Genomic DNA, 115,095 nt, shown 5'->3' with positions numbered 1-115,095 from the left:
CCCTGGCACAGCTGCCCAGGGCAGTGGTGGAGTCCCCATGCCTGGGGGAATTTAAAAGTTGTGTGGATGTGGCACTTGGAGACATTGGTGGCCTTGGAGTTCTGGGGGAATGGACAGTCTTAGAGGGCTTTTCTAACCCCATCATTTTAGGGATGATGGACATGCCCTGCAGATTCCTGGGGGCAAGCCCCCAGTGCCAGGATGACCCAAGGAGCGGGTGACCCTTGTATGTGTTTGCTTCCCTCTTACTCACCTTCCTCTGCTAGGACTGTGATCTCATCAAGGTAAGAAACAAAAAGGCAGACCAACAACAGAGAGTTCACCCCACAATTGAAAGAAACAATGGAATCCTCAAATTTAGAGATAAGAGTAAATATTTTTCCTTAACACCTTGCTGAGGTGTGCTGCTCTGATCTTGCTGCTGCAGTGAGAAGGGCAGGAGGAAGAGTCTGCAGCTTCATCCTTTAGGCACGAGTTTGGAGGGGTCTGGCACTGCTGCTCACAGACTCCTCTGGACTTCTGATGGACAAACACCAGGTTGAAACAAATACATGGTAAATTTATAGAAGCAAATAACACTCAGCATACCATTTAGAGTCAGAAAATGAACAAAAGGGAGTTAATGTGGAAGAGCACACTGTTGTTAAATCCATGTCCTTGAAAAAACAAAGATTTCTGCTCACTGCTGATTTGAGAAGAGATAGCAATACTTAGCAGCAGTATCCCTCAAAAATCTGGCTAGGGAAGGAAGCTGCTCCAAAATCTGGGCCCACAAGTAGTTCAGAACAACATACAAAAATGGATTCACTGTCCAGCCTTCAGAAAAATGAACTGTATCCAGTAGGTCAACTGGAATTCAGTGACCCATTCAATATTGTGTTCTCCTGTTGGTCCAAACGACCACAGCATGACCTCATTCCCCATATGACCTCTGGGTGACATTAGAACTCATTCACACGACTGTGAAACAACATTATGGATACTTGTATGTATTTCCTTTTGGAAAAGCTCACTTTTCAAAGCAGCAAAGCCAGGGTTCAAGGAGCAAACAACGTGAATGCTGCCTGTGTGAGTCTGACCACCCCTCTCAACCCTGCTGATCCCTTCCCCATCATGTCCTCCGCTAGAGGAGAGGAAAATGGGGAACCTCCTGCCTTCCCTGCTTAGCCCTGTGCGTGTTCAGTGCAGCTGGACTGTGAGAATTTAGGTGGTAAAGTCTTACCACACTGAGTATTTCCTCCTTTGGTTCTGGTTTTGTTTCTCAGCAGGTTTGTAATGAATCCAAGCCTGGGCAATTTCTCATTCGGGAAAGCAAACAGTCTTGGTCTCAAAATATTTGTTTCAATGCCTAAATTATTCAGGTCTAATTGTACTGTATTACAAAGCTTTGTCTTTGTTAGGCGACAGGCTTTGCTGTGCAAGTGATTTGCAGGTGTCTGCAAGCCTGATAAAACACTTGGCTGAAAAGCTTACTTTTTTTTTAATCCCCCCTCCCCGTGTTTTGTTTGTTTGTTTGTTTGTTTGTGGTTTTGTTTGTTTTGTTTTGGCTGGTTTGGAGCTTGCCTAGGAGCCACACACATTGCTGCAGTTAGCTCTGGCTAAAGGGCTCCTTGGGGTCCTGAATCTCTGCAGCCTACCAGGAACCATGTGTCAAATGTTATTGGGACAATAGTGGGTGATTTCGTGGAAGAAGCAGGTCAAAACAGGGGATGTAAAACTGCCTGTGTTGTATGCAGATGGAGTGAAAACTGATAATGGTGTAAACACAGAAGAAAAAGAGAGCAGAGAATTGAGATCCGTTAACCACAGGTTTCCTGTGCAGTGCTAATACAGTTGTGAAGGCTCAGTCACACTTTTCTGGTTAACTTTAAAACCACAGCTCCGGGGAAAAAAGAGCAGAAGCACAGAGAGGCCTTCACTCCAGCAAAAACTGGAGCAGGAGCTGCTGTGGACACACAGAAGGCAAGGAGTGAACACCCTGCTGTGTCTCCAGGCAGCTCTCTGCACCGGGGCTCTGCAGCACTGGGAATCCCTCACTCCTGGGACCCCCAAACACTGGGGTGCCTGAGGTGGGGCTGAGGGAGCCCAGAGCCCACACGGGGCTGTTGGAGCCCTCGGGAATGCTGCCCTGGCAGTGCCCACCTGTGGCCAGGCGGTGCTGAGGGGCAGGGGCTGCAGCTCATCCCACCTCAGCAGGACGCAGCTCCTGAAGTGTGTGTGCCCTCAGCAGGCTGCAAGGACGTCCTGGTAGAGCCTCTAATCAGGTTATCCCTGCCAAGGGCTGTGATTGCTTTCGGTGTCAGAGTCTGTCACAGCAGCGAGCCCCTGGTGGGCTGCGGGGCTGATCAACACACTCAGCACCACAGGCTGTCTCTGCTGCAGTCTGGAGTACAGTCAAGCAGATTGTCAAGGCTGGGAGGTATTCAAAAGAGAGGAAAGAAACGTTTAAGTGTAGGATGACAGATTAAAAATATTCGTTAGTAATGTCTAGGTCACTGGAAGACAATCGGCCATAACCTGACAAAGCAGTGGGCAGTGACACCTTGCCTGGCCTCGTGGCAAGTCCCATTTTGCTGTTCTTTCTTGCTGCTGGCATCCTGGATGAGAGTTTCTTTTCACCACCCAAATGACATAAGCAAATAGTCAGCAAGAAAAATAGGTTGTGTTTCAGTGTCACAGATTAGCTGGCTCCACAGCCCTGTCCATGAGATCATTTGAATCAAGTCCATGACTTAAATGTCTCTTTCTGGTCTTTTTTAATCTCAAATGACAAAGTACAAGGCTTGTATGGCACAAGTACAGTATGGAAAATGGAGAGGAAAAAGTGCTGACTCTGGACTGTCAGAACACTGGGAGAGTTGTCCTGATCCAAGCCATCCTTCTTAGGCCACTCTGAGAGACTAGATCTGGGAGAGAAAACCAAGAGGTTTTCCTAATGGTTTACATTAGATTTTCTATCTTAAAATATGAAAGGGCAAATATGCTGTATGTGTGAATATGGGAAAACAAATCTCTGTCTCAGTGAGAACTTGTCCTGCCTTCCCTTGGGCTGTGTCCAAGCTCCTGGAAGCTCCACGGGTGACATGAAGAGCCAGGAGGTGGCCGTGCCCTGGGACATGGCCCCCGGGTAGGTGCTGGTGTGTGGTGTGTTCAGCTGCACACTGAGTGCTGTCTGGGCATCCTCTCAGCTAAGCTGTGTGTTAGAGCAATGGATACACTGCATTCTGCTGCCAGGGCATCAGCACACCTGTGCCAGGTGCAGCTCCATAGGGATCCCAGAGAGAGCTGCTCCCATTCCTTCATCCCAGAGGTGCCCTGGCACTGCCAGCCCCGTGCCCTGGCCCTGGCTGGGCAGCCCTCACACCCTGCCAGCAGTGGTCTCTTCCCCCTGGAGCTGAAACTCTTCCCCTTTCCAGAGGGTTGTTTCCCTCCCTGCTTGGTCTTTTCCCACTGCTGTTCTCTTGCCTCACAATTTCAGTTTGCCTGCTCTGTGATCCTGCTTCTACCTCTCCTGCTGGCTCTGTTTTGCCTTCTCTGTTTCACTGAGGCTTTTGCTGCGAGGAGGATCAAATCATTGCAGGCTTAAAACAGACCCTTGAACTCACAGTGTTTAATGGGTTTGTAATTAGGCCATGTATCCCTGTGAGAATGGGCAGTCTGGGAATTTGCCAGGACTTACAGGGGGATTTAGTAGCCTACTAAGAGTTTCCAGACCTATTACATTCCTTAAGAAGTTTTAAAGACACCACTGATTTTGGCAGGGAACTAGGAGCTAGGATGTCTCAAAATACACATAGACCTGAGGGATGAGAATGAGAAAACTACTTCTTTTGTAAACAACAAGGAGAAGTTTCAAAGATTTTATAATTTGGAATGCAGAAATAGATGTTTAACATTATCTTGGTAACACATGCCTGGCTTAGAGTGTATGATGTGTGTTTTCTCTGAGAATGCATATCTACATATTTGATAAGACATGAATATTGAAACACACATTAGCCAGGCTCTGTATGCATTGTACTGTAGGTATATGTGACTGCTGCTGCTTTCTCCTCTTGGAATATGTAATTGTGTTTAAAAAAATTATGAAGTCTTTGCTTTCCTTCATGTTTGTCACTTACAAGGGTCTGTGGCACCACATTTTCTGTGTGTTTTGGGGAGATCGGTGTCTGCTAAATGCCAGGTGATTTTATTATGAAGTTCTGGTTTATTTTTTACTCATAACTGAGACAAGCACAAGCTTCTGTTTTTGTTTACTTTCCAGAGAGGAAGGGAAAATTACATCTAACCTAAAAATACCTTCCTCCCCCTACCCCATGTCTCGCTGCTCTGAGCTTGGGCAGGGTGGAGGATAAGAAAAGGCAGAAAACAACTGGGCAGTTTTCTCATAGTAGCACAAAATTGCTGTTTTTTTCTTCCAGGTTAAAGAAACCTAAACCATAATTAACTTTCTTCTCTCTGTTCAATAATTACCCTGAAAAAAGATCACGGTGATAAAAACTACTCTGCTTACCTGTGCAGCAAAAAGAGTGTAGAACTTACTGGAAATTTGACCTATCCAAGTCTGGTTTTGGATCAGCAATAGGTTTGACTTGTGAAATTGGGCTCTAAACTCAAATAGATTTTTTTGTAAGTGTAATGTCTATCAGGATCTCTCAGAGTGGTTTGGGTCCATACCCATATCTCCTGACTGCAGCAATCCCAGGGTACTTGTTTGTGTCAAATTGATTTGCTCCTGTGAAACGTTTTGAAGTTCCAGTGAGTTTAAGTCTTGTTTAAATACAAGACTACAAATTCAGCTGTTTCTGTACCTATTACAGCATAACTTCACTGCTGGTATCCCGAGCATTAAAAACATGTGCTTCTAAAAATGCTGACCTTGGGAGGAGTGGGATAAAAGACAAGTGCTGGAGCGTTCCTTGAGCTTGGTAGTTTGGGGTTTATGTGTCTCAAGAGCTACAGTGAACTTTTACTGCTGTTCTTACACAGCCTCAGAGCAGCTCTGTCACCTGTGGGCAGAGTAATTCCATGAATATCTTTGGCATTACACTGGATTTATACCCTTGCTCTCTGACTCGAAGCAGAGTTTGGGTTTCTGTGAGTGACAGCAGCAGCAGGAACCCACAGTTCAATGTGTCACACTGTGAGCTCTTAAAATATAATCACAACTATCAACCTGAAGAGCTTCTGGAAAACAAATTTTCAGCTTAAACATCAAGCACAAAGTGTCCCTTCCTCTTTCTCCAGTGAATTAGCTTTTGAAAGCGCCATGAGCTGCTGCAGAGATAAAAAGGGCTGAAGAATGCAGGGCAGGTGGTACCAACAGTGCAGCCCAGCTGGCAGCCAGCAGGATCCAGCCCCAGCTGGAGCCCGGGGCTGCCCCACGCCTGGGGCTCTTCTCTCTGGAGACACCCCAGGGGAGCCACGGAAAACAACCAGAAACAGCTTCGCTGGTGTAGCTGTCAGCTTCCTCCCTGGTGGGGGAGATCGTGGTGACGCTGCTTTTGCCAGGCAGAGGTCCTGGGGAAGAGCAAATCCTGGTGTTTGTTTTGTAGGGGATAATAACACTTACCTACCACGCGTGAAGGTCTAGAAAGTACACTTGCTTAAATGTCTTTGTGTGAAAATCGTGACATGCATTCTTCATTTCTGAGGACTGGAAATAGCAGTATTTGTTCTGTGAGGAGTCTTATGAAATACAGTTATGCATTGATGTAATTTCCACATGTTTTCATAGACTTTTAAGTTTTTCTTCTCTTTGACTACTGTTATAGTTACAGTTTGACCTTCAGTCCAGCAAGACTTCCTCTGGAAAATATTCAGCAATGCTCAGAACTAGTAGAATTATTTTCTTTATTTTCATACTTTAAACAATTATTTCTGACACTGCTGCTCTTGCTTTAGGTGAGGGAATGGTGCAAAACAATGGCTATAAAATACTACACAGCCCCACGCAGTGCACTGAGCTTGTCTCATTTCTCTTTATCCTGTGTGTGTGATTTTACAGCCTCCGGCCCCGGCACTGCCCTGCCCGGCCTTTGGCTGGGCCGACTCCCAAAATCCGCCCTTGCCCCGGGGCTGGGCGCTGCACCGAGCCCATCGGCCCGGCCGTGCCCCGTGGGAGCTGGGAGAGCCGGGGGAGCACACCTGAGCCTGCAGTGCCTGCTCACCTGAGCTTCTGTGTGAGAGCCGGGGGAGCACACCTGAGCCTGCAGTGCCTGCTCACCTGAGCTTCTGTGTGAGAGCCGGGGGAGCACACCTGAGCCTGCAGTGCCTGCCTGCTCACCTGAGCTTCTGTGTGAGAGCCGGGGGAGCACACCTGAGCCTGCAGTGCCTGCTCACCTGAGCTTCTGTGTGAGAGCCGGGGGAGCACACCTGAGCCTGCAGTGCCTGCCTGCTCACCTGAGCTTCTGTGTGAGAGCCGGGGGAGCACACCTGAGCCTGCAGTGCCTGCTCAGCTGAGCTTCTGTGTGAGAGCCGGGGGAGCACACCTGAGCCTGCAGTGCCTGCTCAGCTGAGCTTCTGTGTGAGAGCCGGGGGAGCACACCTGAGCCTGCAGTGCCTGCTCACCTGAGCTCTGCTGTGAGAGCCGGGGGAGCACACCTGAGCCTGCAGTGCCTGCTCACCTGAGCTCCTTCCACACCTGAGCCTGCAGCACCTGCTCACCTGAGCTCCTGTGTGAGAAGGAATTTCCACACCTGAGCCTGCAGCACCTGCTCACCTGAGCTCCGGTGTGAGAGTGAGGGGCAACACCTGAGCCTGCAGTGCCTGCTCACCTGAGCTCCTGTGTGAGGAGGAATTTCCACACCTGAGCCTGCAGCTCCTGCCTGCTCACCTGAGCTCCCAGAGCAGTGTTTGCCTGGGGTGCCTGTGCTGAGGGAGCTCCATCCTGTGACCTTTTACATTCCAAATGTAGCATCAACTGACTGCTTGCGTTGTGAAATTTCAGCCCTTTCCATTTATAGTTTACAATTTCTTCATAGAGAGGTGTTTTTGACCTTATATTTTATTCAAGCTTTTCTTGACAGTTTTAGGTAAATGCTGTCTTTGCTTATGCATCATTTACAACTGTTCTTTAGCTTTGGGCACAGTTCACACTGTGATGTGTGACACTGTTCCTCCTTTTTCACTGACTGGCTGCTCTCATGTTTATGAGTGTTATTTGTTTTACCTGAGACAAAAATCCTCTGCCCTCAGCATATATTATCACCCTGATTATCAGGTTTTGTTTACAGACAGAAGCTTGCTTTTACTATGTAAATAATGTTCTGCTCTGATGGCTGAGCCAAAACAAAATTCACAAGAGTGTTTATAAATATTTATTGCTATTTCTTCCCAGGTCTTGCGTATCCTCTGCTCTGAACACTCCTGGAACACCCTGCTGCATCTTGGAAAACTTAAGGTCAGATATCCTGGATAATCTCCATAGTTGATATGGTAGCAGTAAAGGAAAGGTATTTTACCTTATCTCACAGGTGCTTTTTTACACTTGTCTGATGCAGACACTGGTTTCTTAGGGAGCCTTTAACATTGCTGGGCTGATAAAAAGTACTGTATCATAAGGTGACTGGGCAGAATGAGACCAAAATTGGAAGTGTGTGCGAGACAAGACTGGAATGTGATTGTTGGGGTTTTTCTGATGAGCTCGTACCCCCTGGAACACCCTTGCTAGTGTGAGACCAGCGCTGAAACATTCACAGTCACAGTGACCTGGACTAACCAGCCAGGAACCAAACCTGTGCTGATGCACTCGTCCTGATGGCACCTGAGGAGATTAAAGGAGATTTCTCTGATGATTTTGCTAAGAGTGATTAAAACAAAATAGTTTTTCATTATCTTTTAGATGATTTAGTGAAGATTAGAGGGAATAATCCAAATTTTTGGAGGATTTAAAAATGAACCATTCTGCTTGCAGCATTTTAGGAGATTAGAAATTTGGACCTGTGAAGATGTTCACAGCTTTGTTAAGATGCATTCAGAGTTCCCAGCTTTAGTTATTATAAAGATACTGACAAGTGATACTTTAATTTTCTTCTCATCTTGTGGTGGAGAAGCACAATCCGATTTTCCAACATAATAATAATTAAGTTTTTTTCTGTATCAGCCTTAAAATAAGATTCACCTGAAGTTCTTTTGTTTGAGCTGAAATACACAGCAAGCTTAGAACAAAGTGAAGAGGGAATACAGATCCAGGCTAATGTGCCCTTTCTGCACTGGTGGTAGGGCTCAGGAGCAGGAGTCAGTCACAGGTGGTTTTCCTTTTCTCTGAGCCCAGACTCAGAGGATTTAGAAGCTCTGAAATTTCATCAGTTCTGGAAAGTTTTTTCTGAAGTTCCAAGGTTTACCTGGCTGGACCACTTGCTAAATTTAAAGGGTTTGGGTGCCAGGGGAAGGAATAAAGAAGCACCTGAGGAGGTGACACCACTGCCTTTCCATGCCCTGGTTTTGCTAGAAGAGAGTTAATGAATGTGATTATTAGAACCCAACCTCCCCCAGGAAGTGTCAGTCACAAGCTCTGCCTTGGTTACAGCTGTAGCTGCCTCTGCTCCGGTTAAGCTCTGACCTGCTCTGGGCCTGTGTCTCTGCTTCCATGGCACACTGATGAACAGCCTGTGTGAAACCACAGCTTCCCTGGCACAATCAGACAATCTTTGGGAATAACTCAAAAATCCAGTACTAAGAGGAGCTCCTGGCACACCTCCCTTTTAAACATTAACAGCCCTCTGGGGGGACTGCCCAAGGAGGATAAAGGATGGGAGCAGAGGGAGCTTTTGGAAACAGAGTCACAGTTATCCTTTGTTTTGAAGCACTGATCTTTCCCCCTTGCAGAAAAGCTTTCCCACTGTAGCCCTGGTGGAACTGGGAAGGGCACTGGCAGCACACAGGGGACGAGCTGAGCCCCCAGACACTGAGGATGGGCAGGGGGCAGAGATGCCCTCGGGGTCCCTGGAGGCTGAGTGCCCACAAACACTGAAACCAGCATTTCTGGGTGTGAAAACATTGCTCAGGGTAGGTTTCACTCTGCTGGCCTCCTATTCAGTGTGACATGTCTGAAACTGGTCTGAAACCTGTGTTTCTGCCATGCTGTGTGTTGGTCCCAGATGTTCTCACTTGGGCTCTGCTGGCGTACAGTGAAAGAAGCAGGACAAGAATGTTTGAAATGTTACAGCAGTTTCTATCACAGCACATAATTCCAGCATTTGTTTCCAGGTGGTATTTAAGATGATGCAATTTTGCATGCTAGAATTATCCTCTGCCAAAACAAAGAGTAACAATTCTGGGTTTTGTATTTGCTAAAGAGTGCTCTGTGATAACCTACCGAGGTATATTCAGTGAGCATTTCAGTTTTCTAGAGCTGCAGCCATTTATAGTACAGGGCCCACCTGCTTTCCATTAGAACTTGAATTCATAAATTATTTACACGCTTTTGGAAAAAACCTAGTCTGTCTTATAAATTCTTTCCTCCCCTTAACTGTTCCAGAATAATGGGCTTCATGAGGGCCTGGTTCTGTATCAGTCAGCTGCTGTCCTTACCAGGAATTTTTATTTTGTTTATTCCACTTCCCATGTGAGCTGCAGAAATGAAATCTCATAACTCAAAGTGAGCTGACCATATGTGAGGGAACAGTGACATGTCATTGTCTGAATGTAAATGGAAGATATTTGAAATTGTCTGAGAACAATGCCTGGGATTAAAGGGATGCTGTGGAACATGGAGCACTGCCATAGGAATACAGCTGTCAGCTACAGGACATCCTTGGGTGGTGACATTCCAAGTCACTTCACGGGAGGAGGGTCACGAAGTGCCCCAGGCCCTTTAAGGCTTCGCAGCTCTCTGGGTAAGGCCCATCAAAGGCAGGGCTTCAGAGCATGTCCTGGCTGGGAACTTGATCTCCAAATGAAACTCTAATAAATGTTTAAGCAGGAGGGGTGGTTTGGGACAGGAGAGGTGGTTTGGGGCAGGAGGGGTGTCATGCAGCTCCCCAGCTGAAAGAAGTACAAGGAGTCGAGTAATACAAACTGAGGAGTTCACTCCTAGGGTTTTGGAGTCCTCTTCATGGATGGGAGGGTGAGAAACTGAAGAAGTTGTTACTCTCTTGGAGTTTCAAGCACAGTTCCCGGTGTCCTCTGCAGGAATCTTGGGAAGATTTAGGGTGGAAATAGACCCAGTAGAACGTGTGATAAGTTGTACCTTATCTAACAGCTGAGAAGCTGCTTGGGATTTTCTGTATATAAACACTGAGAGAAAACAAGGTGCAGTCTCGTATTGCTTGTTTCAGGAACATAAAGAAATACTAAACTTCATACTCTATCCTCATTTCTGTCATTCCTAACGAGCCCACTCTCCCAAATTAAAGGTGCTGTGTATGTAATTTGAATATATCTTATTATAATAGAATCTTCTCCTTACTCTTCTTAGGTTTAGCAACTGTAATTTAGATTTCATATTTCCATCTGAAGTTAATTGTTATTCCTCCTAGTTCAGGAGAAGCTGCCAGTGGTGCCTAATGAAGAGAACTCAAGGTAAATTATGCCTCTTGTCAGTTAATTTAAATTTTGTGCTGGCATTCAGAAGAGATCCGTCTCATCCCATAAACATGATTAGCATTATGGTATTATTTATTTGAGGAAATTATTGTGTATATGAAAGAAGCTTTTTGGAGTGAAGATTTCTTCTGGCGAGACCCCACAGTGCTCTGCTTTGCTCTCACTATTTTAAAATTGTGTACTTTTGGCAGCTGTTTAAATACATGTTCCCAACATAATAATTTTCCATACACACTTTTCCCCAGAATGACAGGGATTGGGCTTAAAAAGTGTTATTTTAGGACACGGAGGGGGAAGGAAAGAAATACTGACTATGTTATACAGAGGTTAAGCAAAATCCTGGTGCAGTACCGCACACACAGAGAACAATTCCAGTCATGATAGCCAGAGCTGGCTCCATCCTCGGAGCCCAGAGCCCTCTGGAGAGGAGCAGGGCTGTGTTTGCTCTGATAACACAGAGAGAATGAAAGCTGTCAGGCATCCACAGCACCCTGATCTTTCAGGCAGGAGGCAGGATTCTTAAGGGCAAGCTGCTCTGGGAGTTCCTGGGTAGTGGACTAAAGCTAAATAAAATGCTGGTGTAAGTGAAGGTGGGATCAGCCTGCAGGTTCTGTGGGAAGGATGTGTAAACTCAGCTCCTGAGGAGAACCAAGAAAACTCTGAAGAGATGAAGAAAAACAGAAGAGAAATAGCTGAGTCATCCAGTTTTCCAAAATACAGCTGTAACTGTTCCCTCTGCTGTGTGTGTGTCCCGAGGCAAGCCCCAGTTAGTTCCCTGGAGTCAGAGTCAGGATCGGTGCAAGGTGGACATGCTTTCATTGAAGTTGACAGACTCACATTCTTTCCCACACAGCTGACTTTAATCCAGCCACTCAAGTGGTTGTAGATGGTTTATGGAGTTGGTAGCAGAGTCATAAATCCAGATTAAGAGCCCTGGGCTTGCTCATACAGATTTGGTTTATGGCAGTGAGGAAATGGCTCTGCCAGTGCCTTTGTAAGAGAATCCTGTTAGGGCTAATCTAGCTCAGCTGCATTCCTTGTTGGAGTTACCTTCTGATTTCACATGCTGTGGGAACAGTGATTGAGTGGAGCAGCTCTTGCCAGCTCTCAGTTGTGTCTGTTTTTGTGCTGTGGCCTCTTGCTGTGAGTCCCCCTGGTGCTGTGGCACACCTGGCAGTACCACACATCCGTGTGCCACCATGTGTGCCGTGTGGCCACTGCCCAGGGGCACCAGGGCTGTTCAAAGAGCTGTTCTTGCATCAGCTTTATCCCTCTGGCTCCATGTTTGGTGTCAGTACTGGGGTGCAGCTGGTCCCAGCAGCTCTGCAGGAATGGGGAGCTCAGGGTCCAGACTCAGCCTCCACAGCCATAACTAAGATGTGGTTTTGGTGTGTAAGGCCTTGAGAAGGCATTGCTGAGGTTTTGTATGCAGATCTTCTAATTGCAGCTGGCTGCTCTTTGGGCATAGGCACAGCTCTGCACTCCGAAAAGTCTCCTGGTAGTTTCTCAGCCAATAAGATAAATTCAGCCTAAACAAACAGAGCAAGTCAGATGAAGTTGTCCTTCTTAAAATACACATATTGATTATGTTATCTGTAATAATAATAAAATAAATAAATAGAAGACACCACCACTTCAAATAGACCCAAAGGGTAAATCTCACTATACAGATAAAAGGAAGCAAGTCAGAACTGACGTTAAAAATACAAAAGAAAAAGCAGAACTGAATAAAGGGTCTGATTATCCCCTACACATTCTGCAATACTTTTGCTAATGCAGAATTGCCCAACACTGAGCTCAAGGGGCTGCTGTTGTTACTCACCTGCTCACTCTTGGTGTACAGGGTGTGAAGGCAAAACCAGCGCTGGAGCAGAGTTTCCAGGCAGCTTTCACTGAGTGCCTTGTTGGGTTGGTGTCTGACAACAGAAACACAAGTCACAAACTGTGATTCTTTTGCACTTGTGTCTGAATAAATGCAGGTGTTTGGCAGCAGGAGCACCACAAACCCCAACCACAGCGTCCCAACAGAGCAGCTTTTGTTGAGCAATAAGGAAACCTTATTCCCTCCCTGTGCAGCAGGGAGCAGCTGGTGCTGGAGCGCTGCTGCCCAGGGACGTCAGGGGCACAGGGACCAAACTCTGCCCTTCCTGTGCCCAGCACCTCTGCTCTGTGCTCGGGCAGAGCCCGGAGCTCCCCGAGCACTGTGGATGGGGGGGAAGTGCTGGTCCCATCCAGCCCTGGTGCTCTCCTCTGGCTGCTCTCCTCAGGAGCTGGGACGGTGCTTCAGCACCCCGAGTCTCCCTGCTGGAAGTCTCTTGGAGCCCTCCCACTGCCAGCATTGTCATCAAATTGGCGCTGAGATATCAGCTCACCGTGGTATTTTTGTGCTTTTGACATTTGAAACCCAAGTCTTTGTCAGTGTTCTTCCCTGTGAGGGGGTGAGCTCCACGGGAGCTCCCAGGGGCTGGATTCTTTTACCACCTGACTGTGAGCACACGGGCGTGTCGCTGGTGGCCAGCTGTGGACCACACAGCTGCTGTGTCCTGGGCTGAGCTGGGAGACACTGGGAAACGTTTCCAGCTGGAAAGAAATCTGTGGCTGGATGTCTTGTTCCAAGCTGCAGTGGCCAGTGAGCCCCCAGTGGGACAGAACCTCTGAACACCTGTCCTGAGGGGCCTGGGATGGATCAACTCCTGCCTGATGGGCCTGGGGTAGGTGCTGGTAGCAAAGTTTCATCTTGGATGGAGCTGTTCACAGCTCTGCCACGCAAGTGTTCATTTCCTTAACTATCACCAAACACACACTTTATCCCTTTCAAACAAAACATTGTCAACTTTTTACTGTGTCCAGCTGACACAAATATATTCCAATTAAGTATTGTATCACAACTTGTGACTTTCACTGAGTGTATTAAATAACCCTAAGGATCTTGCTATTAATTCAATATTACCATTTCACTCTGCTCTGATTTATGTTTAACAGTGTTCAATTTGAATCTCATTATTGCTTGTCAGGAGTTAATGCTGATGATCTTGGAGTTCATCTGCTCTTTGTGGTTTGGTCTCAGTAAACAGCATCATAGCAGGAAAAGGGTTTGATCCCTGCAGTCTCCTCACACAAGGACACACATCAGTGCTACAAGCCTCTCAGCAAATACGTGATGCGGGTCACATTCTGTCCTGCCACTGCCTGAATTGGTAAAACAGGTGTTTTCTTACACCCGATTACATATGCAAATTGAAAAGAAACTGGTCAGGTGGATGAGGTGTAAAATAGAATCACACCAGTTTTCCAAATGCAGCATTTCTACAGAAGTGTGTGTTTTATAAATCCTTCCTAACTAAAGCGAGCAGAGGTGCTGTGAGTGAACCTCCCAGGGGTTTTAGTCCTGAGTGTTCAGTGCTGGCATGACCTGCCAAGGTCAGTGATAAAACTCCTTTGGAGTCAGAAGGAGTGGGAGAATGAGCCATGATCCAATGCTTCAAAAATCCTGTGGGCTGCAGGATTTTGTCTGTCTTAGCCCCCCCACTCCTTCAGTTTTGAAAGTTTTATTACTCTTTTTTGAAACAGCAATTGTGTTCTGGTAGAACCAATATGCCCACAAAGTACAGCCCTGAGGCACAACTGTGTGAAGTTACAGGGACTGACCCCTAAGAAAGAGACTTTCCCAGATTCTCATTCTGAAACATCTTGTTCCATCAGGAAGTGCACTTTGCTCCTTTTAAGAACCAACCTACTAGTAGGCATTTTGGATTTAATTCAGCCCAGGAGTGAGATTTCTCACTCAATGTGGGTCACTGTTTGGTGTTCAGTTTGGTCTGGAAAGCAGCAGCCTGTGTGGATTATGAACATTGCTTGGTGACTTGCTGATTAATGTGTATGTCAACATAAGAGACTCTGCCATTGTCTTTTTCAATTTTTTTTTTTTTTGCTGCAAAGGCAGTTATATTAATAAAGTGGACATGAACTGTTAGTTTGGGGTTTTTTAAAATAGGCAATCCAGCTAGCATGGGACAATTATATTTATTCAGTTTGGGCATTTACTTAATAATGGGGGTTTGTTTTTCAAAGGACAAATAGGGTTTAATGTATTTGAGTGAATTTCCATAAAGTCAGAAGCCCAAGGCAGCACAGAAATATGCTGCATTTTCATGTGCTCACCACATTTCCATGCACAAATCAACTTAATTGTGTGCATGTTTTTGCTTGGGGCCTTGTGCTTCTGCTTTAAAATGAGGGAGTCTTTTATTTTGTTTTATCTTAAAGCAGCCTTTCTTAGGAATTGGCTCTGCAGCTCGTGGCTGATGTGGGGCAGTAGCAGAGACAGTGGGAAAAGTCAGGAATGAGACTGTGTTTATGCTCTGGGACTGTAGCAAAGCCCAGAGGTGCAATAGAGACTTGGTTCCACAAATCCACAGTGCCTTAATAGCCAGGCTGAGCTCAGGCTGCCAAAAATCTCACCAGGTCAGCTTGCACCCTTCTAAGAACAGTTGGGAGAGAAAAGAGCAGGGTGGGCAGGTGAGAGGTGTGGGAGCAGGGATGGTGTTCCAGGCCAGGGTCCCTGGGAGGGTAAGCAGACATTCCCAGCACCCCGAGGGCTCCCAGGGATTCCCACTCTGGTTGGGAGGCACTCGCTCTCAGAACCAGCAGAGGTGGTTGTGGTTTCTTCTTTTCATGTCTGAAAATAGCAGCAGAGCAGCTCGTGTCTGGGGCTCAGCCTGGGAAGCTGCTCCCCTCCCCTGCTCCAGGCTGGGCTGGTTCATTGTGCACACGTGGAAACGGGAGGGTAAGGCTGGACACCTGGTCTGGGCTGAGTTCAGCAGTGGATAATGGAAGGACAGACCCTGGGGGCTCTGGAATTGCAGTTTGAGTGCTGACAGCTCAGCCAGGTGAGACAAAAGAGCTCTGTGAGAAAGAGGGAACCTGACCTGCGACATGTGAGTGCTTTACCTGGGAGAAAAGGCAGAGACAGACCGTCCTGGCTGGGGCTCCTGATAACCCTGGGTGTCCTGCACGGTAGTTCTGGGATCAGTTAGACCATTTCTCTGTGCTCTCAGCTCTGCTGTTGGTGTTGCAGCTCCTGTCCCCCAGCACACGGTGCCACACCACACATCCAGCAGGCTCACCCTTTCTCTGCTCACCCTTTCTCTGCTCACCCTGCAGCTCGGTCAAAGCTCAGACTCAAGGCCTCCCCTCTCTGGCCTTTCCTGCTGCCCTTGACCAGCTTGGAAATGACTCTGGTGGGACTTGGCTGTGGAATAGCAGGAGTGTGGAGCAGGAAGGGGCTGGTGATACCCTCATTTCCCATTATTCCCGATGGCACGTGCACAGAGGGGTGGTGCTGTGCCACAGGCACCGTGGGCTCTGGCAGTCCAACCCCCCGGCTGTTCCCAGGGGCTGTCGGTGCTGGCAGACAGGGGTGGCTCCTGTGTGTTCCCAGTGTCCTGCCAACACTCACTGCTGTGCCCTGCACTGGGTGAGTGTGGCTGGGCTCTGCCTCAGGCAAAGCAGGGCCATCCCTGGGCTCTTCCAGCCCCATCCGAAAGCAGAACTTGGCAGGCACTTTTATGAACTGACAGAGGAAGGTAGAGGCCCATAAAGTGGTGCTGATATGTGCAGTGTGTTTCAGCAGGAGGGAGACATTCTGTTCCCAAGCCTTTGAGACATTGTGGAGAAGGAAAACACACAATTGACTTCTCAGCTTCCAGCCACGTGCACCAGTTATGGATATAAATGCCAGATCTAAACTGAGAGCAGGAACAATCCTGGAATTGTACCTGCACAGGCTGATACTATCACTGCATTTGATCTGACAGGGAGGAACTTCATGCAGATGCTAAAATAAAGCTGCCTCTTTCAAAGCTCCAAGAAGCTGTCCCTCGGAAGAGTCAGTGCAGCTGGAGAGCCCTGTGTCCCACGCTCCCAGGCTGGGTGGCTGTGCCATGGCTCCAGTCCCACTGCTGGGCCACAAAGAGCTGCTGCTGTGGGAGCAGGGTCCAACTGAGAGCAGAGCTCCCTCCCAGCCCTGGGGCTGTGCTCTGTGGGACAGTGATGGGGTGAAGCACCTTGGCCATGCAAACCCAATGTCCATGCTAGCTGGAGGAAGGAAAACCCTTCCCATTTCTCCTCCACAGTTCATTGTTTAGCTGCCATTTGGTTGCTGGTATCAGGAGAAAACATGTTTTCCATCAGGAATAACATTTTTTCCCCTGTGATGAACCACAGTATCTTTGTTATATGGTTCTGATTAATTGAGTGAGAAGTAAGACCTGTAGGATTCTTGCTTCTTTTCCTTTCTTCTGGTATTTGGTATTTGTATAAGAATGGCCAGTTGCCAGCTTAGCTGGTTGTACAAGACGAGGAACAGTTTGCATGCTGGGTGTGTGCATGTTACATTTGGGGTTGGTATTAATCCTGAATTTGCTGTTTGTGGAAAGCTCATTGGTGTGGCTCTAAAATCTGCAATACACTGAGCAGTCACCTACCCACCTTGGGCTGGCAGCATGCCTGCATGGATCCAGTCAGAAATGGAGCAATTCCATCAGGATTCAGGGAGAGACTAGTTTAAGTTGTGGAGGGATTGATTTGGGAAGACTGCAAGATAATTTATAAATTTGTTCTCTGATTGCAAAATCTAAATTCTTCCCAGAGCCCCACAGGTGATGCCAGGTTGTGCTGCTCTGTCTCCCCACTGCCAGTGGGATCTCCAGTGGCTCCAGGGGGCTTTTCAGAACTGGGGACTGGTGATCTCACCACGTCTGGCTGAGGTGAATGTTCCCCTGCCCGCCCTCTCTCCTTCCCTCCCATGCTCTCTGACTCCAAAGACTTTGCTAATTCTCCTTGGCTCCCCCTGTTCTCCTTCAGCCCCCTCCAGTGCTGCTTTTCCTCGTGCTTTGCTCTCCCTTTCTCCCCATTTCCATGTCCTGAGCAAGCTCCATCCCTGCTGCTGTTCCTGTTTATACAAGCTGCTTCACGTGAAGGAAATTAAGAGGTTGTTTAGCCAAACTGTCTCACTGCCCGTTTTAATTCTCTAGATTTATGATAGAGCAGCTGTGGCTGAATCCCATTTGAAAAGCTTTTGGGACTTTTTTCTATAAGTGTGAAATGATATAAAACCTTGGAAGGGGTGAAAGATTTTATCTAAAGCAATAACAGTAAAATCTGTTTATGTTCAGGCTGTTTGTAATACAAGACTGATGCATTCTTTCACCAGGGAACTTGCACCTATAGATAATTTTAAGCCCCGTTGCCATATGGATTGGGGTCTCCCTAAAAAGTCCCCACAGTGCTGTTGTTCACCAGAAATTACCCTGAATATTTTAGAATTGAGGGGGAAATGGGGCACCATGTGCAGCTTAGCCAACATGCCAAGCAGGTCTGAGTGGGAGTGAGCACAGACTGCTCACATGTACGAAAGCAATCTCAGTCTGATCAAGCCACTCAGCATCAAATTCTGCCTTCAAAGGACAAGGAAAGGAAGGAAATTCCCTGTGGAAGGATTCCAGGAATGACAGTGCAGGCAGATTTGCTGTACAGGAGAGTTTGGGTCTGTGCAGTTTCCCTTGCCTAGGGGAGCAGCCTGGTGGCACCCAGAGTGACTCAGGTCAGAAAGCTGATGAGCTTCATTGTCCTCCTGTACCAGCTTCAAAATCCATGGCACGTTGTCCTCTTAGGTGACAGCAGACCCTTGATCACCAAGGAGCGTCTCAGTCTGAGTTTCTCTTCCAGGCTGTTCTCTGCTTCACTGTGGGACTGAGACCACAGGGGTTGGAATGGTGTCACTGATCCTCATCCTTGCCGTGCAGGCTGAGTACAAAAATGTACTTTTCCTTTCCTCTTTCTTTGGAATTAGGAAAAGAAAAGGAAGAGGACTGTGTACAAATTAAGTGTAAAGATAGTGTGAAAATGAAACAAATTTCCATGGCTTCTTCAATGAGATTTTACAGAAAATGCAGGAATATTTTCCCAGTGGATTTGCATCTGATGTATTTCTTCTTTCTACATAAGGAAATGTTAAAAAAACCCAGAAGCTTTAAATAATACAAGAGGAAGACATTCCTACTGGGGCTGAGCAGAGCAGTCCCAATTTAACTAATGTAACTGTACATTCACTCTGGACCTTTGTCAACACACATTAAAAATACCTCATCAGTTTAACCCATTTCCTTCTCTAGGAGAATCCTGGGAGATCATTGCTGCTGAGTGAATGAGGAGCCACGGCCAGGCTGGGAAAGGAAGCTCTGAATGTTTAATTTCCCTGTTGTGTAACGCCCTGTCTGTCTCAGCACACCTCTGAGCAGGCAGTGGCACCCTGGCAGTGAAATGGGGCTCCTCTGCTATTGCCAAGAGAATTAATCCTGATTTGCATAATACTTCCAACTTCCACCATATAGAATCGTGGCTGATGAAGTTGATGTATTTGATGTACCCCTGAACAAAGAAAAAATGAAAATTAAGTCTATTTTTTATCTGCAGTAAGATACTGTATTTACACTAGTTTCTATCACTGCAATGGGACATTTTAAGATAATAACTTGGTTTAATGTGCCTTAGTTATCTCATATATTCATTACTATGAAGAATGGATTTTGATGAAATAGTATTTTCCTTTTTATAAATCAGGCATTACAGCAGTGGTCATGTAATGCCTCCCTGTGCCATCTGCTTTTCAATAATCAAAATTCTTAATTTGGATTTGTTTGCATTGGGTTAAAATGAAGTTTGATTCCTTTAGTGCCTTTATTTTACACTTGGCATGGTCCAGTATCATGAGTGGATTTGCTTGATTGGTGATTAATTTTGGAACGTCAGATGTAAACAAGTGAAGGCAGAAATGCTAGGAGGGGTGAGGCTGGAGCACCAGGAAAAGGGGGGCTGTGGAAGCCCCCGAAGCAGCAGCTGATGGAAAGGCTGTGATTAAGTCGAGGCACTGCCATTGTGCCATGACTGACAGCCCAGCCTGCTCAAGGCACGTGGGGAGGATTCACCCACAAACTGTGCCCAGGTGAGGGAGAAGCCTGATCCTCGTGCCAGGAGCTCGCCCAGGTGTCAGGGGGTTCTGCAGGGGCTCAGTGCCTCCCAGCACAGCTGGGGAACTGCTGCCAGGGATGGGGCACTGCTGGGATGGGGCACTGCAGGGATGGGGGCACTGCCAGGAATGGGGGCACTGCCAGGGATGGGGCACTGCCAGGGATGGGGGCACTGCAGGGATGGGGCACTGCAGGGATGGGGGCACTGCAGGGATGGGGGCACTGCCAGGGATGGGGCACTGCCAGGGATGGGGCACTGCTGGGATGGGGGCACTGCAGGGATGGGGGCACTGCCAGGAATGGGGGCACTGCAGGGATGGGGAACTGCAGGGATGGGGGCACTGCCAGGAATGGGGGCACTGCCAGGGGTGGGGAACTGCAGGGATGGGGCACTGCAGGGATGGGGGCACTGCCAGGGATGGGGCACTGCCAGGGATGGGGCACTGCCAGGACACCCTTGGAAACCCCAGCAGCATTGTGCTAAACATTTCCTCTGTTTTGCCATTTCCAAGGGCTTTTGCCTGGCAGAAGGAAAGCCCTGGGCAGGGTAAACAGAGGAAATGACTCGGGATGCCTGGAATAGTTCTGTGTGCAGAGGTTCAGGCACCCCACCAGGAGCCAGCTGAGCCTGTAGCTCTTCCCAGGACACAGCTCAGATCCTCTCCCAGGATGTGTAAGCTGCCCCACACTAAACCCATGGATCCTTGGCATGGAGGCTCGTGATGAGGAGTGCTAAGGGAGAAGTTTTCTTGGTTCTCCTTGTCCTGTGAATCTGTACTTGATCCAGGTTCCTGGGCTGGACACGTGGGTGTCCCTGAGCTGGCAGAGGTGCTGGTGCCAGCAGGACTGGGCTGGAAGTTGTGTGGCCTCTCTGCACTCCTTGCCCATTTTCTGGAGATTGGGATGGAACCACCAAACCAATCCTGTACACAACAGTGCACTTCAGAATCAGAGATGTGTTCCCAGAGCTGGGAAGGTGAAGCGTGTTCCTTGTGAGTGCTCACCAGCAAGAGTTTCCCAGCTGGAGAGTTTCTCAGTGACACTCGTGCTGCTCCTCGCTGGCATTCCAGCCCTGCCAGCAGCCAGCACAGGGGCTCAGGGGCCAGAACTGCCCAGCCAAGCAGCCCACGATGGGATGAACTGCTGCCTGCACACTCCTGCAGCTCAGACTTTGCTCCAGTCCTGCATTGGAAGGGTTCCCAGAGCCACTGGTGGGTTCTGTGCAGGCCTTGCTCTTGCACTCCCACAGTTTTCAGCTGCACATTTGCTTAGGGGGGTGTTGCACTCTCACAGAAAAAATTATCAAAGGTTGGGGAGAGTTTTAATTTCAGGCCATTTATTTTAACAGAATTAGAAGCAGTGTGATTTCTGTGAATTTTAGGGAAAGTTATGATACAGTTCTGGGATTGACTCCTGAATTTGATGGACTGTCACACAAGGATCAAATCAAGCGGAAAGAAATTGAAGTTGTAGCTGTCATGTGGAGTATGACAGCTGAAACTGCAGAGAGGGATGATCCAAATGGCTTGCCTTCAAACCCCTTCATTTTCCTGCTCACTTTAATCTGTTTGGACAATCTCAGGTCATCTGTTCTGTTACCTGCCACAATTACCTGTCATGGAGAATCTAGAGTCAATTTTACAGGGGGAGCAGCATTCCCAAAATATCTTAGTGTTGTTCCAGTGTATGTGGAAGAATTCCTGGGGAAAAAGAAATCTTTTGTTCTCTTGGCAGTTCTTTATGAAGAGTTTGAGCTTGCTCATGTACAGGGTTTAAACGATGTCTGTTTATGCAGCATTTGTATCAGATAGGATTTACACACAGAACGCCCCCAGGTGGGATGGACACAAATGCCCTTTTGTGCTGGAGTCTATGGTTTAGTCCCTTTCCTTTGAGTGCTTTATCCCTGGGTCCCTGATATTCCAGGGCCAGTGTGCAGCCAGGATGCAGAATGGATCTGCCATCCTGGGGATCGGGACTGCAGGGATGCAGCCTCTGTCACCGAGCACAAACTTGGAACAGCTCAGTGAACTTGAGCACTGAGACGTCTTGGAACAACCTTGGGACGCTTTGCTTTCTTCCAGCATCATTCCATTCTTATGAAGGGGGTGGCTGAAGGGGGCAGGAGGATGGAAAAGCAAGGAGAACTTTCACAGGAATGGTGTTCAGATATTTAGTGGCAGACAAGATTGTCGTGAAATGTTCAAAGGCACATTTCTGCCTGATTTTCCTGTTATTAGTGAAGCTAAAATAATTTCTAGTCTCATTTCTAATAATGGTTATAAGGAATGGACCAGATTCCTGTTATTTGGGTATTTTTATACCTCCCCAAAACGGAGCTCTAAGTGGGTGCAAATTACCTCTGTAATTCACAGGGGTGAGTATCTGCATCCCATTATCAGAAATATTGAAAAGAAGAGTTGGTGGAGAAGCACTTGTCTAAGCAGGGCTCACTGCAAATTAATTATTCCCAAACTTCTGCTTTTTCTTTTCCTTCCCCCTCCTTCTAAAAAACAGTGGAGAGAAGCTGATGCTGAAGAAATGTTGATTTCCCTGCCCTGAAGCCTTGAACTGTGCTTTGGGGAGTGTTTCCCTCCCAGTTCAGTTCACATGCCTCAGCTGGAACTGTGACTCTGGGTGGAATCTCTGCTTAGAGCCCTTTTTAGCCTTATTAGTCCTTATTAAAATCTCTACCTTAAGTCCTTATTAGCTTGTACTCAACACTTCCTCGAATGGGTTAAGACCACGTTGAGCTGAAATTGCCTTGTTTAATGTGAGTGACACCTCGAGCAGCCTGTGCTGTGACACGCGGGGTTTGTGGGCACCCAGGGGTGCTGTGCCCATGCCAGGGACACGCTGGCAGTGTCAGGGTGGCAGCTCTGCCTGCTGTGCCCAGGGACAGCCATTCCTGGCACACTGTCACCAGCCAGAACTCAAGTAAAGCCAGGTCATGCTGTTTCCAAAGCATGCACCTTCTCCTGCTGCAGCCCCCACGTGTGCACACACTCCTGGAGCAGTCTTTGCCTGAAGAACTGCTTTGCAGCAGCGTGGCATGCTCAGTCCAAGGCAGTGCCACACATAAAAGGGTCAGGCTGCAGCTTGAGTGGCCCTCTCTGAGGCTGGCCCTTGTGCAGGGCTGTGCTGCTGTGGGTGGGTGCTCAGGATCCCTGCCCTGCCCCTGGCACAGTGTGGGCTGGCTGCAGCCTTGCCCACGGGAGCAAGAGGCTTTCCTTGGCAAGGAGTGTCTGCACAGGAGGGGAGCCAGAAGGGCACAGTGCCTGCAGCTTTGTGGCTATTTCCAGGTGGGGTGGACCCAGAGCACTGGGCTGGGCTCCCAGCAGAAAGCAGCTCGGAGACATGATCTGCCTGTGCTGTGGGTAGGGCTGCCTGAGGTCATCAAGCCTCGTGTCTGCCCCGTTTGAAGCTGGTGAGAATGTGAGAGAACAGAAAATAACACGATTGTCATCAGCAATTTTCCAGTCTTTGTCAATGGGCAGCTCAAAATGAGGAAGGCTGACTAGCACTGCTCATTCCCAGTGCAGAATAAACTCAGGTAGCCAAGATGGTCATGGGGGAAGAGAAAAGAGATCCCTCACAATTCTTGTCTTCCCTATCACCTGTACAGAAATGCACACCCAGCTGTTCAAATGGCAATATTCCCACTTAGATGTGTTAGTTGGCAACAGCAGTGGGGCAGTGCTGAAGAAATGATGGATTGTTAAATTATAACAAAAGGATTACAGAGCTTTCTCTTCCTTGCAGCCAGGAAGGAATGAATGCCTGTAAGTTCTGGTAGCCAGGGATGATAAAGATGCAGAACCACAGATCTTCATTAATGCGGTACACAGAGGTTGCCTGTGTGAGCTTGTAATATCCCAGCTGGTGTGTCCATGCAGGTACAGAGAAGGGGAAAGCAGTCAATTCTGCTCTGTGAAAGGTCACCAGAACCTGAGGACAGTTTTCCAGATGAGCTGGAGCCTGTTACAGACAGGCTTGAAAGACAGAATTCTAGAAATATCAGGAAAGTGAGAAAACCTACTCCAGTGAGTCAGTCCTGTGAGTTTCCACTGAAAACTGACTTTTTTCACTCTGGGATTAACTCTGCATCTTAAATGTCCAGTGAACCGGGTCCTGAGGTTTTGATTCAGCCCTTGCTCATGTCTGATTCAGTCAGACTCCCACGGAATTCTGTGAGAAAAAAAGAGTGATAATCTGTCATAAAAACTCCTGCAGTGTGCATGCACCACAGATAGAGATCTGTTCTGTCTGAGCCAAGCTGCTCGAGTCCCTGTAACTTCTGAGACACTCTACAGCAGTGTGAAGGGCTTTCAGGGAATGTTGACCATGTGGATTACATTACTTTTATTCTTCACACACCAGGGCTTGGAACTCAAATGAAAGACAGGTAGAATCTGGATTTGGAGGGGTCAAAAAGAGAACTCAGTCTTCCCTTGTGGCTGGTGCAGCAAAGGTCTGTGGAAGGCAGGGATTACAATTCTGTCACCTGGCTTTAGGGCCTCCTGCAGGTACCCATAAAGGCTGTGGGAATGAATGCAGGGAGCTGGATGACGCTGTCCAGCCAGAGCATTTATGTCTGAATTGATTTCCACGTGGAAATTTGCCAGAGTTTCTTTTCTCCAAGACGGCCCTTCTGGGAAAACTGACTCCAGTGTGTGATCATGCTGCCCTGACCTTCTGCAGCCTCCGTGCTGCAGCCCCTCCTGTTGTGACAGCAGTGGGAAAGGCCTTTGGGACATTGTTTTCTCCTTAAGTGTCACTGTCCTGCTTTTTGTCCTTTCCCCTTGCTGGGGCAGTGTGATATGGAGTGGCACTGGGCCATGCCCTCAGCCAGAAGGAGTTAAATAAGCTGGCTCCTGCCTGGAACGAGGGGTGTGCAGCTCCTCTCCCCCACATTCTGCCTGTGCTCTTGATTTCTGCTTGCAGGGCTTATGCTCAGCAGCATTACTGAGCCTCCTGTGCTGGTTTCAGCTCCAGCTGCTCCCATCTGCACAGGGGGATACAATTCTGTGTGTTACTTCTCCTGAAACAGCAAATTTTAGTGTAAATAAATTCCCACGTGAGGAGAGAAGGACTTGGAGCAAGTACAAGTAGGGAGGTCTGAAGTGTTCCTAAAAATTCCTGAAAGCTCTCAGGGATTGCCTTTTTTGCTGAAAACTGGGAAGTACTTGACAAGAACAACTCCACAGACCCCCTGGAAGTGCCCATGAACCACTGATGCTCCACAAAGAACTCAGAGAACTTCACTGGGAGGTGACTACTGCAAACGAGGAGGGATTATCTATTGCCTCAGAGTTTGGGTGAACTTTGATTACTTAGCACAGAATGCACAGTTTAAAAGAGATGTTCTGGGAGATGCTTTCAATCTGTGCATTAACCTTGATCCAATTAGAGCATTTCATATATTCGACATTTAAGTTAGACTTAATAACACAGAATTTCATTGAAGATCAAAGATGCAGAGTCTTTGAATCTTTTATCATCCTTTTAAAGCCCTTCAAGCCCTTGTCAGTGCTGTAGTATTCTTTTAGGACTAGGTAGAAGCACATACAGAAATGTACAATGTTTTATTAGAAATGATTGCTTGTTTCCGTAATGAAATGTAAAAAAGGTAACATAGTTGCCTAAAAGTAGGTGAGAGACTGTAACATTCCCTGTTAAAAATAATAAACACGCTGAGTCATTAAGGACTATGTGAGTTCATCACGTGGAGATTAGACAAGAAAAATGCTGACTGAATTCCAGTGGCAGGTACTCCAGCTCTCCACAGGGCAGAGGTATTTTAAAAAGAGGGTTTTTCCTTGTGTATGAAGGCCTTTGTCTGTGGTACTGCTTCTGCTGAGTCCTTCCTATGCAGTATAAAACCACGATGTGCTGTGCAACAAACAGAAAGTCCACAGGAAATGTGGATTTTAAAGAAGTCTCTTCTACCATCCAGGCTTATTTCAGTTCTTGTTCATACTTGATTTTGGCCATGGGGAGGGAAGGGAGATCCTTCAGGACATTGTTCTCCTGGAACAAAGGGGAGTGCATTGAAAACAAACACTTTTTTATATGGCTGAACTCCCCCAACTGCCTCCAGGCCTTGCAGAATACAGGCATCTCTGACTCGGCTGAGAGGGATTTTTAAGAAACGACTTCACAAATTGTTTTGTTTTGCTCTTGCTGTGGGGGATCTTAGGAATGCCACAATGGAACAAAAGGAAACACTCCTGCAGCCAAACTTTGCTCTCCCAGCCCCGCAAACCCACTCAGGCCAGTTCACAACAGCAGCAGGACTGAGAGAAAATGTTCTCACTCCAGAGGTCCCTGAGTGCTGATGTGTGGGCAGGGCTGGGGGGACAGGAGGTGGTTCCCTGGTGGAAGCACAGGTCGGTGCTGCAGTTCAAAGCAGGGTCCCAGCAGTGCCAGCCCATCGCACAGCCCGGGCACTGCCAGCCTGGCTCTGCTCACAAACAGGGCAAGGCAAACGTCGTGAGACCCGTGACTGCACAGAACCAGCCATCAGCCTAAATGTGTCACAACAGGTGTGTCACGGTGTCACCCTGATACACAGGGGACGGGAAGGAACTCAGCCCTTGCTCGTGCTTCTCAGGGCTGAGCTGAACCTCAGGAAATGATCTCCTTATCTGGGGATGCAGAAAACAGGTTGAGAGTCACATTTTTACTGATAAAGTAACTGAAAAGGAAGGTACAGGCACTGTATCTTCCAGTTACTCATCTTTCCTATAAGAACATGAAAACAAAACTTTGATCAGGCTCTTCAGCATCTGTGTGCAGTCCTTAATTTTCCCATTCCATTCTTAGGGATTTTCCCTTTACCTAACTTTTTATAATGAAGCTCTGAGGAATTAGATTGTTTGTGCAGCCTATACCAATCTTGTATAAGCTTGGTTGGTTTCTTTATGTTCTGCCAGTGTGGTGTCCCCTGGCAGCAGGCACAGCACTGCCCTGGGACCCCAGGACACCCCCGGCTCACTGCCGGGCTGCCCTGACCAGGAGCGCCCCGAGGGAGGGAAAGCCGGCTGCCACCTGCCCAGAGCCTCCTCGGGGCCAGGGCACCGCGCTGTCCTGGCCCGGCCGGCCCTGCCCCGCACCTCCGGCTGTGCGGGATGGCCCGGGCTGCCGGCCGGCCTGCCGGGCGGAGATGAGGGTGGGCATGCGGTGGGAACTCGGACGGAGGTGCGGTGGAGATGCGGGTGGGGTGGAGATGCAGGTGGGGATTCGGGTAGAGATGCGGGTGAAGATGTGATGGGAACGCAGGTGGAGATGCGATGGAGATGCGGTGGGAACGCAGGTGGAGATGCCATGGAGATGCGGTGGGAACGCGGGTGGAGATGCCATGGAGATGCCATGGAGATGCGATGGAGATGCGGTGCAAACGCGGGGCTGCAGCTCCCTCTGCTGCAGAATCATCGCCGCTCCCTGCGCTGCCAGGAGCAGGAGCTGCCCCGGGCCGGTGGGTCAGTGCCAGGGCACGGCCCGCAGAGGGCTGCGGCTGCAGAAATCACCTCAGACGGGATTGTAACTGTATCAACGTTAGGAGAAAAGCCTGCAATGCATTTTGTACAATTTCCGCGTTCCCCGGTGGTTTTAGCACCTCATCCTGCAGAAGTGACCTGTAGAGTTCTGCTCGTTTCTCACTCAGGGGTTTGCTTGGGTTAAAATTGCCTGTAATTGTCATTCCTCATTTTCCAGGGAGCACAAGCCTAGTCTGGACTCTTAGGAAAGCCACAAAACCTTTGAGGACTTGGTGCTGAAGGCACTGGGCATTCCACGTGCTTCCAGCAACGCAGCCAGAGGCTGCTGGCTTTGTCCTGGGCTTGCCTTTCCCCCTTCTTTCAAACTCAAAGAGGGGAAATTTGAGTTAAATCTTAGGCAGGAATTGTTCCTGGGAGGGCAGGAAGGCCCTGGCACAGGGTGCCCAGAGCAGCTGTGGCTGCCCCTGGATCCCTGGCAGTGCCCAAGGCCAGGCTGGACACTGGGGCTGGAGCACCTGGGGCAGTGGGAGGTGTCCCTGCCAGGGCAGGGTGGGACTGGATGGGATTTAAGGTCCTTCCAACCCAAACCACGTTGTGATTCTATGACTTTGAAGTCTATAAAGAATGGAGATGTGATTAATAATAATAATACTTTTTAAAATAATAATGGACAGAGCAGAGTTCTTACCTCCAAAATAAGTTTCCCCTTATGCACAGGGAAAGTACCTTGTTCTTCGTAAAATTCCCTTTAATGTTGACGTTAAGGGGCATTAGTTTAACCTCTCCAAGGCTTCAGAAGCAATTTGCACAAAATTTCCCCCTTTATATTTCAAGCTCATATCAATGCACTTGTAAGGAATTTGTCGGTTTTTGCTTTGGTGTTATCATAACTTTTTCCCCCCCTGTTTGTTCCTCAGCCCTAGTATGAACTTAACTGTTATAGAAAGCCTATTCACTACAAGAAATTTCAAATTTACATGTACAGATGAAAATGACTTTATGAGAAACACTTGTATGCTTCCAGGCCTTTTCTCTGGGTTCTGTCATGGACACTGGTGGCATATCTGGAAAAAATGGGTGTCTAAAACCCACAGGAGCTGGTCTGTCCTTAGTGCAGTTTCTTTGGTTCAAAGCAGTTTTTCACGCTGTGTGTATTTATCAGCAGTCCTGTAAAGCACCATTAGTCTTTGCTGGGATTGCTGCTCCCCTTCTGTGGCGTTCCAGCTGCTGATTCACTGCTGAAGAGCAGGAAGATGTGCAGGAAAATCATGATCAACCCCCCCTCCAGAAAACACAGACGAAATACTTGAACTGAGCCGACACTGAGAAAGAAGGTATTCCACTTCACACTGTGTCAAAATGTAATTTTTATTTCATTATATAAAGCTGAACTTGAGAAGTGTGTGGTGAAGTGACTGAAACCACTTGCCATTAGCCATGCTGCTAACTGCACTAATTCCAGAGGAAGCACTTCAGTAATTCCGTGGAGTTTAATGGGCTGGTAATCAGCAGCGATTGCAGCTCGGTCTGGAAAGGAGAGCACCTGATTTATTCCTGTGATGAGATCTGAGAGGAGGGAGCGCTCTGTCAGTGTGGGCAGCGTGTGGCACTGATGAGTTACTGGGGCCTGCAGGGTGCAGCCTGGGGCTCTGCTGCCCCTCTGCCGCCCCTTCCCCACCTGCCCCAGCCCTGTGCAGCTTCTCCCTGCTGAGGGAGGAGGTTCTGTGCTTTCCCACTCCAGTTCCGGGTGGCACTCACTGTTACCATGTCCCTGGATTGTGTGTGTGTGCCCCTGCTTGGGCCAGCTGATGGGAGCAGCTTTTCCAGCTCAATTCCTACTTGTCCTTTTTCAGTCATTCCTGCACTCCAGGCCTTTGGAGGGAAGCTCCTTCATGGAACATCCATATTTTACCACTTCATCATGGAAATGGTTGTGAACTCCATCATCTCCAGTGGTGGTGTGTCTGAACCTCAGCTGTCACTTCTTCACCCCTTTGAAGGGGGACTGAAGGCAGAACTTGGCTCTTTTAGTGCAGGCATGTGAGCAAGAGCTGTGCTTTTTGTGACTCATATATGTTTATTTTTCTTTGTACATGCAGTTATCTTGCATATTTCTGGTGCCAGGCTTTCTGCTCAAAGCAGCTGAGCAAGAACAGAGACATTTAGAGTGGATAAGCTGTATCACCAGTATAAATTTACAGGTAATTAAGCGAGATGAAAAAAAAAACCAAACCAGAAATGTGAGTTGGAAAAAGGGTCTCTATTCTGTGCCAGGAGTCCTGGCAATGCATGAATACAAGGACAGATGTTGCAAAACCTGATGCTCATCAGCCACCAAGCTGGGACAGGTATCCAAACAAATGGGAAAGTGGTTTGTGGTGTTTCTTGTCATGGCTGATCCACTTTCCTGGGTGTGCATTCTCCTGTGTCCCTTCTCCCTCTGCTGGAAGAGAGAGCTGCACAGTGCCAGAGCCTGGGAGCAGGTCATGCACTGAGAGCTCCACAGGAGCTCAAGGCTGCAACCTCAGAAGGGAAAATCCTTCCGTATTCCCAATTACAACTTGCTTTGTCCTTAATTTTGGGGGGTTTATTTATTATTTCCTAAATAAATTCAGTTAAGTAGTAAGGATTTCCCTATTTTGGAAAATCTCAGGGCCTCTTCCAAATTCTGTTATAATTAGTTCAAGACTATCTCCAACTCTTTTCCTGAGAGGAAACCTTTCCTTGGCTGCAGGAATGTTGGCTCCACTTCCCTGGAATCTTTTAGCAGTGTGATATCTCCTGACAGGATGCAGGTTTGGAGTGATTGCTCCAGGCTTTAGCAGAGCAAGATATGGGTCTGGGAGCCATTTCTGGCACTGCTGCCTGTTCTGGGAGCTTTGTCAGAGATTGGGTTCCTTGATTCCAGGGGCTGAACTTTGGCTCCAGAACTTGTTTTGATGTTCTCACTCTGCTTTCAGGGACATTATCCTATGTTTGAGGAGGTAAAAATAGAACAAAAGCTGCTCAGGATTGTCAGGAAGGACTGAAGAAGGCAGAAGTGCAGCACAGTCCTGTCTCCCCAGCCCTCACTGACTCCAGCTTTTGGCAGAGGAGGCTGTATGTGATGAGATCAATGTTTCTTTAATTGTTCTGTTTTAACCTGACGGCAGCCTCACTGTCTGAACTCAGGGAAGTTCTACACAGGTGAAAATGAGGAGCCATGAGCTGGGCACTCCTGAGCAGTCATAAAAGCAAAAAAATGAGGTGCCTATGAGCAGAATGAAAGTTCAGATTCTTCAATGCTCTCATGTGAGACCCTGTAAAGCTTTGGTTTTCTTCCTTTGATCATACCAGAACCTCCTCTCACACACTGCAAATTCTTCTGTAATTTTGTTTGAACAATCCCACTTGAAATCCCAACAAGCACAGATGTTCAGGCAGATTTCAGAGTGAGAATGAATAATGAAAGTTCATTATGTTCTACAATGTCCCATTTAGAGCAGTCAGCTTGTTCTGAGCTGTAGTGGGCTCTGGGGCTTTCTGAAGGGTTATGGCTCAGGAGACAGCCACGGGTACTCCTTCCTTCTGCTGTTTGTGATTGGCAGGGAAAAGTTTCCTGCTGGGAAGGTGCTCTGAGGTCTCTGCATTCAGCAGGAGGCTGTGACTGCCACAGGTGATGGAAGATCTTTCAAACTTCTCCTCCAGTGGCCTGAGGTGGAAATGCTGATTCCTGATGGCAGTTTCCCGTTCCAGGGGATCCCATACAGAGGCTGTGGCTTCAGGCAGCCTCTGTCACTGGCATCGGTGCCTGTCCCCTCGTGGCAGTGCCCTCACGTGCCCATGGCAGCTCTGCCACTGGCTGTCCTCACCCTGAGTGCATCTGGTCTGGAAACAGATCCCAAAAACCGATCCATTATGGGAAAATGAGCGTGGAGGAAGTTAAGAAGAAGTAAAAATCTCCCCCTGCATTGTTCCTACCCTAATCCCCAAGCCCTCCTTGGATGCTGTGGTGACGTAGGGAGAGACTGCCTTGCCTGCTCCCCTCCAGCTCATGAGCAGTGAGGAAAGAAGGAAATATCCATGGAAATGACTTCATTGTTTCCTATCCATGAGGGAAGGACAGTCATTTTATTGTCGAGCTTGGAGAATGCAGTTTATAAAGGCAGGGTGGGATTTCTCCTGGGAGCACAGAAAATGAGTGAAGGATCTTTCTGTCAGTTTTTCTTAGCACATTGTGGAAAGTGGAATTTTCCTGCCGTGGGCTTTGCTGGGCAGGGAGGTGGAGGGGAGCAGGCTGGGCAGCATCTCCCTCCCTGTGTGTGGATGCTTGGAGTGCAGCTCTCAGGAGGTGAATTTCCCACTGACGTCAGGCTGACCATTAACCATCTGCTGGCCATTAACCACTCTGAGGGATCCCTGCTCCTCCAGCAGGCAGAGGCTTTGCTGGAGCCCTGGGCCTGAAGGCTTTGCTCATTGCACTGCAGATGTTCCTTCTGTTGTTTCACCTGCAGCTTGTTTTGCAACTTGCAGTTGTGTTGGGACAACATGTGCCATTTTCTGTGCCTTTGGGAGGCCACTGACTCCAGGACTTTGGATTCTGATATAAATTCCGCTGGAATTTGGCTTAGTCATTTTGTATCCCTTTTCTGCTCCAATGTCTTTCCTCTTAAATGTCTTCCTACCATTTATACAGAGCAATATTTATTGTCTGCTGGTGGCTGCAGTGCTGCACTTGCACCAAGTGCCCAAGGTACCCCACAGGGAGCTGCTGCTCTGATCGTGATTTTCTGTTTGATTGAAATGTTTTCAGGGGAAGATAAGCAGGCATTTAGGATTCCTACTACATCTGTAAGTGGCCTTGGCAATGCTCACGGATAAATCCATCCTGTGCTTAAGCAGTTCACAGTTCCCATTGTCATGGTGACCTTTGCTGTTGTCCTCATTCAAATCTGGCAGGAGATAAAGGTTGGAACACTTCTGAGAAGCAGAGGAGAGTGAAAAAAGCTCATTAATATTTCACTGAAGAGTGGTGAATGAAATCACACAGTTACTCCCATGAATTTTCTTATCAGCAGACAAAATGGAGTGGAGGGATCCTGGCACTGGCAGACGTTTTCTTGTACAAAGATTCAGTTCTGCCTTCTGTTTGAACAGATTTGGGGGCTTTTAGAGACGTGTTCTCATTGAACAAGGAGCTGAGCCAGACTTGGCCAGCTCCCAGTTTTCCCAGTGCCTGTTGCTGAAGAGATACCCAGTGAGTGATACCAGAACACTGCCTTAAGATCTTTGTTCTGTTTTAATTGAAACTGAGGACTGAAGGGAGGCTGGGCATTGTCAAAGAAATAGGAAATTTACTGTCTCAGAATAGGATAGCAGATAGGACACTGTTAGGAGCTCAAAGACCAGTGCTATCTTCACTGTGAAAAGGTTTCTGGCAGGTCTTTCAGAGGCAGTGATATATGAGACATTAAAATAATAACAGAATCTGATTCAGGAGGCAGCTCAATTTCAGAACACTGTGCTACTGGATGTTGTCAGGCCCTGGTGGAGTGCGGGCACAGGAGTGAATAATACAAAATCTGTAATAAAAGCACTGGTAAAATGGCCGGGAAAACAAAATTACTGCACCTTTTCCTATTAAATAAATCTCTTTCCTGTCCCCTAGGACTTGTTTTCTGTCATTTGTGAGAAAGAAAGGCCCATTTTGCCATCTAATGCAGCTTGCTCCAAATGAGTTTCAATTTTCTCTAGACTAAGAAATTTTTTGCAGACCTTAACAACTTCAGGAATTCTAGTAGTAAAGGCTTTGATAGGATACTGAAAATGGGGTTATCTAACAGGCTCGGGGTCTAACAGTAACCTGCTTTTCCAGGCCCGATGCATCTGGCAGCATTTGGGTGTAATCCTGGGAAAAAAAGGGTTCCTGGTGATTAAAAATAATGCCAGCACCCCATCCCAAAAACAAAGCCATCATTTTGGGCTTGGATTTAACACTTTATCTCTCAGGTTAATAACTGTAAGCTAAAGAAAGTTGCATATTTGCATTCATTTTTGCACACATAGCAGTGAAGTTAAATTTAGTTTGTAAAAAACCTCACAAAAATACTATGTAAGCATACAAATCAGGCTGTTTTGTGAAGCTCAGTAAACACAAAGGAAGCAGCATTTTAATCAAAATGAGGAATTGCATCCTAATCACCTCTCAGCACATGCATATTTCATAAGTACATGTTCTGCAAAGCAGACGCTGTGTAAGGGGCTGCTGATGCTCAGTTCTCATCTCCTCAGCTCTCCCAGCACAGGCCAGGCTGGCTCTGCATAAACCCAGCCTGACGGGAGCCCTGCCTGCCCATGGCTGTGGGAAACGTTTGATGAAATCAAACAGGGCAGCAGCCACGGCGTGGGGAGCAGCACAGGGCTCTCTGCTCTGCCCTGCCTGTCCCAGAGGATGCTCACACGAGGGGCTGGGGCTCTCTGCCCTGCCTGTCCCAGAGGATGTCACACGAGGGGCTGGGGCTCTGCCTGTCCCAGAGGACGCTCACACGAGGGGCTGGGGCTCAGGGCTCTGCCTGTCCCAGGGGATGCTCACACGAGGGGCTGGGGCTCTCTGCCCTGCCTGTCCCAGAGGATGTCACACGAGGGGCTGGGGCTCTGCCTGTCCCAGAGGACGCTCACACGAGGGGCTGGGGCTCAGGGCTCTGCCTGTCCCAGGGGATGCTCACACGAGAGGCTCAGGGCTCTCTGCCCTGCCTGTCCCAGAGGATGTCACACGAGGGGCTCAGGGCTCTGCCTGTCCCAGAGGACGCTCACACGAGGGCCTGGGGCTCCCCTGGAGGAGCTGGTGTCCCCAGGGCGAGGGGACTGCGTGTCCCAGTGATGGCTGTTTTACCAGCAGTGACACTGATGGAGACTCCCCTGCCCTGTGAACACAGAGCCTGGTTTGTCATCGGCCCCAGGGAATAAGATAAACACATGAATTGAAAAGATTCAGTGTTTGAAAACACTCTGGCTTCTTCTCAAGCATTATTTCTCTAATCTTTCTCTGAAACCTCCATCTCTGGGGCGGTGAGCCATGGTTTCCATCTAGGCTGATGAAGGAAGATGTCTATGGCAAGGCTTTCCATGGTCCTGGTGTCCTGCTGACACACTCTGTCCAGCTGGGGCTGGCACTGAGCCTGGCTTCTGCAGTCCCTGTCGCAATCTGAGCCTCAGAAACCACAGATCAGAGAGGCTGGAACTGTCCCTGCAGTTGAAAGGCTGTTTGCTAAGTGTGATTTTATCGTCTTTGGGAGGCTTCCCCTCGCTGTCTCATTAAAATATTCATGAGTACTTTCTCTTGCCTGGAATCATTAATAAATAGTTGATGTCATTGGCGTAGCTCTGCACTTCCTTCCTGGGTGGGTCAATATTCCACATGTTCCCAGTGTGAAAGCTCCTAATCAGGGTGCAGAGCTTTGTCTTGTCAGGTGTTCATCCCCTGAGCATCCCTTCCTCAGGCACACCCGGGACCCTGCACAGGGGAGACACTGACCCTGCCAGGGCACTTCCCAAGGCGCACATTCCCAGGAGCTACAGCTGCTGGCAGCCCTGGAGCCTGGGCTGAAGGTTCCCCATCAAATGTAGGGTGTGGGTAAGAGCAGTGCTAAACAGCACTGTTCTTACACAAGTTCCTGGTCCACTAGAGGCAGAATTTGGTTCCAGAGCCTTCAATCTGTCATTTAAATTCAATTTGATCACATTCCTGGGGCTGAATCTCCCAATCTGCTCCCTCTGCCTTCCTTGGAGCTGAGTGGGAGAGAAGGTGATGGGGAAGTAAAGATGCAGCAATGAGGGGCTGAGACAACCCACGGCAGAGCTCCTGGGAATGCACAGCAGGCAGGGAATGTGCAGTTTTACACATGGCTCTTGTAGCCATTAATTTTATCATTATTGGAGAAAGTCCCATGAACACAGCTGATTTTCTGCTGCTTCCAGATGGGGTCACAGCTGGGTCACTCTAAGCATATGCCCGCTTCTTTTGTTATTCCCTCCTTCAGAAAGGGATAGCTGTTTCTTCAGCAGTTTGGATTCTACATTTACCCCTCCCTGTGCAGTTTCCCACAGTGCTGTGGTGCTACAGACTGCACAACTTTGGCTTTTTCTCCAACATGCCACTGACATTTTGGAGCCTCCAAAGCAGGAGTGGTTCCCGAGCAGTGTGGCATGGCTGGGTTGGCTCGGTGCTGGGTGTCACCTCCCTGACACTGGGTTACAGGTGTTCTACTGCTGCTGCAGCAAACCCAGTCACCCACCCGTGCTGCTCCATGAGCTGCACTCCCAGCCCGCTGGGCTCTGTGGGAAGCGAGGCCAGAGGGGAGGTCCCATCTCCATGGATCTTCTCTTTGGGACCTTTCCTGAGCAAGGAGAATTCACAGCAGGACAAGGAATAAATCCACAGACAGTGAAGGACAGTTCTGGTGCTGGGATGTTCCAGCATGCAGGGGCTGATGGCAGAGAAGGAAAGAACAGGCACTAAGGAATCTGCAGCTCCCTGCCTGCCTGGCACAGTCCTGCCAAGGACACACACAGCGGTGCCTCCTCCTGTCTCCAGCCTTCTGCACCATCATTACCTGTGCCTTTTTGGCAGAGCTGTGTTATTCCATTCTCCCTGTTTCTTCAGAAAATTCGGGACACAAATGATATTTCAGAAAATTTGGGACATGAATTTCCTGCAGTGATAACTGGGGGAAATCTCACCATATTGTGAGTTATGATAAAAGCTGCCACAGAGAGCAGCAAGGTGCAGTTCAGATCACAGATACACTGTGTGAGAAGACAAACTGAAGTAGTAAGTCCCCTGCCTTGAAGGGGCAAGGCAATAGAAGGTGCCTTTCTTGCCAAGAACACTGATGAGCATTTCCTTGTGAACACAAGCGGGAGCACAGGATGCACTGCTGTGGCCGCGGAGCTGCAGGGAGGCGGAGGAAGAAAGCGAGCAGGGCAGGGCCGTGAGTGAGGAGGCAGACCCCGAGGGAGCCGCAGGAAGCTGCTCGCTCTGTGCCCTGGGGCAGGGTGCCTGTGGCGGCGGAGGGTACAGCAGGGCAGCTTTTCAGCCCCTGGTGAGCCTCGGGCTGGGGTCGTGCCAGGAATGAACGCTTTCACACCCCAGATGCCAGCGGGCTGCCTCACACCCACCGCTCCCTGCTGTCCCCGAGAGGGGCCCCGGGCGTGTCCCCGAGCATCCGAGCGCCCGAGTGGGAGCGGGACTGCCGCAGAGAGAGCAGAGCCGTGCTGCATCCGCCCATCCTGCCCGGGGCAGGGAGCAGCAGCATTGCCCCGGCTGTGAGCCCCGAGCAGGGAGCAGCAGCATTGCAGCGGGCTGTGAGCCCCGAGCAGCAGCATTGCAGCGGGCTGTGAGCCCCGAGCAGCAGCAGCACTGCCCCGGCTGTGAGCCCGGAGCCGCTCGGCCCAGCCGGGAGGGGCATGCTGCGCTGACATCAGCCGGCAGCGCCCGCTCGGAGGTGGGGCTTGCGGGGACCTGCCCGGGGCTGGCAGCATCCCGGCTGCCCGGGGCTGGCAGCATCCCGGCTGCCCGGGGCTGGCAGCATCCCCGCTGCCCGGGGCTGGCAGCATCCCGGCTGCTCGGGGCTGGCAGCATCCCCGCTGCCCGCTGCCGTCCTGCCGGCTCGCTGCTGCCCGGGCAGCCAGGCTGGCTCGGCTGCCCCACCCGGTGCTGCCCGGGCTGCCACGGCCGGGCACGCCCGTGCTCTCCCGCCTGCAGCCCGGCACGGGGAACGGCATGGGGACACCCGAGCAGCCCGGATTCACCGTCTGACGGCACGGCAACCAGTCTGAGGAATTCCAGGGGTTTTTTCAGCACCTTTGCTACTTCATTGTTGCCTGGCTTTTTGAGAGCATGAGTCCTGGTCATTAGGGGTGCTGCCACGTGAATATTCCTTCAGCAGATGCCACTGAAGAGAGTCTAGGAAAACAAAGAAACTTGTGATGTGGAGCTGACAGTTCTGGTTTCAGCTGGTGAAAACTTGCAGAATCAGTGAGAAGACAAAGGAAAAATGCCCAGGACAATGTCGGTAACTCCTGGTAATTTGTCACTCAATGGGACGAGCTTCTTGTCTGAGAATCACGGCATTATGGACAAACCCAGTGAGCAGAGAACTTGGAATGCATTTCTGTTCTGCTTGACTTTTGCCATTGCACTCCCAGCCCTTCTGGGCAGCATTTATTCACTAGTTTCCCTGCTGAAACTGCAGAACAAGACCACGGTTTCAATGATTGTGACTTCTTTGGCAGCAGATGATCTGATCAGCATTGTGCCAGTGATTATTTTCTTGCTCATGCAGTGGTCAAGTGAAGCCCTCCCCCAGCCTCTGTGCACCACCTCAGCATTTATGTATTTATTCCAGGGCATTTCTAGCAACCTGAAAGGGTCTCTTATAGTTTCTTACAACTTCTACAGCCTCAACACGACCGGGACACTGAGCTGCAGCTCCTCCAGGCGCCGTGTGAGTGTGGTATGGGCCATCCTCACCATCTGGACTGTCAGTCTGCTGACGTGCATTTTGCCTCTCTGTGGCTGGGGCAGGTACATCCCCACGTCCTGGGGCTGCTTTGCCGACTGTGCCAGCTCCTACATCCTGTTTGTGCTGGTTGTGTACTCGCTGTGCTTCTCCCTCCTGGCAGTGCTGGCTGTTCCCCTCACCCTGCAGCTGCTGTGCTCAGGTGAGCCCCAGCTGCTGCACACCGAGCGCCTGCAGGGCTCTGGAGGCTGCATCTCCCCCGGGACACCGTGGGGCTGCGGTGCTGCTGCCCCTCCAGTGCCACTGCTGGACCCTGGGGACAAAACCCCCGAGCCTTTCCAAAACTCGGAGGCAGTTTTTGGGCAGGGTGTGGCTGAGAGCAGCACGCAGAGCAGGAGCTTCACGGTGGGCTTTGCCCAGAAACGATTCTCGCTGATCCTGGCACTCACCAAAGTCCTCCTCTGGCTGCCAATGATGGTAAATTCTCAGATGGCTTCACTTTCCAATGCTCACTTACATTTCAGTGGGACGTCACCTGTGGGCCATGGATGGAAACTGATGAACAGTGGCCCCTGCAGTTGTTCCTCGTAGTGTAGTTGTGCCAGCAGAAGTCCTCTCCAGCAGGTCTGTGTCACTGCATGAGTGTAACTCTGCCCGGTGGGTTTGGCAGAGCCTGCTTCATCCCTCTGCCACTCTCCCATCACATCATTCATGCCACGTGAACAGCAGGGCAGTAAGGTCCCTGCCAGCTGTGGGACAGGGTTTGCTCAGCATTCTGGGGCTGGGAGTTGAGCTAAGAGCTCCTCTGTCCTGTCCTCTGAGACACATCCTTTGGGTTAAAAATAGGAGTTTAATAGAAAAATGCACTTTGGTTGCCCCTTTGTAAACCCTGAAGTGCTGGGGCAGGAGAGGGTGCTGCCGTGGGCACGTGTGTGTGTCTGGGAACAGGAGCCTGAGAAAGGGATCTGCGGGAGCAGGGAACACGGCTCTGGGGCACTTACCCTGCCCTGGGGGGTGAGGCTGGGGCTCCTCACTACCACACGGCACTGGCTGGCACTGGGAGCTGTTCAGTGGTGCTCAGCATCATGTTCATCATGTTTAGCTCATCATGTTTAGCTTCAGTGAGGGCTCTTTGAGAAATGCAGCATGAGAGAAGAGCAGTCAGTGTGTTTCCTCCGCTGTCTGTTGGAGCCAGAAGTGTTGTCCTCAGCAAACACTAATGACAATCTGTGTCTTACAGTGGTGTCATATCCACAGAGAGATGTTCTCCTTGTTCCTGGAAGCATCTCATGTGCCCAGAGTGATTTAAATTTCAAAATGCTCTGCCTTGCAGATACAGATGGCTGTCCAGTACATCAGTGGGCTGCAGAGCCTTTCCATGGAGACGCTGAGCTTCCTGCTGAGCGCGCTGGCTGCCGCGGTCACCCCGCTGTTTGTCCTGTCCCAGCACTGGCTCCACCTGCCCTGCGGCTGCGTCATCAATTGCAGGAGGAACTCCTATGCCCCTTCACAAGGGGCCACAAGTAAGTGTGGAAGGGTTGCCTTGCTGTGACAGCCCTTGCCAGACCTTCCCTGGTAACCTTCTTGCCATCTTCTAGAGCCCTGTTTTTCCCTGGGCTCTGTGTAAAAACAGCTGGAGGAACAGTGGGCCAGGTGGAAGAGGCTCACAGGGATCATCTGGTCTCAACTGCAAATGTTAAGGGCTAAATATTTCTGAGGATGTGGGAGTTGTTTCCCATTCTCTGGAGTGAAAATCCTCTACCATCAGTGGATGAATTCCTGACATTCCCTGCTTGTTCAGGGAGAAAGAACTCCTGAATCTTAGAGGAAAGGCATCCTCAGTGCATGGCTTTCACTTGCTTTAAACACATTTTCCAGGCGCAGAATGACTTGTGCTGCCCCGCTGCCCTTCCAGCCACTTTCCCAGAGGGAACTACTGCAGTTCATCTAGAAGGCAGCTCCTTCTCACAAGTCTTTCTTCTCAACAATTCATTTTTTTAATGGAGGGACAATTGCCTGTTTCCAGCAGAAGCTGGATAATTTATTCCATGTTTTAGCATGTCATTTGCATTGTGTTTATAATCTCATTTTTCTTTTTGGTCCCAGCTCCTAACACGGTTTCTTTCCTTCCTGCTTAGCCAAGCGCAGCGGTTTTGAGTTCAACCTGTCGTTCCAGCAAGGCTGTGGCATCTACAGGATCTCCCTGGAGAGCCCTCCCCAGCCCAGCAGCGATGGCAAGCCCTCGTCCTTCCCCAGCCTGGCGGGCTCTGGCTGCAGGGAGCCTGGCAGGGGCAGTGACAGCGGGAGCAGGGCGCTGGCACACGGCTCCCAGGGCACCCCTCCCGCTGTGCCAGGGCCCTGCCAGGGCCAGCAGGGCACCAGCGCTGCCCCCCCAGCATTCCCAGAGGGACCAGAGTGGAGGCTGTGCCACGAGGAGAGCCCCACGCCCGAGCTCTCGGACTGGGAGTGGTGCCGGAGCAAATCCGAGAGGAACCCTCGGCAGGTAAAGAGGAGTTTATTCTTTTCTGATAAGAAGAGTTTCCTTGTGAACTAGGAATGGTTTTTACTGGCAGTGATACTTCCGTTGGGCCCATTTTTTAGTAAAACTCATACATGGCATTGTTTAATGTTTAGCCACCACAAGGTCTATTTGCAGGTGTTGATCCTGCAATAATTTCTCACTTGTCTTCCTAATGATGGGGTTTTCTTATTTTGTGTGCACCTGCATGACTTGTATATGGTAAGAAGTAAGTATGAATTATGTTATTTTATCTTAATGAATAGGAAGTTTCTCTCCAGAAGATGACATTTTCCAGAGAATTCCACTGTGGAATTCAGTGGCTGTTGGGTATTACAGCAGGTGGGAGAGGGGTAAGAGCCCACGTGAGGTCTGTGAGACAGGAGCTCTGGAAGGCTTCCTGTAGGCAGGGCTCTCTGGAAGTCACCTAATCCAAGCAGGGTGACTTCAGAGCCAGATCAGCTCGTGCTCAGCCGCAGCACATGCACAGGGGATGGATAAGGTGTATTTTGTATTCAAATACGGGCACCTCTCTCCATCTGATAAACACAAGTTTATCATCCGAGTCACAGTAGGAATTTGGCTGATATTTCAGAGGTGACTGATCATCCCGTTCGTAAAAAACCAATGCTCACTCTGTTGCAGTGTGCAGAGATGAGTTCCTGCATTTGGGGGCAAAAGGGAGTGATGACTCAGCCTGGTTTTAATCTAGCAGTTCTTGCCAGGGCCTCATGTGCCATGTACAGCTTGGTTGATAAAATCACTGCATCAGGTCCATAACCGTGCCTCTCCTTACAGGAGTTTACAGATAATGTTTAAAAAATAAAAATTCCTTTCCCCATGTCCCCTGGTGCCAGTTCAGCTGCAGCCTTGGACTGCAGCAGGTGTGAGCAGCTCTTTGTGAGCAGCTGGCAGTGACAGCCTGGGGGTGTTTTTTGTGCCCTGGGGCCTTGTGTGGCACTTTGGACATACTCTTCCCTTCTTGCATTACAAAGAATCACAACTGATCCACTTCTGACACCTTCCCAGGTATAACCCACTGCCAGGCACTGAAGCCCCTGTGGGGTAAAAGCTCCAGGCTTTGCAGTCACAGCTCTGCCTGGATCTGGCATTCAGCAGGAGCTGCCAGAGCTTCACAGCTGACATTTGCTTTGCAGCTGGGAAAGGGCAGAGTGTGAAACCCCTGCAAGCTTTGTAAAAATAACATTAATGCATTGCTCAGGTTTATGCTGGATGAAAGATCAATTTGGGCCACACATTAATAAGCTGAAAACCATCTCCTTTATTCATCCTGTCTGGAAGTCCCAAAGTCTGAGAAGAGTCACTCTGTTCTCATCACTCTGCATTTCCTATGTGTGTTAAAGAAGGAGACTCCCCCTGGCATTGACTGTCCTTCTGCAGGAAATACAGGGGTTCCTGAGAGTCCATAAGTACAGGGGTTCTTGTTGGAGTGCTGCTGATTTTCCCGTCAAGAGGAGAAGCTGTAAGAACTGACAGCAGGAGGGGTTTCAGCCATCCCCACGGATGTGGGGTCAGCGACTTCGAGGAGCTGTTTGAAGGGCAGGTGCCAGACAGGACCCAGGGTGCCTTTGGCTCCCTCTGGAAGCTGTGGGCTTGGACACTGGCGCTTCCTTGGGGTGACAGGAATGACTGTGGAGCTGGTTGTCTCTTCCTTGTCTGTTCTGTGAGTAAAGAGTTGCTCCACCAAAGTGTTTTCTCTGGAGTAAAAGTGGCATGAGAGAATGAGGCAGCAGGGTTTATTGATTATATGATAGGATGGCTGTAATGGAGAGAGAAAATTGTACTTGTCGTTTCTAACTCCTGTTTGGCTCCATTTTTGAAAACTACCTTTAACATCTCATAAAATTACCCGTGTATCTCCCTTCCTAAAGAGACTGAGTGTAAATATGTCATGTCTTATTTTGTCTATGCCTCAGTGCCCTCAGGCAACAGAAATCTCCCAGGCTGGCAGTTTGTTCCAGGCTTGCTGATTATTTTTCTCTACCTCATCTGTGGGTTGCCTCAAGGAAACTCTTTGAAGAGACTGCACAGGACCTATTTATGTGCCCTGCAAGGAAAGAGAGGGGGAGGCTGTGCAAGTGACCTCACTGAGGAGGAGCCAGCGCAGGCAGGAGTATTCAACATGAGAAATACACAGCTCTCACTGGCTGCAGGAAGGCTGTGAGCACTCCCTAGAACACCAGGCACAGCACAGAAGCTGAGTTAGGAGGGGCCTTGAAGGTTCTCATTGCTTCCCTGGTGGGAATCTGCACCACATCACCCCTGCGGATGGGCTGAGCTCTTCCCAGGGGCTCCTCCTGCTCAGCTGCTTGGAACTTGTTCCTGGTTTCCAGAGAGGTTCCTGTGGCTGGACAATCGATGTAACATCTCACCTTCATCTTGTCACCTTGCTCCCAGAGCGTGTTCTCTGTGTGCTGGCTGCTCCCTGCTGCAGTCCCACTGCCTCTGGCTGGCTCTGGAACTGCAGAGAACGCTGAGAGCAGAGACATCTGCCAGGAGGGCAAGGTGCACAGAGCTCCTGCAGCCCTTCCCTCCCAGGTGTCCTCCCCTTGGGTGCCCTGCTGCATCTCCTGGTACTGACAGACACAAATCCAGGTCTGTCTGCACTGGGCAGTTCAATGGCAAGTGCTGGGCTCAGGTCATCTGAGGTGAGCTTGTCTCTTCCTCTCATACCCCCTTGGCTCTGCATTTACTGCAGTCAGCCTCAGAAAAGGCAAATCATTGCAGTAATTAATGTCACTGCAGCTAATTTGCACTCTTAGGGAAGTAGAAGACGAAGCCTCTATTTTAAAATAAACAGAAAACTCATTGTCTCTGGAAAGAAAAACCAGGATCCTTACTGGAAACATTCTAAAAATAGACCTTTTTATCTCAGGCTGTGTTTGACCAAAGTAATTAGGAATGCAAACTGCTCAGAGCTGTTTTGGATTGCTGGTTTTCTGTTTGGGAAGGCAGCAAGGCCCAGTGGAGCAACAGGCACACGGCACAAGCTGTGTGTGCTCCTGGTGCTGCCCCGTGCAGAGCCCTGTCCCAGGGAGGAGCAGAGTCCAGTGCTCCACCTGTGCTTCACTGGGACCCTGCTGGCACACCTGGCTGCCTGTTCCAGGGCCTGGCACACCAGCAGTTGGGAGGGAGAGTCTACAAAGGGCCTCGTGCTTCATCTGTCCCCAGACACTGCAGAACCAGCTGGGATGGCGTGCAGTGTCACACTCAGCCCCAGCTGCTGCTTTGAGCATTTCCAAAGGGAAATCTGTCTGTCAGAGCCTGTTCCAGCTGCTGTGGGCCTCAGATGCACCCAAACCTTCCCTGTGGACAACATCCTCCCTGGTGAATCCAGCCCAGACCCTGCTCAGGACAGGGAACCTGCTCCTGACCCACAGGCTGCTGGGGGAGCTTTTGCCTCGTGGCAGCCACAGCTGCTTCCTGCCTTCTGTGAGTTCTGCAAGGTGGATGTGTCATTAAATAATGAGGGGATTTGCTCGATCGATTCCGCAGAGATTTCTGTGCTCAGAATGCATCAGCATTCCATAAGGAACAAGGACGTTTGTGATTTATTTCACTGGGATTTTTTGGTCTTTGCTGGTACATGGCGTTCTCCAGTGAAATCCCTGTCCCAGATTCCAACAGCCAGAACATTCTCCAGGCATTGTGGGCAGGGGCTGCATGGGGGATGCCCTGATGTGGGGAATCCTCTCCACAAACAGTGGGACTTGGTGAGGGAAGGGCCAGGAGCTGAAGGCAAAGACTGAACTGCAGGGAACCGTGGGAGAGGGAGGAAAAATACTTCACAGGATACTTTACCAGTAGAGCCTGGTTTGCTTGTGGATTCCTAGTTATTGCCATGAGAAGCAAAAATGGGTATTAATAATGGTATTAAGGACAAGATAAAGGTCACTTTGTGCTGTCACTAATAATAATTTATACTGAAAGTAATTCCAGTAATAATCAGTGCTACTTGGCTGTACATAAACCCAGGATAAATGCATTTATCCCTCCCTTGGGCCCCATAACCATGGGTTTAGTCCCAGCACTTGTACCCACAGTGCTCCCCAGAGCACAGCATTGTGGCTGGCATTGACAAATGGATTCTGCACTTCAGAAACAGGTAAAGGTGTCTGGAATTGAACATTTCCAGTGGAACTGTTCAAGTGGGAAATGACAGCATTCGGTGTCTCCCTGGTTACTGGCTGGGCAGTGACATAGGAGGCTTGATGGATCTTTTTCACTTTAACAGTAAATACTGATTTCTCAAGAGAAAACTTGAGAAGACTTTCAGAAAGGGGCACTTTCAGAAGGTGATTGGGAGGTGTCTCATTCTGCAGACCCAGAGTGCTCGTTCCAGCATGGATTGCTCATTCTCCCTCCAGGTGCCTCATGTTCAGTCTGGCAAATCAAAGAGTTTGATTAACCCAGACATAGCCTTGCACTGAAGGAATCAGCCTTTATTTAAACTCTGGTTTTCATATTCTGTAGATTTCATAGTGAGTCACAGGCACTTGGGACTTCACACACTAAGGTGCATAATAACACAGAGAACTGCTTGCTGCTCTCTCAAGTCACAGATCGCAGGCGTGTCAAATTCTGCAGGGGCAGGCAGTGAGAGGGGTTCAGGGGGGCAGGCAGTGAGAGGGGTTGAGCGGGGCAGGGGGCAGGCAGTAAAGGGGTTCAGGGGGCAGGCAGTGAGAGGGGTTCAGGGGGGCAGGCAGTGAGAGGGGTTCAGCGGGGCAGGGGGCAGGCAGTAAAGGGGTTCAGGGGGCAGGCAGTGAGAGGGGCAGGGGGGCAGGTAGTGAGAGGGGTTCAGGGGGCAGGGGGCAGGCAGTAAAGGGGTTCAGGGGGCAGGGGGCAGGCAGTGAGAGGGGTTCAGGGGGCAGGTAGTGAGAGGGGTTCAGGGGGCAGGTAGTGAGAGGGGTTCAGGGGGCAGGGGGCAGGCAGTAAAGGGGTTCAGCGGGGCAGGGGGCGGGTGTGCCGGGTCTGGCGGTGCCAGCACTAACGCCGTGTTCCCGCAGCGCCCCGGCGGGGCCCTGCCCGTGCCCCTGTGCGCCGTCCAGGGCACTGTGTCCCTGCAGGCCCCCGGCGGCAAGACGCTCTCCCTGTCCACCTACGAGGTGAGCTCCCAGGGGCACAGGATAGCCCCCGCCGCCAAGAAAATCGAGGTGTATCGCTCCAAAAGCGTCGGGCACGAGCCCAGCCCGGGGCAGGCTCGGGACGCGTGGGCTGACACCAGCGTGAAGATTCACCTGGAGGTGCTGGAGATCTGCGACACCGAGGAGGCCCTGGACACCGTGTCCATCGTCAGCAACATCAGCCAGTCCTCCTCCGCACGCTCGCCCTCGCTGCGCTACTCCCGCAAGGAGAACAGGTTCGTGTGCTGCGAGCTGGGCGAGAGCGCCTCCTACTCCCTGCTCATCCCGTCCGGCAGCGACTTCAGCATCTCCATCCCGGACACGGTGGAGGCTCACCGCCGCAACAGCCAGCCGCGCCCGGCCGCGCCGGGCCACCGCGAGGAGATCCAGCTGCTGAACGCAGCCTACCGCGAGCGGGACCCGCACGGCGACGGCTGAGCAGCTCTGCACGCCTCGGGCTCTCAGACGGAGCAAATACACGGTCTGCTGCTCGTCGTCCTGTCGTGCAAGTGGTGGTTAGGTGCACTGGTGAATCAATTCAAACTGTTAATGCTGTATCAAGGGGATAACAAATACTCAAGTGCTTTACAGCTTTCCATGGTGGATTTTAAGTTATTTATTTATATACCTATTTATTTGAGGCACACGTGTGTCTAAAGGGAATCCTAAATAAAATGTTAAACCGCAGCTTTGGTGTTTGTTGGCACTGGGTGGCGTGTCTGCAGGAACCGGTGCAAAGGAGGGGGCAGCTCCACATGTGGGAGTTTTGATTCACTTGCAGTCCTTGTCATCCAAATCCACATAGTACTAGAAATACTTTTCTAACACCTGGACATCACTTAAAACTCATTGGCTGCTCTTTGTTTCAAGGATTAAATCTCTCTTCTTGTTGATTAGGCCTGAAAGTATACGAAGATCAAACATTAAGAAAACGATACAAATTCCCCACGACACACCGGCCGGTCGGGGACGCGAACCCGGATCCACCGGGGCCGGTCACGGTGAGGGCTCGAACCCGGGGCCGGGACTCGAACCCGTGTACTGTCGGCTGGGTTAGCTCAGGCCGGGACTCGAACCCGGCGCCCCGCGCGGGGCAGCGGGCGGGCGGGCGGAAGCGCGGCGGCGGATGAGGCGGGAGTGCCGGCGGATGAGGCGGGGCCGCGCCGCGCCGGGCCGGGCTGAGCCGCGCCGGCAGCCGCGGCCATGAGCTACGAGCAGCGCCGTGACTGGGGCCGCGGCCGCGGCCGGGGCCGGGGCCGTGGCGGCGATGGCGGCGCCGCCTCCGCCGCCTCCTCCGCGGCGGGCGGGCCCGGCGGGCGGGGACGGCACCCCGGGCACCTGAAGGGCCGCGAGATCGGGCTGTGGTACGCCCGCAGGCAGGGCCAGAAGAACCGGGACGCCGACCGGCAGCAGGTGAGGGGCTGCGGGGCGGGGGTCTGTGCCTGTGCCAGGCTGGAGCGGCGCTGCCTGGCCGTGCCAAGCGCTCCGGGCACGGCGGCAGGCCCGGGGGGCTCCGGGCACGGCGGCAGGCCCGGGGGGCTCCGGGCACGGCGGCAGGCCCGGGGGGCTCCGGGCACGGCGGCAGGCCCGGGGGGCTCCGGGCACGGCGGCAGGTCCTGCGGAGCTCCGGGCACGGCGGCAGGCCCGGGGGGCTCCGCGGCCCTGGTTTGGGTGCCCGGGTCCGCCTGACGGAGGCTCTGCTTTCTGCCCTAGAGAGCTGTGGTGCGCATGGACGAGCGCAGGGAAGAGCAGATCGTGCAGCTGCTGAATTCTGTCCAGACCAAAAACGACAAAGAGCAAGAAGCCATGTCCTGGTGGTCCGGGGATGAAGAAGGGTAAAGACATATAATTACCAGTTCTTTTGTTTATTTTGAGTTGCACAAACTTTCCATAAGCTGTCAAGAGGATGGATGTGTCAGAAGTGATTTACTGAGTGTACTGGCTCAACACATATCCTCCAGTTTCACAACGTGTGTTGTCACACTGAATGGTGGCAGTCATTGCTGTGAAACTCCTTCATTATTGCTGAGTTTGGGGTGTTAAATTTATACTTAAACTCCTAAAACTTCTAACTGACCTCAAGGCCTACTACAGTAGATAGATGGGATTTTTCAGCTCTCTTGGCCTCTGGAATTACTCTTCCAGAGGTGGGTTTTGGCTTGTGTTTTCAGTTATTGTGTAGTCTTGGAACATTTTCGCAGGGTCTGAAGGAGGGTCTGTTCTGGAGTCATTAAGGATTTGCAGGAATAGCTGGAATAGGCTGGTGTGCTGAAATGAGGGCATTGGGGCTCCATTTGGCTGAGGGATCCAGTTATGGGCCAGTGGATCAAGCAGTAATTCTCTGATGATGTTTTGTTGCTCGTTTGGTACAAAAGACCATGTTGTTTTTTAGATCCTGGTGTCAGGTTTTTGGTGGTTGGTAGTTTGAGACTTTATTTGGTTTAATGATTTTTGCTGTAGTGACAGACCCAGGGCAGCTGGGGATGCCCCTGGATCCCTGGCAGTGCCCAAGGCCAGGCTGGACACTGGGGCTGGAGCACCTGGGACAGTGGGAGGTGTCCCTGCCACGGCAGGGTGGCACTGGGTGGGATTTAATGTCCCTTCCAACCCAAACCACTCCAAGGTTCTCTGTTCCCATGGGCTGCTGGTTCATTAGCTGCTGGATGTAATTACCTGCACTCTGCGTGTGGCCAGGCACAGCTGGGGGAATCTGAATTCTTGTTCTGTGGTTCCAGCCCTGCTCCAGAACAGCCTGCCAAAGTGAAACCAGCTGCTGAGAAAGCTCCTGTAAGACAGCTACCAACTTGGGAAAAAACATCCCTGGATTTGGATGTGGAATTTCTCTGTGAAAAAACTGAGCAGGATGCTGATTTAGATGAGCAACTTAAAGAAGAGCTAATGAAGAAGAGATCTGATCCCAGATATATTGAAATGCAGGTACTTTGCCCTGGGTTAAGTTGAAAACTTTTCATTGGACTTTTTTTTTTTTAATTAAGCTAACCTCAAAATGTAATATCTGGTAGTTTACTAGAAAGTTGTCGTGATGCTACTTTTGCTGAAAATTATCTTTAGAATTCATGGCATTCCTACCTATTGATAGAACAGCGATTAAAAATTGGAAATGACAAATTTCAGAAACAGAATCTGAAATTTGAAGCATACGTGTTGTTTTGTTGGGTGGGTTTCTCTTTCTTTTTAATGGATTGTGTCCTTGCAGTTTTGTCTGAAACTGAAAGCACAACGCTGGGCTCTGAGGGAATGGCCTTTTGAAAACAGAGGTTTTGTTTTGAGCAGCCATGTACAGAAATTGTCTTTCCCTGAACACGAGTTCTCTCTCCCATACCAGGCCCTGCTCTTGCACCTGTATATACCTACCTTGTCATGTACTGGACTGTTGGCCTGAAATAGTTTTTCTGAGTTGAACAAACTGAAACAACAGATGGATTTCAAGTTATTTCCCATGGGCCTGAGTTTATACAAGTGTTGCTGAGCAGTTTGTCATTATTTTACAGTTTAGCCCAGATTAGAGGTGAAATTTGTTCTGTTGCTTCAGTGCTGGAAAGGTGTTTAAAGAGAAACGTTTTTCTTTTTCCCCAGAGATTCCGAGAGAAGCTCCCCTCGTACGGGATGAGAGAGGTGAGTGTGTATTGAGAGAGAGACCCTGTGGGGCAGGGCTCCAAACCAGGGGAGAGCAGTTGTGCCTGTGCCTGGCAGCAATCCTTCCTGGCCTTCAGGAAGGGCAGAGGCCTCCCAGGTTCTGCCCCTGGGGGTGGTTCCTTTCCAGACACTACCGGGGCTCACTGGTTGTGATGTGGGGCTCAGTACAGCGTTCTCATGGGCATGGAGCTGGGAATATCATGGGAATACATGGCTGCTACCTACATTTAATAGTGGGTCATCTTTTTCTGCCAGCTAAACTTCTAGAAGATTCCTGGTTACTCTGATTGTTATGTTTTCATCTGTGTATAAAATTGTGCCCTTTGTTGAACAATTTGCCAGTTTAGAATTGAATATAATGCCAATGAAGCCTTTTTAGTTTTTAGTCTGGCTGCACTGCTGGCCCTCAGTGCCATGAGTTTCCCAGTCACAGGATAAGGTCAGTGAGGGCATGGGCTGTTGTTAATTGATGTTAGTTCTTAGGCTGATATCCCCTGTATGCAGTAGAAATGGAGTGTTTTGATGTGTTTGCTTTTGCAGGCTCAGTGGGTGATTAGTGATCTCCTTCCTACAGTCCCTGTATTTGCCATAATGTCCTTGCTGTTAGCATTTGTTTCTTAAAATAGTCATACTCTCCTTAACAGTCCTTGGGGTGGGGAGGACGAGGCTGGAAAACTGTTCCTGTTGGTACAAGAAATGTTAAAATATTATGCTGAAAACCTTTAGTTTGTGCAGGCTTGGAGTCCAACAGGGCAAACTCTTGTGTTCAGCCTCCAAAAACCTACAGGAGCCAAGCACGAAGCAGAAAGGTTAACAATGTATTTCAGGCTTTCATTTTAGTTCTTCTATGTTGCTTTCATACAAGATCTAAAGTATTTAAAGCTAGTGTTGAGGTTGGGCATGCTTTAAACCCCACACATGAGAAGTGCAAATGTGCAGAAATGGCTTCTGTGAGGTTTAAACTGAACTTTTTCAGTAGCATTACAGGAAGCAGCCGAGCATTTCTTCAGCTGTTGATAGTTTGCTCAGAGCTCATCCCACAGGAGCAGAGAATTCTCAAAATGCTCTACAGTCTGCAGCAGCAGTGCAGTAAGGGCTGTGTCTTTGTGTGGGCCAGGAGCTGGTGAAGCTGATCAACGAGAACCGCGTGACGGTGATCAGCGGCGAGACGGGCTGCGGGAAGACCACGCAGGTGACACAGTTCATCCTGGACGACCACATCGAGCGCGGCCTGGGCTCCACCTGCAGGATCGTGTGCACCCAGCCCCGCAGGATCAGCGCCATCTCCGTGAGTGCCCCTGCCCTGGGCGCTGCCCCAGCCTGTGCCAAGAGCTGCTCTGGTAACGCGCACGATGCGCGTTCGCAGGGCTGGGCGTCCATGGGGCACTGGCACTGCAGCTCCTTCTCCCCTGACTTTAGTCGTGGGTTATAGCTGTGCTTTTAATGCATTTGGGCAGTGCAAATGCCTGTTAAAAACTAATGTTGTGTCAGGCCCTCTAGAGGTGTGTCAATGAGCAGGAAAAAATCCGGCTTTCAAACGCTCAGTAGTTTCTGTCTTTGACAGTTCACTTTCAGCCAAGCTCTGAAAGGGAAACGTGCTGCTAGTGCCCAGTGGCTGTGTTCCCTAGAGTCTTGTCCCTGGGTTGCTGCTCTCAGGGGAGGAGAAAAGGTGCTCTTCAGGGCATTTCTTCATTTACAAACCTCTCAGTACCAGGTGTTCCTGTTGGTGAGCAGCTCAGTCACAGATCAGCCTGATTTTCTTTGTCCCCCTCAGGTGGCTGAGAGAGTGGCTGCTGAGAGGGCAGAGGGCTGTGGCAATGGCAGGAGCACGGGCTACCAGATCCGCCTGCAGAGGTGAGCAGCTCTGTGGTGAGGGCCTCTTGTTATCCAAGGGAAACAATTTGAAAAGTGGTTCTAAAAAGAAAGAACTGCTTTCCTGCTGGTATTTTTCCCTGAAGGAATTCCTGCGAGGAAGGAATGAGATTTTTGAATTTTAGGAAAAGGTTTGAGTGCATTTACTGTGTTTTATGCCCCATGTGACAGTGGCTAGCCTAAGTTAGGCTTTGTCTAATAAGTCCTGTTTTCAGCTCTTGTGGGCAGGAATAAAACTGATGTCCCTAATCAATGAATTTTGAGGAAAAGTAAAAATGCTGAAGGGGACAATGCTCCAAACCATATTTCTGTGGAAAACTACACATCTGTGCATTTGCTACACATATTTATGGACTAATTCCCTGGGACCATGTAAAAGGTGCAGTGACAACAGCTTGCAGAGTAAAGCTTTTACATTTGTAGTGGGCTATAATTTAAAAATCTGAAGTGGTACCAGCACATAAGGGAACCCTTTTGTTGAAGCAAAACTGCTGGTGAGAGAGGAGAGCTGAGCCCTCCCAGCATTTTAGTTGGGGTTCATAGAATCTCTCTGCTGGTACTCTTTGCTCCCAGTGCTGTGCATGTGAGTGCCCTCTGTGCTGAGGCTGGAGGGCTGCAGGAGGTGGGGATCAGCACCTCAGTGTGCAGGAGATGACAAAGCGTGCCTGGGAAGTCAGGGCCTCTCCCTGCTCCATTCCCCAGCCACAACAGTGATGCAAGAGTGCCTAATTCCCTATTGCTGCCCTTGTGCTGTGAGTGAGGCACGTCTGCATCATGTCTGCAATGGCACCTGCAGCTGGGGTTTAAGGTTTTAAAGCATTTTGTTAATACAGAGGAAAACTGAGGAGTTCTTACTGTGTCTCTTCCAGTCGCTTGCCAAGGAAACAAGGTTCAATTTTGTACTGTACCACGGGAATTGTGCTGCAGTGGCTCCAGTCAGATAAGTAAGAGCTCCTGTTTAATGAGACACTGAATGCAATTATGAAATTAGTCCTGAGCTGTTCCAAACAGTCATGGCTCTACTTTTTATTTTTCCTAGAAACAAAAGTTTAACTTCCTCCCCTTCTATTTTAGGCACTTATCTAGCATCAGTCATGTAGTTCTTGATGAAATCCATGAAAGAAATCTTCAATCAGATGTTTTAATGAGCATTATTAAAGATCTCCTCAATGTTCGGCTGGATCTCAAAGTCATACTGATGAGTGCTACTTTAAATGCAGAGAAGTTTTCCGAGTACTTTGGTAGGTGAAATGCTTCCTAGAAGTGTTCTTCTGAAGTAGTTTAGGCTTCTACAGTATAGTGCAGTTCTCGAATTCTCATTCTAGACTTGATTTGCATCAAAAGAAGAAATTACTTCAGTTTTACAAATATCTGCCAGCTGCTGGAGATGCAGTTTCTCTCAGTTTTATCTCATTGCAACCTGATGCTGATTCTGGTTTTGCTTTTCTGACATATTGTGGAAACAGAATCCACAGAGTGTTTTCCTAGTAAACATTTACCATGTTTTAGCATTCTTGCTGTGAAGGGGCAAGCAGATTGAACTTTGAGTTGTTCATTCTCACAGCTTTTTCCAGTAGCTGGAACCAGTTGAACTGCTGTGCAGAATACTGCCTGCTGCCTGTCCTGTTTTTATTCAGCAGCCTTATTTGGGGGTGAATGTGTCATCTTCTCTGACAGTTGGAAATGTCCAGTAGCAATGTTTATTGCTTCTATTCTTTCAGTGCAATATTTCATCAGTAGTTTTAAAACTGAGTTCTGCCTCCCTCCACAGACCATTGCCCAATGATTCACATCCCTGGGTTCACGTTCCCAGTGGTGGAATATCTGCTTGAAGATGTCATTGAGAAGTTGAGGCAAGTGTTTTTTCTGAACATCATTTCAGAGAGTATTGGTGGGGGCTTAGCTTAGTGTATGTATGCTCAAAGATTAACTTGGCATAAAGAATTGCCTGTATTTTTCAACAGAAAACAGGGGTGCTAAGGGGGCCCTTGTACAGTAATTACAGGTGGCACACAGTTACCTGGGAATACTGGCTTGAGGAGGAGAGCAGTTTCTCTGTTGCTGTGGTGAATTTTCAGGTCTCCAAATCAAGCTAGTCTTTCTTGCTGTTCACTTTGTTTTTCCCACATGTTCTCGTACTTACTAGGGTTGGTCCCTGCTTTTGTAAGATTTCTGTGGGAAGAGACTGAAAATTCTTACACATGATCTAGCTAAAGCACAGCATATTGTCCATGGTTTGGCAAACTGTGCAGCTGCTCTAAATGCCCTCAGTTTCAGTGGAACTGTGTTTGCTCCTCCTGTGTGAAGGTACACCCCGGAGAAGACAGACCGCCGGCTGCACTGGAGGAGGGGCTTCATGCAGGGCCACATGAGCAGGCCAGAGAAGGAGGAGAAGGAGGAGATCTACAGGCAGCAGTGGCCAAGCTACCTAAGGCAGCTGCAGGACAGGTTGGGCCTGAGTTTCTCTTCTGCTTTCAGTTTTCAGGCAGCCTTTAAGTGGCAGCCATAAATTAGTGCTGTATTGTGTTGCTGGGCTTTAGTAACAGTGGGGTAGTGGCTGCTGTGGAAAATGGTGATGGAATTGCCTGTACAGTTGGCTGGCAACTAGTGAAGTGCTTTAGAGACAGCAGGATTAGCTCCCTTTGCCTCTGAGTTGTTCAAATTAAATTTCAGTTCATTACCTAAATAGAAATTGTCAGTCCCTGGCTCATCAATGAGGAGAGAGGTCGTGTAAGTGCTTCAAAGACAGTTCAGTCATGACGTGATAATTCTTCAGCTGTTCTGAACTGACAATAATCACACTGAGCTAAATGTGGAGAGTACTTTGGAGGTGCAGGAATTGCTCAAAGAACTGAGCTGATTGCTGGTGGGCTCATGGCTGGGTGGCTCACTCAGAGCCAGGCAGCAGGAGCCCTGGCTTTGCATGTCTGTGCTTTCCCTGCTGCAGGTATTCAGCAAGTACAATCAGTGCCCTGGAAATGATGGATGATGACAAGGTGGACCTGGACCTTGTAGCAGCACTGATCAGACACATTGTGCTGGAAGAGGAGGTACAGTGGGACTGAGCTGGGGCAGTGCCAGAGCTGGTCACACAGAAAGAAGAGAAATTCTTGTTGCTCTTCTAAGTATTGAACAGTTTTGAACTACTCTTATGTTCAGATAAATACATGGAGGTAGCTGTTTTATGGAAAAATGCCCTTGACAGACTGTACCAGGCTGGGCCAGTGAGGTGTCAGATCTCACATGCCCACCATATATCAGTGTGCAAGGAGCTGGCTCTCTGTGCAGTGCGTGGTGTGTTCTGACCTCTTCCCTTCACTGCCTCTTTTCCTCGTAGGATGGTGCAATTCTGGTGTTTCTGCCAGGCTGGGATAACATCAGCACTTTGCATGAGCTCTTGATGTCTCAAGTCATGTTTAAGTCAGGTAAAACCCAAACTCTGGGGGACTTCTGGCAGTGGCACTGGGGGCAGACTCCTCTTGCATGGGGTTGCTGCAGTTGTGCTGGGTTAGTTTTTTCCCTTGTCTCCTCTCCAAAGTGTTCAGCAGTTTTTGAGTGTCTGTGGTATCCTTTCCTCTGCTACAAACACATTTTTCTCCGTGTGGGAGTGACAATCTGAAAAACAACCTGACCTGTATCTTCTTGCTCTTGTCCTTTGCTGCAGCTGGGAGAACTCCCATCCAAAACTGAGCTCCATTCTGTGTGCACTTCCTCTGTGCTTCATCCTTGAGCAGCTTCCCCTGCTTTGCTGATAGTTCCCTTAAATCCTGTTGATTACAGACTCTCAAGTACTCTGTGCCTGTCTGACACACTTCAATTTGTCCTTTTGCCTCTCTCATATTTCCACCTCACCTGTCTTAGCTGGGCTCTTGGCTGTTCTGATGGTGACTTGCAGTGTGGCTGTGTACATTCATAGATGCAGAATTCCAGCTCATTGAAAGATTGAGTGTCAGTTTGTGTATTAAACTTGACCAATTATTAAATAACTTCAGAATTTAAAATGGAAGTGTGAATTACTAAACGTAACTTCATATATTGTCTTAACTTGTCATGTTGTAGCATCATAGAAAAGGCCTTTATACCTTTTTACTTTAGAATTTGCTGTTTTGATACAAGTACCTGTGATCTCAGAGCAAGCAGCAGTAGTCTGACTTGCAGCCCTTTTTCTCTGTGCTGCATAGTTGATATAATAGATTTTCCTGTAAAATTGGAAGTTTTCTGTGCTTACACCATATTTTTTATCTATTTTTAACTTTCAGATAGGTTTATTATCATACCTTTGCATTCACTGATGCCTACTGTTAACCAGACTCAGGTACGCTTCTCTTTTATTGCAATATTTCACAACCCAAAAACTAAAAAAGAATGAAGCATATGTTTGGTTTTGGCAAAGACATAAACGGGCCCTGGGTAATTACAGGTGTTCAAGAAGACCCCGCCAGGAGTGAGGAAAATTGTGATTGCAACCAACATTGCAGAAACCAGGTAAGTGCCTGGGGAGCTGTGTTTAACAAAATAAATGGAAGTGATAATTTAAAGTATAAACCTGTTTGATGTTGCCAAAAATACATTTCTGTATTTGTGCCATTAATTTATAACACTTTATCTTTGGAAATATTTATAGACTAAACAGAGTCTTCCTATGATTGTTTTAAACAATTCATCCAACTACGTTGTTTTGAACAGTTAAACTGTAGGAATACTAAACAATTGCTGGAATGATTTGTACAGGATAATCTGAGCTGTCCTCTGTTCAGAGTCCAAGTGGGGACTTCTGCCAGACTGAGGGGGATAAATCAGCTCTTGAGCTGTTCAGTAACATAGTTCTCAATGAAATCCCAAGGACAGACTTTCTTAATTGCTGTCTCTGCTTGGGAGGGAGTAAAGAGAGGCCAAACCAATGCTAGGTCACACTTGCAAAGATGAAAAGTTGCTTTTTTCCCCCCTCTTTTTCTTGAACAGCATCACAATTGATGACGTCGTGTTCGTTATAGATGGGGGGAAAATAAAGGAGACTCACTTTGACACCCAGAACAACATCAGCACCATGGCAGCAGAGTGGGTCAGCAAAGCCAACGCCAAGCAGAGGAAGGGTCGAGCAGGAAGGTAGGAGCAGTGGGTGTTGAGTTTCCAGCAGTGCTGAAGGTTTTCTTTATTATTTGCGTGTGCTGGCACTGCTGGCTCCTGTTCCTGGGCAGGGAATGATTTCCTTGCCTTCCTAGGAAGCTGAATTGACTTGTGCTCTGCTTAACTCCAGAGTTTCTCTCCTATAGAAAAATGTCCTGCATTTTGTTGTGATTTTTGTCACTGCCCTCACACCTGATTTATGAGGCTGATACAGTAAAGTGGAAACAGTTTAAAAATTAATTTCTGTGTTCTCTATGCCTCTTTCCTGGTGATGGGTCTGTGTTTCAGAAGACTGAAGTGGCTTTTACAATTGAATACACTTCAGTTCTAATTCCTTGAGGAGTTTTGGGAAGCTCTTTGTAAGAAACAGAACCATAATGTCACGGTTTCATTGAAAAAAAAAAAAACCAAAAAAAAAACAAATGACCAAACCCAAAAGAATAGTTTCTTTAAATCATTGCAGAGTTCAGCCAGGCCACTGTTACCATCTGTACAATGGACTGCGTGCCAGCCTTCTGGATGATTATCAGTTACCAGAGATCCTGAGGACACCCCTGGAAGAACTCTGCTTACAAATCAAGGTAAATGCAGGAATCTTCAAAAATATTTATTATCTACTTTTCTATTGGGATAAGTGGTTGAGAGGATAAGTTAATGCAACTGTGAGCCTAGGGTTGTTAAACCAAAGTTCTGTTACACCAGAAATGCTGTGTATTTAGCCAGTAATTGCAGCAGCTTTTGTAAAAGCACACTTGTATCTGGGTGCATCAAACCCAGGGGAAACAGAATTGTCTGGTATTGATAAAAGGTGAAGTCCACTAACAAAAATTTGAGCTGTGCTGTCCCCCAAATATCACATGTCATTCAATCACAGAAGCTTCTGTGGGAATGCCAGTGAGTCAATTTATATGATCTCTTGAAAGAATTTTACTACAAAGTAGTTTTAGTACTGGTGTGAATTTCCCTTTTTGGCAGTTTGCATATAATTCCTTATGAAAGCAGAGGATTGCCATGTGTGTGTGAACTGAAGGAAGAATAGATTCTTCTGCTGCAAATTCCCTCACTAATACATTTTTTTGTCCTTAGTTCTTAACTAAAGAAATTCGAACTCAGGCTGTGAATTACTCACACTATTTCCATGAGTGTGGTTACTGCTAACCAGTTTTAGACAGCAGTCTTTCTCCAGCTGCTGCAGGCTTTTGTTGTGATTTTTCTTTCAGATCCTGAGGCTTGGTGGAATTGCCTATTTTCTGAGCAAACTGATGGACCCCCCGTCTCGTGATGCTGTGATGTTGGCCATAAATCACCTGATGGAGCTGGTAAAGTGTTGCTTCACCTGTTCAGAGCCGTGGGCCTGGGGCTGTTAGCAGGCAGCTGTGGCTGCACAGCTGTGGGCATTGCAGCCCCTCACCCTTTGTGCAGGGCCCAATGGACCCTCACTGCTCAGAGGGGGCACTGCACACACTCCACCATGCCTGGGGGCTCTGCAGGGTGCTTCTGAGGGACTTGGGAGATGACTCCAAACAGACACGTGACCCTGCACTTGAGCTCCCCGTGGGCTGATTTAACTCCCTCCTCTGCAGCCCTGCTGCCTTCCTGAGCCAGGTGGTCAGTGAGGGGCTGGAGACAAATGAGGCACCTGGGAGAAGCACCTTGTGTCATTTCCCCTGGGTGCTGGGGAAGGACAGGTTCATGGCACGTTTGTTCTGCTGGCTCCTTGCTCTGGTGATACTTGTGCAAATGAGCTGTAGCATAAATAGAAACATCTGCTTGGATGTTAGAGGGTGATAGCTGTGTACCAGTGGCTGTCCCAAGGAAATCCTCTTTTCACATGACATGTGTGTTCTTTCCTTTCTGCCCTTGTCCTGGCAGAACGCTCTGGACAGGCAGGAGGAGCTGACTCCCCTGGGGGTGCACCTGGCACGGCTGCCCGTGAAGCCACACATTGGGAAGATGATCCTGTTTGGAGCCTTGTTCTGCTGCCTGGACCCCGTGCTGACCATTGCAGCCAGCCTCAGCTTCAAGGACCCTTTTGTCATCCCTCTGGTAAAGTCCCACAGACAACAATTACATGTGGGAATTTAAGCCTCTCAGGAGGGTGCTGGGACTCAGTGAGATGTTATAGTTTAAGAGCACTTTCATTAATGTCATGGTAATTACATTTTTATTAGTGAGATTGCCTCTGCATACTATGAATTATCATTTTTCCTGTGGAATATTTGAAATTACTATAATTTTCATGTGTAACATACAAAGTACAGATGTACCTGAATTTGAAGAAGACAACTGTCATGTCAGCCTAGGTATTATGTAGGTTCTGATTTTTAGGGCAAAGAGAAAATCGCAGATGCAAGAAGAAAGGAGCTGTCAAAGAACTCGAAAAGCGACCATCTGACTGTGGTGAATGCCTTCACTGTAAGCATGTTTTCTTGTGGTTTTTTTCTTCTAGAATTTTCATTTGAGTAATATACATTATCCTAAGGAAGAAGCTGATGCTTTTTCAAAAGTTTATGCTCTGCAAGCTTTCTTGTTTGGCTTCTACAGAAACATAAAACCAAACTGATTTTCACCCTTCTAGCGTTGCATAATCTTGTCTCCAGGCTCAGTAACCTGATTTCTGGTGGACAAGTCTGAAAAGACAATGGAAACACAGTATTACAGTTACTTTGCTGAAGTTTTTCATTCTTGTCCTTCTGGCCTCTACAAGAGGCTGAAGCCAACTTCAGAAGGGTTGGACATTGTGCTGTACTGTGTTGTGGTGAGGAGAGGAGGAAATAAACGGCCTGGAAAAGGCAGTAACTGCCCAAATTTAACTTTGTTAATTACACCAAAGGGTGGCTGCTCTGGCAAACACAGCCAGGTGTCACTGCCTGCCAGGGGAAAAGGAAGGTTGTGATTCAGCATATTGGGAAGTTGTGTTTTTCTGCACTGTGGTGTGTGCACACACACAGAAATCAGAGGATTTACTTTCTCCCTGGCAGGAGAGAAAGTAAATCCTCTGATGTGACTGTTGACCTCCAGTTTTGGCTGTCCTGAAGTCTATGGTGTTCACTTACAAACACCTTACAGCTCTGGTGTTCATTCCTAGGGCTGGGAAGAGGCTCGGAGCTGTGGTTTCAGGAATGAGAAGGATTATTGCTGGGAATACTTCCTGTCCTCAAACACCATGCAGGTAACAGCATCCTGCCAGGGTCAGAGGATCCTCTGTGTGGGGAAGGGGAGGAGCCTTGGCACATTCTGGGGCAATTTTTGTTGTTTCCTAGATGCTGCATAACATGAAAGGGCAGTTTGCTGAGCATCTCCTTGCAGCTGGATTTGTGAATAGTAGAAACCCCAAGGATCCCAAATCTAACACCAACTCAGGTAACCGTGGAGGGAAAGGGAGAATTTATCCCAGCTGAAATCTCAGCTTGCAGAACTGCCTCACTTACTTTGCTGTCTCCTGCAGGTAATGAGAAGCTGCTCAAAGCAGTCATCTGTGCTGGCCTCTATCCCAAAGTGGCAAAGATCCGGCCCAGCTTCAGCAAAAAGAGAAAAATGTGAGGGTTTGGTTTAATGTTGGTTTGTATTCAAGGCGTTTTCTACATGGCATAATTTGGCAAGGTGAAGCAGTGGCTTGAGTGCATGAATGAATCTCACTTTAGAGTTTGAGTCGTGGTTGTGCATGACTTCCTCTGACAAGGGTGGGATTGTTGATTTCTTAACTTGTAGATTCCTGCTGACACCTGAAGTAACTTGTGTGACCTTACCATAATGTTACATGGATAATCTCAGTAGCTCTGCTCTCAAGGGGTTCTGCAGCAGCAGTTCAAACATTGTCACTTCTGGTGTTTGGGAAAAGAGACCCCAGGAATCCTGGTCTGTTGATTTATCACTTCTTGTATTATCAGACTTTTTTTTTTTTTTTAAGGGTGAAGGTTTGCACCAAGACAGATGGATCAGTCAATATCCATCCCAAATCAGTGAACGTGGAGGAAACAGAGTTCCATTATAACTGGCTCGTGTACCATCTGAAGATGAGGACCAGCAGTGTGAGTCAGAGCTGTGCTCCTGGGGTTTATTTGGTTTATTATCCCCTCTTGAATGAGGCTGGGTCAGGGTTCAGAGGGGATGTGAACAGCCTTTGTTCTGGGGCCTTCCTGTCCCGGGCCATTCCTTGTATGCACCATCAGATTATGTCCTTTGTGATACTGGGTATTGTGCCACAAGTAATGAACTTCTGTGGTTTAGTTCTTGGGGTTTTTTTTGAGGATTTGGGTTTTTTTAAGGTCTGGCAGTAACAGGTGTAAATTCTTTGTTTGGTTTTTTTTTTTTAATTTCAATAGCCTTAACAATTCTTAATATGCTGACATTTTTTTCCTCTCATTGTTGTGGAGCATCTGGTTTGATTTCACCACGTGTGAAAGACTGAATGAAAGACTTGGGACCATTTTTGCCCTTGTGCAATCTGATTTCATGTAACTTTTTCTGAACTGAGTTGCTTCATGCATCTCTTCAGAAATTGTAACTGAGTAAGGGTCTTCTGGAAATCTGTAGGAGTCTCATTAAGGATTACTGTTGGCACTTGAGATATTTTGAGGGTGATCAGACAATTCTGTTGTTGTGCAGATTTACCTGTATGATTGTACAGAGGTGTCTCCATACTGCCTCTTGTTCTTTGGAGGGGATATATCCATTCAGAAGGATAAGGACCAGGAGACCATCGCTGTGGATGAGTGGATTGTTTTCCAGTCTCCAGAAAAAATAGCAAACTTGGTCAAGGTAACTTTTTCAAGAGAATGTACCTGGAAGGCTCAGCGTAACACTGCTTCTGCTTAGAGATTTCCAGATTTGATATTCCTGTGGGCCTACTGATTTATCACTCAGGGAGATGATGTTTGAAATGCACTCTCAGCAAGCAGTTCTAGCACACAAATTAAGCAAAAGAGATGTAATTTGGCACAGATGATGTAGGATGACTTGGTCAGTACAGGAGATATTCACATGGATAAGGGAACATGAGAGGAGGGCTCCTCAGTTAACAGGAATGGGTTCCATAGAACTGTTTAATATTAGATCCCAGAAATCATACCTGGCTCTTTTTTAAATTTTATTTTAAACCAGTCTTTAATCCTGAGGTAGTCAGCTAAGTGCTGGGTGGGCTGCTGGAGGCGTCACATCCAGACATGGTCATCTCCCATCAAAGAGACTGGGTTTTAAGAGACTGTTTGATCCTGAAAATAGCAGTGTGGAAAAGAACTGGGGGAAGAGCAGGTGTAAAGGTTGGGAGAGCAGAAGGCCTGAGGCACTGGAACCTCTCTGTTGATGCTATGTGTGGCTCTAACTGCCCATCTCTTTCCTTTTTCCTGCTTTTCCTTTATTACAACACTTTCCAGAAATTGAGAAAAGAACTTGATGATCTTCTCCAAGAAAAAATCGAAAGCCCCCATCCCGTGGACTGGAATGACATAAAGTGCAGGGACACAGCAGTGCTGACAGCCATCATCGACCTGATCACCACGCAGGAGAACGAGGCCGTCAGGAACTTCGCGCCGCGCTTCCAGGGCGAGCGCTACAGCTGACACTGCCAGCCAGCCACCTTGTGATGGCACTTCTTCAGCTAGAGGAACAGTTCTGATGGGGAGGCTGGTGATCTCCTCGTCCTGAGGAGCAGTTACTCGAGCTAGCTGGCAGTATGTGTATGTGCATGTGTTCTGTCTCGGTGTAGCTTCCTGAGGGACAGAAGGGCAGTTGTTGGATGGTGTAAGGTTCTTGTCCTGCTGTAGCTGTTTTCTTTGGGTTTTTTACCCATCAGGTAACAGATATTTAAAAAACCTGCTAAAATACAGCTTAGTAATACCTATTTTTTTTCTTTTAATGGGGTGTGGTGAGTAATTATACTTGCTGTGTTATTCCAGCTGTGCAGCAGTCTGCTCACCAGCACTTCCACAGAAGGTAATCACAGCTTAATTTAACTAAACTTAAAAACACTTGTTGAATTTGTATGGTGGGAGGAAACAATCTTCAGAAATTCTTCTCCTTTTCTGCATTTCATCCCATTCAATTAATCTTCCTTTGCTTTCTGTCCCCATCCATCATCACTACTGACAGAAATTGCAGCTTGCTGAAAGCACCGTTGGATGGAAGTCATGTTGGGTTGTGTGTTAAGGTTTCATTGCATTCGAAGTTTTTTGGGTTTGTTTTTTTGTATTTTTTTAAGAAGTTCATGTATGGGTTATAGTATTCCATTAAGAGTCTTTCTTTGCACGTCTTACTTCAACTGTTCTCAATGTTTTGAATGTTCTGTTTTGAATGATCTCCAGTCATGGAAGATTATTTGAATGACAGTTTGTTAAGGATTTTGAGGTTGAGAAAAAAAAGCCTGGAAATACAACTTTTCTCCCTTCTTTGGTGTTTTGTTGGTTTAATTTTCTTTGCAAAAATGACCTTAATCATCAGGTTCAGGAGGATTTATGCTGTATTCTGAGGAAAGCAGAGCAGCTCAGGTGCCACAAGGCGAAGTTCCTGGCTATAAGGTGCTTTCCACTGGGCTGACAAGGGATGGAGGGTGCCAGGCTCCTCCTCGCCACTGCCAGCTGCACAGAACGTCCTTTACCCCACACTGGTGTGCAGTGGAGTCCTGAACAGGCACGCAGAGGCACCTCCACTCCCTTGGAGATTTCATTTGGGCACCTGAGAGCCTTCTGTTGGCAACTTGTGTCCTGATCAGGGCAGTTACAGGAGGAAGGGAGCACATTCCAGAAAGCAGAGCTGATCGTACAGGGACAAACTCCCAGCTGACTTCTGTCACTGCTGGGCTCCCAGCTAAAAAGGAGGTACTGGTGCAATGCCCCCCTCCAGTTAAAAAGAGTTGTGTCTGTGTGTGTGTTCAGAGTGCACAGGGGCTGATGAAGGGCTTGAGTTTTCAGATGATTTCCTTTGCAATAGCAGTGCTAATAGAGAAGTCAGTGCTAAAAATGACTTTATTTTTTGCTAATGGAAATAGTGTGGAGTGGCTGAGCTCCCTGCCCTGGCTCCAGGGACAGGAGGCTGGGGAGTTCACAGGTAAAGCTGAGTTTGGACTGGACACAAGGGAGCAGAGCTTCACTGGGGGAATGGACAGAGCCGGCAACAGGCCCTGGAGAGGTGATGTTTAAAACCACTCAGGAACAGGATTTAACACTGGCTCAGCCCTGAGGGGTTGGACTGCACAGGGCTGAAGGTCCCTTCCAGCTGAACTGTGCTAAACTACAAGAAGCAGAGGGAACTGAAGACTTTTCCCATCTCCCTCTTAATGGTGTGTCAGCAAGGAGATGCTGTCCCAGGCCACTGCTCCAAGTCCAACAGGTAAATGGGATCTGTGACAGATGAGGTAGGACAGAGGATGGTGCTGTTTACAGAACAGGAAAATCTAAAATGCCAGTGTTTGCTGAAGAGATGTACTTTCTCTGACAAAAATTACATTATCAACTGGTGGCTTTATGGCATTTAAAACAAAATCAAAACTTTTTTTAGTAAGGATTTAAAAGCACTTTATTGATTGTTGTCCTATAAAATCACAGAAGTCTTTTAATTCCTGAAGAACTGTGTCCAACAATAGGAAAATGAAAAATGTCTTTACAAAACATTACAGCATTTTTTGAAAAACTAGGTATGAAAAATATATACAGTGTATTAAAAAATCTGAATAAAATTAATGCCTGGATTTATACATTCAGCTACATGTTAAACATCCACATGTATACAGTAAAATTTGTTAAAACAGTTGCAGTGTTTTTACTATGTTAAATAAGTCTTTGTTCAATTTACAGTTTCTCTCATTACTATTTTATCAGTCCACTTATAAATTAATTTGTAAGGCTGTATAACCACTGTCACACTGTCCAGGTAAGTATTTTTGTACAAAATTCCTGCCTTCCTCCTGTAGTTTAAATTATTAGAGCTACACATCTTTACAAACACTCAATTCACTCCCAGTCAGCATTGTGCAGGATAAAAACCCGCAGAGGCTGGGAAGGCAACAGGAAGAAAGCCTTGCTAGTACAAGTTGTCCCCTCATTTCTACACTGCTGCGTCAGCAGCTGGTCCTTACAAGGGAGGGTTTTTGTCACACACACTCTCACACCTCTGAACCTGCCCTGAACTCTGCTCAGCCTTGAGTGCATTTGTTCCCAGAGCAGCGAGTGCAGTTCCTGTTCCATCACCGCTGCCCTGAAGCACTGAGTGAAGTGCAAGACCTCAGCAGACACCTGAGAAACCCAGAAAGCACTGCCCCCGCTCCCAGCAGCTACTCTGCAGCAAAATACCTGTGCTAGGATGGAGCAGCAGAGGGTGGTGCCCTTTCCTGGCTTTCAGAAATCCTTTGCCCCAGCAGAAGCTGGAGCCAGTCTGAGCAGCCCCATGGAGGCGCAGCTGCAGAGTCCTGGAGAGGCAGTGCCAGCTGTGCCTGTGCCAGCTGTGCCATCCCTGATTCGCCCGGAGAGGTAGGTCAGCCTTTAGAGTCCAGAGCTGCCCACTGGAGCTCAGGTGCCACGGGGGTCTGACACGAGGGGCAGTAACAGGGTCTGGGGCTGCAGCTCCTCAGCAGCAGGACACCCAGCACTGGGGCCCAGGCCCCTACAGAGTTCTGCTGCTGGAAACAACTTCAGATGCTCAAAAGCAGACGGAGCAAGAGGGCAAGGAGGCAGAGCTGTGCCCGAGACACTGCTGCACGGTGCTGCTGCTGGGGCTCAGCTGGGAGCTGTCAGAGCAGGGACTGTGGGGCTCCAGGGTGCTGCTGCTGGGCTGTGGCGCTGCTGTGGCCCTGCTGTCCCCCGTCCCAGCCGGGGTGAGCAGCAGGTTACACGTTGGTTTCCAGCCCCAGCAGGCGGCCCATGCGCTCCATGTTCTTGTCCAGGGTGGCCCTGCAGGTGATCTCCCTGGCACACTCCGAGGGGAACCAGCCCCTCTGGCCGTCCCGCAGCCGCTCCCCCTCGTACCAGCCTGCGGGCAAGGACAACAGTGACACCCTGCAGCTGGCTCTGCCCCAGGCTGGGGGCACTGAGGCACAGTCTGCCCTTGCCTCGACTGAGAATCAAGGACCACTTTAGGACAGCTTTGGCAGATGTTTTTAATCCAGCCAGACTAGGTAAAAAATAGTATGTGCAAAGTATTGCACAATTTCACTATCTTTTTTGTCATTCAAATATAGTTTGAAGTAATGCTACAGTACAGTGACAGAATCTCTGATTTCACAGGTAACAGCACCAGCAAGTTAGAATTTAGTCCCTCAAGTACTGACAGTGTTCTGCATCCCTGAGCCAGCACTTGGTGCTATCAGTGCATCTGTGGGCAGGTCTGGGCAAGAACCACAGTGATCTTGGGATACTTGATCCTCAAGTGGCAAACCTCAGCAACCACTCTGTGCCAGAGCTGTGGCAGGAAAGCCCAGGCCATGGCATGACAGACCGGGGCTGTTTCTCTTGGACAACCCTGGCACTCACTAGAATGTCTGAGCTCTGTGGTTTTAGACAAATTCAATTTCCTATTTGTGGACACCTCCCACGCCAAAACTGGCCAGCAGCCATGTTCTACAGCTGGTTACATCTGCTGCTTCCTTTAGAAACCTGAACCCAAATGCTCACATTTTCCTTGGAAGCTGAACTTGTACGCACTGCAGCCCTGTACAAGTTTTTGTAGCTGGATCCCCCTGCAGAGGTGACAAAGGATTACTGACAGCAAAATCCTCACTCACCGTCATTCACCTTTTGATAAACCAAAACGACATCAGCGACTTGCAGAGAGAGCTCATCGGCCTGCTTGGCTGTGTAGGTTCTGATGATCTCCACCTGGGCCAGGGCTGGGGAAGGAGCGAGCCAGGCTCAGTTAAACCAGTCACAGGGCAGGGGCTTTTACTACAACACATCACATTTATTTACAGAATTTCCACTTTACACTTTCCCCCGGCTTAGGGAGCTTGCAGCCCAGCCCAGCCCCAGTGGTGCAGTGGTGCTGCCCTGCAGAGCAGCACGGGTCCCCAGCTGTGACTTACTGGTCCTGTCCGTGTGGTGCCCCTCGCTGTCCTGGCCCAGCGCCGTGATCCAGCGGGCTCTGTCACTCCTGCAAAGCACAACCCTGTGTCCCAACTCATGCCCTGGACAGTGGTCAGCTCTGAGGCTGTCCTGCTCCTTCCAGTGCCAGCACCTCTCCCTTCAGCACCTGGGAGTAACTCGTGTGTATCACCACCCCTGTGTATGCTCTGCCTTCCTCACAGGGCGATAGAAAGGTCTCACCCAACACTGGTGCCTTTCTCCAGGGACCCACCTGCCACAGGAGATGGTGAAACACAATCAAACTGTGCTGGAAATCTTGGGGTCAATGGAAACATTTCAGCTTCACCTGCACAAAACTATTCTGAAGGCACACTCAACTCTCTGAACTGTTTGGCCTTGGAAATTCCCTTCCCATCCTTCTCAAAAGATAAGACTATAAAAATAGGTAACTTAAAATACAAGAATTCTTTTCAGACTCTTGCTCTGAGTGATGATCAGCTGGACTGCTATTTATACTGCAAACAGCACAGAACAAATCAGTAATAAGTCTGCAGAACAAAATGTCTTTTCATACAAAGCCCAGACAACTAAAAATGTCCTGCATTTTTTCCCCAATAAAATTGCATTTCCAAACAAGTCTGAATCATCTCCTGCTTTCATAATGAGATCTTTAATAGAAAGCACTGATGATCTTCAGTTCCTTTCACGGTTATTCTAAACTTTGAAAGCCAACCTAAAACTATCGATTTTTCCAGGCAGGGACATGTCTGGAGCACTCCCTTTCATGTCTCTGTCCTGCCTCCAGCTTCCCCAGAACAAATGAACTCTTTCATTGCAGGGAGGCTGTGGAAGTTGATGGCACATGCACATCCCAGAGCAAGCATTGGCTGCTGCTGGCTTCTGAGGCAGGACACTCCTCAGGGCGCCCGGGAGAGCAAGGAGCAGAGCTGCTCCTGCTCTAACCCTGCCCTGCTGCCACTGCTGCGCCATCCCAGAGCCCTGCTCAGGGCCCAGAGCACCCTGGGTGTGCCTGGGGACACTCCTGTGCCACACCGCACTGACACACACCTGGCAGCACTGACACACACCTGGCAGCACTGACCCTCACACGAGGGACTGACACACACCTGGCAGCACTGACACACACCTGGCAGCACTGACCTGGGTCAGGGGCTGACACACACCTGGCAGCACTGACACACACCTGGCAGCACTGACCCTCACACGAGGGACTGACACACACCTGGCAGCACTGACCTGGGGTCAGGGACTGACACACCTGGCAGCACTGACCTCAGGTGAGTGACCCAGCACAGGGCTGGCCCCGCACAGGAACCTGCCCGAGGCACAGCTACACTGATCTCTGCAGGCAGTTTGAATTAATAAACCAGAATAAGTACTAGAAATAAACAAATAACTATTTACTACTTTGGGCAGGGCGGGAGGAGCTGCCGTGGAGACAGTCAGGTGAAGAACCCCCAGGTAAGGGTACTCACTGCGTCTCTGCGCCCAGGAGCATCTGCACCCTGTCCCCGGCGTGGTTGCTGAGCAGCACGAGCCGGAAGAGGTGGGGGCCCGGGGCGCGGCCCGAGTGCAGCATCCCGGCCGGGCCCCGGGCCGGAGAGCAGCCGGGCTCCTCCCCGGCGCACGGCAGCACCTGCAGCTGCTCCCGCAGCGAGTGCTCCGTCACGTTGTAGCTCTCCTCGCTGCCGGGAAGGAACGAGAGCAGGGCTGAGGCTCCCACTCCGCTGCTCGGGAGCGACCCCAGCCCCAGGCACAGGCAGCAGCACGGGACAGCTCGGACAGCAGCTCCCAGGGGTGACCAGCCTCTGCCAGAGGTCTGGTGGGACACACAGCCCCAGCTCAGTGCCAGCGCACATTTTCACCGGGGTTCTGGAAAGAAACACTGACATGGCCTTGGGTTCTTTCTGCACAACAACTTTGTGCACTCCCAAAGGATGGACACAGAACGTAATCCTAATGGAACCAATCCTGCTCAGATGCTCTGAACCAGGGAAAGGGCTGGGTGGGGCTTGGTTTTTTTGAGTAAGTTTGGGGATTTTTGGGGGTGTATTTTTTTTTAAAAGAAGTCAGTTCAGTATTTTAGTCTGAATAACTCCTTAGCCAAGGGAAGAACTGGCAATCCCTGCTGGGAGTGCTGCCATCACTACATGGGAATCTTGAGTCTGAAAAAGAAATGTGTCTATGTATTTGTGCAGAGAATAATAAATGTATTTCTTATGAATTAATCAACTAGTCTGTACATGTGCACAGCTAATCATAACAGCACTTCTTACTAATTAATCAGCAGATAAATCTCTACAAATCCTTCCCACTCCTCACTTCCATCCCACAAACCCGCTGGATCAGACTCCTGCTGAAGGGAATCCAAACACATGTGAAAGCTGTCAGTGCATTTCCCACGGGCCCTCTGGGGTCAATACTGCACTGATTTCCCCACCCTTCAGCTCATGCCCTAACCCAGCCCACAGCCAGGTCTGTGTGAGCAGGACTGGGCTGACCCTTCCCGAGCACCAGCCATGTCTCTGGCCTTGCCCCACCATCCCCACACCTGCTGGCACTGGCTGCTCCTCTCGGGACACTGCAGTAGTCCTTGGCAAGTATTATGTCATTTTTAATGTTTAAAAAAAATCAGATTGTGTTTACACACAGCAGGGCTACAAGGACAACTGGCAGAAGAAACATTCCCAATAAACTAAAATCTGGACAGTGGGGAAAAGCGGGTTTTCATCCCTCTTCAAAGCCTTGCACACATCCCAAGTCCTCGTGTCCCCTCCTGCCCAGTCTTGGGGGGCAGCCCTGTGACTGGAGAGCCCTTTGGCTCCCTCCTCTGCAGCATCTGCAGCAGGTCAGAGCCACAGCTCCCCAGCAGTTGCAGCACATGGAGACGGGGCAGAGCTGGGCAGAGGCTGCTGAGCCAGGGCTGGAGATGAACTCTGGGTGCAGCCCCAAGTGCAGCCTCAGAAATGCCCATTTTTAGCACCAAGCGAGGTGTCCTAGTGCAATGTTAAGGATCTTCTGAGATTCAGCTGCTCGAGGCACACCACAAACACCCAAGCCCAAGTAGCAGCAAACATTTCTGTGCTGCTGTGGTGCCATGGCAACACCGTGGGTGGGAGCAGCTCAGCAGAGCCCCAGCACTGCTAACGAGCTCTGCCACTCGGGCACAGGGAGCCTCAGGCTCCTGCAATCGTGGGAAGCGTGCAGGGAAAGGACATTCCCAGCACTTTATCCTTCCCAAACTTGTCTTTGCTGGGGCATAAAGAATCATCTTTTTAATTCGTCTGACAATTTGGAATCTTAACTGTGTTTGCCGAAAGTAAATCCTGTTTAACAAGCAGTTACTTGTTATTTGTGACCCATGACAGAGGCTCAAGTAACTCCTGAACTAATTCCACAGCCATGGATCATGTTAAAAGTCACTGTGATTCAAGGACTGAACACAAAAGCAGTTCTATACTGGTGAAGCTCTTACCTCTTTTTCTTGGTGATGATGAGGACATCATTGAAGAGGAAGAAGTACACCTGCTGCTTAGAGGTTCTTTTGGAAAAAAGTCCAGTGTCTTCTACATAGGCTGTTAATTCACCCCTTTTCACCAGCCACCGTGAAGAGGAAACCAATGGAAATGGCTGCAAGGCAAGAAAATCACGTTGTAATCCTTCCAAATTAGAGTATTTTTAAATAACAGACAACAGAGTACAATCCATTTGGGAAAAATGCTTGAATAAACTCAAAGCTCGGAGATTACAGACACTAAGAGTTTACCAAAGTTTAAGGGGCTGCATCATTGCTACAACACACAGGTAGCAGCTGCAAATACCTGGGAATCACTCGGGCACCTGTCATCACTGCTCATGGAAAAGAGAAATGAGCAGACCTGACTGATCCCACTGGGGCTGGGACAGACTGACACCTCCCGAGGGCACAGAGCAAAGCCTGACTTCAGGGATGTGTCTGCAGGGTGAGAGCAGCTCCTGAAGCACGAGGGGGCATGGGAGTGTCCTCGGTACCTCGCAGCTCTTCCTGGGGCAGAGGGGGCAGTCCCTGTGCCGGTGTCACCGGGAAGGGCAGCAGGGCTGTGCAGGTACAACCTCCTTCCTCCCACACCTCTGACGTGCCCTCCCTTGGCAGCACAACGGGAAGGGTTCCATGGCCTTGCTGTTCTGCTGGGGCTCCTGAAGTGTCTCAGCTACCTGTCAGGCTTCACTGAAAAGGGCTAACGAGGGATGCTGCAGCTCCTCTCTTTATCCAGCTCATGTGGATGCAGCAGGAGCTCCCTTCTCCCTAGGAGAGGGCCAACACCTGCAGCAGCTGCACCAAAGCCCCAGAGGGTCTGAGCTGCCTGATGTGAAGACTTGTCTTTATTAATCCAAATGATTCCCAGGAGACACAGGAATTTTGTTCTTCTGGGGCAGGAAGATGGAGGGAGGTGTGGGACTGTCCTGGTCACCCAGACCCTCTGAGGCTGCCCCGAGACAGATGCTCCATGCTAATGAGCACAACTGCCTGCTCTCCCCTCATTCAAGCACCTCTCACATACTTTTGAAAAACACCCCTTCATGCAGTTGTCAGCTGCCTTCCCCATTCTGCATGAGCTGGCTTTTTGTACCTGTTAATCCTGGCCAACTGCAGCCTGCCTGTGCCTGCTGAGCCAAACCCAAACCCAGCACTGGACTGAGCCCTCACTGCTGCAAGAACAAACACTCACTCCCTAAACAAACCCCCACAACTTCTCTTGTGCAAAAGATGCAAACTTTAAGAAAAAAAACTGCTGAAACTTAATTACAAATTGAATTCCACAGCTGAGCCATGTACACAAGCAACATGAGATTTGAGTCACTTCCCTTGGGCTCCCATGAAGCTCTCCACAGTTACATCTAACAAAATAATAAACAAATCTCCAAAACTCCGTGAGACTGGGCAAGAACAGAAATACTTTAACTAATTTATAATGGCTATAAAACAGAATTACAGTCCCATGATGACTGGTTTACAAGCAAAAAATACTTTTAAAAGTTCTATTTGAGGATGAACAAAAAATTCCTCTAATCTGTACTCCAAGTGAGTTCATCCTATTTTCCTAATTGACTCTCTTCCAGAGACAGCTTGGTTTTACTTTAATTTTTCCTTAATTGCCAAAGGAGTAAATCACGTGCACCATGTCCCTGCTGCAGAAATGAGACTCTCAGAAGTGAAAAATGCATTTGACCAGAGTGGGGCTTCCCTGCCCTGGGGCCTGAGGGGCTGCAGGGCTGGGGCTTGGATGCACAGAGGGAAATCTCACACAAAAGCACAGGAAGACAAAGCCCCCTGAAGCTGCTGCTGCTGCCAAGGCACCAGCACGAGCTGCTCCAGGGCAGGTGGGGTCACCCAGGACCACAGAGGGACACAGAGGGATGGGCAGGGACACAGAGGGATGGGCAGGGACACAGGACCCCAGGCCCCGAGGGACTCCTGGATCTCAGGGAACCATGGAGCAGCTCAGCCCCCACACTGGGCTGGACTCACTGAAGCCTTGAGTCTGGTACCACCCATCAGGAAATGCTCTGCTGTCACTTGCCCTGAAGTGTTGTATTTGTTGTTGCTGTTGCTATAAGCAAATATTATTACTATCAATTTTTAGACAAAATTTGAGAATTAAAATACTTTAGGCAAGTTGAAAATGTCTTTTTGGAGGCAGCATTTGCCCCAAGCCTGACCCAGAGCTTTTCAAGAGCTGTGCTTTTAAAACCATGAGCCAACCTCCACATGCCTGATAATGAAAATATCTTCTCGCAGAAGAATCCCCATTGTGTAATGGTATCAGACATCAATTATAGAAATGGGATTGTAGCAAACATTGAATAGAAACAGTAAATGTACTTGAAGAAAATCCAATAAACCTCCCCTACCTATGACTGAGTCTGCTGTTGTTTCCTACAGAAGAGTGATTGTACAGGAAGTTTTTTATAGAAACCTGTCCTTGGGGGGAAGGACAAACACCCCCTGGATCCTTCCCTGGCCTGAAGTGTTTTCCCAGGTACACCTTTCTCATTGGATACATCAGAAAATCTCAGCAGTGAGCAGCAGCCTTTGGCCTTTCTCCTAATGCCAGAATCTTCACAGCAGCTTTACCTTTACAGCAAAGAATACTCTACACTCAGTATTTATTCAAAATCCCTTGTGCTGTAGCATCACCTTCTACTAAAATTAAAATTCTTGACCAGAAATTTTCATTTCTGTTGTGCCACAACAGATCACTTTGCAAGAATCACTGTGGGATATGACCATGCTGGTCTGCTGTTCACTGCCTGGCTGGTCAGCACCATGCTCCCCATCCTACCTTGATTTTGAATTCCAGCTGGGAGTTAATGGTGTACATCATCTCCGTCCTCTCCATCTTGCGGGCGCCCTCGTTGCACAGACGCACGAGCTGCAAAGGGACAGGGCTGAGCAGGGACCATGGCCTCCAGCCTCCTGCCCCAACTGCTGCTCCCTCAGGAGGGCCCTGCTGGGCACAGGGCACAGCAGGGACACAGGGCCCAGCAGGGACACGTCCACCTCAATGTGGCGTTTGCAGGGCTGGCTCTGTGGCTGCACTGCTCCCAGACCCCCCTCACCCCTGTGATCCCACAGGAACCCCATAATTTGTGATTCTCCGGGGGAACAAAGGTTCAGCCCAAGTTCTGGCTGAGCAGGGCCCAGGCTGATGATCAGCTCCACACACACACCCTCCTCCAGCTGCACTAACTTCCCACACTGCTCCCCCACAAACCCAGAATCACCACAGTATTGTCCAGTTTGGGATCTTTTCCCAAGCAGGAGCCAGTAATTCTGCACAGACCAAATCCCCAGTGCCCTTCCTTAAATACAACAATGCAGAGCCTCACACTTCAGTGCTTTTCCCACCTGCATTATTTATGCATGGAAAACATCCATTTTTCCCTGCAAGTACTCAGGAATGACTTGAGAACATACCTTGCTGACTTCTTTCAGAGCCTGCTTGCAGTTCTCGTATTTTGCTGAATCCTTGGGGGTTTTCTGGCAAATAGTCTGGAACAAAACATCAGTTAGCTCAGAGGACCAAGCAGCACAGACTGCAACCCAGAGGTTTCACATCTTAACTGAAATCCAGGAGCTGAATCACAGCTGTGGGCTGAGATAAAGAGGGAACACTGGTCACTTGGTCACACTAAGGAGTGCCTCCCTGCAAAGGTTTGGGGACAAAGTGATGCTTTGCACCTCTCCAGAAGAGGTTTATACAACCATCTCCAAACAAAAAACAAAACTGAAAGAGTGGGAAATAAAATGCTTCATTTGATTGTTTAGATTACTTCAGCCCAAGAGGGGAAGAAGATATAGGGAAATAACCAAGAGGAGAAGGCACCCCCAGTGACAATCTGCAGGAATACTGTATTATTATTCCATTTTTACACAGAAATGTACTGCAGAGAAGAGAGAATTCAATGTTCATGAGTGAACTAACTGTCCAGGTGATCAAATTACTCAGTGCTCAATTTAAAAATACACAGAACAAAATTATCAGTTCTGTTTCTGGCTCCTACCAGTGCTGGAATCTGAGCCTGGTCACAATCTGCACTCCTGCTGGTGGTTCAGCTCCTGCCTTAGTCCTGGCACCTTAACTGAAATACCCCAACTGCAGGTGTGAATTCTGCCTGACAGACACTCCCTTCACTTCCATCGCTCTCTCTGGGTGCCTGGTCACTGCACAGGGAGGGACAGCTCAGTGCCACTCACACACAGCTCCCTTGGGAATGGAGTCCATCCTTCAGGTTCCCAAAAGTATCCCTGCCCAAGGGCCCTACACCATCCTACACCACAGCAGGCCTTGTTTTTCTGCTGCAGGGTTCATTTCTATCCTAGCACTACATACAATTCCTGAGCTGGTTCCTCCTGAGTTTCAGAGCCATTCTGACCCTTCACTGTACAATTTTCCCACTAGAACATGCAAGTATTTAACTTGTGAATGGGGGAGCAGGAGGGCCCAGTCCCAGTCAGCAAAGAAATGCAGCAGGAATCCACAATCCACAGGCCAGGAGTGGCGTAAGGGAGAAGGCATGAAGAGACTGGAGAGAACCAGAACTGAGTGTGAGAGAACGTTAACACTGCGAGAACAAGCAGCAAGGAAAGAGGGACGTGGGTGCTCACATCCATCAGCAAGGGGAGACGAGTGACTCTCTGCATGGGGAGGATGAGGAAGGAGATCATGGGCAAGTTCCGGCAATCCTCGTGGGCCTCGATCCGGGACAGCACCTCCTTAAACGCTGGGTTTGTGGCTCTGGGGAGAAGGAGGATGGAAGAATTCAATGGTATGTTTACCAAACGATTGTGCGAGTTGCCACATTTTAAATAAACCGTTATTTTATAAAAGGAAGTGTGATTTGCAGGAGTCAGACCACCCCAACCTTCAGCTTTGTTCCCTCAGATCCAGCAGCCCCAGCAGTGACACTAAACCTCAGGAGGTGCCACCCCAACGGGGAGGGCAGAGCCAGGTGTGCCACACGGGGCCACTGTCACACTGAACTGATGGAGGAAGGGGCATGTGAGCCACGGCTGGGCAGGAGGGGCAGTGCAGCTCCCGGAGAGCCCCAGTCCCCCAGAGGAAGGCGCCCAGCAGGGCCAGCGTGGCTGGCAGCCCCAGGTCTGCCCAGGGCGGGGGCACAGCCCTGCCCTGCCCAGGAGCCGTGCTCACAGCAGTCTCTGCAGGGTGCGCTGCTGGTACACCTCGTTGGTGCAGTACTTCACGTAGGGGTCGAAGCTGCAGCCCGCGTGCCGTGCCACGATGTCACTGATGTCATCGATGAAAACGCTGCTCTGGTGCCTGGCCTCCAGCTCCTCAAAGAACCTGCGGGTTAAAGCCAACTGCTCACTGTTACATGCAAACAGCATCTTCCTCTCACAACACTCCCCTGACACAACGCAGTTACCACCCGATGCCAGCCGGGCTGGCTGTGACAGGCAAGGCCACCCCTCCTGTGGCAGGGCAGCGAGGGCAGAGCTGGCAGGACACGGGCCAGGACACGGGCCCAGGGCTGCTGCTGGCCCCTGGCAGCTCAGCAGCAGTGCTGGCACAGGCACTTCCCACTCTCCCACTGCCACAACCAAACAGCATCCCTGAGCTGGTCAGACCAGAATTTCCAGAAACAGGGTTGGAAAAGAAATGAAACTACTTCATACACCCATGAACACATTTCCTCTTGCAATTAAAGGCAGCACAGCACCAGAAGTGCTCGATGGAGTACAGGTATGTGTGGCTGCTGGGCCAAGGACAAAGCCATGTGGTGGAGCAGGACATGGTGCTCCACATGCTGCAGTCCTCCCCTGGAACCGAACACTAGAAACACTGAAAAAGGGCACAGAACCCAAAACCCTGAGCTGGCTTTTCTCCTAAGCATGCTTGTTCTGACAACTTCCCTGTTGTCTGTCTCAATCCCACATGTGAGTCTCTGGCCACTGGACACCTCCCCCAGCTTTCTGCACTCCCAACGTTCCCAAAGCACAGGCCTTGATTTCCATGATGCTCACTGTAATTCCTCACTGTAATTCCCCACTGTTTGGGGTGGAACAGTCACAGATCAGCTCTGCAGGTCACCCCTCACACATAAAAAGCTGTCCTGATTGAAGCCTCTGTACATCAGCATTCACTGCAAGAATCCTCAACTCCCTGGAGTCAACAAGTTCATACAAAAATTCTCATTCAGCACAGAAAACATTAAGGAAATACTTAGAATACATTAATCTCCAGTATTTTGAAATCTGCTTTATTTCATTTCAGCCCTTTATTCAATTTTTCAATCACTAACAGTGGCTCTTTAAATCTGCCGCCTTTTTCAAGCAATGCTCTGCACAGTTTGCTTTAGGAACACACCTCAAACGCGTGAGAGGAGCAGAACAGGATGAGCAGCAGCTGATCGTGTGCAGCAACAGGGCTTAACTGAATTAAGGCACAGTCCAGGTGTGCTTAGGAGCAGCTGCTGCACGGAGTGCCTGCCAGGCTCTCACTGGGTCAGCCAGGTGGATTCTGCTCTGGTTTTGGGCTCTGTTTTTGTGACGTTCTGACACAGTAACTCAGATGGACTGGCTGAGAAACAGGGCTCTGCCTGCAAGGGCTGAGCAGGATGTGTTACAGCCCTGTCACTGCTGAGCCCTCCAGCACCTCCTGGCCCCCAGGCAGCCTCCTGCAAGGCACAGCACACTGTGAGCTGTCACAGACTTGTTCTGTGCTCTGCATTTGGGTCTAGTGCCAGGACCGGCCCCTAGGGGCACATAAATAATAAAATTACGGAAAAAAGAGCCTGTAAGTGTGGAGCCTGCAGTGTCTCAGGAGCCACAGCAGAGCCCCATCCCACACTGGGATTTGTTTCTCTCTGCTCAGACATGTTCATGGCTGGGAGAACCTCCCACTGCTGCCAATTCACTTTGCTCAGGAAATGAGGAAATCCAACATTTCCTGCTGTGTTATGGCACACTGACAAGGTGTTGGACCCTGCTGGGCCACAACTTCCACCTTCAGCATTTATCTGGTGCTTCATCAGTGACATCATCAGAGACAGTCCCTGTAAGAGCAGCAAAGACCTGGGAGAGCAGAAGACAGAAAAAAAAAAAATAAAAAAGGGAAAAGAAGGACAAAGAGGAGCAGTATATCAAAGTCCCATCTCCCAATATGTCCCGTAAGGAAATCCTGCACCAAAGTTTGAATCAAAAGCTGTAGTTTTCCATATCCAATCTGCTAATTATTAGATACAATCAGTGAACCAGACACATCATAAACCCTTTCACTTACAATTTTAGGACAGATTCTGCCATAAAGCTCAGGACTGAGGGATGGAATGATTCCATTCAATTTAACCAACAAGGAATTTGCTGTGATATGTGCAGCTATTTTTGCTGAATGTCAGAAGGATTTATTTCAAACATCTCTTTGTTAAATCCGGGACTTTTCTGGTTAAAGTTAGATCCAATTCAGAGAAAGTCAAACAGCACTGCAGGACAGGACTTTATTTCCTTCATCTTGTCCTTACAGTGTTTAAAAGAACCATCCACTCTGCAACACTCCTGAAGGCCGAGGGCCAAATTCAGAAATGCAGGTTTAGTTCCAGGGTGCTGCAGCCACCACCACTGGAGGGGCAGCAAGCAGAATTCAGCCTCTTGCTCCTGGAGACAGGGGCCCTGAAGTAACAATGCCACCTTGAGATAACTTCAGCTAGAGGCAACAAAGATTTCTGATTAACCTCTCCAAATCTGAACCTTCTCATCAGGAACAGAATCTGAACATCTGCAACATTATTGTTATTTAGGGAAGGGGAGGGAGATTTCAAATAGTAAAAATGGTCTTATTTCCATAGAATTTTTATGCTGAATTAAAATCAGTTTTTACAAAATAAAAAAGGCTGGAGAGAGGGTGATTAAAGTGCAGAAGTGAAATCAGTTTGTTTGGCGAGTTCCCCCAGCCTCAATAATGGAAACCAACACAGAACTACACACACAAATGGAACACCTGAGGCTGCAGACTCACAGCCCATAAAAGGCCCTTGCTGGGCAGCAGCAGGAGCAGCTCAGAGCCCGGGCAGGAGCAGCTGGCCCTGCAGCATTCTGCTCCCTCTGCAGCAGCTCGGGGCCAGCCCACGCCCCAGGCCCGTCCCACTGGGGAGCCACTCGCCTTCCCAGCTAGTTACAGTGCCCTGGCACAAATCCAGGGCACTGGGAGGCCACAGCAGCCCCGCCAAGATATCCTGCTCCAGAGAGATGCCCCAGACAGCAGGAAGGTGCCCAGAGCACCTGGGCACAGGTGGGACCTGCAGGATAACAAATGGCCATTCAGGCAATAAACACACCCAGGGACACTGGGACAATAAAATGGGAATGTCTCTGACAAGCCAGGAACCCATCACAACCAGAGTGTTCACAGCCTGTGATTCTGTGACTAACACAGAGTTTACAACCTGACAGAACCTGTTAAAATGGTTTTGTTAGGATCATTTCTGCTAATGCTGCTCTGGTATCACAGAACCGTTTGCCCTTTGCTGGCCTAATGGCACAGAAGGCACAAATGCTAAATCTTCCCTTCTTCCTATAAACTTGGGGATCTGGCCCTGCAGACCAGCTGCTCCTGAAGACACTTTACTGATTTCCCTGGGACTGCTCTTTCCCCAGAGAGGCTCCTGGGGAGCTGTCCGAGCTGACACTGATTTCTCAGGCTGCATTCCTGGCTCACTCCCGGCTGAGCTGCTCCCTGGCATCCCCACAGCCCCAACAGCTCCTGGCCAGGGCTGCACTGCTGAGGGTTTGGGCTGCAGCACATCACACAAGGCCAGTGAAGTCCAGCTCTCTGAAGCCACCTTCCAGGAGCTTTCCATGGACACACAGAGCTTGTGCTGCACAGGTTATCCATCTCCACTCCCCGTGGTCAGAGACACTCCAGGGAGCTCCCAAAAGCAGAGACAGTCTCTGCTCTCTGCATTCTGCTTCCAACAAAGGCAGCTTTGTTCCCAGGAATGCCCTGTCAGGCATGACAGGCCTATCCTGGTGTTACTGGAGAGTTTCCATGTTCCAAGCCACAGTTCCTAGACAGAGGCTTGAAGCAGTTTCAACTAAAGGTTTTTTAGAAAGCATTTTTATCAGCTCAGGTTCTTCAGCTCACCAAACTTTGTCCAAGCAACCAAAACCACTGGTAACTATTCTCATACTCAGGTTTTGTACTAAGCAAAGGCTGCTTAAGAAAACAGCAGGTTGGGACAGATGCTCCATTTTACACAAAAGGGTGGCTTTTGCTACTTTGAAATACCTTGAAAATAGAAAGCAGAAGTTTGGAGATACCAAGCTGGTATCTGGTTTAAAATCACTTCCACTGTTTACACAAATGACGTTGCTCAAAGCCAGCACAAAGTTTTGTTTTAGTTTAACAGTATTGCAAAACTCGGGAGATAAATTATGTTTTCATTTAAGTTTAAAAGGAGTTATGACTTCTGATTTTACCCCAAGTCATAAAAACCCAAGCTCTTAAACCATGAGACTTCACAGACAAGAAAGAATAAGATTATAATTCTAGGCTAGTGTGGTATTTTTCCATTCTTTTTTTTCCTCTTCCTTCCACTTCCTTTGAAGACTATTACTCAAAAGGGATCTTAGAGTTCCCCTAAGAGTACTGCTCTCCCCACCCCCATTGTCCTCTACCTTCACCTCACATTTTGTGTAAGGAGTACCTGTGAAAGGAACTTTTCCTTGAAAATAAAGCTTTTGATAAGCTGCACTCCCTGACACCAGTGCTGCCAGACTGGGGTGGCTCTGGGGCCACACAACTCCCAACCTCTGGCAAAAGACCTCAACTGCAAGAGACAAAGAAAGGGGATTGGGAGGGAGGAAGGAAGGATCCCCAGCCAAACCCAAACGTTCTCCTGCTCTGTAGCTCCTAAACTGGGTTTGCACTTGACACAGCACATCAGCCTCCAGAAAACAAGATCTTGTTGCTGCATGAACTTCAGCAGACAAACTGCTGCACAACAGATGTCAAATTCCACAGACTTTGTGGTGTCTCAGAGAAAAAAGCCAAGAAATTACTTTACTGTGGCTGGAGACATGGACCTTCACAAGTTCCACCAAGGTAAAAGAGGATTTAATGCTAAAGAATTCACAAAGGGGACAAAAGAAGGGGGAACGAAATAAAAAACTATTCAGAATCCTTGTCAACCTTCAGCCCCCCTTCTGAAAGGAGGCCAATATTTCTCTGTTCCACAGGTAAAGAGATCCATGTAAATGTGTACAGGGCTACAGCTGTGACCACCCAGCACCTTCAGGAGGCCATGAGCCACTGTGCTCCCTTCAGACTGCAAATCAGGGACAGAAAAAGCAACACATTCTGGTGCTCTAGGTATGTGGAACACATAATCCACCTGCTGCTGGGAACAGAACAAATTGCAAGGAAGCAAAGCCACATCTAGCAACTTTTTGGTGTGAAGAGAGTGTGAAGCACTCTGAGAGCACATACATATGCATGTCCTGGATTAAATAACACTGGCAGTAATCACCAGGCACAACAAGGCTTGTATCATGTAGGATCTGCCATTTCCTCCTCTTCAGGCACTATCTGCAGTGTCTGTTTCCCTTGTTCCAGACTGAAGGAATGTGCCCAAAGCAGCAGCAGAGCAGCTGCTCCCCGTGGCAGCAGAGCCAGGTCCTGGAGCTCACAGGGGTGACAGGGGTGACAGTCCCAGAGCACAGCCAGGCCTCAGGACAGCACCCTCTGCACCACCTGGCACGAGCCAGCTCTCCAGGGCAAGCACAAAACTCCAGCTCAAACCCAACAGCTCAGCAGGGCAGGCTAAGCTTTATTTGACACCCCGCAAGGACCAGGGCTGAGTGCCTGGCCAGCATTTAGCCCAGAACTGTTTAGATTTGAAGGATGCTGATTTCCACTATGATTCACTCTGTGCTTTCCTTCCCTCCCCATTTGCAGAGACACAAATCCCAGGCCAGCCCTGCTCACACTCCTGTGCAGATCTCTGCCACTTGTATTTTCCATCTTCAAACCAGCAGGAAGAAATGCTCACCACTAAAATGGTTCACTCTGCATCCAAAAAGAAACCTGCTGCTATGTTTGAGGCTGCACAGCTCTGTTAAATACAGAAATGCCACACTTACTTTTTGCTTGCTTCATAAACATCCGTGATGTTGGAGAAGAGGTGGTGGCTCTCTGTTTTGGTCATTGTGAGGCTCAGTTCCCTGGAATTTTTAAACATCCGGATCAGAATCTCCAGGCTCAGCAAATAGGAGTGCTCAGAAGATATCACCTCAAATATTGCCTGCAAAGTGAAGGGGGAAGAGAAAAGACTTACTAGTGACTGGGCTTTTTTCCTTAAAAACAAAAAGAAAATGTTGAGCAGGGGTGCAAAGCAAAGTTTTGGATGTCAGCTAGAGATTATGACTTAAATATTCATCTCTATAATAGTTACATCATTAATTAGAAATAAGTGATTTAATACTAGAAACAGTCTTTGTTAACAAGTCTACAGTCAGAGTTTTCAATGCAACTGCAAACCAAGAGTTTGAAGAAAATTTAACTCTAAAAAGCAATTTAAAGAACAGATAAAGAATAAATTATAAAGCAGTTTAAAAGAAATACAGCAAAAGCATGAATTGGTAATATAACTGCAGTTTAAAAATATTTATTTAGGCTCCCACTGAAAGAACTGGCCTCTAAAATTCAAATTGAAAACCCTCAGGCATGAAAACATTTTTTGCTAACATTGAAGACTTTACATTTAAAAGGAATCCAAAGAACTTGTTCTTTTTGAAAGGATGCAAATATGGCTCCAGGAAATACAGACTAAGGGCTCCTAAAGGACATCACTGAAATAGATGCTTTGGCTCAAAAGCTTCCCAGCAGGAGGGGGTGAGGTATGTCCTGCAGAGCAATGAAGACTGGGACAGACTCCCACGGCAGGTAATGCTGCAGGGTTCCTGGGCAAGCCCTGTTTGCTGTGGAAGGACACACCTGAGGAGGAGCTGCAGGGACACAGCCACCCTGGCCAGGCCAAGCTTGGCAAGCTCTCCCTGCCTGTGACACGGCCCTGCAGCGAGCACGGGGGGTACAGCACATGTACAGGACACAAGGAGCACAGGGGAAAAGGGAGGTGGGTGAACAGGACACAAGGAGCAAAGGGCAAAGAGAGAGAACAGACAAGCACCCCAGTGCTGCTGCTGCCAGCAGGGAGGCTCCTGCCCTGCTCCAGGGCTCAGGGACCAGCTGGGCTCCAGCAGGCACACCACGTGCCCAGCACTGCTCACAGGGGCAGGTACAGCCCAGGGGCTCTGTAGAAGCTGCTCTTTGCTCCTCACTGCTATAGAAACTCCTGTGCCACATCCCCACTCTGTGAGCTGGAGGTCACTGTCACCCCTTCCCCAGCACAGCAGCGACCCTGGTGCTGCCAGGCTGGAGCACCCCAGGAGCCCCTGGCATGGACACGGGCACCTCAGCACACACTGGCTCAGTTTTTCTCCCTGGGGAGAGAGGACACTTCACTGCAGGGCAGGAAGCCAAGCCATGAACTCTTATCAACAAGCAGAGCACTGAGCCAGGCGGGCAGTGCAGCCCCGAGCAGCCAGCCCCAAAGCACAGAGTACCTCCTGTCTCTTCCTTTCCTCCTGGCTGATGGCTTCTGACAGGCCGTTCTTCTTCACCTACAAAGACAAATCAATCAATATTTTTAAAACCTTTTGTAGGAAAATGTGATTAAAAAGAGAGACAGTACTACCAAAAGCTAGAAAGCAAAGCACCAAGGAGGGCCTGGCTCTACAGCAGTTCTAAACACAGGACTCAGATCAGGAGGGACACCAGGGCAAGGAAGGGAAAGGACCACAGCACCAAAACACGTGGAAGGCCCTGCTCTCTTTGTGGAGCAGAGGCACATCACAGACACAAGACCCCACACCCATTTCTGTCAGCCTTCTCCAAAAGCTCCTAACATGCTATCAACAGCAGCTTTCCCTTCTTGCTCCACCTGCTCCCTGGAATTTTAAAGGACATATCATTCCTCATTTGATTCCTGCACAGCTGGCCCCACAATGCTGGACAGCAGGAATAAGGAGGTGCCACACTCTGGTCTGCACACCAAGGTACAGACTCACAGGTAAATGCCTGTGGAAGTTACATCAACATTCCAGTGTGGGAGCCACTAGCCTTTGGAACACAACCTCCAGATTCCCACAGCACCACAAGCAGACACTTCTGGATGCTGAGCAAGAACTGATTAAAGTACATTTTAATCAGGAGCCTGAAAGCTTCAGAGCATTCCTGAGGAAGTGCAATGGCACTGAAAGGTGCAATGTAACTTTTTTCTGGATGCAGTGGAAGAGCTTTCTAAAAATACGCCAACACAGGAAATACCTAGGAACACATCCCCCAGATCTGAGTGCTCCCTGTTAACACAGACACTGCCAGAGTGCAGGGAGCTCCACGGGCACCTGCTGAATTCGTGCTCCAAACTGCAGCTGGCACCCACGGGTGTGTCCCACAAGGTACACATGAATTCATGGCACATGAACTCACAGGCCAAGGCCCAGCCTCACACTCCCCATCAACAGCAACACTTCCACAAGACAGAGGCACAGATATGGACACTGCTGTGGCCATTTCTGCCAAAGAAAATTCAATACCTAATTCTGATGTGTCCAAAATGTTTAAGCTGAAATAATCCATAAAAACATCACGTGATACTAAGCAAACAAAAAGTTCATTGAAGCTAAGCACATGACCAGAAGGAATGAAAGAGGCCCAACATCACTGTTACTAACACTGGACTGGCTTTTCCCCTGCAATGACTGGTTCAGCCATGGAGGTGAGAAGCAAAGGATCAAAGGAGGACAGGTGCACCCCGGTCAGGGACAAAAAGTTCAAAACACAGAGGTGCTGAAGGGGGGAACCTCATCAGGAATCTGCTAAGTGGCTGCACCAAACCCAAAGTGACCACAAGCCCTCTGATACAGGGAGGGAAAGGGGAGCCAGTGCAGACATCAGCCCTGAAGGCCCCAGACTGTCACACCAGGGACCTGGGCTGGTACCACGGAGGGCAGGCAGCCCTGGACAGTGACCCTGTGAGTGACCCTGGAAGGTGGCAGCCCTGGACAGTGGCCCTGGAAGGTGGCAGCCCTGGACAGTGGCCCTGTGAGTGACCCTGGAAGGTGGCAGCCCTGGACAGTGGCCCTGGAAGGTGGCAGCCCTGGACAGTGGCCCTGGAAGGTGCCAGCCCTGGACAGTGGCCCTGGAAGGTGCCAGCCCTGGACAGTGGCCCTGTGAGTGACCCTGGAAGGTGGCAGCCCTGGACAGTGGCCCTGGAAGGTGGCAGCCCTGGACAGTGGCCCTGGAAGGTGCCAGCCCTGGACAGTGGCCCTGGAAGGTGCCAGCCCTGGACAGTGGCCCTGTGAGTGACCCTGGAAGGTGGCAGCCCTGGACAGTGACCCTGGAAGGTGGCAGCCCTGGACAGTGGCCCTGTGAGTGACCCTGGAAGGTGGCAGCCCTGGACAGTGGCCCTGGAAGGTGCCAGCCCTGGACAGTGGCCCTGGAAGGTGCCAGCCCTGGACAGTGGCCCTGGAAGGTGCCAGCCCTGGACAGTGGTCCAGGCTCCCTAAAGCCACTCACAGCTGCTGATTTTACCATGAATGAGAAACCAGTCACAACTAAGATCAACATGTGTGAACACACTTCAGGAAGACAGAAACACCCTTTTTTATTACTGTTCTCATAAAGAATTTGACCCCTCCATACCTGAAGGGCACTACCCTCAACCACAGCGTGGTGGGAGCTGCAGCAGCTCCCCCAGGGCAGCCTCCTGCAGAGAGGGGATCGCTCTGCCCTGCCCTCCCAGCACAGCACTGCTCATAAACCCCAGAGACATCCTCCTCCTCCTTTCCTAGCATATGCTGAAACACAGGACTGACATTTTCCAGCTGACTTCCTGCAACAACTCCAGACTCACTTTTTAACTTCTTAATACACATTGACAGCATGTAATTTTTCCAGAGTTATAAACACAGTCACTGTGAGTATCACATTCCCAGATTTTGTTTTCTCCATGCACCACCTTCTCTTGTATATTCCCCACTTCCAATTTTGTAAATCGAATACAAACAGTGCACAAGTTTCTGTGTGAGGAGCAGTAAAGAACAAATTGGTTTCTGTAACTGAAGCACAGCAGAGAACAGTTCTTCTCCTGAGATGGTCTTCATGCTATTTTTGTCTCAAAGCAAATTAATGTTTTGAAATTATCATTATTATTACTAAATAGCATTCCTTCCAAAATACCTCAGCTGTTGAACATTTAACTGCTAGTTTGCCCAGAAGGCAGAAAAAACAATTTGACTTCATTATAAACACTTCTTTTTTTGCAACATGAAGCCAATTAACTGTATTTTAAGTATTTGATTGTTGGAAAAAGAAAATTAAAGCACATCTTTTCAAAACCACATTGTCTTGCCTTCTTTATAATTACTGAATCAGAGATTCACCTTTCAATACTTTAAACTGCAAAGGGTCATCAGCATCTCTAAAGACAGCTCTGCTAATCAGACCATCTAACCAGCCTTTGGGGATCTCCCCGAGGCTTAATCCCTGATTTACTGGGATATACACAGCTGATGGTCAAATACTCCAGGTGATCTTGTCATGGCATAATCTCTCTAATGCTCAAGATGAGCATCTACAACATTCTACAAGTTACATTAACAAAAGACAACCCCAAACCCTTCATTTCAGAGATATCCCTCCAGAAGCCACAGAAATGATCCAAGAATAACCATGTAAACACAGAATTTCAATGGTTCCTTCAGTCCCAAAATGACATGTACGAGAAAGAGCTGTGGCAGTAGCAGCTGCTCTCAGTAATTTGTCAGGCTGTGAGCAGGGAAGGCAGTGAGACTGCAGCCCTGACCAGAACAGCTGAATTTACTCTGTTTAACAATGCTGCCCTGCCAAAGCCCTGCCGACTCTTCCCAGCCTGTGCAGGGACAGCACAGCACCACCAGCTCTGCTCTCCCCTTCTCAAAATGCTTTCCATTAAACATCTGCACTCGAGTCAGCCTAAGAGCCGGTGTGCAGTGATTTGGAACAATTCAGCAGCAACTTGTTTGTAACTAACTGAAGGCTTTCTTTAGTATAATTCACTCTTCCAGTGAACTCACACAATGCTTTTTTTAATGAATCGGTAAAGTTGTGCCTTTGCCAAATACAGGACTGTAAAATGAACTTGGTTTTATTGTTTTTTATGTGAAACAAAGACCAGTAACTGACTGGAACCTCCATGTCGTTCTTGTGAGATGAAAAAGATGATGACAAATTTCAGCCAAGAACTCCAGCGGCGAGTAAGAGAAGACTGTGCTTCAGCCCATCCTGAGATCCTGCCTCTGGCCATACAAGGATCACAACTCACCACAGAGAGCTGGCTCCACGTCGACCTCAGGGGCTTATAGGGAAAAACAACCTTGTCATCCAACTTCTGCTCTTGGGGCTCACACTCTTCATCAGAATCTATGTCCAGAGCTTTTTCTTTATAGTTCTGATATAAAACAGCATTTTCTGTCAAATAACAACAGGATGTCAGTCATTGCTAGAAAGTTAGTTTAGCTGCTCTCATAAAAATTTAAAGTAACATTTAAACAATGAAAATAACCAAAGTGTCACTGTGCTGGTCACTCTCCACCAGACAAAGATAGCAACTGATTTGGGCTGGACAATGGTGCAGTACAGTGACAATGGATCACTGTACCCAAAGATCCTCCCAGACCGAATTAAAGAACAGATGTGGCCTTTGTCAAGAAAAAAAAATAGCAAACAATTTTTTCTTCCTTCGTTTGCTATACCCAGTTCTGTAATTAACCAGCAATTAGAAAATGGGATTGCGTCTCAGTGGAGCAGTCACTGATCTGCAGGTCTCACTATTTTCATGTCCAGGAAAAGCACACTGCCCTCAGCAACCCTTCTTCTGTCAACTCTGAATACTGTCTTCACATTTCACTGTTTCCCAGTTTCAGAGATAAGAGGTCAGAACTATTCCAAATAGAAAGTTAAAAGCCTGAGTAAGAACTAGACCTATGAACCTTAAGACCAAATACAGCCCTGGTGTATTTGAGTTGTGCCATCATTAACTCAGAACTATCAGTGGCAAAGGAACACAGGCGTGGAGCACTCTGCTGCTTCCCAACCTCCCTGGCCACACACCCTGGCAACAGCAGTGAGCAAGGACACAAATTCAACACCACAAAAGCACACAGACGAATTCAGCCATTAAGCAGGCAGGCTCTGAAAGGTACTTTTAAATGGGCCAGGCTCTGGATAACACCCAATCTTCCCCTAGAAGAGACAGGGGAACTGAAGTGCTCCAGGCAGGGCCCCAACTCCTGCAGTTCCTCACCTGGCTGGGTGGGTCTGACCCACCTGCTCAGACCTACAGCCCTGCCCCAGGTGTGGCCTCTGGAGCAGCTCTTGGAGAAGGGCCTGTAGAGTTTATACACTTTTAACAGAGGAAACTGTCCCAGCAACTGAATTGCAGGAGGCATTCCAGAGAAAGTTATTAGCTGGGATCATCCACCACAGACAGGAGCATTGGAAGAGAATCCAGAAAACAGCATCAGGAGATAGTGTGAGAAGAGATAAAAATAAAGAGTAGGAAAGGGGATGATGCACAGAGAACACAGTGGGAAGCTCTGAAAGCAGAAACAAGAGGAAGGTAACACAGCAGCTGAGATGACCTCAAACAGGCATTAAGCAGAGAAAAGCCAAGAGAGTAGCAGTTATTGTAACAGAACTTCTGTGGACTCATCATAGATGTTTTCTTGTTGAAATATCAGGAAAAGCAGCAAACTTGGCAAAACCCAGAATTAACGAGTAACACAAAAATACAGCTGCAAAGACAGTGTTTCTCTGACACTTGTATTTGAAGCCTAGGTAGCAAGAAAAGAAAATGCTTACAGAGCCCAAGGGTTCAGCCCAGCAGCCTCAGCTGATGAGAAGGCAGTAACAGCTGTCTGACCCTCCAGCCCAGAGTAACAACTCAGGTGTGTGCTGCAGGGATGGCCCCAAACCCCTAAGGGAACAAATGTCCTGCACCTCGGCAGCCCAGGAACAGGCAGGAAGGCAGTCCCACGTGGGGAGCCTGCTATGGAACTGCACAGAGCTGTCAGGGCTGAGGTGAACACAGCCAACAGCTCAGGTTTTGGGAAGGACAGGAGCTTAAGTGGAAAAGAAGCCCTTGACACACCTTTTTAGTCTGCCACTTCACAGTCTTTAAAATAGCCCTAAGGTAGGTCTAGTACCAAAATTATGGTCCCACATCTCCGTTGCATTACTGAAAAACAAGGTACTGAGTCTTTGACTCCATACAAAGGAAGTGTGCAAAACAATCCTGAAGTTCATTTCCCTTGGGAGTTATTAGCAAGTCTGGACAGAACAGAGCTCACCTTCCCCATCAAACGTCCCTTGTCCTTTCAGCATCTTCTGCAGATAATTTTAAGAGAAAAGAGAAATATGTTAGAAGGAGGAGAATGCAAAATAATCACAGTAACAAGAATGTCTGTTTTATTCAAGACTTGGGCACCAAATAAACAGGCCCTAAATCTGTAAACTTCCTGTGTTGGACAAGAGCTCAGTAGAAACAGTTGTGTCACCAGAGAAAGTGAAAAGCTACCCTAGTTTCATTTCTCTCATGCCTTGCTTAGATGCATTTTCCCCATGTTTCAAAAACACACTACGCTGGCTTGAGAGGGGCTCAGTGAACTCACAGCTCATCCCTCTGTCCCAGGGCTGTCCGTGGAGGCTGCCCTTCCACCCTGCAAACAAAACCACTCTGAGCACTTTGCAAAGGAGCCTGCTGAGAGCACAACAAACCTCTGAAATAGAACAGCTGTTCTTCTGGTGCAACAAGTCCCAGGGCCCAAGAGTCTATTTAATAAAACACTACTTGCAGAGAACTCTGTAAGGACAGCACAGTTTCGTGTCCTCCTATCTTAAACTTAACTCACTGTTTTAAGCCTACTACCAAACGAAGCCACACTCTGCAGCTGTTCACAATTCCATCAATTTCTATTTCACTGTTTGCAGTGTTTTCACAGAAGCATCCACTATCATAATTTCAAACTGGCTGAAAACTGCCATAAAGCTGATAATTAATTTAAAAGCTACAGCATCAGCCCTTGGCCTGATGTACTTTATTACAGACAAATCTATGAATGTATTTAATACAGTAACAAGTTATATCTAAAATAAGGAAATACAATATTACACTATGATAAGTAAAAGAACACTATCAGTATGTGTTTATAATTTAATACATTAACATTCAATGTAACCCTACAAGAGGATTCTAAGGGATTACAACCAAGATTTAAAAACAGACATACTGCTTTTACTTTCAGGCATTAAAAATTAAAATTACTTTCAGGCATTAAAATACCTGAAGTGATTTGTATCAATTTAAAAATCACTCAGTCATTTTTAAAAATAATTTAAAAGTAATGTCTCAGAGAAGCGGGGGAGGAAGTTCATTTTTCTGTCTCTATTCTAGCACACAGAGTTTATTAAGACAATGTCCCTTTTTTTTCCTGTTTACTCCTTTCTGGGACATAGGTTTTAAGCCTTTTGGTTGTGAAAGCTGGAGAATCCAGCAGGAAAAGTGAGCAGGAAGCAGCCAGCAAAGGCTCTGAATCTCCTGCGTTTCAACAGAGCCCGCCATCTCCAACACCTCACTTGGAAAACAGCACTTTTAAAACTCACAGTCACTATGAAAAGTTTTGCATTAGCAAAAAAGCAAACTGAAAACTCCCAGCATTTATGGAAAACGCAGGATCAGCAGGCCAGGCTCCCACGGAGCCAACACCTTCACCTGTCAGCACACCTTACCTTAATCCTCCCCAGGCTCGAGAACTTCTCTTTATCTTCAACCACCGCTTTCAGGATGGGCTGGGACATTCTGTTTTGCTTCTTGCAGTTGGCGGAGCCGTCCAGGTCCACGCCGCTCACCACGGCCCGGCGGTAGGACGTGGAGCGCAGCCCGCGCCGCAGCGCGCCCGGGCCGCCCTCGGGCTCGTCCTCGGGGTCGCTGCCCAGGGACAGCCGCGGGGTCTCCACCAGGCTGCGCGCCTTCAGGCCCCGCTCCTGGCCCGGGGGCCGGCTCTCGGCCAGGCTGCGGGGGATCAGCTGCTGCGAGCCCACCCTGCGCGCCGCGGGGCTGTGCGTGCTCAGCAGCGCGGGGGGCTCCGCGCGCGGCCCCGCCGAGGGCCCGCTCCCGGGGGATCGCCCCGGCGCCTCCGGGGGCCCGGCAGCCCGGCTGGGCCCGGGGGATCGCCCCGGCGCCTCCGGGGGCCCGGCAGCCCGGGGGCACGGTGCGGGCTGAGCGCTGGCTCCGAACACGATCCGCTCCTGCTGCGGGGCCAGCGCGGGCAGCCCCGCGGTGCCGGGCGGCCGCGGCCGGCGGCCCTGCCCGCTGCCCGGCGGGGAGATGGTGCCGTTGGCGGTGGAACCGACGGGGCTGTCCGGAGCCAGGGCGAGCGCCCGGGAGCGCCGCTCCGGGGACAGCGCGGGGGAGCCCGGCGGCCGCACGGTGCCGTTGGACACCGATCCCATGGCGGGGCTGCCGGGCGAGCGGGTGCCGGTGCCGGCGGGCTGAGTCACGGGGAAGGCGCACCTGTCCTCCACGGGGAAGTCGGTGACGAGCACTCCGCTGGGGCTCTGGTAGGACTGCGGCCGCAGCTTGCTCCAGGCGAGGGGCTGCGGGCGCGGGGTCGCTCGCCGCCTCCAGCGCGGCGCGGCGGGGCCCGCCGGGGGCTGCCCGTCCATCGCCGCCCGCCCGGCGCCGCTCGCGAGGGAGGCGGGCGCGGAGCGCGGCTCGCCCGCCGCCACAGCCCCGCCGGGCGCGGGGCCAGCGCGGGCCGGGCCGGGCCGGGCCGGGCAGAGCGCACCGCCCCACCTGCGGCTCGGCTGGGGCGGGCGGAGCGGCGCTTCCGCCGCCGGCACGGCCCTGCCCCGCCGGGGCCGGGCTGCCCGGGCCCGGCCCTGCCCCGCGCAGGTAGCGGCGGCGGGTCCGGCCGCGCGGGTGAGCTCTCGGCCGTGGGGCGAGGAGAGGCACCGGCAGCACGGGCAGCGCTTCCCGGCCCCGCGGCTGGCTGCAGCGGCATTCCCGGGCTGCCGGGCCGGACCCGCAGGTGTCCTGCCGGGACAGGCGTTGGATTGTGGGCTTGGCACACGGCCGTGGCGGCACTGCCACCGCCCCGTCCTCAGCTGCGCGGTGGTGCCGGCACCCCCGGCTGTGCCCCTACACCTGCCCGTTCTTTAGAGGCTCCTGGGGCTGCCCTACCGCCTGCCAACGAGCTGGGGGAAAGCTGGGAAAGGAGCAGCTTCGTGGTAAAAAAACGGGACGTCGACAGTGTATCTGCTGGGAATTCTGACAAACTGCATCATCCCGAAAAATCTGTGTCTGTTAAAATGGTCAAACTTGGCTGTGACTTTGGGACAACATACAGCTTAAACACGCGTCAATGGAGAGCAAAGTAGATTTTGAAAGAAAAACAAAATATATGCTCGTTTCTGTGCCAGGGCAGGAGTTCTGCCGTCTCTAGCAAGCTTCAGCACAGAGGCCTGAAATAAAGCGACACCGGCGTTCTTCTGCTCTGTTACATTCAGTATCAATTTCAACATGCTCTTACTTTGCTGTCTGCTCCTCTACAGTTAAAATCTGCCTGTACTTCCATTGGAAAAAAATAAGGAGTCATGTATTTTAAAAGCTCTTTTGTCACAGCACAGGGAGCATTTACATGAGAAAATAGCTCCACTACTAAATGCCACATTGGCTAGGAATGTAAAATACATTATAGAATGCTTCCCTAGCACCGAATCACGAAGCTGAATTATTTGTCTGGTTTCCCTCAAACACCTGAAAGGCAAAATCTAGGTGTGATTCTGCTCCTGTGTAATTGGCAGAGCAGAAATAGCTGGAATGTTTGGAGATGCTGGAGCCAGGCCCTGCCCACACAGTGACAGCTCTGCCGTGCAGGGGTGCTCAATAAAAGTCTTGCTTACCTAGAGATGGGCACCCACTTAGGCACCGGGCTGAACTTGAAGGGAGAAGGGACAGAAAATATATTGTTAGATTTGTAATTGTCCTCTCCACACTTGCAAGACTTGAATTTGCCAGATTTCATATATCACTGAATAAGAAAAAAAAATCAGAGTAGATTGGAAGTACTTTCTTGTCTTTTTAAATATATGAAAATTTAATTTATACTGACTCTGTTTAATAATCAGAAAAAAATATAGAAGAAAATGTAAGACCAGATAACTCTGTGTACATGCACTTAAACTTCAGATGTATTATTAATTCTTCTGCCAGGAGAACCCCGTTAAACAAAAAATCTTGCTAAGAATCCAATTAAGCAATGCACAAAGAAATTAAAATTAACAAATGTGTATGTCCACAAATGAGACAAGACTGCAAATTGCCACTCCAGCTTCAAACAGCCAGAGCTGAAGGGAGAAGCCACAGGCAGAACCTAAGATGCTGGTTTAGTTGTCACTTGGGATTTCCCAATGGATTATTTCTAAAATTATCTCTTAACTTTCCACATGAAATTGCCAAGGTATTGCAGCATATTACTTAACTCATAAATCCTAATTATTAATGACCGAGGTAATCAGCTTTTACAAGATTATTCTCTTGCACATACTTATTCACTGTGCTACAGGAGTAATTTGGATTCCTGAACAGCCACCTGTTCCATTTAATGTGCAGTAAAACAGAAATAAGACCTTACAATAAAATTGCCATCAGAAGAAATGTAAAATCAGCTCTGTAATTTAAGAGAAGAAAATGTACACGTGGTTACTAGGCCTTCTGACAAAGGCAGGTTGCTGAAATCCTTGGGGCTGCTGGGAGGCTCAGAGCCCAGGCCGGGCAGCGAGTCCTTCCCTGGGGCCAGGTCCTGCCCAGCGCAGAGCCTGCAGTGCTGCACCCTTGGGATGGGGGCAGGAACCTGCAGGGCAGCTTTCCACCCGCCTGCACAGCGCTCCAGTCAACCCAGATAGGGACCTTGGGCATTTATGAGGGAGGGTTTTAAGGGAACCTCCCCTTTCCCAGCCACAAGACCAAAAGCTGATGTGAGGAATCAGCACCAAACTGGAGCATTTCCATACCTGCCTGCAGGCAAACTCTCCTGATATCCAGAACCCCTGTTTATCGTGACCAGCATGAGGCAGGTGTGCACAGATATGCTCAGGGGGAACATTTTTATTGCCTGAAAATCTACCAAGGAAAATGGAGGATTATTCTTCTTCTCCCTGCATCCACATCAAAAGCACACTTTGCCTCTCTGTGCAAAGAGCAAAACCAGCAGTGAGACCTGGCTTTATTCATGGCCCAAATGCTTCCTGTCTCAAGCACAGCGCTCACTGCTTGTGTCCTGTAGGATGGTCCTGGCCATGCCCTGCTGGCTGGGGCCAGTCCCTGCTGCCTCTGGCCTCCCCAGGGGCATTCCCAGCACATCTGTCCCCTCTGTGCCTCCCGGGGAGGGGAGGGCTGGAGTGGCTCCAGGAGAAGTGCCCAGTTGCTGGTCAATCCCCAAAGGAATTGGCTGCGTGTCCCATCTGTATTAACTGCCAGCTGGGGAGTAGCAGTATAAAGAACATTCTTCTGGAACTCTTCTGTCTCCCTGGTCTGTTCACAGGCAGCTGAAGAGCCAGCCGCGCTCTGCTCAGAGCTCTGCTCTGTCCCAGAATTAGCATGCAGGGGGGATAAGGCTCCCTCTGTCCCACAAAAACCCTTCCCAAGCACAGGAGTGACAGGGTCACCACAAGCCAAGAAAAGACGAGGTGTCAGTGTGACAGAGCCCGGCACTGGGGAGATCCCCTGTCACTGGTCTCACTGCTTGTCCAGGGCATGACCCAAGGGAGTGGAGCCTCTTTGCAATGCAAGCAGCAGGATTTTCCCAAGGAGGACACGGTTACTCCAGCAACACAGGCAACCCCACAGCACTGCAGAACTCAGGAAGGGTCGAGCCTTCCGACCTCCTGCCCCCTCCTCCTTTTCTCTACAACTGTACATAGGCTGTGAGAGACTACTCTGCTGAACACTGCTCAGCCAAATTGTACCTGTAAATCAATCCAAGATGGCAGAACACATTTAATTATTCCTACTTGCCTCTTAATTGGTTTTTTTTTTGGTGTTGCTAAAATACTCAGCAGTAACAGAAAGCTTTGCAGCATTCACTAAAAGCTTTAGGGGAAAAGCACATCTCATTGTACTGCAGGAATAAAGGGCCTGGTAATGCCCATGGAGCATCAAAGTTGAACAAGATGCTGTTTTACTGCTGAACTGGGAGGAAAAGAAAAAGACTAAGAATGTGTACCCAAGAAACACAACTGAGGACTGAGCTGCTGCTGTCTCTGTTACTCTTGTCATGGAGGTTACAAATTCTTGTCTATGATTGTAAAATGAACTTTGTCTTTGCTAATATTTAGCCTGATATTACTTGTTTCCCAGCCAGTTTCCCAGCCGATTTCCTGATCATGTCTCTTCCTTTGCTGCCTCACAGGTGGGTGCAGAGATTGTCTCCTCTGTGAGAGGAGGAGGATACCTGGCAGCTCCATCACTTACAGAGTTGACTGGGAATTTTCCAACTGGAAGTATTTGAAATTTCAATATGGTAACTATTTTGTGTGTGCGTATTTCATATTTCGATGTGAAAAACATTTCCCACCTTGCTTGAATTATATGTTCTTCTTTGGTTTTGCATTTAATTTCCCAACACAGTTTATACCTCCCAATGCTTTCACCAGTAAAATTCCCACAGCCTTCAAGGTAGATAATCATGTCTAGTAAGATTAGGTCAGTCTAACATTAAAGTAGGTGATTTCTGTAAAAGATTATCAAAATTTCCAAAAGTTATACCTATTTCTAATTTTGTTCAGTGAATATGAATATTAAAGGAGAATTGTGAAACAGAGAAGTGTGTCCCTTCACCTCCAGTTTAGTTATATACATTCTTTTTTCCAGTTTTACAATTCCATTTTAAAATTCTGACAGTGAGTTTCCCCTCACTAATTCAAAGACCATTCTTTCCATAGGAGAACTGTTAAGAGAAAGTCCTAGAAAATGTAGATAAAAGCTCTTTAATCTGATGACTGTATTTCATAAGATGTTGCTATTTAAAGAGTTTGCAGGATTTCAAACATGACCCAACAAAAGGATGGAGGCACTGCTTGCCATAGCTGAAGAGTTTTTGTGGTTGCCATTAGAAACTCCAGCAAGCTGGGAGCCTGCACGGACAGTCTGTGCAGCTCAGGGCTGGCTCTGCTTTGTTCTCCCTTTGTCAGCTGTGCACAGAAATGCCTGAGCAAGTGACAGGGGCATGGGGGCAGGTCTCCAAAGGGCTGCTCTTTATTCCCCAAGTTTGGTTGCTCATAGTTTTTTTGGTGTGATTTTTATTTTAAGGAATACACATTCTGCCCATACAGAAATTAAAAACAGAAAAAAAAGAGAGAGAGAGAGAGAGAACCCCAGTATTTTTAAATTTATTTCCTTGTTGGTAGACAGTAATTTCTGGGTGTGACACACCACTTCCACTGTGCAGTGGGAGAGGAGTCACCTATTCCCAGCCCCTGTCAGGCTGTGGCTGCCAGCCCTGGGCAGCCCCTGGGCAGCCCTGCCCTTCCCAGGGTGTTCCAGCAGGTCCCTGCTGCTGACTGGAGGCTGGGGCTCCACAGCCCCTCTGCCTCTGCAGCAGGGCAGCTACTGTGCTCAGAGCCTGAGGCTTTTCCAGCCTGACTCTTTTCCAGGTGAGGCACCGAGCCCCAGGGAATGGCTTGCCTTGACTGCAGGGCTCACCTCCGCTCCAGATGACAAGGCAGAGGCCGGTCAAAGGTTGGGCTCCATGATCCTAGAGGTCTTTTCCATCCTATCTGGTCTTGTGATTCTGTCATTGGGGTGATTTTAGAAATGCTGAACCTGATTTAGTTTCAAACAACTGATTAACCTGCAGTTATGTGCCAGATTTCCCCTTTGCTGCCTTGAAATGCTGGAATTTTGTGAATGCCATAGCAACAGAATGAGAAAGTGAGGAAGTCTGGAGTGCGAGGCAGGGAAGCTTGTGTCTGTTTTTCTCTAACGAGCTGAAGCTCTGAAGCATGCCTTTCCCCCTTACATTCCAGTTTCCCATTTGTACTCCCCACAGCCAGGCTCCACGCCTGGCTTGGCTGCAGTCCTTCAGTGGAAACTATGCATGGATGGATGCGTGCAGAGCTGGGCTGCCAGGGGCTGGGGACTGCATTACTCACTCCAGCAAGCTCAGCCTTGGGGCTGCATGAGGCCTCATTGGGCCTCAGTAACCACGAGTTTGACCGAATTCCCTGCTCTGCTTAGAGAGGCCTCTCTCACCCTTCCCCTCCCCCTGCCCCTTTCCTCAACATTTTGAAAAATTGGCACTTCTCTTATTATCTTTCCTCTCCAAGCTATTAAAAGTGTTCCTAATTCAACTCTGATCCTACTAATTAGCTCAAATACATTCTAATTAGTGGGATTTATTCTGCTGTTGGACGTGCCAAAATTCAATTCTAAGGTTTCTCTAAGCTCAGTTTCTCGAGTTGTCTCCTTTCCAGTCAGATCCAAGCTCTAATTTTTTAGCAGTCACTTCAGGGTTCTTCTCATTTGGAAATAATTTCTGTCATATTATCTAAGTCCTTTTTTCATCTTTCACCTTACTGTGATTTATTTCCTGACCCATGACCACACAGAACAGAGTTGAAATTCTAGACCTGATAGGTGCAGTCCTGAGGAGGACAAAAGGAGTGTGGGTGTGTAAACGAGGATATTGCAGGAGAGAAAAGCCCTGGAACAGCAGCTGGTCAGGAGCAGAGAGAGTTGGAGAATTCACACAGCACTTCTAACAGGACTGAAAAGAGAGAGACGAGGGGGTAGAGACACGCACTGAGCCAAAACCAGATTCCCAAAAGAAAGGAACTCTGGTTTCAAAAGGAAGGGAATAAAGGAGTGGACAGAGCAAGTCCTGCTTTGCCAAGGCCTCTGATGCAGCAGCATGGCCAGTGCACTCTGCCTGTGCAGCAATCTGGCTGAGACCGTGCATTTTATCAGTGAAACCAGTCCCCACAGACAAAACAATTCTATTGCTTTTTAGTTGGTTTCAAAATTAGTCAAGGACTAATTTCATTCCTTAAATCAAACTGAAGGTGATCAAAACCTTGCAAAAGGCTTTCTTACAGAGAGGCAGGGTTGGACTCAAAATAAGCAGAAGCCTTGCCCAGCATCACTGCCATGGAGAATAAACTGGTTTATAAATAAAGAGTTTAAATGCTTTTCAATTTACTCTGACAAAACTTGGCACGAGAGCCATGCAAAGTGATTTCTTGCAGCAGGTCAGCTGGCCAGCGCGGGCCGGCATGGAGCAGAGGCTGGGCAGGGCCCTTGCACATACTTTACCTAGTTGGGAAGAGCTGGAAAGGCACGAGCCTCTCTCGGAGCGTGAGGACACACTGCTCCGGGCTCCGCCGGCTTTGCAAGGGCCTTACAAGTTCCTGGAACGCGAGGGGAGCGCGGCATCCCCTGGTGCCCATGGAAACAGAGCAGGAGCTGCCCGGAAGGGCCGGGACGGCAGCTCCGTGTGTGCAGGATCCAGCAGTGCTGGCTGTGCTCTGTGTGCGGGGTCCAGCAGGATGAGCAGCCCCAGCAGTGCTGGCTGTGCTCTGTGTGCGGGGTCCAGCAGGATGAGCAGCCCCAGCAGTGCTGGCTGTGCTCTGTGTGCGGGGTCCAGCAGGATGAGCAGCCCCAGCAGCACTGCTCTCTGCCCCAGCAGTGCTGGCTGTGCTCTGTGTGCGGGGTCCAGCAGGATGAGCAGCCCCAGCAGCGCTGGCTGTGCTCTGTGTGCGGGGTCCAGCAGGATGAGCAGCCCCAGCAGCACTGCTCTCTGCCCCAGCAGCACTGGCTGTGCTCTGTGTGCAGGATGAGCAGCCCCAGCAGCACTGGCTGTGCTCTGTGTGCAGGGCCCAGCAGGATGAGCAGCCCCAGCAGCACTGCTCTCTGCCCCAGCAGCACTGGCTGTGCTCTGTGTGCGGGGTCCAGCAGGATGAGCAGCCCCAGCAGCACTGCTCTCTGCCCCAGCAGCACTGGCTGTGCTCTGTGTGCGGGGTCCAGCAGGATGAGCAGCCCCAGCAGCACTGCTCTCTGCCCCAGCAGTGCTGGCTGTGCTCTGTGTGCAGGGCCCAGCAGGATGAGCAGCCCCAGCAGCACTGCTCTCTGCCTCAGCAGTGCTGGCTGTGCTCCCTGTGCAGGATGAGCAGCCCCAGCAGCACTAGCTGTGCTCTGTGTGCAGGGCCCAGCAGGATGAGCAGCCCCAGCAGCACTGCTCTCTGCCCCAGCAGCGCTGGCTGTGCTCTCTGCAGGATCCAGCAGGATGAGCAGCCCCAGCAGCACTGCTCTCTGCCCCAGCAGTGCTGGCTGTGCTCTCTGGGGAGCTGAGAAAGGCATCTGCAAGGACTGAATGCCCGCAGTGCACCCACAGCACAGTGACAGCGCTCTGTGGCCTTCTAAGTGATGAGAAGGAGCCTGTGGATTGTGATTCCTGTTTCAGCACTGCTCATATTTGTACATGGTGTTACTGTGCTTTGCATTTCATTTTTATGGGCTGCTATTGTATATTTTGTAAGGAGGATTTTTAGTGTTGAATTATGCTCTTCTGTGGTATAGAAGACAAAAGGTAGGAGTGGATTAAGATACCAGGCATACAGCAAGAACATTTCTTTCTCAGAAAATGTTGCCTGGCTTTTTCCTAGCAAATTCTGTGCTGTTCATATCCCCGGATTCATCTGTGGTGTCAAAGTGCTTTTGTTTCATTTACAGTTTTACTCAGTTTCTCAGGAGATGAAAGGGAAATAAAGTGACTGAAAATGTTTTCAAATGCAGTCTGAAAGCAAGAGAAACCTTTTGTTTCATTGCTTGGAAACTCCAAAAAGAGAACTGCAAGCAGCAGTTTGCTGTGAGACTCAGTGCTTCCTGTTCTTCTTGTTCCTGCATGTTCTTTCTCTCTTAAGAATTTAGACAAATAAGAAGAAGGACACTCAGCCGCTGGCATGCTCTGCCCCAGGGTGCTGAATTCAGCTGGCACTGCCCAGCCCTGTTCAGCACCTCCCCGTGCAGGGTCAGTGCAGCCATGGATAACATTCCCTGGGAATGCTGTGATGCACTTTATGATCCCGTGCTTTTCAGTGATAAAAGCCAGACACTAGAAGGAAATAGAGAACATGTTTTTCCCTCTAAGACAGGAGAACATGTGTTACCAGCCAGTTTGCTCTGCTCGATACCTACTTGCTCTGTATCATAGTTAATCAATTCTTCAAGTAACAAAATAACCAAAGTACATTATTTAGTCATCTCACTGTGAGTTACATGGGCTCATTGACAGACCAATTTTTTAAGCTCAGAGGTGTTAAAAATCAGATAGAAATGCTTTCATGAGGTGACCTGTTGTGTACTGGGGGGAGAGAATGTTCATTTTAATCAAAGATGATTTTTTCCATCTGTATTTCTATGGGTTTCCCTGGGTGCAGTTTTGCCTGTACCCTGTGGACTCCTGTGACGTGGCAATGACTGCACAACAAAGCTCCCGGGAAAGGAATTTGGTCTGAGAGTGCAGCCCCAGCCCGGCACAGCCCACACCTCTCCTGTTGTGCAACCAGGGATTCACAACGTCCCAGCTCCTTTGCCAATGCTCCTAAAGGAGAGGGCTGACTTAGAATTTGTTTTTAAGCTAATGCCAAATACAAGTTTAAATCAGCATACAATAAAAATGAAGTTCCTTGTGTCCAGCTGGGATGTGAGGGAAGTCCTTCAGCAGCTTCAGCACTGACCTTGGGCCATCGAGGGAAACAGCAAGGTGCAAACTGTCACCCTCCAGAAACAGTGAAACAGCTTTTTTATAGTTTCATTTTCTTAGTGGGATAAAAAATAAATAATTTCTTAGAGGAACTAACGATCTGAAGAACTAAACAGTAACTAAATGGGCTGTTTTCAGACCATAAAACCATGCATATGCCTTAATGAAACAGGCACACAACCGTTCGACTTGTACCCTGATCCTCTTTGCTGTTGATGTTTAACTTGATTTCTATCCACAGTAACATTCACTGCGGCACCTCAGGGCAGGAGGAAACTGAGTCTGGAACAGCCATTTTTTGCACTGCTGAAAGCCCTCAGCCTCAAAACATGACAAGAACTGGAAATGCTCAGGTTCTGTCTGAAGGCAAGGCAGAAACACCAGTGACAACACCAGTCCTGCTGTGCATGTTAACCACTGCCCAGTGTCCCCAGTGCTGCAGGGCCAGCACAGCACCCAGTTTCCTCCAGGGCAGAATTCAGCCTGTCCAGGGCAGAACCAGAACCCAGCCTGTCCAGGGCAGAACCAGAACCCAGCCTGTCCCAGGGCAGAACCCAGCCTGTCCAGGGCAGAACCCAGCCTGTCCAGGGCAGAACCAGAACCCAGCCTGTCCAGGGCAGAACCAGAACCCAGCCTGTCCCAGGACAGAACCCAGCCTGTCCCAGGGCAGAACCAGAACCCAGCCTGTCCAGGGCAGAACCCAGCCTGTCCAGGGCAGAACCAGAACCCAGCCTGTCCAGGGCAGAACCCAGCCTGTCCAGGGCAGAACCCAGCCTGTCCAGGGCAGAACCAGAACCCAGCCTGTCCAGGGCAGAACCAGAACCCAGCCTGTCCAGGGCAGAACCCAGCCTGTCCAGGGCAGAACCAGAACCCAGCCTGTCCAGGGCAGAACCCAGCCTGTCCCAGGACAGAACCCAGCCTGTCCAGGGCAGAATTCAGCCTCTCTAAGGGCAGAACTCAGCTGCTCTGAGGGAGGCTTCTCAATAATTTTAACAGGTTTTGTCTGTTGTCCACGATACAACAGCCTGCTGGGTGTCCAACTACAGTCAGCCAGGGATTGAGAGTTTAAAAAACCATTTCCAAAGCTCCTGAGAATTCCAAGGGAAATATTTAAGGCAGAAGTAAGATACATTCAAAAGGACAGCCAGCTGCAGATGCTCTTAGCCTTGTGCGTGAAAAGTTAGGAATACTTGAAATACTCCAGATAGTTATGACTGGGCAGCAAACACCACAGCAAAGATCTCTTTGTTTTATGTAAACCATTAACAGAGCAGCCTAATCACAATGATAAAAACCACACTGATATTCTTGGACTAGACTCCCTCACTGTAACTGTCCATCCAAAACTAAAGCTGTAAAAACTGAGATGCTTCCAATAGGGGAAAAATCCACATAAAGAACAAGCTCCTGGGACACAAAGATTGGAAAGCTGATCTCAGGTTTACTAGAAGTATGATGTATTATAGCAAAGGAGGTCTGCTCTGAAATTTCAGTTCAAAAATAGTCTTTCTCGCAGAGTCCTACTCTGAGTGAATACATAATATTAATATAATATAATTAGAAACTTTTCTTTGTCCTTTGCACAGTTAAAGACCAACTTTTAATTGCCAAATTGATTTAATCCATGGTTACATTTTTAGAAAGAAAAATGTGTTTTAAGAACAGTCCACATCTGGTTTCATAAATTCCTTGCATTATTGCACCTGGAGGCATTTAGGTGCCAATATATTTAGCATTATTTACACTACTTCTATTTTGAACCAAAGAGATTTGTGGAGGAAAACAAAACTAATAAAAACAAGTGTTTCTCAGTTCTCCCGTCTTTTATGTCATCACATACACAGGTCAAACACAGCAAGGAAATAAGTCTTCAGTTGAAATATCTGCAGTTTTTATGTGGAGTGCTATACCCACAGGAAACTGATATGGAAAGGGAGAAGGTAATGATAAGAAAACTCTTTTTTTCCAGTCTTACACATCTCAGTTCTGGAGGACCTTGCCTCTATAAATCACATGCAAATAATTTCTTCCCACCATGCTTCAATTAATTGCATGGTTTTGAATAAATTAGAGCATCAGCTGGTAGCCCCTCGGCTCCTGCACAGGTTGTGTCTGTTTAACAAGAGCAGCCTGGATTGTCCCAAATCTGCTCATTCACCTTGTTTTCATAAAGCACAATTGTAATTCTTTCCTTCCTTGGCAGAAAGCTCAACAGAAGTATGGCCTTAATCCATTAAAAATATGAAATCTCATTTGTAGATGGTGAGCCCCTGGCTGTGTCCCTGCCATGGGAATCTGTGTGATGTGCTGACCCAGGCCTTGGTGGCAGCCCTCACCCTGCTCAGGACAGGCCAGTGGGGCCAAGGACAGGACAATGTCCCAGGCTGATTCTGTCAGCAGAGCCAGGGACGGGGGCAATGCCCCTGTGTGTGTCAGTGTGAAAGCCAAACATGCTCACACCAAGGGTGCTGCAGCCTGGCATTCAGCAAGAAACAGGGAGGAGGGATGAACATGGAAACACTGCTTTTATTCTACATACTTCAGGAATGACTTGGGCATTTTAGGCCCATTATTAGATATCTGTACTTATATGTGCAAATGGACATCTTGTTTTCCCTCGAGAAAAGGGAGCAAGAGAAAGGCAGGCAGAGGGGACCAGGGACAGGGACAGTGCCACTGCACTGGGAGATGCCCCCAAAGCTGGAAGGGCAGAACCAGGCACATCCTCCTGAGCAGGACCAGGGCTGCTTCCTCTGTGGAAGGATCTGAGAGACCCTTCAGGGCTGTCAGAGCATTGGAAAGGCCCCTGAGGAATGAGGGAGTTCCACAGGGAAGCAGGGCTGGAAGGGGGGCTCTGGCTCTGTGCCCACTCAGCTCTCCAGTCCTTTCCCTGGCACACAGCAGTGCCAGGCCTGGTGCTGAGCAAGGCAAAGCTAGTGCAGGCTCTTTTCCTCTTTTAGCACATGTACCCACTAGTCTCATACCTGTGTGTGCTCACATGCTCTCACAAACCTGCATTAAAGAAGGAATCCCTCTGTGTCAGGGGCTTTGTGCCAGCCCTGCCCTCTGCCCAGCTGAGCTGCCTGCTGGGGGCTCCCAGGGCAGCAGCAGGCACAGCCCTGGCCCTTGGGGAAGCACAAACATTCACAACCTGTCACTGACAGAGAGGAGGGCTCCCTACCCCAGGGACTGTTCCATTGTCCCGCTCGCTCCCAAAGGGGACAGAAGTTTCCCTCATTTCTGCAAAGGGAGGACAGGCAAATAATGCATCCCAAAATGGGCTGTTCCTCCAGAGGCGATGCCAGGCTGGCTGCTCCCAAAGCACAGCAAGCTTTGCACAGGGCTGCAGCACAGGACAGCAAGTGGAAAGCAGCCACTGCTCACACAGAAGAGCTCCTGTCAGGGCAAAAGAAAAGCTCAGCATGGTTTTAGTTCTGTATTTAAAAAATACAGTAGGGAAAGCTCTTCAAAAAGCTAAACAGAGGCAGCTGAGCTGGCAGCTACAGCAGCCCCACATTAACGAGCTCAGAACAGGCCCCTTCGGAATCCATTAGGAGAAAGATTGCGAGATACTATTTTTAAAAGATGCATTTCTCCACCAGGCCATGCACCATCATTTCACTCACACATACTTCACATTTTGTCCATTCCCATTTTCTATGGAGAAGTGAAAAGACTGTTCTGAGAAACCAGAATGGAACAGAATAGATTTAAATGTGCCTTTGTGATAAACACTGTTAAAGACTGTTCACTTAATAAAGAGTAAACTATAAAAAAGAGTCCTTTAAAAAAATCACATGGAAAATAGGAATTATTACTATGATTCTTAAATAACTTAGGAATTATTTCATACATTTCAATACCTATTAAGGGTAACACAGAGAGCAGAAGTGTCCCGCCTTGGAGATTCATTTATTTCATAAGTCATTGCTAAACAGACACTGTGTCTTACAGGGAAATGGATGAGATGGAACAAAACATGACTGAAGAGAGATTATCCAAGACATGGAAAAACAAGTGAAGAACAGGCAGTTCCAACTTCTGTATTCACAGGCCAAGCCCCAGTCAGTGAAAATGAACAGATGACTTAATCACTTCAGTAAATAAGGGCTCTGTTTGGACGTCCCCAGTTTGAGAGAAAGTTCCTGTCAGGCTCCTTGCCTTACCCTCTGCCCTGAGTGCTGCAGTGCAGGGCTCTGCAGGGCAGCAGGATGAGCTCCAGCAGCAGCTGCAGGGCACCAGCTCTGTCCATCCCTCCCCAGCTCTGTCCATCCCTCCCCAGCGCTGTCCATCCCTCCCCAGCTCTGTCCATCCCTCCCCAGCGCTGTCCATCCCTCCCCAGCTCTGTCCATCCCTCCCCAGCTCTGTCCATCCCTCCATCCCCTCCCCAGCTCTGTCCATCCCTCCCCAGCTCTGTCCATCCCTCCATCCCCTCCCCAGCTCTGTCCATCCCCTCCCCAGCACTGTGGCATCTGGGACATGAGAATCCAAGGCCTATTAATCCTTTGTTTCCTCTGCAGTTAAATTCTGTGGAAGATAAAGAGCTGAAGTTGTTCATGGCTTACATTCCTAGGCTGATAAGCTTGTTTTCAACCAACCTTTACAAGTGTCCAGATGAACTGTGATGAAAACCTCCAAGGTGGAAAAAGTGTGAAAGTGTTTGACCTTGGTTATTGCTTCCCCTGGCAGCAACAAAAGAATTGCATTCAATCTTTTTTTCACTTTATTTTACAATATAGTTCAAAAAAAGAGCCTTGCAGCAGGAGAAATGTGAAAAAGCAAATGGAGAAAGTTAGATTTCCCTGTCCTTGAGGAGACAGAAGTCAGCAAAGCCAAAGTGACCCTGGTTAAAGTACTGGATAATAAATGGATAAGCCTTTCTCCCCAGCCTCCCTGGAAACTTAAGACTCATTTCTAACAGCTTTTTCCATCTGCTTTCAAAAGCTACCCAAGTTGAATTCACTGAGGGTTTTCTGCATCAGACTGATCTCACCTGGGGACAGATGATAAATAAAAGTCCATCAGAGTTCAAACCCCACATTCCTAAGCAGGGTAAATTATTGCTGACACAATCCCATTTCAGTTCTGCCCACATGAAGCAGAGCTGCAGCAAAGACACCCAGTGTGATAATTGCTATTTAGCTGGTTTCATTTTGCAGTGCTTTGCAGGGACAAGCATTCACCCAACCAGCAATTAAATCACTTGCAAAACCCCGGTTTGTAAGAGATAAACCGATTTAAACAGATCCCCCAAGCAGCACGTGTATGACTTGCAGAGACGTGGACTGACCCCGAGCTCCAGACTCTTTCTTCCCCCGTGCCCTTTGCCTCCTGGGGCACACTGTCCTCATCTGCTCCAGTCCCCCGTCCTGCATCCTGCTGCCCAGGCTGCTGCCCAGCACTGCACAGAAGGGAGGGACAGGTTTCCCTGCTGTCCCCGTGCCTCCCCAGCAGCCAGCTGCCCTCCAGGGCGCCCCGGTGCCCCGTTCCCTCCTGGAAGCCAGGCACAGGCACAGCCCTGCAGGGCCGGCTGTGCCCAGATCCCTGCCTCCTGCCAAACCCCGGCTCTGCCCCGTTCCCTCCTGGAAGCCAGGCACAGGCACAGCCCTGCAGGGCCTGGCTGTGCCCAGATCCCTGCCTCCTGCCAAACCCCGGCTCTGCCCCGTTCCCTCCTGGAAGCCAGGCACAGGCACAGCCCTGCAGGGCCGGCTGTGCCCAGATCCCTGCCTCCTGCCAAACCCCGGCTCTGCCCCGGACCCTCCTGGCCCTGCTCATCCGAGGCCGCTGCAGGAGCCCTGCAGAGGGCTTGCAGCACGAGTGCTGTGCCGTGACAGTTCAGGGACAGCTCTTACACACCAGCCTGGCTTTATACAGTTAAGAAGCAAAGCAGTGGAAGGCAGTTTGGATGAACCACTGGAGAGCAGTATCCTGAGATTTACATTTCAGACTCCACTTAAGGCATAATTCCTCTGGCATTCACTGCAGTATTTCAGCTGTGATGAACACATGTGGCATTAATAAGAAACACAACAGACTGTAACAAGAGTCCCACTGCTGTCAGTGCAGCTCAGGAAAGTAAATAGAAAACAGTTATTTGTAGAAACACTGAATTATAAGGACAGTATTCAAGAGCCTGTGAGAGGGAAAGCTGCACAGTTTATTACTGGACTTGGAGTGTATTGAAGGCTCAGGCAAAGATAAATAAAGCTGCTGGCTGGGAGCTGGGGGTGTGTCTGGGAGAGCTGCTGGGGAAGGGAAGCCGAGGGCTGGTGCTGGGGCCAGCACGGGCCCAGCAGGAACGTGGGCTCCTGGTCAGGCTCCTGCTTGTGAAGGACACCCCACACAGATAACAGATCACCCTTTGCTACATCCAAAAGCACCAATCCAGCCCTTTGACAGGCACGGACCCACAGCTCAGCAGCAGCAGAATTTCAGAGCACGTGTGAGATTGGAGGAAGGCTCAGACGTGTGTGTAAGGAGAACAGAGGAGCTGCCTTCCATCAGCAGGCATGGATGTACACATTGCCACTGACACACTTTTCCCAAATTTGCAGTACTGATCAAAGGGTTGGCATGGAAAACATCCCAGAATTTTTTCTCCCCTGTAAATTAGTAAGCTTCCCTCATTCAGTTGTACTTGATTGTTTGTGGGAAATGCCCTTTATAGCAAATAGGAAGAACACTGAATAAAATTATCAGAATAATGCTGTCTGTCAACTCTTGCCTTTCCCAAGGCTGTCAAAAATGAAAGTGTTTAGCATATATAGATCACTGGAGCATATTAAAACTGTGAATTTTGGTTTATCTACAGACTATCCCTTTAAAGAGGCAGCTGAGAGCCCCTGCATTTTGAATAAAGCCTCCAGGAGCATATTGCAACAAATCTCTACACCACCCTTTGGAATTCAATCTGTTCCAAGTCAGGTCACAAAAGAACCTTCTTATTTTCCTTGTGCCTAGAGAGAGTTCAGCACAGGGCCAAAGGAGAAATGGTTAGAAATATTAAAAAGGGAGAGGAAATAAAATTTTTTTTAAAAAGAGAGAAAAAAAATCTCAGGAGAGCAGATCCTAGAAATACTGAAGTTTAAAGGCTGAGAATTGGCAGACATCCAAGTAACATAGTGGAGAGACAGTGGGGATTGCAAGGAATTGGCAGGCAGACAGCATGGGAGATGCCAAATGAGAGCTCACAAAGAGTGAAATGAATCAGAACCTAGAGAAGGAGATGTGAGAAAGAAAACTCAGCACAAGGGAGAGGAGGGAATGGAGACACGATCCAGGACTCACAGCTTTACATTTTGGACAGAAATAACTGAAAAAGCCCAGATTCAGGGTTCTGGCAGAGAAAGGCAGGAGCCTGGGGTGATGGGACACACAGAGAGATGCAGTTGCAGGGAACCAGGATAAAGCAAGTCCAGAGGAGGCGATGGAACGGGAGCCCAGAATCCCTCGTGGGCAGGGGAGGCGCAGTTTCTGTGACCACTTCTCTCCTTATCTCCAGGCTCTGCTGTGCAAAGGCAGGCAGGGCTGCAGGATGCTGCTGGAGGGAGGGAGGAGCAGATTTAACAGGAATGCATTCCTTTGGAAATTCTGTTGGCTTCATTGGAGATTTCAGAAAAACCTGCAAGTTTAGGGTCTGTATGAAAGTTGTGCTGGACATGACTCCCAGCCAGTCATGGCTTTTGCCATGGTTAAGGAACAGAGCCTTGCCTGCTAAGAAAAGGCAGAGTCCTTGTTTCAAGAGATTTAGCTATAAAAGAATGTGTTACTTGCTTTGCAATCTCTGCAGCATCTGCTCTTCAGCTGTGACCTGGCACAGGGCAGCACATGGGTGCTGTGGCTCACCCGAAATCCTGAGCAGGTTCCAGTGCCCTCACCTTCCCTCTTCAGGCTCTGACCTCGGGTACCCCGTAACCTCTTTGTAACCTGTTCTCCATCCTCCTGAGCCAGGTCCTGAGCCAGGACCTTCCCAGGCTTGAAACTGGTCAAGTGAGGGATCCCCCAGCCCAGGTTCTGGCAGGTCCAGAAGCATTTCCCAGTTGGTTTTGTTAGGAACTACACAGAGCACTACCATGGAGCTCGCCCAAAACCCAAACCACAGCGACTGTGCCGTACAAGAGGCTGGTGAGCTGGGATGGATTTGGGACATCAGCACCAAACACCTCAGGGACAGGGAAGCCCTCAAATCACGCTCACAGCTTTAGGAAGGGCAAAGCCTCTGGGGGTTTTATTGCTTTTGGTGAAAACTAAATAAAGGCAGTAAAGCTCTTAAAAGAACAGAAAGCTCATGGCAGAGTGTGGCCTCACATGTTTATCCCGTGTCTCCAGAAGTACTTGGAGCATTTGCCATGTGGAAAAGCAAGCCAATCAGCTATTTTTAGACTCACTCGATTCAACACATGGACTGAATTCTGTTAGAAATAACAACCTTCTCATGTAGTTATTGCAAGTGCCACTAGACAGAGCTGTTCATCTGATTTCTAACCTCAGAAATATTTATGAGGGCAGTGATATACTAGAAATCCAAGAGGAGTTTGTGTTACAGACTCCTTCAGAGAAGTGGCACACGCCTGTAACAACTGCCTGGCGGGTGCAGCCAGGGTGTAGCTTTGGCACACACTATAAATAATCTCCTCACTGGAGCTGAGAGCTGCATCTGCCCCCTATGAATTCTCTGGTCACTCACCAAGAGCAAGTGATAAAGAGATGACAGATGAAAAAAAAAAAAAAATCTGTTTTTTCTTGGTTAAACGACAGTGCATGTGTTGAAAATGCAGAATGCACCTGGAGATCTAGAAGTGCTGTGACAAGTCCCTGGCTGTGGAGTAACTGTCAAAGACATTTTACCAGAATTTGGGAATGGCTCAAACGACAGTATCTTTGGAAAACAGAGAAGTTTTCATTCCAGGTAGGGAACATGCATTCAGACAGTGCTTAAGGGAGCGCCAGTGCACTGGACTGATTAGAACAATGCAGGTTGTTCAAACCCAACATTGCAGTTAATCACTAGGTGATACCTGACTGTGGCTGGTGCAGGATTGCCCAGGCCCTCCCCCCAGGTAATGCAGAAATCACTCAGGAACCTAAATGCTTGGAGCTGTGCTGGTGAATAGAATCTAATTATCTGCTCTTTCCTGATAAATTTAGGATAAAATACATTTTCTTTAAAGAAAAGCAAGCTGTCCTTTCAGAGGAAGCAGAGAGATGAGCATTAGCACTGGTTCTCCCGGGTTCACACCCTGATTTGCATCACAGGCAACCCGAAGCAGGAATTTCTGGAATTTCTGCAGCAGTAGCTGCAGCCTTGATTTCCCCTTGTGATTGGAGTGAGACAGCTGTGCAGCCTGAGCCAGCTCCAGGCCGTGGCACAGAGCAGGGCTGCCAGAGAGCTTTCAAAGGTGCCAGTTAGCGTCCCTGCTGCTCCTTCAGTGCCATTTCCGTGCCAGGCACGGCAGGGCACGGCCAGGGACCCTCTGAGGGTGTGCAAAGGCCACAGCAGGGCTGAAACTGCCCACGTAGGCCCTTGGCCAATGTCTTAGCTGCTCAAGAACATGCCTGTGGCTGCTGCTCCTCACTTGCTCAGCTAACTGTGACTCGGGCAGTCATGTCCCGTCAGTCCGTGCCCTGGACCCACACTGGTGCTCCCCGCAGCCCCCTCCTGTCACCCTCCATGGTGCCCAGCAGTAACTGGGGTGAGATAGAAGCCCGCAGGCTGCCTCGGGGTTCCGCAGCCTCCTGCACAGCAAGGCAGGCGGTGGATGCTCGCTGGGTGTGCTCTGTCAGTGCCCAGCACGGGCACAGGCGGTTCCGAGCAGCAGCGGCTGTGTCCCTGCCCTGGCACTGCGCTCCTGCTCCTGCCCCAGGGCTCAGCTGCACCTCCTGCCCTGCCAGAAGTGCAGGGCCACGGCCCGGCCACAGCGCCTTAAACCAGGGCCATTAGTCATTGCAATTGCCAGGACTAATTACTGCTGTAAAGCTTCTGAACTCGGTAGCATTTATTGTATCTATGGCCTCCTCGCTTCTTGCTGAGTTTTGAAAGAATTAAGGGTTGGTCATATCCATGTGGAGATTAGGAAAAGGAAACTATGATCCATTTGTCAGTTCCTCTGATGGTCTCTGCACATTGGCAAAGGACTAGCCAGGTTTTGAAGATGTGTAAGGCAGAAAGAGGCACCAGCAGGTGTGTAGGAAACACTGCAGGGAGGATTCAGGCACGGATGCACAGTCCAGAGGCTGAGTACCCGTGCTCTGCTCTGGAGGCTGCAGAGGCTGGAGGGTGGCAGCCTGGCGAGGTCACCAGTGCTTTGGGGACACCCACTCGCTTTGGCCAAAGGGCCCGGAGGTCACCCACCCTTAGGTCAGCCCGTGACCATTCTCTTGCAGAGCCGACCCGAGCTGAGCCGTGTTAAACCACAGCTCAGTGTCGCTGCTCCTGTTTCCGCAGCTGTTCTTGGGGAAGGTAGATTTTCCGTGGATCTTTCTCGATCCCACCACAAAGTGGCACTGCAGCAATTGCCATCCATTCCCGAGGCAGAGCTGGTGACACTCCCTTGCACTTGCGTTGAACCATTTCGACGGGAATTTTCCTGCCTCATTTCCATGGCAGAAACCTCGTGCATAGTTTCTGTTTAGTCCTTCTACCAATTTCTGCCGAAAGTGAACTAAGAAAAAGCAAAATGATCTATTTGCTTTAGCAGAAACACAAAGTATCAGAGACACCAGCTGAAGGGAAATAGCTCAGGGAGAAAACCAAGGGAAAGAGCTCAGGGAGAAAACCAAGAGCAGAGAGAATCTTTCAAAACCTCAAGCACTTTCTTCCTCTGAAGACTGAATGGTTTGTGCCCACTGAAACCCTTGAAAAGATCTCCATTAATGTTAGTGTCAGATGAAGCTGTGTAATGATATTTATTTTATTTCTATGGTACCTTTGTCCCCATTCCTCTCCAGTTTCAAGGCTATAACGGAGCTGTCTGCTGGCCAGCAGTGCCAGGTTTGCAGCAGTTTGGAGCCAATGGAACACCCCTGGGGGATTTACCACGGCAGCTATCCCCACAGAGGCCAGCTCCCCGCCTGCCTGCAGACACGCTCTGCTGCCACTGCAAGGATTATCTTTTTGGCTTGGCTCACACACTCCTCTGTGGGTAGCTGGAGATGGAGCTGGCTCTGGCAGTCCTGCTGGGGCAGCTGGCAAGCCTCCTTCCCCACCAGGCTGCGTTCTCATCTCCCTCTCGTCGCAGGACTGCTTTGGGATGATTTGTTGCCACTGAAGTGCTGCTGCTCTCAGCAGCTGCCAGCCCTGCCTGGCAGCTGGAGCCAGCTCCCCTCGCAGGGTGGTGCTGCCAGGGCTTGGTGTGGGGACCCGGCCAGGCAAAGCTGTGCTCCCCAGACCTAATCCCCAGCTGGGGGAGAGCAGTGGAGTAAGAGCTAAAGGAACTAACAACAGAACGGAGAAAAGGGACAGAAAGGGGAAGCCAGCTGGGAACTGGCCACAGAAGGGGAAGCCACTCTTGGGAAACCCTTACTATGGTAAATGGCCTAAAATGAGTGTGAGACTAGAGAATGAAGGAACCAAAAGGGCTCATCAACACAGATTTCATGACACATCACATTCTTCTAATGTGTCAGTTGCTCTGAACAATACGAGCTCATCTTTGAATTCATCTGGGGTGCAGCACATCAAAATGGCCCAAGTGTTTGAGAGAAGCTGCCTTGTGTGGGCTCACCCTCCCTGCTGCTGTTGGGATATAGAGACCCAGACTGAGCATCTTGGTATGAATGAGTCCTCAGCTGGGAACCAAAAGGGCCAGGAAGCAGGGCAGGGAGACAGGGAAGCAGGCTGTGATTTCTGAGCTCTCTCAGCAGGGGTGAAGCACTACTGCATGCTGCACTTATTTCATTCTGTCAGACACCCCTGTGACATGGACACCACTGCACGTGTAAGCACTGTGCAGCTGATAAATAAAATAAATAAAGAGACTCCATGCTGCACCATGCACTGTAGGAAAACTTGTCTGCCCAACACAACACGGCCTTCTTTGGGTAATGATTTGACTGAAACAGTAATCTCTACAGAAAAATCAAGTAATTGATGAGCCAAATCGATCTGTTCCTTGGCAGGTGTTTTGCCATCCTGTGTATTTGTGTGAAATTCAGGGTCTGTGGAGCCAAGCAAACCTTAAGCCTTCTGCTCTTCACCATGCTGCCTCCTTCCACACCAGCCTTCTTTTGGTTAGAGAAGTAGGGAGGGAGCTGTGGCTCCCGGAGGCCTTCCCTCAGCACCAAGCACACACTGATTTTTGGAATGTCTCATTTTTAACTACCAACCTTTGCCTCCCAAACAGGGAAGATATTCCGTGGTTCTGCGGCTCTATGTCCTCTGAAATTCTTGCAGTTGGAAGTGCAATGAACTGCTAAGAGCTTCAGGAGCTGAATGGGATCACTGGTGCTGGGGAAGGGGATCTGGGAGTAGCACCCATGGGAACAGAGCCCTCTCCACCAGCAGCTGGTTCTGCCCTGACCTGCCCAAGGCTGGGTGTCCTGTGGGACATGCACAGGAAGAGATGATTCCTGTTCCACCTTCTCTTGCCAGCCTGGAGATTAGCTCTTTAAAACTTAACTCAGCTGTCTCAGATCCATCTGGATGGGCTGTGTCCTCTGTTGGCAACAGAGGGGAGATGGGACCAGACAGTGAACGGACCAGGGAAGAGGTGCCAGAGCAAACACACATCAGTGAACGATCCCTGTCCCCAGTGCCACATGCTCAGAGCCTGGGACACTGGAATGGCTCAAGGCCTGGCACACTGCATTCAAAGGCTTTTTGGTGATGCTGTGAAGAACAAGGGACGTTGGGGTCCTCCTCTTGGTGCACCTCAAGGGAAATTCTGCCAGTTACAGTCCAGCTGCCAAGGTGCTGTCAGAGCAATGCAGCAGGGAAACCTTCCAGGCACTCTGTGCAAGTGGAGGCAGCAGGGGCAGAGCCCCAGGGAGGTCAGGACAGGAGAAAGGGAAGAGGAGCTTTGGGGAAGCTCTGAGCTGACATCAAAAGCTGCTGTCGTTCAGTACGCTTCAAAGCTATTGGTGTTCACTTAGTTTTTAATTGGAATGAAAAAAGCAATGTTATTTTCCTTGCTATTGCTTTGTTGCACTTGCCATCTAACTTGATTCATGGTAATCCTCTTACCACAGCCATCTGCCAATTTGCAGTCAATTACTCAGAGTGCTGAGCCCCTCTGGTTGCACCAGAATGTTAATCTGAAGCAGCTCACCTGCTTCCCATCCGTCCCAGCAGCGTGTGCCCTTACTGGTCACTGCTGATCAGTTCCCAACATGGACCAAAACTGGACAAGGCTTTGCTTTGCATATATCAAGAATGTTTTATTCTTCCATTCTCAGTGATTAAGCAGATCTTGGCATATATGATTCTGATTTTTCAGCTGAGGTTAAATGTATTTTTAGATACAACATATTCTACATTTCTGTAATTGTGTGCCCTTTTGCTTTATTTGTTTTCTCCATATCATTGCAGAGAAAGATGGATTTCCAAAGCTTTGAAGACAAAAATGAATAGTGCTATGGATGCTTAAACTCAATTTACTATCCAGGAAGTTAACAAACATGCAGATCCACTCCCAAAGTTCAGGATCAGCTGTGTTTCCCTCATTTGGAGAGACAGGATAGGGCTTACATCCCTAGAGGAGTGGGAAAGAGTTTTTGTCATCAGCAGTTGAAGATGTTGGGAATTGCTTGAACCTTCTAAAGAAAACAAGGAGTTTTCTCCTGTCAAAACATGGCTCAGACTTTGCTGCTGCTGAAGCCAATGGATTCCACATGAGGGGGCCTTCAGAGCTGGAGTGGTGAGGGCTGTCCTGTGCAGAGGGAGCCAAGAGCAGGGCTGACATCTGGGGCTGAGCTGGGAGGGGCCAGCAAATTCATATTGGAATATCTGTCTGCATTCCTGCAGAGCCAGAAAACAAGGACAGCTGTGGTCCAGGACTCAGGAGGAGCACGCGTCCACCTCTCTTGGTTTAGCTTTTGCACTGGAACTATTTTGGCACAGGGTGGTGCAAAACGGTCTGGCTTAGTCCTCAGGCACCACGGAAACTCCAGGGGCAGCAGAATAAACCCATCCCCAGCTACATTCCCAGTCCAGCCTGCACAAAGGAGTGCTTGGGCATCCAAAGGGAGCAGGCAGCTCTGGCCCAGCATGTAAACTGGAGTCATTGGTGATGTCTTTGTGTGTTGTTCCAACTGCGAGGGATTTCTGTTCCAAGCACTTTGCAGAGATGCTGCCTGAGATAGGGGGGTAGGACTAATCCTTAGCAGCATCCCACCGGCTTTGGCCAGGGAGTTCTGTTCCCAAAAGCATTCCTCCCCTAATGAAGCCATTGCTAACCCCGAGCAAATCGAATGGAGCAGGCAGGAGCGCCCAGGAGGCTGAGCAGGAGCTGCTGCCCAGCTTTAATTCAGGAGGGGATTATTGACACACCAGGGCTGCCTAAATGGCTTAACAGGCCTGAGACCACACAAGCCTCCTGCTCCGAGCCCTACACAGCTGCACATTGTGGGACTGTCAGGGTCAGAGGGGGAGTAAAGGAAACAGCACGTGCTTTCCAGCTGGCATATTTAATGCTCTTTGTCTTCCTCTGAGACACACGCAGGTTAACTTCAGCTGACGACATATCTCTCATGCAAGTACTGCTCCAGCTAACATGGAGCCATTATATTCACCCTGCCATGAGCCTAAACAAGGGAACACGTCTGTATGCCTGCAACTGGGACATCAACATGTTAACTTTAAATACAGAAACAAGGCACAAAGCTTGAACCTGCTGCCGTAGTCTGATGACAGCCTTCCCTACAGGGCTTCCTTCCCAGAGCCTCGAGGGGTGACACCTCAGGGAGCAGCTGGCCCAGGTCAGGCTGTCTGTGAGCTGCTACTCAGAAATGAGCTGGCTGCACAGCCAGGTGCCTCAACAGACGATGGGGTAACCACGTAGCAGGCAATTAAGAATAGAACAGACACAGTAAGTTCATGTCCTCATGAGTTTCCAGAGGCTCCCCACACGTTGAAGAGGAAATAGAATGGACCTTACAGCCATTCTGCCCCCTTTCTGGTGGAGCTGTGGTCTGGATATGGTGGTTCCTGTGCACTGGGGAACAACCCATGCTTTAAGAACCTGCTCTGTGTTCCTCAGGCTCACAGAACCCATGTAACTAAATTTTAAATGAGCCTTTCTGGTTGGGAAAGGGAAAGGAAATCTGTATTCATCATCAAATTAATAATAATCTCCAAATCCAAACTGCCAACAAAAAGTTTTGGAATGACTCTTCAGTGGCAATTGAATGTCCCAGGAAAAGGAGGTATTCAGTTTGCTGAGTGACACATGAGGTCTTATCATAACAATATCTGGAACAGCAATCGCTGTCATGTTGGTCATAAAGAAACACTAAACACAGGAGGAAAAGCCCAGTGAATTTCTAGAAGATTTGACCACCTGACTTTTCATTTTTCCACCTATAATTTCATGTACAGCCTGCCACCATGAAATGCACTGTTCATTAAATGTCTTCATCACTGTTCAGTGAAATCAAAGACACAATTAGACACAATTCCCACTGACTTCAGTGGACAGGATCATGCTCCACAGCCTGATCCAAAGATAACAAAAGCCAAGAGAAGGTACCTATTGATTTCAGCAGACTTCAGGTCAGGTCAGGATCTCAACCATTCATCACTGTACATAAGGGAGTTCTGCT

General features: G+C 49.1%; 3 protein-coding genes across 4 annotated transcripts; 2 read left to right on the top strand and 1 right to left on the bottom strand.

Annotated features, from left to right (window-relative positions):
- The first annotated feature begins 36,578 nt into the window (after nt 1-36,578).
- On the top strand, nt 36,579-45,942 carry GPR149 (G protein-coupled receptor 149). 2 transcript variants are annotated; one of them, XM_064385009.1, is made up of 4 exons: nt 36,579-38,052; nt 38,909-39,098; nt 39,714-40,078; nt 45,121-45,942. In XM_064385009.1, the coding sequence occupies exons 1-4, from the start codon at nt 37,111-37,113 to the stop codon at nt 45,673-45,675; spliced, it is 2,052 nt and encodes a 683-aa protein (XP_064241079.1). In that variant the 5' UTR covers nt 36,579-37,110; the 3' UTR covers nt 45,676-45,942. The 2 variants fall into 2 exon arrangements, with proteins under 2 accessions (XP_064241079.1, XP_064241080.1); XM_064385010.1 differs by having other exon boundaries at nt 36,579-37,560; nt 45,121-45,941.
- A 453-nt stretch (nt 45,943-46,395) lies between these two features.
- DHX36 (DEAH-box helicase 36) lies at nt 46,396-62,279 on the top strand. Its single transcript, XM_064385007.1, has 25 exons — nt 46,396-46,650; nt 46,951-47,072; nt 47,973-48,174; nt 48,835-48,873; nt 50,012-50,182; nt 50,669-50,748; nt 51,636-51,710; nt 51,841-52,007; nt 52,538-52,619; nt 53,074-53,214; nt 53,714-53,816; nt 54,104-54,191; nt 55,026-55,081; nt 55,187-55,251; nt 55,729-55,872; nt 56,357-56,474; nt 57,114-57,212; nt 57,766-57,939; nt 58,222-58,308; nt 58,982-59,065; nt 59,157-59,256; nt 59,342-59,432; nt 59,804-59,924; nt 60,502-60,654; nt 61,269-62,279. The coding sequence occupies exons 1-25, from the start codon at nt 46,441-46,443 to the stop codon at nt 61,452-61,454; spliced, it is 2,958 nt and encodes a 985-aa protein (XP_064241077.1). The 5' UTR covers nt 46,396-46,440; the 3' UTR covers nt 61,455-62,279.
- A 1,036-nt stretch (nt 62,280-63,315) lies between these two features.
- On the bottom strand, nt 63,316-90,723 carry ARHGEF26 (Rho guanine nucleotide exchange factor 26). The gene is made up of 14 exons (XM_064385008.1): nt 89,309-90,723; nt 87,871-87,907; nt 85,845-85,990; nt 82,045-82,101; nt 80,563-80,723; nt 74,618-74,770; nt 74,074-74,203; nt 72,883-72,957; nt 72,248-72,337; nt 69,400-69,554; nt 67,400-67,609; nt 65,903-65,970; nt 65,606-65,710; nt 63,316-64,854 (listed from the first exon to the last, which is right to left on the bottom strand). Exons 1-14 carry the CDS (start codon nt 90,242-90,244, stop codon nt 64,712-64,714), a joined length of 2,466 nt encoding a protein of 821 aa, XP_064241078.1. The 5' UTR covers nt 90,245-90,723; the 3' UTR covers nt 63,316-64,711.
- Nucleotides 90,724-115,095: the final 24,372 nt, after the last annotated feature.

The sequence above is a fragment of the Passer domesticus genome, chromosome 11 (genome assembly GCF_036417665.1).
Source record: "Passer domesticus isolate bPasDom1 chromosome 11, bPasDom1.hap1, whole genome shotgun sequence".
Taxonomy (NCBI): Eukaryota; Metazoa; Chordata; class Aves; order Passeriformes; family Passeridae; genus Passer; species Passer domesticus.
The sequence above is the reverse complement of the archived record's forward strand: the minus strand, read 5'-3'. Positions and strand labels throughout refer to the sequence as shown.

Bases quoted from the DNA above. Each gene is read 5' to 3' on its own strand.
- GPR149 (XM_064385009.1), top strand. From the start codon at position 37,111: ATGCCCAGGACAATGTCGGTAACTCCTGGTAATTTGTCACTCAATGGG. The intron at 38,053-38,908 runs GTAAATTCTCAG...TCTGCCTTGCAG, and splicing joins TCCTCTGGCTGCCAATGATG to ATACAGATGGCTGTCCAGTA. The intron at 40,079-45,120 runs GTAAAGAGGAGT...GTGTTCCCGCAG, and splicing joins CCGAGAGGAACCCTCGGCAG to CGCCCCGGCGGGGCCCTGCC.
- DHX36 (XM_064385007.1), top strand. From the start codon at position 46,441: ATGAGCTACGAGCAGCGCCGTGACTGGGGCCGCGGCCGCGGCCGGGGC. The intron at 55,082-55,186 runs GTACGCTTCTCT...GGGTAATTACAG, and splicing joins CTACTGTTAACCAGACTCAG to GTGTTCAAGAAGACCCCGCC. The intron at 55,252-55,728 runs GTAAGTGCCTGG...TTTCTTGAACAG, and splicing joins ACCAACATTGCAGAAACCAG to CATCACAATTGATGACGTCG.
- ARHGEF26 (XM_064385008.1), bottom strand. From the start codon at position 90,244: ATGGACGGGCAGCCCCCGGCGGGCCCCGCCGCGCCGCGCTGGAGGCGG. The intron at 82,102-85,844 runs GTGAGTTGTGAT...TTGTCTTTGTAG, and splicing joins CGTGGAGCCAGCTCTCTGTG to GTGAAGAAGAACGGCCTGTC. The intron at 72,338-72,882 runs GTATGTTCTCAA...GTCCCTTTGCAG, and splicing joins CTCTGAAAGAAGTCAGCAAG to CTCGTGCGTCTGTGCAACGA.